We start from the raw sequence: 123014 nt of genomic DNA on the forward strand, positions 1-123014 counted from the left end.
CCTTGGTATTCTCTGTTGATGTTTTTGTGCCTTAGACAAAAGAGTCACTTCTCTTTGTCTTTATGGACTGGCCTCATTCTGGAGAAGACCCTCACCAATCAGCCCAGACAGAAATTCAGGAATCTTTGAATTTTTTAAAATTATTTTATTTTTATTTTTATTATTTTTTATTGTACTTTAGGTACTGGGGTACATGTGCAGATCATGCAGGATTGTTGCATAGGTACATACATGGCAAGGTGGTTTGCTGCCTTCATCCCCCCATCACCTATATCTGATATTTCTCCCCTCGTTATCCCTCCCCACCCCCCTGCTGTCCCTCCCCTAGCCATCTCCAACTGACCGCAGTGTGTGATTTTCCTGCCAGTTCCATCTACTGTCTTTGTTCTTAATAGTCCCTAGGAATCTAGAATATTTCAGGTCCCTTCAGCATCTGAGACCATGGAGACTGAATCCATTTCCTCACGCAGTCCCCATTTAAGGTGAGTGGCCGGACACACAGTGCCTCTCTGTTCATTCCCAGGTAGAAGCTAAAGAGCTGGGGGTTTTGCCTGCTTACTCCGTGATGAGCCAGATATAGAGGGTGGGATGGCTGGTTACCAACACTCCAAATTGCCACGAGTGGTCAGAGTTTGCTGGGTTCTGTTAGTGCTCCAAGACAGGCTAGACATAGACCAGTTTTCTGGGTAGTTCCTGGAAAACTTTGGACATTAGACATATAGTGTACCTCTTTCTCTCCCTGGGGAGAAGCTAGGAGCTGGGGGATTTTGTTCCTGTCATATAAAACTGTGCCAGGGGATTATGGCAGTATGGTATCTGAATTGACTTTCTGGCTTTGATGTGACTGGTGTCATACTTACCTGGTGTGCAGCAGCCTCTTAAAGTTACTGGATTTCACACAAAGGGAATTTGGCCATGGGGATTGTTGTGGAATCATTTTGCTTGTTGGAAGAAGGAAGGTCCAAGGGTCCTCTTCTGCCATTTTGATTATGTCATTCCTTCTGCCTCCCTTTTATAAGGATACTTGTGATTGTAGTTAGACCTAATCAAATGATCCAGGATCATCACCTCCATCTGAGGATCTCTAACTTAATCACATCTGCAAAGCCTTTGTCACATAAGCTAACATTCACCAGTTCCCGTGACGGGGATGTAGACATCTTTTGGGGAAACCATCATTCAGCCTACCATGCTAGTCTTTCATTTTTATCTCCTCATCAATTTGAGAATTTTCTTAGTACCAGTTTGCATGTATATCTGCTGCATTTAGGGTATTCAAGGCATAGGTACAAGCATTTGACCACTTCATTATGTCTTACAGTGCAGTTGTCCTCAGGTATTAACATATTGAAATGATTAAAATATTACCTTATTATAAATTCCCTTTCCCCCTGTATTATAAATAGTATATTATATTGATTAAAAAGATATATGTGAATAGATTATATTGTTTATGGTTATTTTAGAATAATTAAAGGGGAATTACAAAATATTTATTATGAAAAGATTCTACTGAGTCACTGGGTTGAGAACTGTTCCTCTAGCTTAGCTATGTATAATTTAGATAGATATACTTTCTGGGGGTCTCAGAAATTAAGTGACTTATTTAATGTCACAGGGCTAGGGCTGGGGCAGCGATGAGAGGAATAACTAAGTCTTTTAGAAGGAGAAAAGGTGGACACAAGAGAGAAGTTCTCCCCTGGAAGCTAGGACTCCAGAACTGAGAGATTCCAGAGTAGGAATTACTGGCAGCATTAATTTGTCTCAGGAATCAAAAAAGCAAACAAGAAAGAAAAAGTAAATGCCTTGGAATTCTCTCAGGAATGAGAAGTAGAAGGAACAACATGGTTCGAAACCGGGAAAATGGCAGGCTCCGAAGTTTACTTGGGGACTTGTTAGTTATGAATATGGATTACCCTGCTCCAAGAGCGCTTTTGTCCCTGGACTAGCACTCCCCTCCTCAAGCCTCTGGCAAGTTCCTACTCATCTTTCAAGAAATAGCTCATCTTGAGTGCATTTCACACCATTTCTCCTTCCAAAAAGGAATGAGGGCGGACTTGAAAAAAATACTGAAGAGGAAAATTCATTTGGGTGTTTTTCAAAGACTATGTAAGTCTATTCATACTATTGCTTTTTTTTTCTTTTTAAATATTTCCTGACCCTTTTCCAGTTTGAGAGATGGGCAACCGAAGGTTTTTGGTTGGTATTGGATATTGCTATGTTATGGTACAGCTTTTGAGTCATCAGAACTGGAATGGAAGCCTAACTAAAAATTATACATTTTCATCCCATGTAATAGCATGTTACTATGAGAGTTGAGGCGAATTTTCTTTAAAAAATAATTTTATTCTGATTACTCTTGCCTTAGAATTCTGAAAAGATTAAAATAACTGTTATCTGAGAAACTTGGATTCTGAGCATTTAAACTGGAAAAATGTTCTAGTCAGTTATTGACAGGCTGATGACTAACATATGTGGACATAATCATTACCAAAAAGTGTGCTGACTTGTTGACAGCATGTACTTTTAAAAAAGATATAACCACTATAGGAAATATTGGCAGATAAATAATTCTCTCGAGAGATTTCAGTATTGACTTTAAATTAATAAAAATTATTTTCTTAAGTTGCAATCTTTTTTTGTCAGATAACATATTCGTATAGTGTTGGTGCAGGGAGTCTGTAGTGCCCCTTTTTTATTATTACTGAAAGTAACTTGTAGCTGAGATTGGTTGTGTCTTCAGGTAATCTTTCTCAAATTGAATATTTAAATACCTTCCACCAAGCCTATTAACTATACATTTATATAAAATATTGTGACTCAACAAAAGCATTGAAAAAATTGTTTCAAGAAATAACTTTAGACCTTTGCAGCAGAGTCTGTGGGTTGGCTCCCCCATCATCATTCTCACCCCTTTCGACCTTACCTGCCTCTCTTCTAGAGACTATAACACCTAAAAACTTTCTCCTCCAGCCTTTCATTGCTGGCAGGGTAGCTACATGCTTGACACACTGGAGGCCAGTAAGATGCAAACCAGAAGTCTGCTGAGGGTTCTGGGAAATCTTTGCATTTCTTCTGAAGAAGAACAGATATAATTGGCACTTATTCCCATGCTGCCCTCCTTTTTGCTTTGTTGTGTAAAGCCTTTGACCATGACACATAAAAATAATACTAAGGATATTTTCATGAGAAAACCTGAATAAGAAAAAAAAGCTAAGGATTTTGGAACAGAAACAAAGAATCTGGGTTTCTGATGACATTGTCTCGCACCTAAATTGGTTCCATGAAGTACCTACCTTTTATGAAAGAAAAAGAAAATGATTTTTTTTTCTGTTTGATTAAGCTACTATAAGTCAGATTTTCTATACATTCCAAGCTGAACCAACACAGACTTTATTTCATACTTGGAGAGGGTTTTATTTTGCTTCCTAAGAATTCTGTTTTGTTTCCTTAAAGAAAAATCTTTTTTTCATGGTATTGTTCATGCTCAAGCAGCGCAAAATTCAGTCATTAGCAAAATGGCTGACTAGGATGCCGCAGGTGCTTGTTTCCCCACAGAAACATCAAATAAATAGCTACAGACTACTAAAATAACTTGGTAGGAACTATGGAAACCCGTCAAAGGTCTGTAGCAACCCAGCAAATGCCCAATCAAGAAAAAGCCACGTGCAAAATGATGGGAAATTCTGTGATAATTTTACTCACTGTTGCTCTATCTCTGGCACAATGCAGCGCAGAGAGAAGTAAATGGCCCAGTTTTTCATTCCCTTCCTCAGGACAGATGGATTCAAGCAGAACTAGTTTGAAGCATTCTTGCCTATCAGTGGCTTGCCCAAGAAACTGGGTTCAGACTCGCCTCACTCAGAGCACATACAGGGAACGTGGCATGGTTTGAATCACAGGCTGAAGGCCAAGGAAGGCAGTGGTGGGTACTAAAACTACGGGAAGATAATAGACCTGCAGATGTGTGGGAGCAAGAGGTTATGCACAGAGAAATACTATACAACATCTAAGGCCTTGAGAAGAAGGTTGGGTGAGATTCTGGGAAATTAAGACATTTAAAGGTAGCCAGAGGAAACAAGAAAAACAAAAAAACAAAACAAAACAAAAAACCAGAAAGCACACACAGGCCCAGATAGGATGCATGCCCAGAAAAGACCTTAGACGACCTTAAGCACACTCCCTATGCTGTTCCCAAGGCTCAGGGGCTTGATAAGTAGCAAAGGTCTTCCATGTCAGTCTTCAAAGACTGGAAGGGGTGGTGGTTTTTTTAAATGTCAGATTTACAGCAAAAAAATCATAGGACATGCAAAGAAAGGATGAAATCTGGCCCATCCAAAGGAACAAAATAAATCTTTAGAAACTATCCCTGTTAAGACACACAAATTAATTGAATTTGCTCAGAAAAGTCTTTAAAACAGCTATCTTAAATACGCTTAATGAACTAGTGAGAAGTAATAAAAGGAATTCAGGAAAATGATACATGAACAGAATTTCTCAACTATCTTAAATATGTTCAATGACCTAATGAGAAATAATGAAATCAGGAAAATGATAACATGAACAAAATTCTATCAACAAAGAAATTATTTTTAAAAACCCAGATTCTGGAACTGGAAAATATAGTAGCTGAATTCAAAAATTTACTAGAAGGGTTCAACAGCAGACTTGAACAGTCAAAAAAAGAACCAGTGAACTTGAAGGCAGGTCATTTGAAATAATCAAGTCTGAGGAGCAAAATCAAAGAAGAAGAAAGAAAAGTGAACAGAGCCTGAGAGACGTATGCAATACCGTCAGGCAGACCAATTGATGCGTTACTGGAATCCAGCAGAAAAAAGAGAAAGGGGTGGAGAGATAAGTTAGAGAAATAATAGCAGAAAACTTACCAGATTGAGGAAAAACACAGCTCTATAAATTGAAGAAACTCAAAGAATCCATGTTTGATAAACCCAGAGTCTGACACCAAGACACATTATCATGAAACTGTCAAAAGTGAAAGACAAAGAGTAACTTGAAAGCAGTAAAGGTAAATGTGGTATGTACATACAGTAGAATATTATGTAGTCAAAGAAATGAAATTCTGATAGATGCTACAAAATTGATGAACCTGGAAGACATTATGCTAAATGAAATAAGCCAGGCACAATAGGATCCATCTTTATGATTCCTCTTACATGAGGTGCCTGGAGTAGAGAAATAAAGTAGATTGGTGATTGTCAAATGTTGGGGAAGAGGGAAATGGGAAAATTAAAGTTATTGCTTAATGTGTGCAGTTTCAGGGGAAGGTGGAAAAAGTTCTGGAGATGGATGGTTGCACAGTAATGTGAATTTACTTAATACCATAAAACTAAACACTTAAAAATGGTTTAAATGATGTGTTATGCATATTTAACCCCAGTTTAACGAATGAATATAAATAAACTTATAGAACTCAAAAATTTCAAATGAACCTCATTATTTAGAAATCACCATCATTAATGTTCACTGAGTATTATTTTAGACATGTTCCTATGGTTGTGTTCACATGAAAAGATGGATGAATGGATAGGTTGAGGTGGGTGGATCTCTTGAGGTCAGGAGTTCAAGCCCAGCCTGGCCAACATGATGAAACCCCAACTCTACAAAAACAAACAAACAAACAAAAACTAACTGGACATGGTGGTGTGCGCCTGTAATCCTAGTTACTCTGGAGGCAAGGCAGGAGAATTCCTTGAACCCAGAAGGCAGAGGCTTCAGTTAGCCAAGATCCTGCTACTGTACTCCAGCCTGGGTGACAAAACGAGACTCTGTCTCCAAAAAATAATAATATCTTGTTAAAAAACAAGATAAAAAACATTGTCCCAATTTTTTCACATTGTTTATCGTGGTAAAATACACATAACATAAAACTTACATTTTAACCATTTTTTAATTGTATACGCTATTTAAATACTGTGTTCTAGACAGAATTGATTGACTTTCATCCTGAAAGATGAGGACATTAGCAGTATTGCACTTTTCATCTCCCCCTCCTCCACTTTCTGATTTTTTAAAGTTATATTATTTTTATAGTCATAGTTTATATTTTTATGTTCTGTTTTGTGACTACAATTTGCACATTTGCTACATACTAGCTTTATTTTCTCTAGATTTACAGTTAATTATATTCAGTGCTCAAGACTAGTTATTTTACTGTGGCTTCTCCATGACTGTGTTCTTAATTTTGAATGATCTTTTAATTCCCCTCTTTCACACATACGTTGTCCTACTTCCTCCCTCCACCAGTTTAAAGAGGTACTTCATATTTGAGAAGGCCTGGGGCTTTTATACTTAACCAGATCTTGGCTGAGTAGTTTTTTAATCTCTTTTGCTTTAGTTCGGAACTTAGTACACATTGCTTTGTTGTCTTCTGGCATTCATTGTTGCCTCGAAGTCAGAGAAGAGTCCGATCATTTCCTCTTCCTCCCTTCTCTTCCTCCTCCCCCACCGTAGCATTCTGCCGTTGGCCTCCAAAATTTATGTCCTTCTCACATGAAGAATACATTCATTCCGTGCCAGTAACCCAAAACTCTTAACTTGTTCCATCACCAACTAAGAAGTCTAAAGTCCAGAGTTTGACCTAATATCGTTTAAATCAGATGTGGATGAGACTCATAGTGTGAGTCATCGTGAGGCCAGTTGCTCTCAAACTGTGAGCCTGTGAAATGAAACAGGTTATGTGCATTCAAAACACAGTGGTGGGACAGGCATAGCATAGACATTTCCATTCCAAAAGGGGAAAATAGGAAGAAAGGAATGATAGATAAATCCCAAGCCACTCGAAAACCAACAAGGCAAACAGCATTAAATCTTAAGGCTCAAGAGTAATCTTTGATTCCATGTCGTGCCTCTGGACACCCTGGGGTAGAACTTGTATTGCTATAAAGGAATACCTGAGATTGAGTAATTTATAAATAAAAGAGGTTTTATTTTGTCTTATGGTTCTGCAGGCTGTACAGGAAGCATGGTGCTGCCATCTGCTTCTGGTATGGGCCTCAGGAAACTCACAATCATGGTAGAAGTCAGCAGGGAACCAGCAAGTCACATGGAAGAGCAGGCACAGAAGAGAGGAAGAAGGTGCCACATACTCTTTAACAAGCAGATTGCATGTGAACTCACTCATCACCAAGGGCATGATGCTGAGCTATTCATTGAGGGATGCACCCTAGTGATCGAAACACCTCCCACCAGGCCCCATCTCCAACAGTGGGGATTACATTTTACTGTGAGATTTAGAGGCCACAAATAGCCAAACCATATCCAGCCTCAAAGTTCTGGGGGACACTGCCCCTATATTTTTGCAGGGCACAGACCATGCTACAGCTCTTACAGGTTGGAGTCTCATGTCTCTCCAAGGCTGGAGTTGCACACTGGTGGGCCCTACCCTTCCAGGTTTCAGGGACAGCCCCAATCCATGTTATGTCTGAGCATTGCCCTAGTGGAGGCTTTCTGTGGTGATTCTGCCTTCACACCTGTACTTCGGACTACTCTATGGGGGCTCTCTGCAGTGGCTCTGTCCCATGACAGCTCTCAGCCTGGATACTCAGGCTTTTCTGGTATCTTTTGAAATGTAGGTGGAGGCAGCCACACTATCATATCTCATGCACTTTGCACACCTGTGGAGATGGCACTCTGCAAACACCATGCCAGGGTTTATCACCTTTGCCTTCTAGAAGGGTGATCTGAGTTGCACCTGAGCCTACTTGAGCAACAGCTGGGGTAACCAAGGAGCACTGCACCAGAATTTAGGGAATAGAGCCTTAAAATTGTCCTGCCACAAGGCCCTGGGGTTCTGGGTCTGTGATGGACAGGGCAGCTCTGAAATACCTTACTGGTCATTCTCCCGTTGTCTCAATGAATAGCATGTGGCTTCCTTCCATCCACATGAATCTCCTTAACAGATGTTTGTACCATGCCTTTGGTTTCTCTCCTGAACAAGCTGTATCATTCTTTACATGGCTAGGCTGGGAATTTTCCAAATCTTTAAATTCTGCTTCCCTTGTGATTATAGATTTCATCTTTTATTTGTTTCTATCTTCTCAGCTTTTACTATAAGTTGAGAAGCCACAAAGCACCCTCAAGACTTTCCTTGGATATTTTTTCCACTAAATATCCTGTTTCATCACTCTCAGACTACTTCTACAGAACACTAGGACACAAGCACAATCCAGCCAGGTTCTTTACCACCTTATTACAAGATCACCTTTTCTTCTGTTTCTAGTAACATATTTCTCATTTTTTTCTGAGACCTCATTAGGTTGGCCTTTACCATCGAACATTTTGACTGTGACCATTAACATGATCTCTAAGAAGATTGAAGCTTTCTCAGCAGTTCTCCTCTTTTGAGCCCTCACCACTCTTAATGCTCCTTCCACAGCAATGTAGGCTTTTTCTAGCGTGCACGTCCATATTCTTCCAGCCTCTACCCATTACCCAATTGCAAAGTTACTTCCACATTTTTAGGTGTTTGTTACAGCAGCACCATGCTACTGGTGCCAGCTTCTGTTTTATTATGTTCAGGCCCCTATAACAAAATTCTCAGACTGGATAATTTATAAACAAATTTATTGTTCACATTTCTAGAGACTGGGAAGTCTAAAACCAAGGTATCAGCAGATTCAGGGTCTGGTAAGGGCCTGTTTCTCATAGATGGTACCTTCCAGCTGTAGCATCACAGAAGGGGCAAACAGGCTTCCTTAAACCTCTCTTATAATGGTAGTAATCCTATTAATGAGGGTAGAGCCTTCATGACCTAATTATCTCCCAAGGCCGCTCCTCTGAAAACCGTCACCTTAGGAGTTTTAACATAGGAAGTTTGAGAAGGACATTCAGATTAGAGTGAGCACTAAATCATAAGGGTTCCACCCTTACGCTGAAATTACCTGACATAGGACCCACCCCCTAATAACTATCACAGTGGGATTAGGATTTCAACATAGGAATTTAGAGGGCAACACAAACGTTCGGTCTGTAACACCAAGTTATTCAGGTTGAAATTCTAAACTTGAAGAATGTAATCAATTTGAACATTGTAGTATTGAAAAAATGTTAAAACCACAACGTTTTGATTTTATAGTTAGCCTGTCTCATCTAAGAATCCCAGAACTTTTTCTCTCCTGTATTTTACATCTGCCTCACAGCTTTAAAAGAGAAATTAGAACCCAAACCGGTGAACTTCTTTTACTTCTGAAAGACCTGTACAAGCTTCACTTTTAAAATATGGTGATATGTTAAAATGTTCTGCCACATTTTAGATACAAAGTATAGTAAAATAAAGTAAGATATATTCTCTTTCATGCTTTTGCAGTATATAGAAAAATGATTATAATTTTCTTGTATGCTTTCTGTGGGCTTTTTGATTGAAAACATTGGTATTGTAGGTTGTAGGTATGTTAAGAACTCCTCAGATACCTTTCTGGTAATGATTAACATTGTTCTTTTCTTTTTTTTTTTTTTTTTTGAGACGGAGTTTCGCTCTTGTCACCCAGGCTGAAGTGCAGTGGCGCAATGTCGGCTAACTGCAGTCTCTGCCTCCTGTGCTCAAGCGATTCTTCTGCCTCAGCCTCCCTAGCAGCTGGGATCATAGGTACCTGCCACCACACCTAGCTAATTTTTTGTATTTTTGATAGAGAGGGGGTTTCGCCATGTTGGTCAGGCTGGTCTCAAACTCTTGACCTCAGGTGATCCACCCACCTCAGCCTCCCAAAGTGCTGGGATTACAGGCATGAGCCACTGCGCCCAGCCGATTTAGGTTGTTCTTTAAGCACTAGTTTGAATTCTGTTAGCTATGTAACAGTTAACTTTCCTGTTTACAGTTCATATGAATCATCTCAGGACCTGAACTAAAACTGTGTTGTTTAATGAGGCTGCTTGAAATTTCAATTGATTTATTTTTAGCTTTATTTGTAGATTATGTGTACTATATCTGTAACCTGTTTTTAGTCTGTAAGAAGATTTTGTGTAACTCTCTCACATGGGCGCTCTCTCTCTCTCTCTCTCTCTCTCTCTCACACACACACACACACACACACACCCCCCTCTCGGTAAACTATGTTTAGACCATGCTTGGGTTGAACTACTGTGAAAGTAATGAATTTGGTTACCCTACTTCTACCACATACTTATACGCAAAGGGCACATAACCATTGTCTCTAGTGCTCCATTCCTAGCATATACCACTTAGTCTGTTTTATCCTATGATAGCAGAATACCTGAGACTGGGTAAGTTGTAATGAACAGAAGTTTAATGGCTCATATTCTAGAGGCTGGGAAATCCAATATCAAGGTGCTGGCATCCAAGGGCTTCTTGTTGCATCGTCACCTGGCAGAAGAAGAGAGAAGAGGGGACGAAAGAACAAGAGGGAGCTGCACTCACACATGAGGGTGGAGCCTCATGGCCTTATCACCTCTTCTTAAAGGTCCCAACTCTTAATACTATTACAATGGCAATTAAATTTCAACATGAGTTTTAGAGGGGACAAGCATTCAAGCTATAGCATTCTGCCTGCAGGCCCCCACATCTCATGTCCTTCTCATAAACAAAATAATTCATCTAAATAGCCCCACAAGTCTTCTAACAGCTTGAACTTAAAAGTCCAGAGTGTCATCTAAATTAAATGTGAGACTAGTCTTTTTTAAGTGAATATTTTCACTTTTTGCTTTTATGCTCTAAAATTTTCTTTCTTATCTAGTGACTATGTAAATTGTCATTAATTTTCAAGTGAAATTCTTAAATTTGGGGGCACTTTGATTTGATTTTTGATTTTTTAATTTACTACTTAAGCAGAATTTCTTATTGCTAATTATCATATTTAAACTGAACTTATTGTTACGAACTTACTGAAGAAATGGCTTTCCTCCTTTCTTTCAAACATGAGATTTCTTCTAGATTTTGCCTAATAGAAACTTAATATTAGGGTAAATAATCTTATCTTTTGTTTGCAATGTTGAATAAGAGCCAATGGATGTTTTAATTTTTCAAATGATATTTTCACCCAAAAATTTAAGCATGAAAAGAATGAAAATATAAATGAATATTTATAAATGCCTCACGTAGTTCTGATTTTAATTTGTTTTTAATTTCCTTTTTAGCTACTCCCTAATGGTAAAGCACTGTTGATTTGTTTTGCAGAATCCTTGCAGCCTTTCTTGGAAGCCTGTAGCAACTCTTCATTTTTTCGTACTTGCTCTGTGCTGCTTCGAGCCCCTAAGCTTGATCTTCAAATACTTGAAAAACTCAGTATTATTTTACAGAAACTTTCCAAAATCAAGTAAGAATTTCTTATTTCTAACATTTTTATTGAAAAATAGCTTATTGTGATCATTTAGACCAGGGGTGTCCAATCTTTTGGCTTCCCTGGGCCACAGTGGAAGAAGAATTATCTTGGACCACACATAAAATACACTAACAATCACTGATGTGCTCGTTAAATAAATAAAATCTCATAGCGTTTTAAGAAAATTTACAAATTTGTGTTGAGCCGCATTCAGAACCATCCTGGGCCAAATGAAGCTGACAGGCTGCAGGTTGGACAAGCTTGGTTTAGACCTTTCTAAATCCCATGCTACATAAACTTTGATCATTAAATAAAAATTTCCATTATACAGATGTAGAAAACTAAAATTCACAAATATTAATGCTGATCTAAGACCACATATTTAGTGACAGGCTAGAATTAGAGTACTAATCACAGAACATCTAGTTGTTTCTATAGCTCATTTCAGATTAATGAACTTTAAATACTTCACATAAAAGTAAGATCAGTTTTTAGCAACCAAATAATAATATCCAAATAAATTCTTGTATGCTAGTATTCTGTAATACCACAGGTGAAAATAAAAAGATAACAAAAGTATATTTTGCAAATTCTTATTGATGTACCAAAGTGGATTTAGGGAATGAGAATTAAGCAAGCAGAACAGATTTTAAATTACTTTAGTAACAGGGTTTATTTTAGTAAACTCTTACGGGCTGCCTACTGCCACTAATTTGGATTTTATTATGAAAATCAAGGGGTTTGTGTTTCCTCTTCTTTCTCCTGACTCAGAAATTTGTATAACCAGTTACTAAACTATAAATAAGGACACAGATTTTAAGCTGTATTTTCCTTGATTCTTGGTATACTCTAATGTTTCCTTTGAGGCAAATCTGGAAACCTTCTATCTCAAGTCATTTTTATAACAGTAACATTTTTATTTTTATTTAGGTTGAACTATTCTCCCTCTGGCCTCATCCCTCATCCATGATTCCCATGGTAGAGAATTTAGATATTTTCAGGTGTCCATATACTCGAGTAGTAAATACAGTGCAGCTTGAAATTAATTGTATAATTTATATAATAGTGATTAAGAGATCCACATGTTCTGTTTGGTAACATGCTTAGTAGTGCATCGTAATAAATTATTGTCAAATTATAACCTTATTCTCAACTGACCAAATTATTAGCTTTGGTCTGGTATCTGCTGAATTTATCAATTTACTGTCTTCCTTTTCTTGCCGACTGTACTATGATTCTCTTGATTTATGATCAGTAAATTCCTAGTAAGGCCTGTTGCAGTTACCCATGGTGCCATGAAGCAGCAATAATCTTACTTAGATTTAATTCTTTTTTAGTTCCTAATTCATGGGATTTTTAAAAAAGTGGTCCTAAAGTGCAAGTATATTCTTGGTCCAAAATGTTTTACTATTCGTGATGTGTTTGCAGCTTAGGTTCATTTTTGACTTAAATAAAAAACTAGAACAAAGCTTGAACAAGAAGATTGGGAATAGTTGATGCTCAAGCAAGACTTAAAATAAATCTTTAAGACCACAAAAGATGTAAATCCTTTTATATTAGGATAGCACATAAGGTTATTTGACAAATTCTCTCGAGAGGTAAAAATAGCTAGACAAGGAAATAAGAAACATAAAGTATAATTCTTAATGATTGAAATGAAATTACTGACCGGTTATTAGAAAGAGGATGATTGAACAAGTGTTTTATAGCCAAGTCAAAAGGTAAACCAATATTCTGCCAGTTTACAAAGGCCTGCTTACATAAAATAGGATGATCAAATGTTCGTCTGTCTTGCTAGCTGTGAAAAAAAAAATTCTCAGGCTCTCTAATAGTGAATATGGTGCAGTTTTCAGGGTTATAAAATGTTTCCAGGGTGGGCGTGGTGGCTCATGTCTGTAGTCTCAGCACTTTGGGAGGCCAAGGAAGGAGGATCGCCTGAGCCCAGAAGTTCAAGACCAGTCTTAGCAACATAGTGACACCCTGTCTCTACAAAAAACAGAATTAGCCAGGTTTGATGGTGTGCACCTGTAGTCCTAGCTACTCGGGAGGCTGAGGTGGGAGGATTTTTTGAGCTGGGGAGGTTGAGGCTGCAGTAAGCTGTGTCCACACCACTGCACTCCACCGGGGTGCTAGAACAACACCTTGTCTCAAAAGAAAAAAAAGTTTCCTTTTTTCCCCAATGCTTTTCTGCTTCAGTTTATCTCATAAACCCATTTTGTTTGTTTCAGCATTCTAATCTTTTAGTCGCCTATTTTCTCCACTGTTTTTAAAAACAGATGCCATTTCCTAATGTTTACACGTAAATTGTCTTTCAGTGTCATTGCAGATGAACTCCCTAAATATGTGTAATTAAATAATACATTCATTTGTTTACAGGAGTAATAAGAAGCTCTTTGAACTTTTTACGATTCATCTGATGCTTCAAGAAATACAAAGGACAACAAACCCAGAGCATGCCTTTCTCTGTATTAATCTAAATTCAACTCTGTTCAATTTGGGTTTAACAAAATGTAACTCCCTGGTCTCCAGTGCAAGCCATTAGACTGGCGTATTTTTTTAATATAGTAGATGTGGTGCTTATTTATAAACATGTAAAAATTACCAAAGTAACAACAATTCTACCAAGTAAAGTTATCAGTAGCATCATTCATCATGAAAAATAAATGATTTTTTTGAATTTTACAAATGAAATCTGTAGAAGGTATTGGAACTTTTGGAATGCTTCAGTTCAAGTAAGGTAGTACTAATGTACAAGATGGCATTTCTAGAATGTATGACACTGATGTTACTTTTTGTAAAATTATATTAGGAAAATTCTTAAAATTATGTGATGATTTGGAATAAATTTGTGCTTATGTGAGAACAAGGTTAAATAATACTGTTTTTCCATTTTCTTAATATATTAGAATCCTTCCTTTTGGAAGCAGAAGTATGTATCTTTATCATCTTGAGAGCATAACTTTTCTATATACTATATTTTAGATTAACAGATACTGACTTTTTAAATTGTGCTTTTTGTGGGATAAAAAATTATTTTTTATTTGTGCTGTTCACAGGATTAAAAACTTTTTTTTTTTTCAAAATAATTATTACTGGAGCATGTATATACAATACAAGACATTCTTTAAGTATTTAAAGGTAAACAAAAGATATTCCTGTTACCAGAAATACCTCTTGATTTAGCCAAAGATGAGTAAAGTGGCCAGAGATCTGGGTGAGTGAAGGTGGTGAGACTTGGGACTTAGCACAGGATACTGAGGAACATTGTTTTAAAGAGCCATGAAATCATATATGATCAGTTTATAAGCTCGGTTTCAGGATTTAGAAGAAATTTTCAAAAAAGTATTAGGCCTCTTTAAAAAAATATAAGAAAATGTGCCATTTTTGAAGTAGAAACAAAGTCATAAGGAAAGAACAGGCCGAGGTGAGTATGGTGGTACCCACAGAAACTTAAAAATGCAGAAGGCCAGGCACGATGGCTCATTTCTGTAATCCTAGCTCTTTGGGATGCCAAGGTGGACGGATCACCTAAGTTCAGGAGTTCAAGACTAGTCTAGCCAATGTGGTGAAACCCCATCTCTACTAAAAATACAAAATTAGCTGGGCATGGTGGCGGGCGCCTGTGATCCCAGCTACTTGGGTGGCTGAGGCAGGAGAATCACTTAAACCTGGGAGGCAGAGAGCCGAGATCATGCCATTGCACTCCAGCCTGGGCAACAAAGTGAGACTCCGTCTCAAAAAATAATTAAAAAATAATAATAAATGCAGAAGCCAAAGTGCACATTAGAAACAAAAAAATGACATGATTGATACTTCATAAAATAGGAGTAGCATGATGAGAAAGAACAAACGAAAAGCTCTCTCGGAACTCAGAGTACATAGAGATGCTACCAGCGAGAGTGGATGGCAGATACTAGGATAGAGCCTGGCACTTCTGTATGGTGGCATTTGGCATTTCTGAAAAAGAGAACAGAACAAGTAGAGCAGAAGCAATATTCAGAAATATAGTTGAATAAAGATTAATCAACTTAGAGATGAAAGAAAACAGTTGATTAAATCAACCTCATGACAAAAGACAGCACTGAGCACTGAAACAAATATTAATTTAAATAATTGTTACAACTCTGTTTATAAGATGGAATGAGATGCTAAAGTCCCCAAAAGGATGAATAGTGGGAAAAGCAGCCCCCCTGCTCTTCCTTTCTCAGTCATCATGATGTGTGCTGTCATCTCCATTTCTCACCATGTCTTCTCACAAGTCTTTCAGGGTCAAGCGATTTCAGGCCAAGAAACAAAAACAAAATTGTCTTATTCTCCAGTGTATTCGGATGAAAACTGGTAATAAAATCAGGTACAGTCCCAAGAGGAGACACTGGGGAAGAACCATGCTGGGTCTGTAAGGAATTGCAAATGAGATGGCACACATATTTATGCTGTATCAAGATCACTGTCATCTTACCATATCAGGCTGAAAATGTCACCAAGAGTCACATGTGTTCCATTGGGAAAATGGTTTTTCTCTTTGTTTATATCCTCTGCACTAGTAGGGTGGTTTAGTAACAAATATGTGAGACCTTTTATTTGAAAAATACTGCTTTTAAGTAATGGGAAAAGCAATATGTTAGTAGTATCGGGGTAAGATTATCTTAGCCTTTGTTAACAAAAACAGAATTGATGGGGCCTTGAGATTGTGGTAGAGATGAAAGAGGAGCTGTTAAGTACAATATTCTACATTATCAGAAAGAGTCAAGTGTTCCATTTCACTGTTAGAAAAATGTAGGATAAAGAATGCGTCTGGAAAATACCAAGGAAACTATTAAAATAAAAATAGCATAAATATTCTCAAAACACTGAAAAAGAAAAATGAAATATCTATATAGATATAGCAAAAAATAGAATGACAAGAACATGAACAAAAATATTTAGGATAAATAAGGGAAGTTTTAAAAATTATAAATATATTCTTTATGGTCATATGTTAATAAATTTGAAAATCTGAATTAGATGGACTGTTTTCTAGGAAAAGATAAAACTTGGCTTAAGAAATCTGCACTAGCAAATCATTACAGTCTTTTATTTACTTACTTTTTTGTAGAGACAGGGTTTTGCCATGTTGCCCAGGCTGGTCTTGAACTCTTGAGCTCAAGCAGTCTGTTTGCCTTGGCCTCCCAGAGTGCCGGGATTACAAGCATGAGCCAATGCACCTAGCCTACAGTCTTTTATAAAATTATCAAAGAATTCTTTTTTTAAATGGCTGCAAGTCCAGGTATTTTGCAAGTGGATTATTTTAAAATTTCAACATGAAATATTTAAAGTTATTTAAACTGTCCCAGAATGTAGAAAAATCATCCAAATTTATTTCATACAGTTAACATGAATCTAGTATCAAACAGTTGGCAAAATGAGAATAAAATAGATTCAAAAGTCTCAAAGAATTATGGAGAAAGCAATACCAACTGCATATAACAGGAACATTAATCCATGATTAAGTAGGATAACATACATTCTAGAAATACAAGATTAACTTTCTAATTGAAAAATATATTTTGGCCAGGTTAAGTTTTTAGCATATTATTATTATTTAATCCTCATAATAACTTTGTGATGGGTCTTATAATTGTTATCATTTTATAGATCAAAAAAGAAATGGGATTAGGGAGATCTAAGTGACTAAGCCACAATCATTGCTGTAACTAGAGCTCTGTTAGTTGAAGGGGAGTGAGAGGGAATTTACGATACTAGATTTTTACCCATGTTATAGTTGTGACTGGAGTCCTTGAGTTTACCTCCTTTCTTCCAACCTCCAAATTTATTGGAATAACAAAAGAAATTTTTCTAGAGTAAGCAATATGAAATGGAAAGTTTTTGTTTTCAGTAGTGTGGTGGACTATATTTATTCTCCAGGTGCAGTGCAACTCAAAAAGTCAGGAGTACATAAGCACATGGTTGATCTGGTGGCAAAGTAAAACAGTTCCTTGGAGGTCAGACTTGATAAGAAACAAATCCAAAGCAAAAGAAAATATTAAAAAAAAAAATCAATGTCATTGAAAACAGGAAGTCAACAAAACCAAAAGCTATTTCTTTGAAAAGATCAATAAGCTTCCGGTCAGGCTAATAAAACAAAACAAAACAAACAAACAAAAAAGCAAGAGAAGGTATAAAATACCAAAAATGAAAGAAGGGACATGACTGTGGGTTCCATGTTCATAGATAGGAAGACTTAATATTATCAAGATTTTTCTCCCAACTTGATCTTTAGATACAATGCAAATCCTATTCAAAATCCTAGCAAGTTATTTTGTGGGTACCAACTGACCTTTTCCCATGAATTATGAACTTTCTTAATGGCATCTAGAAGGCTAAATTCTTTCTAGGTTTTCATAGCTAGAGAGGAGATAGGGATTAGACATCAAGGCCTGGCTTTAAAGCTTCAAAAGACAGGCTGACTCTCTTGTTGGAGTTTAATAGGGTTGTGACTTTAACTTGAAGACTGTACTCGTTTACCATTCTGAAAATCCTAGGGCCCTTAAGAATATTATACTAAATCTCCCCTGCCTGTGCTCTATAAATGGAATAACAAAGCCTGGATGATGGCACATCTGTTTATAGCATCATTTCCTGAATACTTTAAGCCCACTGTTGAGACGTACTGCTCAAATAAAAAAGACTCCTCTGAAAACATTACCACTTATTAACAGTGCACCCAGTGACTAAAGAGCTCTGATGGAGATGTACAAGATTAATGTTTCCATGCCTGATAACATAACATCCATTCTGCAGCCTATGAACCAAAACATAATTTCAACTTTCAAGCCTTTTGCTTCTCCATGTAAACTTTATAATTCATGGGAGAAGGTAAAAATATCAACATTAACAGGAGTTTGGAAAAAGTTAATTCCAATCCTCATGAATGACTTTGAGGGGTTTAAGACTTCAGTGGAGGAAGTAACTGCAGATGTGGTGGAAATTGCAAATGAACTGTGAAGCCTAAGATAGCATGATCTTCCAATAGGAGGCCGTTTAAACTGCATTGAAAATCTGTTGTGTAGTGTAGCCACATCATCAGTGGTCTTACCTCAGTGTTCTGGAGAACTTGCTACAGCTTCTACACCAGCACTTGCTGCTTCATCTTGCACTTTTATGTTATGGAGATGAATTTTTCCCTAAAACCTCATGAACCAACCTCTGCTAGCTTCAAACTTTTCTTTGCAGCTTTGTCAGCCTTCGTAGAATTGAAGAGAGTTAGGGCCTTGGTTTGGATTAGGCTTTGGCTTAAAGGAATATTGTGACTCATTTGATCTACCAAGACGACTAAAACTTTCTCCTTATCAGTAATAAGGCTGTTGTGTTTTCTTATCATTTGTGTGTTCTCTGGAGTAGCACTTTAAATTTCCTTTAAGAACTTTTCCTTTGCATTCACAACTTCCTAGTTTGGTGCAAAAGGCCTAGCCTTCAACTTTTCTTGGCTTTGGACATGCTAAACCTAACCATTTCTAGCTTTTCATTTAAAGTGAGAGATGTGAGGCTTTTCCTTTCACTTGGGTACTTAGAGGCCATTTTAAGGTTATTAATTGGCCTGATTTCAGTATTGCTGTGTTTCAGGAAATGGGGAAAGATCCAAGGAGAGGGAGAGATGGGTGGGGGAAGGGGGGGATCAACCAGTCAGTGGAGTAGTCAGAACACACCCATTTATCAGTTAAGTTTGCTGACTTATATGGGTGTGGTTCTTGGCATCCTAAAACAATTACAATAGTAACATCAGAGATTGTAGGCCGAGCATGATGGCTCACTCTTGTAATCTCAGCACTTTGGGAGGCTGAGGCTAGACGATTGCTTGAGGCCAGGAGTTTGAGACCAGCATGGGCAACATAGTAAGACCATGTTTCTACAAAAGGAATAAAAATAAACTAGCCAGGTGTGGTGGCAGGTGCTTGTAGTCTTAGCACCTCGAGAAGCTGAGGCAGCTGGCCTTCCAGCTGGGAAAGGCCACTTGACCTCTTTTTCAAAACCCAGGGCACAGCACCCTGTGACTCTACGTGAGCCCAGGAGTTGGAGGCTGCAGTGGGTTATGATCACACTACTGCACACCAGTCTGGGCAACAGAGTGAGACCCTGTCTCTTAGAAAAAAAAATAGATTATTGATTGCAGATCACCATGGCAGATAATAGTAACAGAAAAGTTTGAAAAGTTGTGCGAATTACCAAAATGTGACACAGATACACAAAGTGAGCTCATGCTGTTGGAAAAATGGTTCCAATATACTCACCAAATGCAAGGTTGCCACAGACCTTCAATTTGTAAAAAATGCAGTATCTGTGAAGCATAATAAAGGTGAAGTACAATAAAATTAGGTATGCCTGTCTGCAGATGCAGAGCTCACACCCTCCTGATGAACAGACAGAAGTGTCAGATCCTTTTCTATGTTAGCAAAGGATTTTAAGGGTTTGGAATTATCTTAAAGTGTAAAGCTCTTGGGAGGGCATCATTGGCCAAAGTAGTGCTTTATCTCTTTCTTTTGTTTGCCTGTTCAAACTTCCCACCCATTGTAGATCCACCTGCTGTGTCATTGCAGGTTAAGCCCCTCAGACCTTTTTCTCTCACCTCTTCTGTTCACCTTCCATCCCCTTTCCTTCCCATGGCATTCTCCATGCCCTTCTGATGTCTCCATGTCCCTTCATTTTTTTCTCAGGCCTTCTCTTTCTCTCTTTTGCCATCTCTCTAAATTACTGAAATTCTCAAAATCCTAAGTTGGCCTGGCACGGAAAGGTAAGCACCTGAGAGTGTCAGTCTTCCCTAGGTAGATGGAACTGTGTGCAGATCTGGAAGTGCTGGAAGGGTGTGAGGTAGGGGTTTAAGGATGGTGCAGGTAGGATGGGGCTGAAGAAGGCTTTGAGGATTAAACTTGGTACTGAATTCAGCAGTGTTTAATTTATTTCTTATTTTCCACTGTACTTCATTTCAACCCATCCCCTGTATTTTACGAGCCCAAAGCCTTTAGATATGTGTAGAGGAAGGTGTGATACAGGTTTCAAATTCTTGAAATTTGCCCAAGAAATACTTTGTGTCAAGAGGTCTGCAGTTATTTTTACAAATCCCCGAAAGTATTTCATGGCAAATCTGTAGCACCCAGTTGAGATGAGACTAAACTGGAAAAATATCTGTGGCTGTGGTTATTATCAGTTCTGTAAGATGAAGGTGGGACCAGTGACAAGAATGTGCACTATTTACTGAGCACTCACCTGCACAGGGCCACGTGCTTTTCAGACATTGCCTTTTTCAGCCTTGAACACAATGCCAGTTGTGCTGTCCCTGACATAACAGATGAGGAGATGAAGATCTAGACATAACCAGCAAGGGCAGGGCTGGCATGGAACCCTTGTGTGCCAGATTCCCAGGGCTCACATGTGCAGTTTTCTCTTCAGAACAGTTAGCCTTAGCAACAAGAGACAGGATTTAGGATGTCCAGTTTCAGCCTTAGTGGCTGGGCTGGAATCTTCTGTTGACCTCTTCAGGTCCACTCTATGTTCCTCCCTGGCTGGGGAGGCTCACTCACATGAGCTCTCTGCTGGGCTTGGCCAGTGGGGTTGCCATCGGGAGACAAAAGGGCATCTACTTCTCTATCCCCCAGGGCACAGTGCCCTGTGACTCCAGGGTCTGCCCCTCATGGTTTCCCTAAACCCCACTCCTCTCTTTGTAAACAGCCCCTTCATAAATCACCCACCTCGAGGGTGTCATCTGCTTCCTGCCAGGAGCAGGACTGATTCACTAGCATCACTCCTAAATAATGTTGTTTTGTTTTTTTTGTTTGTTTGAGGCAGAGTCTCACTCTGTTGCCTAGGCTGGAGTGCAGTGGCATGGTCTTGGCTCACTGTTGCTTCTGCCTCCTGGGCTCAAACAATCCTTCCACCTTAGCCATCCCAGTAGCTGAGACTACAGGCATGTGCCACCATGCCTGGCTCATTTTTAAAATATTCTTTGTAGAGATGTCTCACTATGTTGCCAAGCTGGTCTTGAACTCCAAGTGGTCCTTCTGCCTCAGCCTCCTAAAGTGTTGGGATTAAAGATATGAGCCACTGCACCTGGCCAATGATGTAAACTTTTAGTAGGTCACTCCAGTTCTCTGGGCCCTACTTGATTTACCTGTCAAGCAGGGACCATGGTGCCTGTTCTCCCAGATTGTGATTATCAAAGAAAACAGATGGAGAGACACTTTGGAAAACATAAACAATCCTCAGAATGGGAGCTAGCAGTGTAATTCCACAAGGCACAGTATGGGCATTCAGTGCATAGCCTGATTGGAATTGGAGCATCCTTTGTGAGAAAAGGAAACCTCTGAGACAGTGATTTTGTTTCCATTCCAAAAAGCTTGATGCAAGCAAAAAAAAAGAAAGGGCACTGCTGAAGAGAATAAGAGGAGAAGAGATCTTTGTTTTGTTTTGCTTTTTGTTTCTTGATGGTAGGGACAGCGTATTTTTTTTGTAGGAACCTGTGACAAAGCTCCACATAATAAACATGAGAAAGTCAAGGCTGACAGCCTTGGCCAAGGAGCAAGTGACACATGCTACAGCTGTCCTGGCAGGTCCCCTTTTCGAGATTGTGTCCTCCTGGATAGGACTCTCAAGCAGCTGCAACAGGCATCTTCCAGCTGGGAAAGGCCACTTGACCTCTTTTTCTCTTTCAAAAGCCAGGCACTTGTGAGTCCAGGCTTGCGACTCCTGGGCGCAGGCTCAGAAATTGAAGGTGGGTCTGCCAAACCACATGCCCTCATTTGAAACACCTCTGCTCTGTGGCCAGGTGTTTCAGCCCCTCCCTACTCCCCATCGGCAGCAGCTTCTGGAATTTCCCTGTCTGTAGAATGAGAATAGTTACACCAAAATTTCTTCCCAAGGAGCTAATTGGAATATTGCAATACAAATCTTTGCGGAGAATCAATACGGAGAGATGCTAAAGGAGAATTTAGCTCATATAATTACTAATCAGTATCTCATTTCCAGGTACTCTTTAAGGAAGTTGAAACCTCTAGCCTTTCTTCCTATTCACACATCCACCTTCACCCGCCCCAGTGCTGGACTTCGTTTTTTCATGTTGCTTTTGCGGAAGTTTAAAACATTTTAATCTTTCCCTGATGACTTTTTGTAGTGAGGGTGAAGCAGGAGCGGCCACAAACAAACCTCTCGAACGCCGAACAGGGAAGTAAGTGGTAACTTTATTTGGCCTGGAGCTGCGGCAGGCATAGATGCCTCAACAGCCGAGCTCCCTGCCAAAACCCCAGCCCTTTTAAAGCCTTAACAGTCTAAGAGGTGCACATGTGAGAGTGCTGAGAGTGTGCGGGACTTGACTAGGTAGGGGTCTGAGCAGTTGAGCAAGAGCAATGCCTTCTGGGGAAAATTCCTCCATACCATTTCTGTGATCTATAGATAGGATTGTGGTTAGCAGTAGGGGTTTTAATCCTTAACCTGGCCAGTGGAGCCAACCAGTCCTTCCACTGACCTCTTTTGGCTGACTTTTAACTTCTTTTGAAATGCAACGTAGAAGGCTAAAGGGGAAATGGTCTTAGAAGCTTAAGAGGAAGGGTTTCCTTCCTCATGGGGCCAGTGCAGTTTGCTTGGCACTTTATTTTCCTCTCACATAACTTTTCCCTTCCAGTAAGGCATTTAGGCTGAGAGAAAAAGTTATTGAGCATGTGCATCCAAATTTGAGATAATCATTTCATTACCTAACTAGTGACTTTAACTTCTTTGATATTGTGTTTGTCTTATGAATATAATGGCTTTCTCACTTTAATGAAAAGTTATGCAATAAAGTTGAAAAGTAAGTACTATATCTGTAACAATTAATTCCCTTTTAAATATAAAGAATTAATAGGACCAGGCTTTTTATTTTTTATTTGTACAAATTTATGGGATACATGAGAAATTTTGTTACATGTGTATAATATGTGGTGATCAAGTCAGGGTATTTGGGGTGTCCATCACCTGAGTACAATACATGTTTCTTGAGTATAGCCACCCTACTCAGCTGTTGAACATTGAATTTTTTCCCTTCTAATTTACTGTGTGTTTGTATACTTTAACCCACTTCTCCTTCTCCTCCTCCTCCTCCCACCACTCATGATTCCCAGTCTCTGGTATCTATCTTTCCCTCTCTATCTTTATGTGATCAAATTTTCACTTTATTGATTCTTTGTATTTTTTTAAATCCCTACTTTATTTAGTCCTGTGCTAATCTTTATTATTTCTTTTTGTCCTCTATTTTGGGGTTTGGTTTGTTCTTGTTTTTCTATTTGCTTGAGGTAATTGTTAGATTGTTAATTTGTACTCTTTCTACTTTTTTGATGTTGGCATTTATTTCTGTAAATTTCCCCCTTTGCACTGCTTTTGTTGTATCCTATCCATTAGTTTGGGTATGTTGTTTCTCCATTTTTATTTCTTTCAAGCTTTTTTTAAATATTAATTTCTTTTTTATCCAGCAGTTATTCAGAAGCATGCTGTTTAGTTTCCATGTTTTTGTATAGTTTTCAAAGTTCCTCATGGTATTGATTTCTAGTTTTATTCCATTGTGATCTTAGAAAATACTTGATATGATTTTGGTTTGTTAAATTTTGTTGAAACTTGTTTTGTGACCTAACGTGGTCTATCTTGAAGAATGTTCCATGTGCTGATGAGAGAATGTATATTCTACAGTCAGATAGAATGTTCTGTAAAGATCTGTTAGGACCAGTTGTTCTAAAGTTTAGTTTAAATCTAATGCTTCTTTCTTGATTTTCTGTCCAGGTGATCAATCTAATGCTGAGTGGGAGAGATGAAGTCTGTGACACTGTATTGCATCTGTCTCTCCTTAGATCTAATATTTGCTTTATTAATATGAGTGCTCCAATGTTCCGGACATACATGTTTAGGATAAGTATATCATCTGCTGGATTGTTTCCTTTATCCCTTTATCATTACATGATAACCTTTTTTGTCTTTTTTTTAAAATTGTTTTTGACTTAAAGTCTATTTTATATCATATAAGTACAGCTATTCATGCTCAATTTTGGTTTTCATTTTTATGGAATATCTTTTCCCATCACTTTACTTTCAGATGTGTCTTTACTGGTAAGGTGAATTTCTTGTAAGAGGCATAGAGTTAGATCATGTTTCTTAATCCATTCAGCCATTCTATATCTTTTAAGTGGAGAATTAAATCTGTTTGTGTTCAAGGTTATTATTGATATATGATGCTTTGTTCCTATCATATTGTTAATTCTTTTCTGATTGTTTAATATATTTGTTATTCCTTTCTTTTTCTCTTATTGATCGTTGTGGTTGGTGGGTTTCTATAGTGGTGCTGTAACTGGGGTGGGACACAGGGACTCAGCTCCCTCCTTGTGCTTGTCAAAGATGTAACCAGGGGATGGGAGCAGGGCTGTGGGACATTCCAAAGATGGCTCCAGTTCTCCAATCTGATGTTTTTCCAATGTGCCCAGGTTCTTGACTTCTCTTGCCCCAAGAATGGGGGAAGGGGCCCTGGAGGTGCAGTGAGCTTACCGTTCAAATAAATATCATGGACCCAAAGAGTTTAGCAGAGAGCAAGTTATTAGGCAGAGAGAGAGAGAAAGAGAGAGGAGAGAGAGCTCTCACGCTGTCATGGGAGGGGATCCAAGGGAGGAATCTGTATAGGTAAGGAGCATTGGGGTTTTAACCTGGGAGTTATTCCCACCCCATTCATGTTCTCATCTAATGAGAGGTGTGCTTTCAAACTTCCCCTGGAGTGATTGATCTTTGACTTCGATACAGGTTTGGCTACAGAGCCCCCTCCTCCCAGAGCTTTTCAAGGGCTTTTTAAACAAAGGAGCACGCCTGGATTTTCCACCTAGCCACCTAGCCCATGTGCAGGAAAAGTCAGACAAGGAACTTTACATTCCCAGATGGGGACATGGATGGAGGCATGGCACTAGAAAATTCCTGCCTTTGAAGCCATGCCCCTTTGTGGACTCAGTTTTCCTTAACACAGCCCCTCAGTACCATTTCTCTTCCTGTTTTATGTGGTTGCTTTACCAGTGAGTTTTATACTTTCATGTGTTTCCATGACGGTAAATGTTCTTTTGCTTCCAGGCTTCAAATTCTTTTGAGCATCTCTTGTAGGAGTGGTCTAGTGGTAATGAATTCCCTCAGGATTTGCTTGTCTAGAAAAGACTATTTCTCCTTTATTATGAAGGATAATTTTGCTGGATATAGTATTCTTGGCTGACATTTGTTTCTTTCAGCACTTTGACTATATCACACCATTCTCTGCCAGCCTGTAAGGTTTCTACTGAGAAACTTGCTGTTAGTCTGATGAGGTTTTTTTTCTTTCCTTTTTCTTTCTCTCTCTCTTTTTTTTTTTTTTTTTTTTTTTTTTTTTTTTTTTTTTGAGATGTTGTCTCACTCTGTCACCCAGGTTGGAGTGCAGTACAGTGGCATGATCTCAGCTTACTGCAGCCTCTGCCTTCCAGGCTCAAACAATCCTTCCCACCTTAGCCTCCTTTGTAGCTGGAAACACAGGCACAAGCCACCATGCCTGGCTAATTGTTTGTATTTTTGGTATAAATTGTGTTTTGCCATGTTGCCCAGGTTGAACTCCTGAGGGCATGTGATCTGCCCATCTCAGCCTCCAAAAGTGGGATTACAGGCATCAGCCCCCATACCTGGCCAGGGGCTTCCTTTATAGGTAACTCTATGCTTGTATCTTGCTCTTTTTAGGATTTACTCTTTATCTTTGACTTCAGACAGTTGGACTATAATGTGTCATGGAGAAAACCCTTGCAAAATATATCTTCCTGGAGATCTCTGAGTCTCCTGTATTTGAATGTCTAAATCTCTAGACTTAGGAAGTTTTCATCTATTATTTTATTAATTAAATTTTCTAATCTTTTGTTTGTCTCATTACTCTCAGAGATACTAATAACTCAAATATTTGATCACTTTGTTTTCCCAAGTGTCATGAAGGCTTTACTCATTCTGTTTTATTCTTTTTCCTTTTGTCTGACTGGATTATTTCAAAAATCCTGTCTTCAAGTTCTGAGATTCTTTATTCTTCCTTATCTAATCTATTTTTGAGCTTTCAAAGGTATTTTATATTTCCTTCAATGAATTCCTCGGTTCTGGAATTTCTATTTGGTTCTTTTAAAAAAAAAAAAAAATCTCTTTGGTAAATTTTTCTTTCATATCCTGAATTGTTTCTCTGATTTCTTTGTATTGTTTTTCAGAGTTCTCTTGTGTATCACTGAGCTCCTTTAAAATCAATATTTCAAATTATCTGGGATTTCAAAAATTTATTTTTGATTATGCTCTATTGCTGATGTTCCTTTAGAGGCATCACATTTCCTTAATTTTTCATGTTTCCTTTGTCCTTAAGTGGATCTCTGCAAATTTGTAGTAACTGTTGCTTCTTCCTGTTTTTGGAATTTCTTTCATAGAAGAGGACTTTTTTCTAAAGGTGTATCTATGGTTTTGGTTGAATAGGGTACTTTGGCTTTGATTCTGGGTGCATGTAGTCTCTGTATGATTTTTTGGGCTGTAAATAGTGTTAGTGGCATCCATAATTTCCCCACTGGGTTAGGGTGAAGTTGTATTAGGGGTTGAGATGCCAGGTGGGTCAGTCTTCAGGCTCTGATGGTGACAGCAATGGGCCAAGTGTGCCTGTTGTGCCCCAGGGGTGTATATGCTGACACCTCTGTTGGCAGGCTGATTTCTGGGCCTCCAGGTAGCATGTTCAGATGCTGGTAGTGGCAGCAATGGACGGGGTGTGTAGGTGGATTCTTGGGCCTTTGGGCAGCTGGCGTAGCATGAGCGATGGCATTAGCAGTAGCAGGATGATTCTTGGGTTCCAAGTGGTGTGCACTGATGGTGGTGGTTGCTGTGATGGGCTGGGTGGGACAGGCTCTAAGCCTCAGGTGGCACTTGCAAGGAAGTTCCAGGTGAGGTGGTGGTGGCTTGGAGTTTAGGCCCAACCATAGGCCCCAGAAAGAGTGCTTAGGCACCAAGGTGGTGGATTGCATTGCACAATCCCCAGGACCCCAGGATATGTGCCTTGTCTCAAAGAGTGATACAAAGCTGGGGTGTGCAGGTTTGTGCTCAGGTCTCTTGGTGAAAGCACACACCACTGTTGGTGGCCACGGGTAAGGTGATCCTCAGGCCCCAGGCAGAGTGCTCAGGTAAGGGATGGTAGCAGCTGTGCTGAAATGTTGCCCCTGGACAGAGTGTGGCTGTGCTCTGCGGCCACAGCCTGGGCTAGAGGGTGGGAATGTATGTCCTTTCCACAGTCCCAGTGGGGCTTGCTTTCCAGACTTGGCAGTGTTATCTCACACTCCCACCCTGGCTGCAGGAGGCCCCATTCAGTTGGTGACCAAGTCTTGGCGGCAACTTACACCGTTTCAGCCTCCCAGTCTCTGTTCCAGCAGCACTCACTTCCTGGCATCAGCGCCTGCAACTCCTTCCTTGTTTGTTTCTTAGCCCTGGCTGTGGGAGTGCTCACAGCTCACTCCCCTTCCCAGCAGCAACAATCTGGGTTTCGATAACACCTCAGTCCCAGTGCTGTGGGTCCCAGGTCAGCATGCAGTCTACCCAAGACTAGGTTTGAAAATGGTGCCTTGCTGTAGTTACTTAGGTCTCAGAAAGGTGTGGGGTCCAGTGCAAGCTCCATCTCTGGAGCCATTCCATCCCACCATCTCGCAGCAGCTCCCTATGTTAGCTTCAGTGGTTGGGAGGGTTGAGGAGTCTCTCATGGCCAGGATTACATGATTTCATGGTGGGGATCTGGGCCACTGGAAGTTTCTCATTCACCCTTTCCCTGAATTGAGAAAGTTTCTCATTCACCCTTTCCCAGCTCCCAGTTGATCCTGGCCAGGCAGGCTGCTTGTCTCCCTTCTCCTTCCCTGCTTTTGGTGTTCCCTGCCACTTCTCTGTTGAATTCCAGCGTTCTCTCTTGGATAATATATTCAAAGTGTGACTGTCTACACACCATTTTTGTTCTAAGTGGAAGAGACTGGCATGAAATACTTCTGGTAGCCATCTTTGTCTATGCTGTTTCTAATACTATATGCTGTACCTCGATAAGTTCCTCTGGAAAAGTTGAGACCCATGTTCACAAAATAAAGGCCACAAGGTTATAAGAAGGCTTACCTATTTCCTCATGGTTATTTCAGTTTTCATTTGTTTGCCTTTAAGCCTATATTCATGGCTCAAAACCATTATGCAAACTGGGATTCTCATATTACTATTGATTTTAATTTTCCTTTATATCTTCCTTTTTTAAACTTCCTATCTGTTACTTGTCAAATCTCTGTAGAAGTATACCTTCAACAGAATAATACTGGCCTTGCATTTTGAGATGATAGCAAATGTTTACAGAACAGACAAAATCAAACTTAGCAATACACTTCAAGTAGGCATAGCCTGAGGGCCACTCTCTCCAAACTTATGTTTTGCTCAAACATGGCTAAAGGGTTTTGACACTGACTTGTAATCACCATCGAATTCCTCCAATGTGAGACCAGACCAGCCACCTAGGACAGGTCTATCCTGGCACCGAGGAATAATCAAAACCTAATTATGGGATAACTCAAGGGTTTTGACACTGACTTTTAGTCACCATCAAATCCCTCCAGTGTGAGACCAGACAAGGATAAGTCTATCCTGGCACCGAGGAATAATCAAAACCTAACTATGGGATGATTGATTGGGGATGCTTTCTAAGAAAGATGTTGATCAAATGGAGGAAATGTGGAACTTGTCAGAATTATAAAGAAATCACTTGTGAAAAAAACAAAACATAACAAAACAAAACAAAAGCCTGACAAGTAGAGCCATGGAAGGCCAGAAAGAAGGGTTCTCGTGCATAAATAACTGATAATGAGAGCCATTACAAGACTGGAAAAACTACAACCTTGCACAAAGGCCATCACAATCTTAAACACACACACACAGACAAAGCCTCCTGCAAGGACCTCTGCCCAGCAACTCCCTGTCCAACCTTGGACTGGCACCGCCCTTATTATTGATCCTTGTAGCCAAGGATAATTGTCTCAAAATAATTATGTAATCCTCCTTATTTTTCCTTTAAAAACCTTTGCCTCTTTTTTACCTCTTCAAATACACACATAGTTTACTATGGCACATGTATTCCCATTGCAATGCCCTATTCCCCCACATATCATCATTTTCTTTTAGAGAGCCTCTCTCTGTTACCTAGGTTGACAGAGATGATGGAGTAGAGCAGCCCCAGGTAAGGTATTCCAACAGGCAGAGGCGCCAGCTGACCCACATTCAACTGAGCTCAACCTAGGTCAGCTGACTGATCCCCTACTAAACCCCAAGCAATGGTAATAAGTGACTGTTGCTTTAAGCCATTGAATTTGATGACATTTTTAAAATACAGAAACAGATAAATTATACAATGCTTTATGAGCTAATGATGGCAACTTGGAAAGCAATGCTCCAGGTAGTTTTTACATGATATCCTTGTAATGTTTGCTTCTGCTGAGTAAATGGGCCAGGCCATAACATTTTAGGCATTTTGTTTATAGCTGGTTGCAATCCTACAGTCTCATTATACATAGTGCAATAATGTGGAACAGAGCAATCGGAACCTTCACCACCACCCCCCACCACAAAGAGCTCACATTACAGTAGTCTATAAATCTTTTTATAAATGTGTTTATTGAGATTATAAAATATAATAAGTTATATATATATACAGAATTAGACAAAAATATTGACAAGACTTCACTGTCTAAGGGCCACAGATCTACCCTGGGGTATTTTCCAAATGTTTTAAAGTATTGCAAAATAATGAATATCTCCACACAAAAATGGCAGGATGGAGTCTCAGCTTTGATCAGTGAGAATTATTATGATCTCACTGTTCTGAATCCCATAACATAGGCTAAAGCTTGCAAGAGTAAATCCCATGTTTCCAAATAAGTAAATGACAAGGGAATGTGTAACTACATAAGGAATAGCTCCCTAAAAATGGCAGGTGGAGAGCCAATGGAACATGAGCTGATGCTGGCCTGGCCTTATGGCCACAGAATACTAATAGTGTGAAATGAAGCCAAAGTACCGGGAGCAGAGAACAGCCACCCCGCTCCTTCACTGAAAACATTCTGAGGAGGGTGCAAGCTGTTTTCCTGGAACAGCACACTCATCACAAGTGACATTTGCAGTCTAATTAAAGGGAGACTCTCATCATCATTATCACAAGGCAGGGGGAAGGGGGCACCACAGGATTTCAAAGAGGAATTAAAAGGATAATTAAGCTCTGCCGTGGAGTATTTAGCTTGCAGGATAAACCCAATAGGTTCTAAAAAACAGCAGCAAACAGACACAGTAAATGATGAAATTAAATATTCAGGACCTCATTATGATCCTCTCACAGTATGTACTACATTCATTGGCGGGAAATTGCTTGTTGGTGTTAAAAGATATGACTGATTTTCCCCCCAAAGCATTTGTTCAGTCATGCAACTTGTAATTTTTACAACTTCGCTTTATAAGTCAGAGACTTTGTTTTAATTTAGTAATAAACACAGTCAGACCTGCCATCAGGGAGCTCAGCAGTGAACTCTAAATTAACCCCTGGTGTGATCACTATACTGGCTCCTGAGTTCTTGGCAGTTACACAGATAGTAAGAGAATTTGCCAAGAACAATGCCAGTTTATTGACTTTCTGCCTATAAATGTTACGTCAAACCATTGCAGTTACTGTGAAAATGCCAATTCTGAGTTTTTCTGTTTTTATTCCCGTTTAAATGGACAACCCACACTGTATTCACTTCTATAGAGCCCCTCAAAGACCTGGCATTTCCTACAGCTCCACTTTTTTCTCGCTCACCTGAACCCCACCTGCCCCGATTACAGAATCACTGACTAACATCTCATTTGCAGAAGAGAAACTGAGGCTGAGACTAAGGTGACACAACTAGAGCCCAGCTTCCTGGACTCCAAGCCCGGGCTCTCATTTGCACTGTAGGACTCCACGTTCCCTGACTGGCTCAGAAGGCTGAGTTTCAGACTCTCACACCATAAGGCTAATCCACAAATCTCAGATGCTTTTGAAATCTAACATTATGTGTGGCTGAACTCTTAGGAATTCATCATTTCTCTAATTAGAGTTGACTACTTATACATGTTTGAAGCGAAAACACAGCCTGACACATAATTTAAAATGCTGTGTTTTTGAGCACTGCTGCCCCTAAAAGGTCAAATCTGCCTAAGACTGAGAGTGGAAGGCCATTCACATGTAATGCAAACCACAGGTTTCCCAGGCCAAAGACTTACGCAGTAAATGAAATTGGCTACTGCACGCGGCCACCTGCTTGGACAAACACACACCTTGCATACTGGTTTTGTATAGAGTGAGCTCTTCCATTATTGACTGGAAGGGCTGTAAGAATATGGATGATCTCAAGGATAGGTAAAGTTATCCTAATGAAACCACATAGGATATTAATAGACTTGTACAAAACCTGAAATAATACCTGGAACAGTGTGTCTGCATTTTGTAGCTATTTTACCAAAATGTTTGAGCTGCTTCTTCACTAGGATGCCATCCTTCATCATGCCAGTAGGGAGTCATCTCCCCCTGAAAACTGCTACTACATTTTCTAAGCACCCCTTCATTCAGCTTGTTTGATGTTTTCCAGTGAAGTGGTTTGTAAACATATGTTCCTTCTGTCTTCTACTGGAGTGCAAACTCCTTAAAGACAGGGGCCAGATTCTTCACTTCTGTCATTCCCACGTGGTTTGGTTCATTTCAGTTCTTAACTTTGTCTTATTGTTCAATGAGTGAGTGGATATTTACTCTGCTTTGTGAGGTACAGGCAAGCATCTGAAAGTATTCCGGATCTAGTCTTTTATCTTTGGTTAGTGTAGAAGACAGGCCTCATTTTGTCTGCCTCCTTAAACATCCTAAGGCATAGGGTGACATATCACAAAACCCTTGCTTCTTGGCAGTTTTTGGCACCACTCACAGCTCCAGAGCCCTCGTTAGATCCTTGGCTTGCCCTGGGAGGACAGCCCACAAGCATGCTTTTCAGGATGCAGCATGTGGCTGTGAGGCAGGTGGCTCAACACCCGCCCACTCCAGTATGTCTGCACACAAGGACTCCACAGCATCCAGCCGCTCAATCTGTACCAGTTTTGTGAGCAGCTCAGGGATGCTGTAGCCTGCTGTGCTGATGCGGTCAAAGAGCTGCATGCCATCTGTCATGCCCCCAATCTCATCCCTCTTCAGGCCGAAGCTCTCAGCAAGGTGGCGCCACGTTTTCACAACAGCCTTCTCAGAGTTGTACGTGGAGCTGAGCATTCGGCTAGTCTTCTCGAGGCAATCAAATGGCAGCTCCGTGGGGCTGAGACCTACAGACACCAATGGCCACAGTTAGATGTTGCAAGTTACAGTCAATAGAAGGTCAACACCATGAAAAATTATTTAAATGAAATAAAAATTATTCAGAAATTTTTTTAAATTGTAAAACAAAACAGATGCAGAAAGCCACCTAAAACAAATGCATAACTTAAGGCAAACAACACCTAGAACACTGCCAGCCCCAAGAAAAGGCTGTGCGTGTACCCTAACCCCAATAGTAGCCACTTCCCCACTAGGAAAATGACAGCTGTATTGACTGTGATAGTAACCCTCTCATGACCATTTTTAGCAGTTCTCAAAGACTTAAGTTATCCTTAGTTGGGTAACCCTGTCTCCTATGGGGCTGGACTGAGGAAGGGGTCAAAGGGATGGTATCATGTCTCTTTAGGGAACAGTAGTCAACTTTATGGTGGGTGCTCTCAGTGTTAGCCCCAGATTTGGGTTATCTGAACCAAGTCACTGCCAACTCTGGTCTGATGGTTCTCGGGCTTCACTGTACATTAGACTCACCTAGGAGCATTTAAAAACTTGATATTGCTGCTTCTGGAAGATAAGAGTAGATATAATTTTCCCTAATCCTCCCATTCTGAATAAAACAAACACAAGAAGTCTCTGAAAAGTGGAGAGAAGACAACCAACTAGGGACCTCGATATGGATGGGATGGTGGTAAGTTCCCTAGGTTTCCTTTAGCCTCATATATTCCAGACATGGGGCAGAAAAGTCCAGAAATCCAGAAATAATAGCAAGCACAGACAAAAACAGCCCCAACAGAAGTCTTCTCTCTCTAGTTAGAATACTAGGAAAAGAGCAGCCTAGCAAGCATGAAACATTTAGACAATAATTGCTCTATTCCAGCCAAACACCACAGAAAAAATTGTGTCCCTATTCCATCCAGGGTAGCAAAGACTGAGTGGGGAGCCTAGACTTCCACCCTCACCAGGCTGTAACATTGTGCCAGGTGGTGTCAGGAAAGGCCATATAGGGAACTGGGAATTTCTCATCAACCAGCTGGTAACAACTCCCCTGTCCCTGTGGTGACCATGTTGGGAGCCATACTCCCAAATCCCAAGTAGCAGTAAAAAGGAGCCCCCATTGCATGTCAGTGAAGAGTGGGGAATTTGGACATCTACCTTCACCAGACAATAGCAAGACAGCACCCTCATTCTCCTGCCACAGAGCTATTGAAAGGAGTCAGCTAAAATAAAAGGCTTAAGTAAGACCCAGAGTTTTATATCAGGACATGAAACTGTACAGGTTTCAAAATGAATTCACTCATCATACCAAGAACCAGGAAGATGTCAAATGAGTGAAAAAAGCAAATCAATAGATACTAACACTGAGATGACGGATGTTAGATGATCTGAAAACAGTTTTAAAGAAGCCATAATAAAAGTGCTTCAAAAAGCAATTATGAACACACTTAAAACAAATGCAAAAATAGAAATCCTCACCAAAAAAATAGAAAATGTAAGAAAGAAATGAAAATATTAACTAAAAAAATACAATAACCACAATAAAAAGCTCAGTAGATGTGCTCAATGGCAGAATAAAGACAGGGGAAAGAATCAGTGAGGTGGATAATGAAAATTAGAAGTTGAAATTATTCAGTCTTAGAAAATAAACGGAAAAACACAGAGCCTTAGGGAACTGTGGGGTAATAACAAAGGAGCTAACATTTGTGTCATGAAATTTTAGAAGGAGAGAAGAAGAGAATGGGGCAAAATAAGTACTCAAAGAAATGATGGCTTAGAATTCCCCAAATTTACACTTGATCTTAGCCAAAAGGCCAAGAAGCGATAGAATTCCCCAAATTTATAAAGAGAAATAAGTCTACAGATTCAAGAAGCAAGCAAATCCCAAACAGGATAAACCCAAATATATTCACATCAAAATACATCATAAATGAACTTCTGAAAACAAAAGACAAAGTCTTAGAAACAGCCAAAGAAAAACAATGTCTAACCTAGAGAGGGAAAACAATTAGAATGACAATACATATATAATCAGAAACCTGGAGGCCAGAGAGAAATGTTATGGTATTTACAAGTACCGAAAGAAAAGAACTTTCAACCCAGCGTTGCATTCCAGGTTGCAGTGAACTGAGTGAAAATATGCTTCAGGAATGCATGAGAATATCAAGACATTCAAGTCAAAGAAAAATTAAGAATTTATCACCAGCAGACCTACCCGAAAAGAAGCAAAAGGAAATTCTATAAACAGAAAGGAAATAATAAAAGAATGAAACTTGAATCATCAGAAAAGAACATAGTGAGCAAAACTATGGGCAAATACAATAGACTTTCCTCCCCTTTGTAAGTTTTCTGAATTATGTTAGGTAGTTGAAGCAATTTATATGGTTTTAAATATGTATAGAGGAAATATTTACAACTATAAACAGGGAAGTTAAAGGGACATAAAGAAAGGTAAAGTTTTTATACTTCATTCAAATTGGCAAAATGATAACACCAGTAAGGCCAGGCACGGTGGCTCATGCCTGTAATCCCAGCACTTTGGGAGGCTGAGATGGGTGGATCACCTGAGGTCAGGAGTTTGGGACCAGCCTGGCCAACATGATGAAATGCTGTCGGTACTAAAAACACAAAAAACAGCTCAGCGTGGTGGTGCACACCTGTAATCCCAGCTACTCAGAAGGGATTGAAAAATCGCTTGAACCTGGGAGGCAGACGTTGCAGTGAGCCAAGATTGTGCCACTGCACTCCAGCCTGGGCAACAGAGTGAGACTCTATCTCAAATGATAATAATAATAATAATGACACCAGTAGACTGATAAGCTATATGTGTAAATGCAATGTCTAGAGGAACTACTAAAATAACTATGGAAAAAGATAAAATAACATATCACAACAACAAAATAAAAAATTATCACTCAAAAAACACCAAAATCAAATTTTAAAATATGTTCAAGTGATCCACAAAAAAGCAGGAATAAAAAAAACACAGAAATGAAAAACAGAGACAACAAACAGTAAACAAAATACAAAATAGCAGACTTAAGCCCTAACATGACAATGACTACATTTAATGTAAATGGTTTAAATACTAACTAAAGGCTGAGCGTGGTGGCTCACACCTGTAATTTCAGCACTTTGGGAGGCCAAGGCAGGTGGATCACCTGAGATTGGCAGTTCAAGACCATTTTGGCCAATGTGGTGAAACCCCATTTCTATTAAATATACAAAATTAGTTGGGTGTGGTGGGGCATGCCTGTGATCTCAGTTACTTGGGAGGCTGAGGCAGGAGAAATGCTTGAACCTGGGAGGTGAAGGTTGCAGTGTCACATCATTGCACTTTAGCCTGGGCAACGAGAGTGGAAACTCAAAAACAAAAACAAAAACAAAACAACAACAGCAAAAAACTAAAAGGCAGAGCTTGGTAGAGTAGATTTAAAAATTTACCCAGTTATATGCTGTCTACAAGAAACTTAATTCAATATAATGAGAGAGGCTGGTTGGAAGTAAAAGGATGAAAAAATACATATCATGCAAACTTCAATAAAAAGAAGGCAGAGTGGCTATAACATCAGTTAAGGTAGGCTTCAGAGAAAAAATTACCAGAAAGTGACATTTAATATGATAAAAAGATCAATCCAAGAAAACATAGGAATCCTAAATGAATATGCACCAAATAACAGAGCTCCAAAATATGTAAAGCAAAAACTGATAGACCTGAAAGAAGAGATAAATTCACAATTATAGTTGATGACCTTAACATTCCTCACTCAGTAACTGATAGAACAATTAGAAAAAAATCAGCAAGACTATAGAACTTAACAATCATCAACCAACAAGATCTAATCGACATTTATAGAACATTCCATTCAACAAGAGCAGAATACACATTCTTTATAATTACTGGCCTTAAACGTTGACAAATTAAAATAATTGAAATTATACAAAGTATATTCCTCTACCACAATAGAATTAAAATATAAATCAATAACAGAAAAATCTTCACACATTTGAAAACTAGACAACAGTCATCTAAATAATCCACAGGTCAAAGAGGAAGTCTCAATGAAAAATTTAAAATGAATGAAAATAAAAATACAATATGTTAATATTTGGGAGACACAGTTAAAGTAGTACTGAGAGGGAAATTTATAGCACAAATACATACAAAAGAGGAAAACTCTCAAGTTAATTATCTAAGCTCCCCTCTCAAGCACTTAGAAAAAGATTAACAAACCAAATGTACATACAAAGAAATAAATAATTTAAAAAGAAGAGCAGTAATCAATGAAATTGAAAACAGTAATTTAAAAGAGACCAATATTTGAAAATGATATTCAATAGTTGAAAACGAATATTTGAAAAGAGACAGTTATTTGAAAAGATCAACATAACTGACAAAGAAAATATAGAGAACATATAAATTAACAATATCAAGAATGAAGCAGGAGATATCACTGCAGACACTGTAGATATCAAACAGATAATAAGGGAAAACTATGCAACTCTAACTCTACACGTATAAATTTGACAACTTAGGTGAGAATAAACAATTCCTCAAAAACCATAAACTATCACAGCTTATTCAATATAAGATAGATCATTTGAATAGACTTCTATTAAGGAAGCTGAATTTGTAATTGTAAAAATCTTCAGATGGGTGTGGTGGCTCACGTCTGTTATTCCAGCACTTTGGGAGAGACCAAGGTGGGTGGATTGCTTGAGGTCAGGAGTTCAAGATCAGCCTGGCCAAGATGGTGACCATTTCTACTAAAATACAAAAATTAGAACCGGACATGGCGGCTCATGCCTGTAATCCCAGCACTTTGGGAGGCCGAGGCTGGTGGATCACGAAGTCAGGAGTTTGAGACCAGCCTAGCAAACATGGCAAATCCTTGTCTCTACTAAAAATACAAAAATTAGCTGGGTGTGGTGGCACGCACCTGTAATCCCAGCTACTCAGGAGGCTGAGGCTGAAGAATTGCTTGAACCTGGGAGGCAGAGATTGCAGTGAGCTGAGATCATGCTACTGCCCTCAAGCCTGGGACAGAGCAAGACTCTATTTTAAAAATAAATAAATAAATAAAATTACCTGGGCATGGTGGCATGTACCTGTAATCCCAGCTTCTTGGGAGGCTGAGGCAGGAGAATCGCTTGAGCCTAGGAGACGGAGGTTGCAGTGAGCTGGGATCATGCCACTGCATTACAGCCTCGGTGACAGAGTGAGACTCCATCTCAAAAAAAAAAAAAAAAAAAAAAAAACCCCAAAAGAAATCTCTAGGTCCACATGATTTCACTGAAGAATTCTACAAAATATTTAAGAAAAAATTAATAGCAATTCTACATGATCTTTTCTCGAAACAGAAAAAGAAGAAACATTTCCTAACTTATTCTGTGAGGGTAGTATAAATTTGATACCAAAATCAGACAAAGATAAAAAACCACAAACCACAGACCAATATCTTTCATGAGTATAAATGCAAAATCTTTAACAAAACATTAGCAAATAGAATGTAACCATACAAAAAAGAATTGTATGCTTATTTCAGGGAGGCAAGGCTGGTTCAATATTTAAAAATTATTGCAATCCACTCAAAAATTAATATCAACCATTTATAAAATGCCTAGAGCTAATATTATACTTAATGATGAAAAATGGAATGCTTTTAGGATCAGAAATAAGGAAAGGATTTCTGCTTCCACTTCATCACTTATATTCACTGTAGTGCTGGAAGATATAGCCAGTGCAATGAAATGAGAAAATTAAAAAGAATAAAATGAGAAAAGGAAAGAAAAGGTATACAGATTGGAAAAGAAGAAATAAAACTGTCCCATTTGCAGATGTGATTATCTATGTAGAAAATCCCAAGGAATCTACAAGAAAACTCCCATAAGTGAATTCAGCAAGGTCGCAGGATACAAGATAAACATATCAAAATCAATTGTATTTCTATATAACTAATAATGAATGTATGGCCACTGACTTTAAAATGTCATTTACAGTTGCTCAGAAAATAAAAAATACAGTGTAAATCTAGCAAAATGCACACAGAACTTGTAATTTGGAAACTACATAATGCTGATGAAAAAAAATCAAAGCTATGCTGAATAAAGAAAGAGATATACCATGTTCATGGCTCAGAAGACTCAATATATAAAGATGTCAAATCTTCCCAGATACAGTTTTGTTGCAACTCATTAAAATCCCAGCAAGGCATTTTGTACATATAGGGCAGATTATTCTAAAACTTATAAGGAAAGGCAAAGGAACTAGAATAGCTAAAATATTTTTGAAAAAGTAAAAGAAAATTGGAGCAGTCTATTTGATTTCAAGACCTATATAAGTTATTATATAATTTATTCAAGAATCAAGACTGTGTGCTATTATCAGAGAGACAGACATGTAGATCAATGTAATGGAAAAGCGACCCCAGAAAATAGACCTATACAAATATACCAAACTGATTTTTAACAAAAGTTCGAAAGCAATTCAATGGAGGAAAGATACTTTTTCAAAAAAATGGTGCTGGAGCAATTGGACATCCATAGACAAAAAAATGAACTTTGATACAAGTATTATATCTTCTATAAAAATCAACTCAAATGCAAAATACAAAACTATGTGAACTTGAATGCAAAACATAAAAACTATGTGGACTTAGGCTGTGCATGGTGGCTCACACCTGTAATCCCAGCACTTTGGGAAGCCGAGATGGGTGGACCACCTGAGGTTGGGAGTTTGAGACTACGCTGACCAACATGGAGAAACCCTTTCTCTACTAAAAACACAATTAGCCAGGCATGGTGGTGCATGCCTGTAATCTCAGCTACTCGGGAGGCTGAGGCAGGGGAATTGCTTGAACTCAGGAGGTGGAGGTTGAGGTGAGCCAAGATCGCACCATTACACTCTAGCCTGGGCAATAAGAGTGAAACTCCATCTCAAAAAGAAAAAAAGCCAAACTATGTGGACTTAAATGTAAAACATAAAACTATAAAACTTCTAGAAAGAACTGGGAGCAAATCTCTAGGATCTAGGACTAGGCAAAAGAGATCTTAGATTTGACACAAAAAGCACAATCCATAAAAGGAAACTTTATAATTAATTTCATAAATTTGACTCATAAAAATCATACAATCTCATTGAAAAAAATGGGCAAAAGACGTGAAGAAACATTTTACTGAAAAGAACATACAGATGAGAAATAAACACAAGAAAGGATATTCAAACAACAGGAACATGCAAATTAAGATCACAAGAAGATATCACAACACACTTCTCAGAATAGCTAAAGCAAAACTTAGTAACACCACCAAATGCTGGCAAGGGTATGGAGAAACTAGACCATTCACACACTGCTAGTTGGAATGTAAAATGGTACAACCACTTTGGAAAACAGTTTGGCAGTTTTTAAAAAAAAACCAACCATGCAACTATCATACAATGCAACAAATGCACTCCTGTGTCTTTATGCTAGATAAATCACGATTGATGTTCACACGAAAACCTATACACAAATATTTATAGCACCTTTATTCATGATAGCCCTTAACTGGAAATAACCCTGATATTCTTCAACAAGTGAATGGTTAAACCAACTCTGGTCCATTTATGCCACAGACTACCACCTGCCTAGTGTGCACCAGGCTCCACTCCTGCTGCCTGGCCAGGCCAAGGTGTCTCAGGAGGCCAGCAGTGGGAAAATCCCTGACCTCAGGGGTTTTCATTCCTTAGCAATAGAGAGGAACGGACTATTGATACATGGAACAACCTGGCTGGACCTCCAGTGAATTATGCTGAGTGACAAAAGCCATTCACCAACAGTTACATACTATGTGATTCTACTTATATAACACTTTTGAAATGACAAAATTACAGGAATGGAGAACAGATTCGTGGTTTCCAGGGGCCTAGGTGAGGGTGAGGTGGGTGGGAATTGACTGTCGCTACAAAAGGGCAACAGGAGAGGTCTTCATATGAAAGCTGGGTCTAGCTTCACTGTGCCAATATCAATGTCCTGGTTGTGACTTCCGTGTATATTTTTACAAGATGTTATTCTTAGGAGAAACTGAGTAAAGGGCATGTGGTATCTCTCTGTATTATCTCTTACCACTGCATGGTAAGAAGTATCTCAAAATAAAAAGTTTAATTAAAAACAAAAACAACAACAACAAGAAAGACACACAGAGGCCTGGGATTCACCCCTGACCAATCACATCAGGGTGTTGCGGCAGATGGAGTGGGCTGGGTGGGCAGAGATGGTGTTAAGACCTGCAGGTGACTCTAATGTTCATCAGGGATGGGCTCTGGGCTCAGGTTCTCAGCTCTGGCTGTGTCAGCATCAGGCAGACCTGGGAGCTGAGGGTGGCTGAAGACATGGGGCTGCAAGCTCCCACCCCTCTCAGGCCTACTGGAGGGAATTCTTTTACATGTGAGGTTCCTAAAATTAATTTGAAAACTCCTGCCCCAGGGGTGTGGATTCAACATTTTTTGGAACAGAAAAGAGCTTCCTGGTGGATGGAAGGTGAGTCCTAGGCCATCTTCCCCTGGGCAGCTGACAGCCCCAGGCCATGCCAGGTGAGATCAGGCAGGCTGACCTGGGACATGTATTTATGGAGAGATGCCACATTTCAGCAGGCAGCCAAGAATTCTTGGCCCTGGAGTTCACCCACAGTATAGTTATTTCTGGTCAAATAAGCACCGGACCAGAAAGCCCGCCAGGCCACAGGGGGCTACACTTGGCCTACGGTGGGGTTGGGGATGGGAGGAGGGATATTGGGGGCATTGGCGAGCTGCCCATCTTGCACCAGGTTCCACTCCTGCTGCCTGGCCAAGCCAAGGAGTCTGAGGAGGGAGGACAGCAAGGCCAGCAGTGGAAAACCCCTGATCTCAGTCACGAGGGGTTTATCTTCGGAGTTAATAAGTAATTTAGAGAGTGGATTTTGCAGGAACTGGAAGCTGAGGATTATGATTTCAGATTGCAGTGCTGACAGTCCTAGTCCTGTTGCCTCTTACCTGCCCACACCCAAGCCCAGGTTACAGGGAGACAGTCTGACTCAGTTCAGAAAGCTGATGGGAGGGGAGGCTGGAGGCTCCCAGGGTCATCGGACATCGGGGACGCTCGAGGGCAGGGAGAGGGCAGCTAAGTCTAGGATCAGTGACTGATCTCGTTTCCCAGATGATGACGCCAGCGTGGAGACAGGCCCTGGGTACACAGGAGGTCTGAGGCTGCACGGGTCCTGCTCCCTGACCCTGTGTGTCCCTGCAGTGGGTGCCTGCACTGGGCTGTCCTCACCCCATGCGGGGAAGGGCCATGGAAGCCCTGGGAGATGCCTTCTAATATCTGGGAGCCAGATTCCATTTCCCCACTCCTGAAGTCCGCTCCAGCGGCCATTCTGACCCCAGCGTGGCAACTGGATGGGCGGCTTCCCTCAGTTCCCCTCGTAGGAGCCTCAGGGCTCCAGGCACAGCCCTTCACGTCGGTGCAGTGGGCACCACTTCTCTCAGGCTTCCTTTCAGCTTACCTTCTACGACTCCACAGACGTTGGCATACACATCCAGGATCTTTTTCCTCCGGCTTTGAATCTGTAAAAAAGAGGAGAATTTTCACCTCCAGAAAGGCAGCAACAGCAGTGAGGAGGCAAATCCTCCATGTCAGCAGGGCAGGGGCAGCTGCGCCCAGCACCAGAGATGCTGCACCCAGACCCCCGTCAGCACCCCAGCCCTGACACACAGGGAGGAGGGCTTCTTCAGGTTTTCCCACTCAAACAACTTTGGGGCCCACCAGGGGTGCTTCTTAGGCTCAGCTGGGTGGTCAGACTCACAAGACACTTGGAGACACCCCTGACATCAGTCTGTTTGAAAAGATGACCATGGACTCCCACTTGCCCTCAGGACATCTGTGCCACAGCAGAGCTGCGCAGGGCTCCCATTCCAGATCATGTGGCTGGTGCCAGGAGACCAGGCCCACAGGTTAATAAGAAAGTAATTTAGAGAGTGGACTTTGCAGGAACTGGAAGCTGAGGATTATGATTTCAGATTGCAGTGCTGACAGTCCTAGTCCTGTTGCCTCTTACCTGCCCACATCCAAGCCCAGGTTACGGGGAGACAGCCTGACTTGGCTCAGAAAGCTGATGGGAGGGGAGGCTGGAGGCTCCCAGGGTCATCGGACATCGGGGACGCTCGAGGGCAGGGAGAGGGCATCTAGGATAAGTGAGGGGGCTGCAGAGTCCTGGGGCCACGGACACCTATCTCTCTTGTAACAACTCCACAGGTTTCCAGGGTCCCTGCAAGTGGCAGCTCCATTACAGGGGTCACTGAACTTGGGGCAGGCCAGAGCATGGCATCCTATCAGGACCAGCCCAGAGCCAAGATCTCAACTGGGCATTTTGCCATCAGTGATGTTGCCTAGCAACACAGCTGTCTGCGGCTGAGGTCTGCAGCCAGGGACACAGACTAGAGAGACGACCACAGGCGAGGCCCGCATGGAGCCCAAGAGGGCTCTGCCCACCTTCGCTCTCACCCCCACCCTGCTCCTGGCCACAGCACATTACAGGGTGGTAGGTGACGATAAAATCCTGGGGACAGTTTCTACATGTGAGCTTGTTTTTATATTCTAAAAAATGCATACAAGAAAAATGTGTGTGTGTGTGTGTGTGTGTGTGTGTGTGTGTGTGTACGTTTAGAAAATTTTCTGGTTGGATAAAACCCAGTATGTTTACAAGGGTCTTTTTCTGCCCTCTGGCATTCCAAGTGATTTTACCTTTTTTCTCTTTGCTTATTATTTTTCATTTTTGTGTGTGAAGCTATATAATAAAAAGAAAGTAGCTGGGGGCAGTGGCTCATGCCGGTAATCCTAGCACTTTGAGAGGCTGAGGTGGGTGGATTGCCTGAACTTGGAGTTTGAGACCAGCCTGGGCAACACTGTGAAACCTTGTCTCTACTAAAATACAAAAAAAATTAGCTGGGTGTGGCAGCATGCGCCTGTAGTCCCAGCTACCCAGGAGGCTGAGACAGGAGAACCGCTTGAACCCAGAAGGTGGAGATTGCAGTGAACCAAGATCGTGCCACTGCACTCCAGACTGAGCGACAGAGTGAAACTCCTGTTAAAAAAAAAAAAAAAGTGTTTTTCCCCCCTTTGGACTATCTTGCTGTGAACCTGCCACTGTCCAGGTCTCCTATCTTGGACTTTTGGCAGAAACACCCAGTCTTTCAGGAAAGCTGATTCAGTAAGAAAGCTCTAGTCGTGCAGCTATGAGGGAGCCACATCTCACAGTTCATCATGGCACCTGCAGGAGCCTCACCCCGGCTGACTTGTTGCTGGTGGCAGACTTCTCCCTGGCCAGGTGAACCAGCGACAGCAGGCACAGCTCCGGGGAGCCCTGCTTGTCAGGGGCGGGCTCCTCGTCACTGTCCACGCTCCGGCTCAGCAGCTGCTCATTCTCGGACGAGGCATCATTCTCGCTGCAAAAACAAGAGCAACAGTTGTTAGCAGTGCCTGGGGGGCTGCAGCCCTGACACGTTCTCCCATGGTGAACTTATTCATTCCCCTACTGTGAACAGTTGGGTACAATGACTTACTTGTTTTTCAAGCATTTACTGGGCACCTCATGGGCATGGGGCCAGAGGACATGAGATGAGACAGATACACCCGTGGTTCCCTGCTCTTTTCCAAGCAAGTCCGTGGTGGGTGACCTGCAGGTGTCTAAGGGACTGGGGCTGCCACTGAGGGTGGAAGGCATCCAAGAGCCTCTCCTTTCCTGCTGTCTAACATGTGGTGGATGCTCTGTGAAGGTTCATTGGATATGTCCTAGATCCCTGTATTTAATCCCAATAAGGATCAAGTTCAACTGGTGTCTTCATGTTAAGCAAATAGGTTTATGTGACTGGCACTGGATCCATGCCAGCTCTCTAGAGTCACTGAAAAGGGAACTGAATGGAGCCTTGTGCCTGGAAAGACCCCTCTTGACTAATGGGGTGACCTGGCTGACCTGTGTGCATTGCAGGGGGTGGCACAGCAAGCCCCAGCAGGTGACTGGGTGGGCGGTCGGACGTACCAAGCCCGGGATCATGCCGCCCCATGGCTCATGGCCCGCATGGGACCCAGGGTCTGCCCTAGGCACATGTGGGTTGGAGCTTAAACTCTCTTAAAACCATTCCAAGTATATGAAAAACAATGTTCTTTTTTAGAGGCATCCCGCTTGTTTCCTGTGGTTTGGCCGAAGACTTCTTTTTTCTTAAAAAAAAAGATTAAAACTAGGTTACAGCAATGAAGCCCATATGCAAACACAACCCTAGAGATGGGGTAATACAAAGAAAATGAGAACATAATGAAGTCCTGGTGGGACCCACTTCCTCATCAGGCTTCAGGGCCTCCCAAAGAGGTGGTAGGGCCCATCCCTGTCCCCACTAGAGAGCAGGTGAGGTGAAGCAGGTGAGGCGGCACCCACATCCTGTCTCCAAGACGCAAGGACAAAAAAGCAGGGACAAAAGCTCACTGCCTTGCTGTCTTTTAACATCCAACTGTCAGGGTTCAATTTGTATTTGGTATTTGTGTATGAAATAAGTATATATTTTTTCCTAGTAGGGCCCCGAGTTTTCCGTGTCTTTAACTGAAACTCAAGTCACGGGGCATGTCTCTGGTCTTTTGATTTCTGGGGATAAGAAAGGCCTGAATATCAGAAGGGAGAGGCTGAGATAGAATGAGATAAGGCTGGGCTGGAGGCTGGGGAGCAAATTCAGTCTCTAGGGAGGTCCTATTTCAGAGTTACATCCATGCAAGGTGACCAGGTCCTGCCCTTGGTCCTGGGATCATCAGTAGCTCGTATCTGGCACCTCCCACCAGCCATGCACAGTGGGGCTTAGACCACAGATTCCTGTGGGGGTTCAGTTGGAATTGAGGCACTTGCAGGAAATAACCACCCCAACACACACTCTGCTTTTCTTTCCTAGTATGCAGAGACTTCATATTTGTTTGCCTTCTGCCCTTGTGTCAGTGTTGAGAGACACTGGAGTTTTCCAGATGAGATAATGCACCTGGCAATACTTCATGAATGCCAAAGTGCCACACAGATGCTGGATCAATTATTATTCCTCGAAAGGAATGGCTTTGGTGAGCTGCAGGAAGATCATGGGATTGGGGCAGGAGAGGAGGGCTTAACCTCTGCTCTTCCTGTAATCAATTTGATGATCTGGTGGCTCTGTGCCCCATCGGCCAAGGGAGGCACTGCTGTGCGGGTGTCCTTCCAGTGAAGCCTGCAGTGGCCATGGGGACGAGACCTGGCAGGGGGTCCAGGCACATTGCCTTGCTGGGAACTGATGCTGTGGGGTTGATTTTTGGAAGCTATGCAGGACCAAGTCCAAATAACCATCCCACTGGATGAATAAAATATTTATTTCCTTCTACTCTCGATTTTAAAGCAGGGGCTGGTTCCACACCTTGATGTGTGGTAAATGTGGGAAAGGCGTCACCTGTCAAATCTCCTGCTGCAGAGGCCTCTTTATGCCATGTGGCCCCTTGGGAGCCTGGACTCAGACCCCTGCCCTGCCACTCACTAGTGTGTGACCTTGGGACTTCCACACCTCAGTGTGGTATCCTATAGACAGGGATGATACGAGCACCTTGCTCCTGGGCTGTGCGGGGAGGGTGCGTTCACAGCCCTAGCCCAGCGCCTGGTGGGCAGTAGGCACCGAAGCTATTAGCCATCATCACCCTAGTTACCAGCATTACGGTGGCAGCAGTCCTGGCGCCGGCACGAGTGGTACCCGTGTGTTGGCTGCAGCAGCAGTCTCAGGGGCTGCCGCATGCGTTCTCGGCTTTATGTTCTGCCCTCCCAATCTGGAGAAGGGGCATGTGGAAGTCGGATGTTAAGAAGGAAGGCCCAGGGAATTTGGCAAGATGCATGGGCAAAGGCCTGACCCCAGAGCAATAGACAGCCATTCCCACAAGCTCTCATAGCATCTGACCCCTGCCAGTCAGCAAGGAGGCGGCAGGGACTGTATGTTGCCAAGCGTCCCCATGGTGTGCCGGGCCAGCCTGTCAGTGCACTAGGCTGCACTCTGGCTCCCCTCCCTGCTCAGGGGCCACAGGACCCCAGCTTCAGCCTGGCGGTGGGGGCTTCCACATACCTCTTGGTGGGCTTTGCTGGAGTTGCTGTCAGCTTCTCAAATTCATCCTTCTCAGAGAACATCACCACATTGTCTGTAGGAAAATGGGGAGGTTGGAGAGACAGGAGTTAGACTCGGCTTATGGCTCGGCGCTCAGCCTGACCCTCCTCTGAGCTTCCTATTGGGCAGAGCTGCCCGGTGTCTGCATGGCACCACCCCAGGGTAAGCACAGCATGGTTCAGCATACAAGAACAGAAGCAGCAAGGAGGCCACTGCCAGGGACACCCTCTACCCAGAGACGGGCACCGTGCACATGGGTTGTGGAAGCCTTGGTTCACAGACCTGGGGCCTCTTTCTTCTCCTCATCCTTGCCCACTGGGGCCTCCACACTCTTCCCCGGGTGGCTTGTGCAGCAGGCTGGGGAGAGAGGAGGGAGTGAGCAGGCAGGCTCTCCGACAGGGGGAGTTGACGGAGAGTCCAGGAGGCAGGGCACCGGCGCATGGGGGCCATCACCTGGGGCAGAGGGCTTTGTCTTCAGGATGTAGAACATGATGATGAGGACGATGGCGATGGCCATGATGAAGATGGTGGACATCGCAATGATCAGGGCAGTGGCCAGGTGTCCTTGGCCTGAGAGCTCTGCTGGTGGAGAGAAGGCATGAATGACCCAGAGCTCAGGATCCCTGCTGGACTTTCCTCCAGGACTATGGCCCCTGGAAGCAATGGCCCTGCCCCTGGGATGCTTTCAGGGAACCCTGGAATCTGAAGTGCTTGCTTATTCTGAGAAACAAATCCTCCACATTAGCTTTGGCTGCCAGACCAGGACTGCCCACAGCCCTGCTCACTGCCCTCAGACTGGCCTCTCCAGACGTCTCCAGGAACATCATGGTCTGGGGTCACCCGCTGTTCCTAGGGAGCTTGCTCTTGCTTCTACTACTTTGGGAACCTGAGGGCAGAGCTTGGTGTGGAGAGGAAGAAAGGCCAGTGAACAAGAGTGTCTGGAAGGCCGCACAATTCAAGTTCGGGCATTTCCAAACAAAAGTCAGCTCTGGATTCCAGGTTTGGCACCATCTTGCACCTCATGCAATTTCAACCTAAGTGTCATCGTAAGATCCCCAGGGCACAGGCCACCTACTCCACCTGCTCTGCCACCTCCACCAGGCAGTCACCCTGGGGGATTTTGCTCCTTAGTCACCCTGGGGGATTTTGTTCACTTCCCTGGTTAATATGGACCTTGGATGCATAAAATGCCCTGAAGCTCATTCTCACTCTCTAAAATAACCAATCAGGACTTGGATTATCTTGAAGTAAGATCCAGATTCGCCACCACCAAATAGACAGGAGACAAGCATCTGAAGCTCCTGGATCATCTGGGGGGGGCGGCGGCGCCAGAGCTGAGGGCCCCACATGTGGGCACTGAATCTCCTGTGGGTGCATTTGTAGGAAAACCAGCCTCCCAGCATCATCTGGGGAGTACCTGTAACAGCATTTGCATGCCAGGTCTGGATGACATAAGAGTTTTAATATTCTCCGTGTTGTGAGCGATTCCCCTGGGGCATGTGCAAATGAGATTCATATATCCTTGCCCAGCAGTCTTGCCTTTTGCTCTGCCTTAGTGTGTGGGAGAACCAATGAGGCTGATGAGCTGGGGCCTCTGAGGGCTCTGGAAGGTATCTCATGGCTCTCTGAGACCTGGGCCCAAAATATGCTTCAATAACAGGCTGGCACTAAACCAGTGAGAGGGAAAGGCCAAGCCAGCTGGAGGGCTGACTCTGAGAGACATATTGAACTTTGGGGTCTTCCTCAATCCCTTCTTCCCTGAGGGGTTGGGGAGAATGAAATATACTTGCTGCAAGTGAATATTAAAGTGCTATAGTCAGCAGGTTTATATGAAAGCTGGTGATAGAATTGCTGTTGACTCCTGGCCAAACCAAAGCCCAGGATGCCTAGTCTCTCCTCCTGGCCAGGCTTGCAGCTGCCTGAGCTGCCCACCTGCTGCTCTGCCCCCTGCCCCTACCTTCATCACCAGCACCTCCCAGCTGGCTCAGGACACCCAGGGAGGGATCAACTCTGCTCCTTGCAGAGTTAATTACTTCCTGTATGGGGGGTGGGGTGGCACCATGTCATTCAATCACATTAGGGACGTGAGGCCAGGTGGGGAAGCACACCATAATCATTACTCATAATCATTTCCTCTCTTCCTCTGAGCGTTCTTCCGAGAACCACCTAACTCCAGGTGATCGATACCTGAGCGCCCTCCTTACCTTTATGGGCGTGCTGGAAGGGAGACAGGGTGCTGCTGCCCGAGGTGCCAGGGAAGTTGGCAGAAGCTCCTGAAGTGGCTCCCACACCTGCAAGGAAAACAGAGTCCCTCAAATGATCTAGAGAAGCACCACCTTCAAAGATGCTGCCACAGAGCTAGTGGATCTATATTCATGATCTTGAATGGGCTTGAGGCAGCGAGGGCCAAGAGGAGCTAAATAGCTGTATTTCTTAGAGTGTTTAATGAACCCTAAGGAGTCATGGTTATTGTTCTTTAAATAAAAGCACTCATGTGATAACTGTTAAAATTAAACAGTAACAGTTGGGGAGTTTTGCAAGCCTCACCAACTCAATTTTCCTATGCTTGGAGACAAAGTATATGAAGTCCATAAAAATAAGGAACATAGAGTGTGTATATGAAAGTATTATTAGGGTGACACAATACTTGACTAATTCCTTCAATTACATAGAGTAGGCATGTATTAATACTTTTTCTGGTCATAAAAGCAATATATCCTCACTATTAAAAATCTAGAAAAGGGGCCAGGTATGGTGGCCCACACCTGTAATCCCAGAACTTTGGGAGGCCAAGATGGGTGGATCACTTGAGGTCAGAAGTTGGAGACTAGCCTGGCCAACATGGTGAAACTGTGTCTCTACTAAAAATACAAAAATTAGCCTAGTATGGTGGCAGGCACCTGTAATGCCAGCTACTTAGGAGGATGAGGCAGGAGAATCGCTTAAACCCAAGAGGCAGAGGTTGCAGTGAGCCAAGACTATGCCATTATACTCCAGCCTGGGCAACAATAGAGAAACTCCATCTCAAAAAAGTAAAGATAAAATAAAAATAAAAATCTGGAAAAATCAGAACATGAGAAAAGAGGAAAAGAGCTACCCATGACCTCCTTGAAGTTGACTTTTGCTATTTCTCTCCAGGATTTTTCCTAAGACATTTTTACATAGTTGTGACCAAACTCTTCAACAGCAAGGCAAACCCTCCCTTAAAGCTATCCTTCCTAAAACTCCCCTTCTACAGAAAAAGCATCACTTAGCAGGGATAAAATGGAAGCTGATTTTGTTTTCAGTCAAATCACTAAGAAACAACCAGTCAGGAGAGAGATCCAAGATGGTTGATCACTAGTAGCTCGGGATTGTAGCTCCCAGTGAAAGCCAGAGAACAAGAGGACGCCACACTTTCAGACGAATTTTTGTTGCTCACGGACCAGGAGATTCCCAGCAGAGGAGACCCACGGGTCGCCAGTGTGACTCTTGCGGCTGGCGTGGCGGTTTTGCCGGCGCCTCGGTGCAGCGGTTCTTGGTGCAGAGTCAGAAAAGCACCATCAATCTTAACGCTACTGTTCTAGCCAGTGCAGTGGGTTGCTCAGATTCCGGCGCTGGGAATCAACAAGTTGGACGTCCACTCAGAAACCCGATAAGAAACTCGGTAATTACAAAGATGGCAGATGGATAAATTTATAACGAAGGGAAGAAACCAGCCTAAAAAGGCTGAGAATACCCAAAATCAGAACGCCTCTCCCTCTACAGGGGATCACAGTTCCTCATCAGCAATGGAACAAGGCCTGATGGAGAACAAGTGTGTTCCATTAACAGAAGTAGGCTTCAAAAGGTGGTTGATAAGAAACTTCTGTGAGTTAAAAGAACTTGTTCTAACCCAATGCAAAGAAACTAAGAACTTTGAAAAAAGGTTTGACGAAATGCTAACAAGAATAGACAATTTAGAGAGGAATATAAGTGAATTAATGGAGCTGAAGAACACAACACGAGAACTTCGCGAAGTATGCACAAATTTTAACAGCTGAATTGATCAAGCAAAAGAAAGGATATCAGAGGTTGAAGGCCAATTTAATGAAATAAAATGAGAAGACAAGATTAGAGAAAAAAGGATAAAAAGGAATAAGCAAAGTCTCCAAGAAATATGGGACTATGTGAAAAGACCTAATCTACGTTTGATAGGTGTGCCTGAATGTGACGAAGAGAATGAATCCAAGCTGGAAAATACTCTTCAGGATATTATTCAGGAAAACTTTTCCAACCTAGCAAGGCAGGACAATATTCAACTCCAGGTAATACAGAGAACACCACAAAGATATTCCTCAAGAAGACCAACATCAAGGCACATAATCGCCAGATTCACCAGGGTTGAAATGAAAGAGAAAATACTGAGGGCAGCCAGAGAGAAATGTCGGGTTACCCACAAAGGGAAGCCCATCAGACTCACAGCAGATCTCTCAGCAGAAACCCTACAAGCCAGAAGAGAGTGGGGGCCAATATTCAACATCCTTAAAGAAAAGAACTTTCAACCCAGAATTTCATATCCAGCCAAACTAAGCTTCATAAGTGAAGGAAAAATAAAATCTTTTGTGAACAAGCAAGTACTCAGAGATTTCATCACCACCAGGCCTGCTTTACAAGAGCTTCTGAAAGAACCACTACACATAGAAAGGAACAACCAGTATCAGCCTTCCCAAAAATATACCAAAAAGTAAAGAGCATCAACATAATGAAGAATTTACATCAACTAATGGGCAAACAGCCAGCTAACATCAAATGGCAGTATTAAACTCACATGTATTATTATTAATCCTAAATTTAAATCGACTAAATCCCCCAATCAAAAGATACAGCCAAAACCCATCAGTATGCTGCATCCAGACTCATCTCACATGCAAGGAAACACAAAGACTCAAAGGGATGGAGAAAGATTTACCAACCAAATGGAGAGCAAAAATAAATAAATAAATAAATGAAAAGCAGGAGTTGCAATTCTCGCCTCTAATAAAATAGGCTTTAAAGCAACAAAGATCAAAAGAGGCAAAGAAGGGCATTACATAACGGTAAAAGGATCAATGCAACAAGAAGAGCTAATGATCCTAAATATATACGCACCCAAAACAGGAACACCCAGATACATAAGACTTATAAAGAGACTTAGATTCCCACACAATAATAGTGGGATACTTCAACATCAATATTAGACAGATCGACGAGACAGAAAATTAACAAGGATATCCAGGACTTGAACTCAGGTCTGGAACAAGTAAATTTAATAAACATTGATAGAACTCTCCACTTTAAATACCCAAAATATACACTCTTATCAGTACCACATCACACCTACTTACAGGTTTAAATGAAATATTGGTTGGCTGCTTGTTTGTTATTTTCTTCCCTCATCTTTTCCTGTCTCCATTAGTAAGCACAATTATTGGTATAAAAGAGATTTTCAATACTCATTTTTAGACTGCATTCTAGCCTGGGCAATAAAGCAACACTTCTGTTCTCTCTCCCTTTTCCTCTTCCTTCCTCTCCTTCATTCTTTTTTTTTTCTTTCTTTCTTTCAAAAAAAAAAAAAGAAACAACCATTCAGCAAAAACAAATCTTTCCACCACAGAACAGACCACGTCCTGTTCCAGACCTCCCGAAAGAAGGTCAACCTTCTTTTAGGCCAGACTTCAGTTTTGCAAATAATAAAACCAGCATGTTTCAAATGCGTCTCCCACTCTCTTGCTTTTGTCTCTAGCAGGCAGAGTAGCAGATCTGGAGAAATCTGGGAAGTGCATTTGGTCTACAGAAAAGGAGCCCCTAAGTCAAGGACAAGGCCAGCTGTCTCCCCCAAATCAAGGCACCTCCCCAGCCTGGCCCAGCCCAGAGGAATGGCTTAGCACTGTGCCTGGTCAGCCCACGCAGCAAGGCTTCCGGGAGAAGCAAGCTTCCTAGTTGGGTGTTTTTTTTAGGTTTTGTTTTGTTGTTGAGACAGGGTCTCACTCTGTCACCCAGGCTGCAGTGCAGTGGCATGATCTCAGCTCACTGCAACCTCTGCTTCCTGGGCTCCAGTGATCCTCCCACCTCAGCCTCCTAAGAGGCTGGGAATACAGGTGTGTGCCACTACAGCTGGCTAGGTTTTGTATTTTTAGTAGAGAAAAATACACATTCTCTGCTAAAAATACATTTTAGTAGAGAAAAATACACGGGGTTTCAACATGTTGGCCAGGCTGGTCTTGAACTCCTCATCTCAAGCGATCCACCTGCCTGGGCCTCCCAAAGTGCTGGGATAACAAGTGTGGGCCACGATGCCTGGACTGGCTGTTTTCTTTAGTAGTCAGTTCTCAGGAGCAACGCACACTCTTGTTCTCTGAGTGGAGGCAGCTCAGGAGCCAGTGACCAGCTGAGCTATCCACTCCTGTCTCCCGTAAGTGGAGCAGGGCCACAGGACAATGGGCTGGATGTTTGTCAGCCCTCACACCTTGTAAAGCAAATTGGCAGCTCGGCCAATGAAGCACTGGGCTTGGGAGGGAGCCCAGCAGCTGAGAGTGCCTGGGACTGTCACAGGGTATGTGAGAAACGTCACCTGCCTACAGAGGGACAAGTGATGTTTCCTTATGATTCTGGATGATGAACGGAAGCCCTTTTTCCTCCTTGGCCTCAAACTTATGATAAATCTTTGTTTTCTTAATTTAGCCACTTACTTGGCCTCGGAACCAGTGTTCTTATTAGGGAAAGAGCTGGCCGGGCCCGGTGGCTCACGCCTGTAATCCCAGCACTTTGGGAGGCCGAGGGGGTAGAATCACCTGAAATCAGGAGTTTGAGACCAGCCTGGCCAACCTGTTGAAACCCCATCTCTACTAAAAATCAAAAATTAGTCGGGCACGGTTGTAGGTGCCTATAATCCCAGCTACTCAGGAGGCTCAGGCAGGAGAACCCCTGGAAACCGGGAGGCGGAGGTTGCAGTAGCTGAGACGGCACCCCTGCACTCAGCCTGGGCAACAAGAGTGAAACTCTGTCTCAAAAAAAAAAAAGAGCTGCTGGAGAGGGGTGTGCTCCTGGCTGAAAGCCACAAGACCACATCAAACAACAGAGTGTTCCCCCTCACAGACCTTACTGAATTTGCTCTGGAAGTCTCCAGCGTGATAAGCGGACTTCAGATTGGGTGCCTATTTATGTTTGCTGGGAGGTAGTCTTCCACAATTCATCAGGTGAGTGAGCATAGGGGCATCATGGCATCGTTTCCAGCATGACCTCATTTCCTTTATAAGAGCAAACAAGACATTGAAAAGAAGCTGATCTAGCTGTTCAGTGACACGCTAAAGGGAGCTTAAGATACACTGTCAGAGCAAAAGAACAGCCGTGGGCTACCTGTGGATGTTTGCCATCTTTGTCACTTCTTTTCCCTTCCTGCCGGGGCTTGCAGGCAGCTTCAGGTGACAGGGTTGGGGATGGGGACACAGATACGCCCAGGCCTGTGGTCTAGAGTGGGATGATAAATGCAGCCTAGAGGGCACACAGACTTGTGGAATGCCTCTGCAGCATTATGCTTGGTGATGCAACGATGTCCCCAAACAATGCCTGCAGACTAGTGCACATCAGTGACATCTTCTTGCACCCACAGGTGCCCACCTGTCCTCAGCCGGCTGTGCCTCAATCCTGATCACGGGACATTTTCTTCCAAACACCTCCATCTGGCACCAGCCAAACAGTCTCTGACTGTGGCGGGCTGCAGGTGTAGGCTGGGTGTTCCCTGATGTGCAGGGATCCCTGAGTTGGTCATAGAAGTGCTTGCCCTGAGCATGTGTGTGCAACTGAGGAGGTAGGGGCAGGGTGGGTGGGATGGTGGACCCTGACATGTCTCCAGAGCTCAGCCTCTCATGTCAGGACTGGAGCTGAAAGCCGGCATCCAATCAGCCAGACCCTACAAGCCCCCTCAGTTTCCAAAGTTCCCAGGGCCACCAGAGCATCAGCAGGGAGACACTTCCCATGAGACTGGGCAGGAGAATCCCGGTCACTAGATTGTTGCCAAAGGAGCAGGAGGACATGCAGGTTTCAGACTTGCCCACAAGCCGCCCAGGCCACCAAAGGGCAGCAGCTCACTTCCTGACAATGGGCCTCTTCCCTGTGCTCAGAGTTCAGCAACAAGGAATGGAGCTGCCCTTGTTGCAAATCGCAAATAAAGGCAAAGGTGTGTGAGAATTTCCAGAGTGGCAGCCTCGTGGCCAACAGGCGAGGGGATGTGCTTGTGGCAGAAAAGGAAAAGATCTGCCCCAGGTGCAGCTGTATTACAAAAGCCACGTGTGGCTCATGTGTGGAAGCCAAATGAGTGGATCTCATAGAAGTAGGAGCAGAACAGGAGTGGGGAAGAGGAGGCTGGTTAATGAGTACAAAAGTGTGGCTGGGCAGGAGCAGTCGGTCTGTGCTCTGGCACTCTGCAGGGTGACTACAGCTGATAATAATGCATTGTATCTTTCTCACAGCTACAAGAGAGGATTTGGAATGTTCCCAACACAAAGTGATAAATGTTTGAGGTCATGGATGTCATAATTACCCCCACCAGATCATGACACTTTGTATATGTGTATGGAAATTTCACTCTTACCCCATAAACGTGCAATTATTATGTGTCAATTGAAAGAAAAACCAACATCTAGCTTACTTGGTCTGTTTTGTCCACAATTCAGTGCCTCTGCCCCCAGGCAAGAGAGATGTGGCAAGACCAGAGGGGACCAAGAGGGAGGTGGTGGGCCTTGCTGTCCCTGGCTGCAGGGCTGACCTTGTGAGGTGAGGTCAGCCCCCCGCACAAGTTTCTCACCTCTGGTTGCTGCCACTGTCACTACACATATAACCCACAAGAAGAGGTGGAAAGATCCAGTCCCAAAGTGCCAACTTGGGCAGCACTGGGTGTAGTTTGAGGGTGGCTAAGGAAGGCACCCGCAGGGCCTGAAGCAGGGGCGAGGTGATCAGCCCTGGGTAGTTCTGCTGTTTTTCAGGTGAGTCAGAAAAATCACCATGGGAAATAGGCACCTACTTTGCATTACACCTAAATGCTTGAAAAAATCCATCCCAGAATCATACAAGTATGGATTTTAGTATTAATAACACACCAGCATCATGTTGAACGCAAGTGATGTATAAAAGAGGTTTGGGCAAAACCCAGCATATGAAGAAGAAAAGAGAGCGGCCTGGGCTGATCCCATTCCCACCGTGTCCACTCCTTCTGCTGTCACCAGCTGGGGGTCCGCAGAGAAACCCTCAGGCCCTGCAGGGTGGTGGGTGGGGCTGGGCTGGGTAGGGGGAGATGCAGCCCTCGTGCAGTCCCCAGGACAGGCATGGGTGCCCTCGTGCCTGCGCTCAGATTCTCCCGGGCCAGGGTCCAGGCCTTTCTACTGAGGGTTAACTCCGCGCTAACCAAATATACAGTGTCTGGAGGTTTCCCCCAGTTCCACTGTGTGCTGTGTGTTTCGGCTCATCTGCATCTTGGGGTGGCTCATTAAGTGGAAGGTGCTCCAGGTGTGTTTCTGTTGGGTGGCCAGCTGCAGGTCCAGCTCCCCTTGTGCACTTCCGTGTGCACCCGAGGTTTGAATAATCAAGGCTGGAGTGCTTGATAAAAGCTGGTGTGAACTGCAGTCCAAGAAAACAGGCAGAAATGTCCACATAAGGCTTATATTAAAGTGAAAGTGGGCAGGGACTGCTTCTGCCTGGCTCGCTGTGGAGTTTGAGGCAGTGGTGACTCAGAAGCAGGCAGGGGGAGGGTCCTGCCGGCCACTGTGCTACCCTTCCCCAGGAAGGCTCAGTGAGCCAGAAGCACATGGCTGGAGGGAGCTACGCCTCCATTCACAGCCATGATAGCTCATTGGTCTGTTAATCCACACAATTTAGAAACTCACTGGTATGCATTAGAGGCTGGCTGGGATTCTCTGCAGAGGGTATAAAGAGATTGGATTTTTAGGTATGATCTGTTTATTGATTCTTACAGCTGTCAACAAGGGGTCCCAGACTGTGGCACTGCTGTGTATCCCCTAGTGGCCCATCCTGAACTGTGGGCAGACTCAGCAGAGCCTCCCTAGCTCCTCAAAGTGGGGTCCCCTGGGAGCTTGCTAGAAATGCTGAGTCTCAGGCCCACCAGGACCTGCTGTGTCAGAATCCGTTGCTCAGCAGGTCCCTGGAGATGTGTGTGCAGTCAGGTCTGAGAGGCTCTGCACCAGGAGCAGCTGGACACTGGTGTTTGGGAGGCCCAGAAGCCAGCTTCACACCTGAGGGGCAGCGCTTCACACCTGAGGGGCACCTGTGTTTAGCATCACAGAAGGGCATCCAGGCACGGGAGACGGAAACCATGGGAGCACCATGGGAGCAGGCAGAGTAGCAGAGACTTCCCCACAAGGCCATCCTGCTCTGGACTTGCCTCAGGGGCCTTCATCACTGATGATAAGAAAACAATTGCCAGGCTATTGCGTCCTTTCATTAAGCCTCTGACCACTCTTTCTAGGGAGCAATTCCTGCTGCCTGGTGTCCCAGGTCCTGGGGTGCCTTCTTGGGTCTGAACTGTAGCGGGCCAGAGCCAGCAGCATAGGTCGGCAAGGCACTGTGGTGCACCCACCCTCTCCCCGCACTAGGAAGCTGCCTCATGGGGAACGCTTCTGCCCCAGTGGCTCCAGCACTCTGAGTGCGTAGCTGACTTTCCAGTCCTAGATCTCCGTCTGGAGCTTCAGGCCATCTCTGGGTTAGCTATCTTCGTCTGGATGTCCCACAGTCCCCTAAAATTCCATACACATAACCTCTATCTTCCCTCCACCTCCCCACCAAGCACCCTCTTGCTCCTGCCTTCTGCAGCTAAGCAAGTGGCACCGTGTCCACATGGCCAGCCACGGAGACACCTGAGTGTCCTCTTGGAATCTCTTTCCCCTTCTGTGTGCCGTCTGCACCTCTGGTCAGTGATGGAAGTGCAGGCCAGCTCATGTGCTGCAGAGCCATGACCCCTGCTGGGCTGGGACGCCTCACGTCTGGTCAGCGCCCGGCGCCTGGCACTAGAGTGGGCACTCCACATGCATCACCCATGTCATCACATCTATCCTCCTAACAATCATGTCCCCATTTTGCAGATGAGAAAACCTTCCCAGGAGTGATAACTTATAATGAAACCCGAACCTGATGCTGGACCCTATCGTCCTCTCTACCACGCGAGGCCAACGCGTTGACCTCCCTGCCCCCACTGTCATTACGTCACAGATCCCTTTACACCGCATGGTGCAGGGGTTTAAAAAAACTAGAACGCTCCTGTCACCCAAGTGCATCTTGCTCTTTAATTTAACTTAGAAATAACCAAAGGCCTTTTCATCTCTTCACTGGACTGCAGCGCTCCATGGTATTGCAGTCACTGAGTAGAGACTCAGAGCTGGGGGTGAGTGTGTTCCAATCCAAGGTGACAACCAACCCACAGGCAGGACTGATCTGCAGTCTGACACCTGTTCTCTTTGGTTTCCCTCTTGGCAACCCCAGAAACCGGAATGATTTTATTTCATTTTAAAGGAAAGTATGTGTTACTTTTTCATTTCTCCTCAGGGTTATTTGAGGGGCTGCATCACGTGAATTAACGCCCTGTGGCACTCATGATGTGCTTCCAGGTGGATTTGGTGGGCAAAATTGAGCCCGAGCCACACAGCAGCCTGGACAGTGGGCACCACCGGAAGCTGGCCTGGGCAGGAGAGGACACGGAGGCTCTGGGAGGTGAGATGACTCGTCTAACTCAGGCAGTGAAGCGCCAGAACAGGCTCGTAACCCACACTAGTGGTTCCCAAATTTGTTTAAAATGTACATTCTCTGGCCCACCCAGACCTGATGAATCGGAGGGTGGGCCCAGCAATTTGAGTAATAAACCCCCAGGGCGCTCCCCTGAGAATCACCACCCTGCAACCCTCTGCTCCAGAGTGCGCAGAGAAGCCACCATCTCTTTAAGGATAGGAGGTGATTGTGCTGCACAGGTGCCCGAGCATGGGCCTTAAGCCCAGGAGTTATGGGGAGAGCTGTGGGCACCCAGCCCTGCTCCTAGGCTGGGGAAGCCCTGGCACTGACCTGGACTCACTCCTGGCTGGTGTCTCCCCTGTAGCTGCTCCCTGTGGCCTGCTGCAGCTCTCCTAGGTGTATGTCATCCTCGGTCAGGGGCCCTCGGCAAGTCTGACTGTGGTTTGCATGGTCTACCATTTGCTGCTGCAGAGTCCAAGGATGTGACTTCGTTTGGCAAGGGCCCAGATAAATCAAGCAAAACAGGGGGAGAAAGAGGTACACTTGACCATGACCATGGGTTTGAGGAAGACAGGGCCTTCTGGACCTGGGCAGCCAGTTGGCAACTTCAGGCTATGAAATGTTTCCTGAATCCCTGGCTGTCTGGAGAGGGGTTGCCAATAGTAGTCCTGTGTGTGTGGGTCTCAGTGACTCCACAGGGGCTTTCTAGCTCTGACATTTCTGCTGACTGCTGATCAGGTGCCCTGGGTAAAAAGATCTCCGGATTGGGACCAGTGCAGGCCCAGGGGTGGAGAGCATCACTCTGGCATTAACACTGAGGCCCTGACCCAGGCAGGTCTCTGTTCACCCCAAGGCCTAGCTGGCTGTATCTCCCCATTTCCCAGATGGGCAAGTCGAGGCCTGGGGCCTTGCCAAAGGAGCCTGTAACGAGAGCACAGCAGGACTGTCCATTTCTCTGCTAACCTACTTCAGGGCTGGATTCTAAGGCCCTACCTCAAGGCCTTCCTGGGAGCCGGCTTTCAGTTAATCAGGCAAGAGCTGGAGGTGGGAGTGGGATGCACTCATTTTTAACATCTCCAGGACTCGGCTGGGTACAGTGGCTCACGCCTGTAATCCCACCACTTTGGGAGGCTGAGGAGGGTGGATCACGAGGTCAAGAGATCAAGACCATCCTGGCCAACATGGTGAAACCCCATCTCTACTCAAAATACAAAAATTAGCTGGGCGTGGTGGTGCACGCCTGTAGTCCCACCTACTCAGGAGGCGGAGGCAGGAGATTTGCTTGAACCCGGGAGGCAGAGGTTGCAGTGAGCCAAGATCAGGCCACTGTACTCCAGCTTGGAGACAGAGCAAGATTCCGTCTCAAAAAAAAAAAAAAATCTTCAGGGCTCAGGGGACTTTGCTTTCTTTCCACATGTGATAAACCTCATTGCTGGACTTAGAGAGGTACCCCTACCATTACTCAAGTCTGTTCTGGCTGCCAGACATTGGACATTGAAGGTTGTGCCGTGTGAGAGCTCCCTAACAGAAGAGCTCCTGAGGAGGGCTGCTCCTCTCCCAGTTCCACGGGCAAAGATGGTTTTCTGAATAGGAGAGTGTCTGACATTTTCCCAGACTGGTTCTTCATCCCAGAATGATCTGGCCTTGAATCAGCCTAGATCCCCACAGAGGACATGTGGGCCAGGGCAGTTGGCTTCACACGGGTCAGCCTGGCAGCCAAGCAGCAGCCTCCTCTAATTTGTGAATTAATTAGCATATGGCTGGCCAGGAAAATGGCTCTAGAGATGAGCAAACCCACTGGTGCAGGGGTCGTGCACTTGAGTGATTTGGAAGGGAGGGAATGGCTCTCTCTGCAGTGCAGCCCACAGCACAGAACCCTCCTCCAGGCTTGAGCAGAAGGAGAGAGGAGATGCTGCTCCCCATTCCTGCTCCTCCCCTTCCTCCCAGTGTGGTAAGATGCAGGCCCTCCTTCTCCTGGACAACATTATTATGAGACATGGGGGTAGGTGGGGCCTTATGGAGAGCACAGAGAGGCAGGATCCCAGGGTCAGCTCCTCCTCTACCCTTAAAGGAGCCAGAGGGTGGCAAGTGCTCCTGCAGCCCGGTGACCAGGCATCCCACTTCCTCCCAGCTGCCTTTGTCTCTCCCCAGACCACACATCCAAGAGTCCACACAGCACATTCCTGAGGCAGAGGTACCTGGCCCTTCCACATAAACAGATGCCCATGAAAGCCAGACTGAAAGGGGAACAGGAAAGAAACAGCCCAAGGTGGGATTACAAACTCGTGAGACTGTTTACATGTGCTTTGCGGAATGTTTCATTAATTGTGATCACACTGTATTTTCCTTGGTCTCACTATCACCTAGCACCTTGAAGTACTTTGCAAAATAGTACTCTATCATCCCTTTGATTTAACCATGTGAGATGGGTAGGTCAGATGTTAGTACCCCCATATTACAGATGAGAAAGCTGAGCTCATGGAGGTTAAGTGACTTGTCAGGTAGTTGGTGGTTGACCTGCACTAGAACTTAAGGCTCTGCTCTGGCAAACCTCCCTCGCTTCATAGACCTGCCTGGACAAGCTGCAGGGGCATTTCCACTTATGCTGTTACTGTGATTCACCTTGTCCAGGTGCCAGGATCAGCTCCTTCCTACACCCCCCGTAGTGAAAGAGATCTGTGCTGAACAAATGCTGTGCTGGTGGAAGGACAAAGACACTCACATTCCTTGGTGTTGCGGGGCGCCAGGAGGCAGGAGTAGCAGACCATGCCGTAGATGTTCCTGGGTCTGTTCTCCAGCATGTAGTAGCTATGGGGGCGAGACAAGACAAAACAGAGACAGGTGAGCCGGACAGCACACAGGCAGGGACTGGTGCAGAGAGCACAGCGGCCACGCTGCAGGCCCACAGTCCAAGTCAGGCACGAGGCCACGCCCAGCCAGCCGCCTGCTCTGTCCAGCTTCCTTGGGGTTGCAGCCTGTCTTGAAATGAAGCATTCTTTTAACAATAATGAGCCTCCAGCATGGGCCTTTCTTTTAATCTAAGCTCCTTTCTGGGTCTTCTTTCTGGTGGCTGTGTTTAGTGTGTGTGCCATCACCGTCATCCACCAGAAATACCCATGTGCCCCACACGTAGGCCCTGCTTAACTCCCCAGGGGTCTCACCAGGGGGTCTTACCAGGCCCTTGTGGAGGAGGAACACACCATCTGTAAGCACCCTCCCCAGAGCCTGCAGTCTGGTGGGATTATAGGCATCAGTGTGTCTCTGGGACACTTGGAACTTCCAGGCCATCTGCACCGCTGCTGAATGCCACCAAGTGGAGCTGCCACCAGAGTGCAGCTACAGGAGACAGACGGTTATGCTGTCCAGAGAGGTCAAGGCAGGTGGCCCTCATGGCAGCTGGCAACACAACTGGGTTATAAGAGCCTCCTCCTCAGGAAGCACTTGACAGAAGACACTCTTGGAAGCGCCAGCCTTTATGCCAGGGTTGCACACACAGCGCAAGGGACAAATCATTCACAGTAGCTCTGTGTGAAGTCCTTCAGCTCCCAGTGGTGTTTCATTCTCTTTCAGCTCCCTGATGTCCCGGTGCCAGCCCCATGGCTGTATGACTGCTCCGGCCCTGCTCTCAGGGGTCGGCCCTGTGGCTGTACTCCCTGCAGCAGCCCCACTTCCAGGCACAGCCCCTGCTGACACCACCCTCTCCTCGGGGCTCCCAGCTTGGGTGCCTTCCCTTGGCAGCTCTGGATCCTACCCTAGCTCAGACCCATTTTCCATAAACAAATGCTCAGCGGAGAGCATGGAGCCATTTGTCACACTGTGAGAAGTCGATTAAATAATGTGAGCAATGCCAATGCTTTCCCTATTGTGATTTAAGAGCTGGGATAAGAAGGGATGTTTCCATGGCTGTTTTCTAATCTCTTTTTATTAGCCAGGCCCCACAGAGGCCCTGCTGATGGCAGTGCTAAATAGCAGCCCTGGTGGGGGTCTGTGGGCTCCTGCCTTTCTGAGCCTGGACCATTCCCAGTAACGTTAGGACCTTAATTGCCTGCCCTCCCTCAAAGCCCTTTATCCTCAGATCCCTGTGTATCTTGTAAACATTAATTATCCAATCTCAAAACACCCCCTAGAGAAGCCGTGACAGCAAGTTTTACAGCTAAGCCTCTCGCAAAGCTGCCTTTTGCCCTTCCAGAAGCCACCTCTCTCTATGAGGCAGGCCAAGGCGTGTGTCTGCCACGTGGCCTTGTGAGCTCACAGGCACGTGGGCCGGACCAGGTCCACCTGCAGCTTTCTAATGACCCAGGCCCACACTGACAGTTCTGAGAAATAGCTCAGGCTCCTAGGCGGCTACCTGCTCCCCATCTCACCTCCTCCATGCCTCACCTCCTCCGTCCCTCGCCACCTCCTCCTTTTCTTACTACACCTCCATGCATTCTGTCTCCCGCCTAGGGGGATTGGCTCCTGCACTGGGAGGCCCTCCCGGGCAAGCCTTGCTGACACCTGTATTCCTTGGACCTTGTGCTAGGTACTGAGGGAGGATGGGTCTCTGTAAACATTGGCTGAATTAATGAATGAGACCAACTTCTCCGTGGAAGTTTGATGCTGAGGTGAACAAAGGCCCCAGAAGGCCTCTCTGCTCATCCTCGTTCACACCCCAGGCGCTGGGCTTGGTGTCTGTCATGGGTGAAGCTCCAAGGCCACACGGTGGGTGTGGAACCCCCAAGCTTTGCGATGGGTTCCCACTGGGGCCACCACATTCTGAACTTGGGGAGGGTGATGGCTCTGTCCTATGGCTGCATCTTTGGCTTGTCCTGGGCACCCAGGCACCTTCTGTCACAGGCTGGCCACCCTCATCTGCGGGGGTCAAGCTATGCAACCTATCAATGAGGGAATATTGAAAGGTGATAAACTTTTTTTTTTTTTTTGAGACAGAGTCTCTCTCTCTTGCCCAAGCTGGAGTACAGTGGTGCAATCTTGGCTCACTACGATCTCCACCTCCTAGGTTCAAGCAATTCTCTTGCCTTAGCCTCCTATAGCTGGGATTACAGGCATGCGCCACAATGCTTGGCTAATTTTTGTATTTTTAGTAGAGATGGGGTTTCACCAGTTGGCCAGGCTGGTCTCGAACTCCTGACCTCAAGTGATCCACCCGCCTCAGCCTCCCAAAGTGCTGGGATTACAGTGTAATCCACCGCACCTGGCCAGTGATAAACTTTAAAAAGCACATTGACTCCAAGAGGCTGTTGTTATGAAATTGTCCTTCCTCACTTGGTGAGTGTTCAATGTCTCCTGACAAGGAGAAGCCACTGTTTTCTAGCACATACTGCTGCATGCGACATTTCTAAATGTTAGGATCTCTCTTTAGGACTAGCCTAAATTCCTCACTGTGTGGCTTACACCCAGGTCTCTCATCCTCGGCTGCACAGCAACGAAGAATATGCACTTGTCTTCTTCTGCCTGGGCTTGTCACCAACCCGATGTCAGGTGTTCATTTAGGGATCCCTGGTCCAGCTACAGAGCATCCGGTCCCTTCATCTTCCTGGAAAGGTCTAATTTCCTACCACGCTTTGATCTATATTTGGCTTTCTCCCTAGTTCCCCTGGACCCTGTTCTACATGGGTTGATGAAGGTGTATAGCCCAGGACAAGAGTCCGTTTAAATGGGTTCCCTGGGGTCTGTTGTTTAGGGACTGACTTTCTCTCAGTCAATAGATATAGATTTTCCCAGAGAGTTCCTTTCCTCAGGACTCTCATACCTGTAAGGGACGCCGCAGGTTCCCAGATGTTCATTTTCCTCTAACTGTGTTGGTATACAGAACCAGTGCACAGCTGCTGTGTCCTGCCCCTGCCCCCGCCATCCAGAACCAGCTCCTCCTCGCCCTGGAGAGGTGGGGAAGCATAACCTCTCTCTCCCACTTTCCTCCTGTTTTGGTTCCCAGATCCTCCCACACAATCTCTCCCAACAGGAAAGCCTCGGGTGCTGCTCATTGTTCAGCCGGTGTCCTGGCCACACAGCAGGGAGGGCGGAGCATCAGGAGGAGCACCTGCCAAACCACAGGCAGGGGCCAGGGCCCTGGAGAGACTGGGATGAGGCAGTCAGCATCCGTAGCCTGACAGCCACTCGGATTCAGGAATGAACGCAGCCTTTCATGGAGCTAGTCACGCTGGCCTGCCAAGACTCCTGTGGTCCTCCTCTGTGACACAGCATGACAGCCTCCCAGGAGGAAGTGGGAGGGTCCTACCTGCAGGGCCCTACCCTGGGGAAGCCTCGTCTGTAGTAAAGGGGGTGGCATGAGTCCCTGAGAGGGGCTGGAGGTGAGGAGGGGCCTTCGATTTTGGTGGCCTCAGGACTGGCAGTGATGATTTGAGCAGACACAGCACATCTCAGAGTCAACCTGGAAACTGTTCCCATTCTCTGCACCCCTGTGGAGCAGGGCAAAGGCACTCTGAGGCACGTGCTGAGGCTGTCTCTGCACAGGGTCCTTTGCCTGCCCAGCAGGTGTGCTGGGCCTTGCTATGTCCTGGGTGCTGAGGGTGGTGTGGACTGAACAGGTCATTGTCCCATGGAGCAGGGCGGGAGGCATCAAGATTCCAGCACTGGAAAGAGCGTTTAAAAGCCCAGGCAGCAGTCTGCCCACTAATTCTGCAGATGGCCGTCCACATTCACTTGAATCCTTCTAGAGGCAGGGAGCTCACCACCGTTCCAGTATCCAACTTCTCTAACAATTACACACTTTCTGGTAAATGTATCAGAACAAAGCACTTTGTCTTCAAGCCACAGAGTCAGCCCTGGCCTTCGAGTACTGATGGACACCTTCTCGGGTCTGAACCGTAGCCGGGCCAGAGCCAGCAGCATAGGTTGGTGATGCTCCGTGGTGCACTCGCCCTCTCCCTGCACTAGGAAGCTGCCTCATGGGGAGCCCTTCTGCCCCAGCAGCTCTGGAACCCTGAGTGGATAGCTGACTTCGTAGTCCTGGATCTCCACCTGGAGCTTCGGGCCTCACCACTCATCTCTGGGTTAGCTCTCTTGGTCTAGATGTCCCACAGTCCCTTCAAATTCCACGCGTGCAGCCTCTATCCTCCCTCCACCTCCCCACCAGGCACCCTCTTGCTCCTGCCTTCTGCAGGTGAGCAACTGGCACCATGTCCACATGGCCAGCCACAGAGAAAGCTGAGTGTCCTCTTCTGAATCTCCTTCCCCTTCTGCGTGCTATCTGCACCCCTGGTCAGTGCTGTCTACCAAGGTGCTCTCGGACTCTTCCTCTCCCCCACCCCCGGCACCTCTGCTCCAGCCCTCCCCCTGCCCACCACATCCCTGGTCCCGGGGCTCCAGGCTTTCCCTGCTCAGCTATGTCCCTCACTGCTGCTGGGAGGACACCCTGCTGTGTCCTGCCTGGCTCAGTGGTCTGTGTGCTGACCTACATCAGCTTCAAGCTGAAGGCTCAAGTCTTCAGCGGTGGTTTCCAGAGCCTGGTTTCATTTGGTCCCTGTCCCCCTGCCCAGCTTGTTCTCACTCCCAGGTGTGCACCTCTTGCTCTGGCCACAGGGACCCAATCAGAGCCCCAAGTGCTGTCCAGCTGCTCAGCCCTCTGAGCTGTGGCATCAGCATTTCCACTTGCAGACCTCTGTCCTTCCTCTTAGCCTGACTCATCCAGGCATCGCCTCCACAAGTCTCCCAAGACCACTGCTGATGCTACCTCCCCAGCCATGAGGTGAGAAGTCCTGCAACTCCTAGAACACTCTGAGTGTGTCTTATGCACTGAGCTGTGGTCACCTCCCCCATCCCCACTGGTCTCGTCACTGCTGTCACCTCTCTCATCCCCACTGGCCTCATCACTGCTGTCACCTCTCCCATCCCCACTGGCCTCATCACTGCCATCACCTCTTCCACCTGCACCGGCTGAACCAGAGACATCACCCCTGCTTGGAGTCTCTATCAGTAGCCCTTGCAAAGCATTATGTGTTGTGGCCACTAGGGGGAGGAGGCAGCTGTGCGAGGGCTCAGCATTTTCTGGGGATTGAGAGTCTATTTTCCTGGTCCCTGGCAGAACTTACTGAGGTGTCCTTCCTGGGAAAAGGAAGGTTTTATCTTTCTGTCTTTCAGGCTAATTGCATTTTCAGTTTTTTTGAAGACTTCTGATGCATAATCATTTTGGTGGGATTATGGGTATCATATGACTCAAGTATTTTTATTAGTAGCTTCCACACAGTGTTCCCAGAATGCGAAAAATGCTGTTTTTGTATGAAATTTTAGTTTTCTTTTTTCCAAAGTGTTTGACATGTGTTATTGCGCTATAAGTATTCAAGCAATTTTGGTGGTCAGAAGATATATTATGTTGATTAACGGCCACTTAGGAGACACAGAGGCAGAGCCTGATGGGCTGCCTGTCCACAGAGGGGACAGGACTCTCCGTCCTGGATGCTGCCTATTGTGGGACAGAACCAAGGCCAGGTGTGAGGCTGCAATGAAGCCTGCAGTGTCCATGACCCCCTGTTCCCAAGGTCCTTGCCCATCCCCCGAAGGGGTTTTCTGCAGAAAGCGTCCCAGGGTTTGCCAGGAGTGCCTGTGCTTACCCAGGGAGACAAGGGCCACACTCAGCGTCGTTTTCCATGTCCCCCGGTGTCAGCACGGTGGCCCGGAAGAAGCCCTCACAGTCTTTGTGGCGCCTGCATATCTGGTAGCCTCCTTTGGAAAACTTTTCTGCTGGGCAGGGGACGCAGCCGTAGTCCTCGTCTTTGGCGCCATAGCCACAGGACTGGCCCGGGGAAGAGGACAGGGGACACAAGTGAGTACAGCAGCCAAACCACATGGACTCAGCCCATGGTCCTTGGGCAGTGACATGCCAGCTGTGTCCAGGAGCTACTCTTGCAGGGCTTTGGTTTCCTGACTCGTCCTAACTGCAAAGCCCCCCAGGAGCCAGGTCCCGCGCTGGGCTTGCCCCTCTCCTTGCCACTCTCGGGTTCCAGACACTGCCTCTTTTCTGAGCATCCCTGAGATGAATTCGGCAAGCTGCTGGAACGCAGGCAGTGCAGGTAGCACTTGGCGTCTGACTTTCCTCAGCTCGCTACAAGAGCCTGACCCTGAAACCCTGGAGGTTTCCCTTAGTGCTTAACAGAACACCCAGGCTTAGCTTGCCCAGAGAGGGAGGGAGACGCAGCACTCAGGAAAAATGTATAGTACTGGAGAACATTTCAATCCTGCTTCCAGTCAGATGATCTGACACTCATTTAATCAGGGTAGAGCGGGAAAATGATCTTTAAAGACATTTCAGAACTCCTGAAAAATCTGTTTTTGAATGCTCAGCTGGTGAGCGCCATTCCTGAGTGAGCGCTGTTCCTGGGCTCACAGCAGCTGTCACCATCAATCTCAATGTCCAGGGAGTGTGACAGGCTGGGTTGATATACCCTGGTGACCCCTCATGCAGTAATGCAGGCTGAGGGCAACGATGATGCAGGCAGGAGGCCTCCCCCGAGAGTGCACCGGGCCCCAGGAGGGGCCTTACCAGGTAGGGCTCCTTACCAGGTAGGGCTCCTCCCCCGGCCCGCACAGGGGGCACTCCTGGCACAGCCCCGTAGTCTGGTTGTAGTACTCGTTCTCACCGCAGTTTGAGTATTCTGCTCGGGCTGAGCACATCAGAGACACCTGCCAACAAAGGGGGGTGTTGTGGCCTCCAAGCCTCAGAAACGTGTGTGCCTCCCCCAAGAGCCCAAGGGGGTATAGGAAGGGGGTGCCCTGTGGTGGGGGCTTTGCTGGGGGCTTGATCTGGGAAGGTGCCCGCTCATGAGTGCTCACTGCTGCTAAGTCTCCAGGACTGGTTGATCAGCCAGGAGCCACTGGAGACTTAGCAGCACTGAGCACTCACGAGCGGGCACCTTCCCACTGGCCAGCCCCCCTGAGAACCACCCCTCCTCACCCCCGCTGGCCAAGCCCCATCTCACCATCAAGGCTTGCTCTGAGTTTTCCTCATCTACTCCTCATCTATGCACTTGCCAAGGTCATGGAGGAGGTGCCACTGTCCCTCACTGAGCCTCTAATACAGCAGCTCCTCAGAACACCATCGTGTCCAGGAGTCTTCTGGTTCTTTCTCAGCTGCATGGCTCCCAGGCATGGGCTCATCACATAGACACTGGGCTGTGTGTATCACACTACAAACGAGCACTCAAGAACTTTTCTACCCATGAGACCATATGAAGGGAGCTACCAACAAAATAAATCTAACTTCAGCCTGGGGCAGAGTTCTGTGCTTTGCAGGCATGGTTTCATTTCACCCTCGGAAGAACCCTGTGAAGGAGGGACTGTGATCAGCATTCCCATTTTATAGCTGAAGAGGCTAAGAAATGGTCCAACCATCACCAGGATGAGGGTGCTGTGGGGGTAAGGGGCTCAGAACACTTACCACCAGGACAGGGAGCCAGGACGTCTGTGTGCAGTCCCCCACATGGGCCATCCTCTCCTGAAGGCTCACCTGCAAGACACATGTCATTAACTGGGCACTGGTGGTACCTCCCCAGCCGGGAGTCTGGCTACCTTTATTTAACCCCACTGGATATAAGGTGTCTCCCAGCAAATAGGGGGGAAACTACACACCCTAAAAGAAAAGGCAGAAGTGAAACTGAGATTGTACCCATGCCATTTGGGCTAACTCTGGGGCCTTCCCAGCCTCGCAGCCATGCCTGGGCAGGAGCCTGAGAGGAGGCCGGGAGCACGTGGAGGGTCCATGGTGAAGCCCAAGGTTAGTGATGGTGTTTCTTGCGCTCAGAGGATTTGGAGAAACCCAGCCTTACATAAACTTTAAGTCTGGAGTCCTCCAGGCTGGTCCTGGCCCTTGGGCTTCAGGATACAGGAGGACCCCAGGAGAGACTGCCAGGAGTCAGATTCTTGTCTTTCCCCCTCCAGATACTCTCCCAGCCCCACCATAAGGTTCTTTCCTCTCTCTGTTAAGAATAGGTCGTCCATCAAAGTGGAGAAGTCCAACAACCTAACTTTACAGTTGAGATAGTGGAAGCCCAGAGAGGTTAAGTGACCTGCCCCAGGTCACACAGCTACTTAAGGGACTGAGCATGGCTGCAGCCCAGGTGTTCAGAGGCTTTTCCCCAACTAATACTACACAAATGCACTGCCTTGAAGGAGGAGTTTTTTGTTTCGTTTTGTTTTGTTTTGTTTTGTTTTTTTGCTTGTTTGTTTTTTCACTTTCTGAATGGAGACCTGTGTTTCTGACTCAAAGCAATTTTACCTGGGAGCCTGGGTATTAATTAGCCTGGCTGTATAAAGAGACATAATGTGCTCAGGTAGATGCTCAAATTCCCCAGTGGCCGCACTCTGGTTCACTGTCCTCTTGCTGTGACAAAACAGCAAGTCCTTTCCTAGAGGCTGGGTTGTGTGAGGAACCTTCCAGAATCAACCACTGACTCAGACCAGAAGCCCAACTGGGCCATGGAACCCAAACTCCCCAAGACCTTTTACCCTCAGAATCCTCTTGTCCTTAGCAAGCCATCATTGGTCATGAAAACCAGTAACTCCCAATACCACACCCAAAAATACCATGAGGGACATACGCCATGATGCATGGGAGGCTTCCCTCCCTTCCTCCTTTCCTTTCAGAAAAGTCCTGCAACAACCTGAAAGCATTAGGGAGAAAAGCAGCCAAAGATTATTAATTAGAAATAAAGAAATTAAGTTGGAGAAGGAGGCAGGAGCTTTGTAAGTCAGCAGGAACGCTGGAGGAGAGCAAAAGACCAGGGGGCTCAGTCGGGGAGATTGACACACACACTCTTCTTTTCCAAATCCCCCAGGACTTAAGGGCTTGTTCACTGAGATTTCTGGAAAAAGAGTGGCCCTTTAGGGAATACACCCAATGCCCAAGTCTGTATAGGAATGCTGCTAGGGAGCTTCCAGTCAGCTGGCCTTCCCGAGGTCCCTGGGGAGCACGCCGGTCCTGCCTCCTCAGTGTGACAGCACACACATGCCTCGCTCCCGTAAGAAGAGGGTGGGCAGCATCCAGGCAGGGCCTTAAGATAGCACGCTTGCTTATCATTGCAACAAATAAACAGCCAAGAAAAATCCAAAGGAACTTCAGTTTCCTGGAACACCAAGTAGGGCTCTACCACCTGTTGTTGGGTGAGAAAGAAATCGTACGGAAGAATGCCTCTGGGTGTATTTGTAAAAGTTTCTAAAAGCATGAAAGCAGATCTGGAGTGATGCCTGCTGAACTTCCAGCAAAGAGTTGTTGGCAGGAACTGAAATCGAATGGGGGTGACCAAGGACTGAGGGAAGGCTCCAGGGAATGTTCACTTTTTATTTCATGCAGGTCTGTATTGTCTGAACGGTCTACAAGAGTGAGTATGAATTCTGTGATAAAGGAAAAAGTGTGTGTTCCTGGCTGCTGAAGGAACAGGCTGGGGAAGGGGGTCCCGGGGGTGATCCCAGAGCACAGACCTGATTAGGGTCAGTGGCAAAGCACAGCAGTGGTCCTGGGTCTTTCCTTGGGCCCCTGCTGTTGGCCCAGTCACCTTGGAGGTGTCTCACTTGGTGGGGATCTTCAGGGGTCTTTGCGGGAGGGCTCTGTTTCCAGACCCTCTTGATGAGGTTCAAAAACTGCCTTTTCACACACACTGCTTGCACTTCAGTGCTGTATTTACCATTTGGAAAACACTAAAGGGACTGAGGCAAGATTAAAGAGCCAGCCACCCCAGTAGTGAACTCGCTGGGTGTTTTCCTTCTAGCAACAGAGCAAGCTGGGGCAGGCAGCAAGGGGAGGTCAGGGTGGTGGTGGGGGCAAGGGCAACCTGCAGCCCGCCAGGTAGGGGAGGGTTGGGTGCAAGCAAAGGCCTGAAAGGGAACTGATAGGAGCCTGATCCCCCGCCCAACAGCCCTGGACTTGGCTTCAGGATGGTGGGGTTAGCAGAGATAGGTTTCCACTGAGTCTGTGGATAGGGCCAGAGGCTCTCAGCAGGGCTGGAGGCCTTCCAAGAACCATATGAATGGTTTCTAATTTCATTGACTTCTAATTATAGCTGAGCCTTGGAGGGCTTCCCTGAATAACTGAGAAGGGCTGGGCCTGCTGCACCTTGGTGTCGACCAGGAGCACTTATGGAAAGGCACATCCGAACTGTTCCCAGGTAAACCCAAGCAGAGAGAAAAGAAAAACAAATAAATAGATACACAAAGTATAACTGAAAGTCTGTGGCCTTAGATGTGTTTCATTATTGTTACCAATTATCTGAGAGGGTGAGTGGGGCCCGGGGGGAGCACAGGGCAGCTCATGGCTTGGATCCCACTTCTCAGACTACAGATGCAGGCAGGACGTGGGCCACTGGGCACTGGGGGTCTGACTGTTCCCAGTTGTGATTTCCTGTTTGTTTTACTTTGGGGATTCCCAATCTCCCAGTGCCTGCCAATGCTGCTGGGGTATGAGGCCAAGGAGCTGACTGAGGTGGGGCTCCAGCCTGGTGCACACTCCCATATTTGAGCTCCCATATTTGTGACAGTGATGGGGAGAAGGAGCACCTCTCTTAGTCTGTGTTGTGCTTCTAGAACAGAATACCACGAACTGGCTAATGAACTGAAATTTATTTGGGGTTCTGGGACTGGGAAGTCCAAGAGCAAGTGGCTGCATCTGGTGAGGGTCTTCTTTCCATGTCATAGCATGGCAGAGGGTGAGAGAGTGCACGGGGGGCCAAACTGTTATAACCAGCCCACTCTCGAGATAACAAACCCACTCCTGCAATGATGACATTGAGTCATTCACGAGGGCAGAGCTGTATGACCTCATTACCTCTCCACCTTTCAAACCTGTTCTCTGATAATTAAGGGATTAAGTTTTTAACACATAAACTGTGGGGAAAAACATTCAAACCACAGCAGTATGGAAATGTCTCTTCCCATCCGAGGCAGACAAGGCTGCTGCTTAACTCGTGGAACAACCAGTTAATGGGCTAGTGACCCAGTTCAGGGGTTGTGAAGCCAGTGGCCACCCAGCAGGTTCTGTGAACACACTCTTTTGGAGTCTAGCCACACCTGTTACCTGATGCCTGTGGTTACCTAGTGCCTGTGGCCATTTCATGATATGAGATCCCATGACCAGGTAAGTCTCTAGAATATCTTAAATCTGGCCCTTTATGGAAAAAGTTTGCCCACGCCTGCTTGAATTGACAGCTTCTCTTCCCCCACCTGCTGTTTCCTTCTCTGCCTTTGGCCCTTCCTTCCTCAAATCTATTCCCACCTGTACACAGCTGTAATCACATCAGTTTACAACTACTGAGCTCAGACCCCTGGCCAGACACCACCGTGGCTTAATCCTCACCATTGCCACTTTGTTGCTCAAAGTGGGGTCCTTGGACTAGCAGCATCAGCATCACCTGGGAGCTCATTAGAGATGCAGGATCTCAGCCCCACCCAGACCTGCTGTCTGGGATCTGCTTTTCAACCAGATCCGCAGGTGGTCTGTGAGCACATTAGCATTTGACACGTGCTGGTCTAGACGACCTCCTATCAACATCTTGCTGGGGTGGGGAGAGAACGTTTAATGTTTAATTAATGCTTAATTCCCTCTGGGAGCCCAGGAAGAAGGCCTTGGCTGGGTCTCTCCCTCTTTAAGTTCTGGTCTTCTTCCAAGGAACAAATGCCGTCATTAGCACCCCTTTTCGTAGACACACATCCTCTGCACTACACACTACGATTCCCTTACTCTTGTTTGTCAGAGTTCATTCGTTCATTTATTCAACAAAGAGCTGTGGAGCTGCTACCATGTGGCAATCTTACCGGCCCTAGGGGTGGTGCCAGACAGATAGGGTCCCTGCTCTATTGGGCCTTTATCTGTCCATGGAGCCAGACCTGGAAGACATCATCATACACAAGTTTGGCCCACTTTCCTAGCCGCCCTCCCCTAGACTCAGTCTCCTGCTTGAGCTCCTCTCCTCTTGGAATGGCCTTCACCCGTGGAGGTGTGGCTCTGACTCTGTCTCCCCTTGTCACCATGTTGTCTCCAGAGCACAGACAGTGGCCCCTGCAGGAAGAAGGGGGACATCCTTTTTACTGGTCACCATCTTTAGGAGACACAGTCACTGCCTGAGCTGGCAGATGGTCCAGCCTCCAGGACTTCCCATTTTTCCATTCAGTCGGACCCCCCTTGACTGTGACGGTGCTAGCCTCTTCCAAAAGATTCTCCCTGAAAGGGCCACACCTCATACCTGTGGGAAGCAGCTGAGGCTTGGTAGCTGTGGGAAGCCAGGGCAGGCCTAATGGTTCAAGTTACCTTTTAAAGTCTGTAGGACGGATATCCCTTGTGTCTGTGGCGCTTTTCTGTCCTTCCAGCATGCTCACCTGGCCTGGCCCAGCAAGGCTCACCATGCCTGGGTTGACTGCATCATGGAAAAGGACGGGAGAGGCCTGTGGCTGGCCCACCCAGCTCCATGTGCACAAGCTCCTCCATGGCGGGAGGCAAGGCGCTGGCAGCTGCCTGTGTCTGGGAGGTGGCCACAGAGCTGGCTGTGGCTCCCTGCCCACCCAGCACTACTCTCCTCCCCCGGCCTCCCACGCTCTACTTCCTCCAGGAGGACCCGAGGGGAGGCTGCTGGTGGCCTCCTCCCCACACCCACAGGATTCCTTGCTCTTCAGCCTCCCTGAGGGCCCCCACTTCCCATCCGCACAGACAGACCTCCCTGCCCTGCAGGGAACCCACAAGGTCATCATCAGAGCAGCTGAAAACACTTCCCTTGGTTGTGATTTACAGCTCAGAGTCTTCCCTGTCTCAGTGGGGTAGTGGTAATTAATGTTAGATTATGAGGAGAGGGATACATTCTCTTTCCTCTTCTGCTTTAGTTGGATCTGTTTCACAGGAGCAGGAGAAAGGCAGAGAAGGAAGCCTGGGAGGGGCTCCCCGGGGCTCCCCCTCCCCCACCCCATGCCGCGCTTAGTGTCCTGCTGGCCTTGCCAGCCTAAAGTCCTCAGCGATTTCTGACCCATTTCCATTTTGCACTGGGCCCCACAAATCAAATAGCTGGTCCTGTTACTGGCCTCTCTGGTCAGGCAGGGGAGGCTCCCCAGGGCTGTGCCAGGGAACAGACGCGCAGAGCACAGGCCAAATGTCTTGTCAAGACCATAGGCACCGTCCTTCCCAAGGCTGGAGCAGAGGGTGATGCTGAGACAGAAGTGATTGGCAGCAGAGCACAATGGCGGGTCCCAGAGCTTCAAACAGCATCACATGGGGGTTTACAAGCAGCGATTCTTCTTTATCACTGCACTGAAAACCTTTCATTTGCAAACTCCCTGGTGAAGATTTCAGGGCTATGAGTGGCAAACTGACTTTCGGCAGCCCCTCAAAGGTGGCGGGTGGGCTGTGTCCCTGCATCCTCTCAAGCTCTAAGTTTCTCAAGGGTGTTGCCCACCCCTAACATGTGAGTGTGTGTGTGTGCATACACGTGAGTGCATGTGTATCTATGTATGAGTACATATGTGTGAGTGTATGTGTGTGTATATGTGAGGATATGCGTATGCATGTGTATATGTGAGTGTATGTGTGTATAGGGTATGTGTGCGTTTGTATGTATGAATGTATGCATATGAAAGTGTAGATGTGTGTATGTGTGTGTGTGAATGTGTGTGTGTATGAGTATGCTTGTGTAAGTATATTTGTATATGAGTGTGTATTTGTGTATATGTGTCTGTATGTGTGTATATGTATGTTTATGTGTTTATTCACATATAAATGTGTGAATGAATGTATGTGTATGTGTATAAGTGTACATGTCTATGAATGTATATGTGTATGTGTATGTATGAGTGTACGTGTGTGTATCTGTGTATGAGTGTATGCATATGAGTATATGTGTCTGAATGTATGTGTGTGTGTACCTGTGTGTGTGTGTGTCAAACCCAGACAGGCCCCACACAGAGGGGACCTGCCTGGAGAGGTCTGGATGAGGCCAAACCAAGTGGCCCTGAGCCCTTGGGTGGCGCCTTCCCAAAAGATGTGGACAGAGGTTGGTTTGAGTTGAAAGTTTAAAATCCAAGTTCCCAAGTTTCCTTTGTTAATTTGAATTGAGATAATATTCAGAAAATAGATGTTCTTGCACACATAGAATAATAAATATAATTCATGAAACACTTATTTACTTCTAGGTTTTCTTTTGAAGGATCGCTGCTAATACAAATAAGCATGTCCAATTCTTCAGGACTCTCTATGGATCACTGACTCTTCAGCAGAACCGAGAGAGGCAGTAAGAGTATGGAAAAATCAGTATTTTGGACATATCTGTTCACATCTCATCTTTCTATTTGACTCAACTTTTTCCACTAGTCTTTATTTTCCAAACCAGTGATGATGATAATAATTTCTGAAGTGCAGTAGACAGTCAGGGCCTAACACCATTTCTGAAGACCAACATTGTTATTGTTGCTTGTCAGACCAAGTTTGGGCTTCTTGGAATGCTAATTATGTTATGAAGCAGGTGTGTGTGCATTTGTACAGAGATAGAACTGGGGCTGGTGCCCCAAAGAGGAAGGAAGCTCTCTCTGGCATCTCCTGTAGTTTGTGGTGCTCAGGTGCTCTGCACTCTTGGAGGATTGCTCATGAAAATAACATGGCTTACAAATAACCATCCAGCAGTTTAGAGGGAGAGCAATTATCCTCATCCTAAAGTCTTGCTGTAAAGATATGTGTTCACAGTTTCATTTCTGTTTCATTGAATGCCTCAGAGCTGAAAGGATCTCGTCAAAGAAACAAGCGCAGAGAAGCTTTGAAAAAAATCCCTACTTTTTGCCTTATCAAAATTGAGGAAAACCATTTTCAGGGAAATCAGAAAAGTTATCATAATTAGCACATTGCTTTAAATTACAAAATGCAATTTTTTCTAGGACTTTTTTTTTTTTTGAGATGGAGTCTTGCTCTGTTGTTCAGGCTGGAGTGCAGTGGCACAATCTTGGCTCACTGTAACCTCCGCCTCCCAGGTTCAAGTGATTCTCCTGCCTCAGCCTCCTGAGTAGCTGAAACTACAGGAGCCTGCCACCATGCCTGGCTAATTATTGCATTTTTAGTAGAGATGGGGTTTCGCCATGCTGACCAGGCGGGTCTTGAACTCCTGACCTCATGATCTGCCTGCCTCAGCCTCCTAAAGTGCTGGGATTATAGGTGGGAGCCACTGCGTCCAGCCTCTCTGGGACTCTTATATAAACATATTAACATGAAGTTTTGTTAAAACATGATAGCAGCCACTCTCCAGCACTTTAATACACATGCCACTCATCCTTCCATTTGTTTTTTTTTTGTTTGTTTGTTTTGCTTTGTTTTGTTTTAAGACAGCGTCTCTCTCTCTGTTGCCCAGGCTAGAGTGCAGTGGCACGATCTCAACTCACTGCAACCTCAGCCTCCCAGGTTCAAGCTATTCTCCTGCCTCAGCCTCTTTGGTAGCTGGGACTAGTAGTCCATGTACTACCACACCTGGCTAATTTTTGTATTTTGAGTAGAGATGGGATTTCATCATGTTGGCCAGCCTGGTCTCAAACTGCTCACCTCAAGTGATCCGCCTGCCTTGACCTCCCAAAGTGCTGTTAACCTGTCCGTTTGCCCATGCATCCATCCATCCATCCATCCATCCATCCATCCATCCATCCATGTGTTCATCTCTCCATCCATCTGTTCATTCGTCCATCTGTCCATCTATCATGCATGCAATATTTATTCAGCACCTGCTGTAGGCCAGACTGAACAACAAACAAATCTACACTATTCTACACTGGTTGTCTTCACAATTTGGTGGAGACCATGAGAAAGGCAACCGCAACACAGTGGGGTAAGCACTGAGAAACAGAATGAGTGACGGTGCCGTGGGAGCACACAGTGTGTGGTGTGGGGGAAACCTGACCAGGTGGGGAGGTCAGGAGGACTGTCCGAAGTTCCAAGAAGGGATGATGGCTAGGAATCAGCCGGGAATCACAACGGAAAAGTAGGGAGAAAGAGGGAACAGCATGGACTAGGGCTGGGAGGAGGAGAACATGTCCCGTTAGGAACTGTAGTCACAGTGTATCCCCTCTAGGGCCACTGCTATACCCTCTTGTCTCAGATGAATGAGTTATTTGCTGAACTACATCCTGATAAAACCAAGAACTCTTTCTTGTTTTCTGCCAATGGGCTACTGTGCTAGGTCCTCCCTCAGCTCTTGTCCTCATTTCTTTGCTCTTGGTTGTTCAGAGATATTTGGAAAGCAATACTTTCAGCCCGCCCTGCCTCCCCCAGACCCAGCCATTCCTGTGGATCTGGACTCCACTAGAGAACAGAATGTTGGCACCTTAAAATATTTGCAGTGTGATGGAGACGAGGCCTCCTGCATGAACGTGTCTTAGTGACACTGATTCTGCTTCACAACAAAAGCAAAACAAGAACATAATCCTTAATCACTGAAAGACAAGCTGCTAGAATCCCAAGCTATGTCAGCCAGACAGAAGACATCAATTTGACAGAGATGATACCCTCTAAGTTAAGGAAGTTGAAGAAGATGAACCATCTATTGGCACCAGGATCAATAAAGTCTAAAGTAGTACAAAGCTGCCGCAGGCAGCGACGGGAGGAGGCGGTAAAGATGACTGCTGTTATTGCCTGTCCCAAGGGCCTGCAGGGAGCTTGCTGCTCCTCTCAGGCTGGCTGTTGTGGGTAACTCAGAAGGCGCCCACATGGATGGTGGAGGCCAAGCCTCCTAGGATAGGTGGGAGGGTCTGAAGGGGAAGGTGGAGGGAGGGAGGACATATGGGGATGCCGGCAAAGCACTTGTGGCTCATCTATGGCTGAGCTTGCCCATGAGAACCCTACTCTGCAGCTCCTGCCCCCTACTCCCCACCTCAGCTGCCACTTTGAAGCCATTATGAGTCCAGGGAGTAGTGGGACTCTCAGTGTGTGGCCTGTGCACTCTGGGCTCCCCTGGGCCATGCCTGAGCCCTGGATGGGGCGGAGGTGAGGGCAGCCAGGCTCTCTGCTCCTCCTCTGTATCAAGCATCTAGTGCCATTGTCACACAATGTGAATGTGGAATCATGGGCAGAATAACAAAGAAGCAGCTTCTGAGCAAAGACTAAGCACAGTTACAACACGTCACATCACGTGTTGATGTGGGGCTGAATGGGGCAGGCTTCCAGGGACAACTGTGCAAAACGATGACAGCGGAGTTCTCAGAGTCTGCAAGTCCCCCAAGAACCTACAAGTTGATGTCCTGATTAATGGCACAGATTTTTGTATTCTTATTGCTAAGACAATAGTTTTAAAAATAAACAGCTTTATTGAGTTGAAATTAACTTGCAATAAGCTTTACATATTTCCAGTTACAGGTGGGAGACTTTGATAACGTATATACACCCCATGTGGCTTGATACAGAGCCCATCTCTTCTAGAGCGTCTCTTGTGCCCTTGATCATCAATCTGCCCCACCCTGGGCTATCACCAGTCGTCCCTATACATTTAAACTGATTTTGCTTGTTCTAGATCTTCAGATACATGGAATCAGGCAGCTGGCTTCTTTCACCGAATATAATACCTGTGACGCATCTGTGTGGTGGGAATTAGGACTGCAGTCCTTTTTATTGCAGAATGGCATTCCACTGCATTCATAAACCACAATGTTTCTCTATTTGCCCATTCCATTTGTTTTTGTTAAGACTACATGCATAAAATGGCTTTCGGTTGTTTTCTGGACTTGGGCAGTCCTGACCTTGCTTTCGATGTCAGTGACTCAAATATGAGGCAGGTTCCCAAAGGGGTTGCCCTTCGCTTTTGTCTGTATCTGCTCTGGCTGGAGGAGAGTCCTCGTAGCTCACAGCCTTCCTCCCAGTCACCAGGGCAAGGCAGAGGCACCGAGATTCCAAACAGCTTCCCCTGAGCTGTTCTCTTTGAGGGGCTTCCTGGCGACCCTGCCCAGCCACCTGGCAGCTGCCATGGAGGTAACACTCAGCTCTGAGGGTCCCCTGCACCAGCTGTGGGCATGGCCAATAGGGAGGGATCAAAGGTGAGGGAAAACGATCTCCTTGGCCCAGAGACACCCAGGGACTATTTCCCAAAAAGTCACTTCCAAAAGATGGTGTGTTGTCTTACAACAACCTGACTGCCATTGTAAACAATCACCCTCAACTCAGGCCTCCTGTCCTAGGTTGTGTGTTATGCTCGCACACAAAATTGGCTCAGAGGAGAAGCAAACAGCCCATGTGTGAGGCCCTCACTGCCCAAGGGCATTTATGCCCTGGTCCCAGCAGCCTCTTTCCAGCCTCAGTGAACGTGTGTGCCCAAGGAGGCAGGTGGGAGCTTATCAGGTCACAGCCGGCAAAGGTCTGCTGCACGGAGAGGCCTGTCCGTGCCATGGTTTCCTGCTGGCTAGAGAAGGCGGCTGTCTTTCAGGTGACTCTTATGTGATGGAAATGGCACAGATGCCTAAGAGAAACTTCCTTGGGCTTCTTCTGGAACCTGTTTGGGAGCGGAGCTGCAGGTGTGTGTGCTAGGGGCAGAGGCCCCATTTCTCAGCCTGCTGAGCTATTCATGAAGAGCTAATCCAGCGCAGACTTGTCATTAAACCTCCTCAGCATTACAAGGGAGGCACTCACTACTCTCCACTAATCTGCTACATGCAGTCAATGGTGGTTCAGAGAAGGTAAGCGACTTGCTAAGGTTGCAAAGACAGAGGTGGGAGAGCCGAGGCACAACCCCAGATCTGCTCGACTTTCAACCCTTCTACACAGCTTTGGGAACACAGGTCCGGGAGCCAAGAGAAAGGCTGGCAATGGCCAAGGCTGAGGGGAAGGGCACCAAGTGAGTCAAGAGGCCCGGGCATGGAGCCGTGGACTTGGTTCCATCCCACCCCTGTGGACCTGTGGCAGCTGGAAAGTTCTTGACGAGGCCAGGTGAACCATGATGAACCATGGGGACAGGAGGGGCCAGCATCCCCATCTCTCTCCCGTTCTAGAAGACATAAATGGTGGCCTCACTTTGTGAGTCTGTGCTGAGTAAGGCCACGAGGCAGGCAATTCTGCTACCTGCTTCCCACAGCAGAGGGCTTTGAAGATGTCAGGAGCCCTGCGGTTCCAGCGCATTCCTCTTCCCACCTATCTTCACAAGAAGCCAGCTTAGCTCCCAGGCACAACCCTGGCCATCTGGACTCTCATGAAGGTTCATGCCCTGAGAACTTCAGGAGGGGGTGTGCTAAGAAAAATTAACAGCAGCAACAAAAACATTTTCATGCGCCCGGTCTTTTGAGTTTGAGTGGGTAGGACTTTTGTTTGTTTGTTCTGAACTGTTTAATAGATGGATTTTCTCCCTGTTCCTAATCCTGGGATTAGACGATGTCTTCCCGGCTCCTTTGCTGATGTGGTGGTCACCCTGCACAGATGGTGTTTCACCAGGCAGGTGACCCGGATGGTGCCAGGCTATAAATAACCAGTTAATGTCCCTTTCAGAGTGGGTTTTTTCTTTCTCCCTTACATTCGAGTCCTAGCATGAAGCAAGTAACTCATAAATTTGGATCCTTCCTGTCAATCTCAGGGTCTTGCTCTACCAGTTTGAAAGAGAATTCGTTTTTCCACCGTTCTCTTTTCAAGTACAGTAACGGGAAGGCCTTGAGAAGGGCAAGCTTAGCAAAGGCTCCAGGTTTAGCTGGAGCACCTGTGACAGATCTGCTCCAACTCCAAAGGGCTCAGCTGCACCCTGGGAGAGACGGAGGGGAGCCTTTCTATCCCTCAGTGCTTGGGGATCGTTGGGGCTCCGAGGAAAACCTTTCGTTTCTGGCTCACTTCATTCTTTCTACAGTCAAATGAGGCATTAATGGGACACAGATTAAACTGCAGTCCTGCTGGATTCATCTCCCTACCCCATACCTTTTTTTCAAGGTGAAAGAGCTGATGTCACTACTGAAGCCTTGGACAAACTTTTTGAAAAAGAGATTGGGAGTGGGAGCATTGTCCTTGCTGAAGCAGGTGGTGACTAGTCCAAATGATCCAGAACCAGTATGACATGGGGCAGTCACCATGGGCTTGGGAGGACTCACTTCTGAGCACTACAAAATGTCCAGAGTGAAGAGTCCGCGTATTTTCCATGGCCTGGTGTAACATCAGCCATTTTTTCTTGGCTCTTTCTTCGTGGCTGGTGTCTGCTCTCCAGTTTGGGGGGATGAATCCCTGGGATTGAGCACCCCTCCTTTCTCCAGGCTGCTCTGTGGTGCCCCACAGCACACCCCAGGCTGGGTAGAGGGCTGGATGCCAGCCCAGGGCTGAGCAGAGACTAGAATTGCTCTGCGCCTGTGACATCGCATGCCATTTCCACCTGCTGCGTCTCCATTAACTTGCTTCCAAAACAGGGAGACAGGTTTGCCGGCTCACTCATTTCTCAGAGGGTAAACTGAGGTGAATGCATATGGCAGTGTTTTGAGTGTAAGATGCTTGATGTAGACTGTTTTCTCAGGAATGTGCACATGCAATTGCTATCCAGCCAGGTAAGAGCAAACTCTGTTCCTGCCTCTGTTTGGAAGGATGGTAAATTCTTTCAGATAATTTAAAATAGTCTGACTATGGCCGCGGCAATGATGGCCATGGAGATGCCACTGCTGCCTCTAACCTCATGGGGCTGTTAATTTGGCTGTGGGTGAAGCAGGCTCTCCTGGATTGATAATGGGCTCCATCACAAGCAGTCCTGGTCCACATTCCTGCCCTCAGTAGACATTACTAAGTCCTGCTGGGCTAAGTGTTCGAGTGTAGAATAGGGTGGGCACAGGCAGTAAAACCAGGAGAGGCCCTGGGCCCTGGTGTGTTGGCCTGGGTGGGAGGGGCTGCAGCACTCCCACCATGCAGAGGAGGGAGCTGCAGCACAAGAGCTGGTTTCAGACCTTCCTAAGGTCACAGAGTCAAGAAGAGGGCTGAGCCAGAGAGTTGACTGAAGAGGCCAAGCTTCTAATCCCAGGCCAGGAGGCGTGGTCCCCACCACCTGCAGGTCCCAGAGGAGCTGATGCTGGGGAGGTGCTTTGAGCCCTTTGATGTGAGCAGAAGGTCTAGGGTGTCCCTGCTTGGATGTTTCCCGTGGTGCAAAGGGCAAGGTTTCCACAATCACCATATTACATCAGACTAGTGATTTGTAAAAGTTGCTCCCTGATGTCTGGCTTGCATTGTACAGTCTGGTGCTTTCTGCCCTTGAATGTGCAAGGGAGTTGTGACTATGCATGCAGGTGTTGCCTGTCTGTGAGGCAGCCCGCAGAGCTAGATCCTGTGTGGGGACCAACAGCTATAGGGCACTCAGCCAAGCCCAGCGTGGGTGGGGGGCCGAGCTCCCCCTCCTGGGGCACTGTGTATTCCAGGGGCCAATGGGATGCTGTGCCACTAAGTTCAAGCATGTAACATTTAAAGACATCTTTTATTAGGTGTTTCATTATTCATCTTACTACTCCAGCAGTTCTAAGGCCATTTATCCCCATGCCAAGAGCCCCCAGGCAATGCCAAAGCATTTTGAACTAGAGTAAGCTGGTACTAAAATAAAATTAAAAACTGTTTTAAAGGCTTGAGACTTATTAATTTATTAAATTACTAAAAAGGGACAATGTCTCTGGGTCTCCTTCCCCTTCTCCTGGTTATATGAGCTTGGCTCCTCCTATGGCAGTTGTGCCTTGAAGGGTATCAGCATCTGTCTTCTGCATTTGTCCAGGCCAATGCCTTGTAATTTCAATGACCACACTACTGTATAGGTATTGAAGAAACTCTGAACTCAGCAGATGGTCCCAAAGATCCGAACTGTCAGTTATTTCTGTTAGCAGGGCAGCACTGTGTCCAAGGTCATACAGGAATTTGACCAGAAAGGCCAGGATGTCTTATGTGATTATTGTACTAACAGGTAGTGAACTCCAGGAAAGTTGAAATGAATTCAATATAAAGCACAGCTTGATGGGAGGGGATTATTCTTGTCAAAATTTAAATGTGTGTTTAAATTCATTGTTACAAATCCTATATTCAATCCTGTACAGATATTGGGATAAAGGTGATATGGTGTACAGAAAAGAGCACTGGATCAGGATGGGGACTTGGGTAAGACACTTCACTAAAACCTGTAATTTCTTTAGCTGTAAAATGAGGGTCTTATACTAGATCATTCTAAAGGTTCTTCCATTTCTGCCAGTCCATGAGGTTTTCTCTTAGATTTATGATAAGCAGTGAAAGCTCTTGGCAACCCTATATCAGAACCAATGCCTGTGTTATGGACTACCTTCTCAAATCACAGTTATATTCTGATGAATTCGGCAGACATTATTATCTTCCCAAGGTCTCTTGAGGTTCTGAATGGCGTACAATGATGAGTAAGACATAGACTTGCCCTTGACACTCTTACAGTCTAACAGGAGGGCTTAGATCCTAGGCAAAGGACCACATAGGCAGTACCAAGAATATTTTCACCAAGAAGCACAAGCATGGTTTTTGTTTTTTTTTTCTTGTCACTGCTTTGTTTTTTCATTTGTTTGTTTGATAGGAGATCAAAAGGGAAAAATCATATTGCTAGTTAGACACATGGAAGAAGGTTTCGTTGGTGAGATGGGGGCATTTGATATCATCTCAAGGACCTGAAAGAGGGGAGATAATTTCAGGTAAAATCACCACGCATGGAAGCGCCAAGATGGGGAGGTGCAAGTGCTGGGGCAGCTTGTTTATTGATTTGGTTGAAACAATGGGTTCAAGTGAAGGGCATTGGGAGATTAGGGTAGAAGGTAGTTTGGTGACTAATTGCAACATAGCTTAAATATCAGAATTTTGTTTCCTTTAGGTACACAAGATAGGAGACGGTGGGAGGCTGGTGGGTTCTGAACAATGAGGACATGATGAAATTTTTTAAATACTCTATTATGCAGATTAGGAAGGTTCAATTGATCTGAGTTTAATTCACTGTTTCTCTCTTCTACAGCCTCCAATACATTGTTAAGCCCTTCTGGTGAATTTTTCATTTCCGATATACTTTTCACTTCTATGATTTCCTTTTTTTAAAAAATACTCTCACTTGCTTTGCTGAGATTCTCCATCTGTTCACTTATTAAATCCAACTTTTTCTTTAAATCTTTGAACATATTAATATGAGTTTTTCTAAAGTCTTAGTTTCAACATCTGGGTTATTCTGGGGTCTGTTTCTATTGAATACATTATTTTTGGATTATGGGTCACATTTTCCTACTTCTTCATATGTGTAGTAATGTTTTATCGTATGCCAGACATCGTAATGATATGTGGAGTGTACTTTAAATAGCACTGAGTTTTACTCTGGGCAAGTGTCAAATTACTGGAAGATACTCCTCCTAAACCTGTCAGGCTTGACTTTTTTCTTTATTAGTGTTGGTCTATTTATGCTTTTGCTTTTAGTTCCAAGGCATTATCCTTATTCCTGAGGTATAGACTTTCTGAGGTCTTTTTTTTTAATTTTTAATTTTTGTGTATATGTAGCAGGTGTATATATTTATGGGGTACATGAGATACTTTGATATAGGCATGCAATGCGTAATAACCGCATCATGAAAAGTGGAGTATCCTTCCCCTCAAACATTTATTCTTTGTGTTACAAATAATCCATCTGTGCTTTTGGAGTCTCTACTGAATGCCCGAAGTGGTAGCTGTGCTTCTGCATTCTGGCTAAGCCGACGCTTCAGAATTGCCTAGCCCTGTGATGCATCTGAGCTCTGCTCAGCCCTTAGCCCACAACCACGGCTCACTGCTGTCTGCTAGTTTGTGCCAAGTCTTGGCCAAGACTCACAGGGAAACTTTATGCTGATTTATGGTACTTTCTTCTGTGCAGCACTCTCTTCTCTAGTATCCTGTTCCACAAATTCTAGATACTTTATCTCTAAACTCTGCCTCTGCATCTCATTAAGACAACCTCCCTGCTTGGCCTCACTGCAGTCTACAAATTCCCTCTGGCTAGGAAGCTGGAGTGAATGGGTATATTTCACTTTTCTTAAGGTTCACGGTCCTGTGTTGTTTGTTGTCCAATGCCTGATGACAGTTGTAGTTGCCTCCCATACTTGTCCAGCTCTATAGTTGTTTTTGGTGGACCAGGACACAACCAGATGATTTTCTAGGAAAACTAATTGGGTGGTGTCATTGTAGGATGGATGTGACTGATAAGACACTGGAGGCAGCTATGTGAACAAGAACCTAAGGTAGGCTGGTGGCAATGGAACAAAAAGGAAGCACCAGAAAAGTGGCAGGAGGAGCGGCCCGTTAGGCAGAAGAAAATGGTTCTGAGGCTTTGAGCCTTTCCTCTGCTCTCTAACACCATTTGTGTGCCCGAGAGTCAAATGAAGTTGAACCAAACTGATAAGAGGGATCAAGAATATGGATTTCCTTTGAAATAATGTTTTTCTACATATAATGAGTGAGACACCAAAGATTACCAAGATCCTAAAACTTTTTACGTTGTTCCTGAAAAGCATGATAAGACTTCTAGGGTCAGACAAAGAAAATGGGTCAGACAGTCTCTCTCTGTACAAGGCTATCCCCTCTACGATTTCTTGCTATGGTCTCTCAGATAACCCAATGAGGAAAAGTAACACGCCTCATCCACCAATTTCCTCATCACCTCCTTATAAAATCCTGCAGTTATGGCAACCTAGATAACATAGATGGCAATTTCACGCTGTGTCATAGATCATTTTATCTTCAGAACAAAAGATCCTGTTCCAGAGACCAGCAGTGGATGGTGGTGTGTGGGCAGATGGCTATACATCAAGACCTACACCCCAAGATATATGGGCTTCTATTTTCCCATCTAAATGTATATGTTTATCATTTGAATAGCTCATTACTTAAAGGAATTTTACAGACATTCGGCAGCCAACCTGCCCTCTCTTGCCCTGCTAACTTTGGATAGGTTTGGTGGTCTCTGTTCCACTATGAGGTCACCAGTCCTGAAACTATCCTTGGAAAAGTCTCCTCACCTACTCTCCTTGGCAAAATTGTGAGCCACATGCTTTGCTCTTTTCATCTTAGTCAATGTGCATCCCACCCAGCCCTGTGCCTGGTATGTACCGTCTCTGAATTCTGTGTCTGTCTGCTTTCCTCTGTCCTATTCCCTTACAGATCTTTATTCAATTTATTCAAGTAGCTGTCACTGGGAAGATAATCTTTTTTTTTTTTTTTTGCCTCTATTGCCCAATGGCAGGATCTCAGCTCATTGCAACCTCTGCATCCCAGGTTCAAGCGATTCTCCTGCCTCAGCCTCCTGAGTAGCTGGGATTACAGGTGCATGCCACCACACCGGCTAAGTTTTGTATATATATTTTTAATAGAGGTGGAGTTTCACCATGTTGGCCAGGCTAGTCTTGAACTCCTGACCTCAGGTGGTCTGCCTGCCTCGGCCTCCCAAAGTGCTGAGATTACATGCATGAGCCACTGGGCCTGGCCGGGAATATATCTTACACAGGAACTCCCACCAGACGGTGAGTGACTGGCACTTCTCCCCAAGGGAAGCACTCACAAATAATTTTAATAATAGCATTAAAGGGTAGTGATTATAAGAACAGGACTCTGATGCCTGGTTTCCTGGGTTCAAATTTGGGCTTAATTTAATAGTTATGCAACTTTAGGCAAGTAATTTAAATGTCTCTGTGCCTTGGTTGTCTCATCAGTAAAATTATGATATTAATAGAACCTATCTCAGAATATGAAGATTAATGAGATAAATTAAATGAGATGATGTGTATAAAGTGTTTACAACAGTAAGTGCTAATGAATGCAAAGTAATATAATTATTTTCCAATTATGAAAAAATTGGAAAATAAAAGTAAAATATAAACGAAATAAAATCATAATCTATCAATTTTGGGTTTTGGCATTTTCTTTCAGTCCCTTATTTGTACAGACATATATGTGTCTTTTAAAATGAATTTAGGTGGGGTACAGTGGCTCATGCCTGCAATCCTAGCACTTTGGGAGGCTGAGGCAGGCAGATCACCCGAGGTTAGGGGTTGGAGAACAGCCTGGACAACATGGTGTGGCGGCGCATGCCTGTAATCTCAGCTACTCGGGAGGCTGAGGCAGGAGAATTGCTTGAACCCAGGAGGCAGAATTTGCAGAGAGCCGAGGTCACACCACTGCACTGTAGCCTGAGCAATAGAGTGAGATCTGTCTCAAAAAAAAATTAATAAAATTAGAACAATGTTCAGGCTACTTGTGCTTTGCCTGTTTCATTCCCTATTGTCTTAATTATTCTTAACAACAGCCTTTTTAATGGGTTGAAAGTATCCCCTCATATGAACAAGCCATAATTAAATCAACCAATCCCCTAATAGTTGCCCTTCAGGTTGGTTCCCAATTTTCACTATTATAAAGACAGTTGCAATGAACATCTTTGTGCCTGGCTGGTGATATCTTTTATATACATTCTGAAGGGAGGAAGTTAAAGGGCCTGAGAGTGTTATGATGGCTGTAGAGGTGTCCTCTAAAACTTGGAGATGACTCTGCTGTGGTTTAGGTAGGAACACCATTTGGTTTAGAATATTGGCATTCCTGACGCCACTCAAATCCCTCCATGTCCTCCGCTAGTGCTGCACCAAGAGTCTATCACGTCAGCAGGTTCTGATGTTTCCAGTCCATTCTGGGTAGCCAAGAAACTACACATGGCATTGAAATCTGGCAAGGCACAAGGCTCCCTTGGGTGCTTTTCTGGTTAGATGGTTAATTTACAGTGAAATTTCCCTCAGAGATGCTTGATTATGGGCAGGTCCTTCCATCTGCTCAGCAGCCTTCTTGTGTCAACAGAATTTGCTAAGAATATTTGGGTTATGATTCATTTTGTATTTTCCTCCTTGTCCTGGACTTCTATGATAGGATCCCAAAGTTTGAAGCTCAGCAGGAAAGGTGAAGGCTCTCTAACTGTGGGACTTGCATGCTTGTCTACACTTTCCCCAGGCCTCAATTCCTTGCAATCTAAGTGAGGTAACTGGCCGGGGTGCCACTGACAGCCAGTTCCAACCTTCATACTGCATCTCCACCAAACTTCTGGTGGGCTTCTAGGCGGCTGTTCACCTTCGCTTCATGAGACAGATGAAAGCCTGGAAACAGCAAAGCCTATTGTTTATGGGCAGAGGTGAACTTGTTTGAACTCTCCTGTGGAAGCCAAAGGTCTTAGTCACTGGGTTAGGAAGTCACAGGGAGGTAATGCCATCTGTTTGGGCATACCTAATCACTGTTTTGGTTTCTAATGACAGTCCTTCAAATAGAGGGCTATAAATCAAGTGGCCCTGGGCTCATGGAGGCCCCCCAGGGGGCTGGATGGTTCTATCAGGTTCTGCCTGCCGTCTGATTTCTTTACTCTCCTGCCCTGCAGAGATCCGCAGGCTCCATGCTTCTGATCTGCAGCCACACACCTGGATAAATGTGGGCTAAGTGTGGGTGCCTCCAACTGCATTTACAGCATAATTGATGTGGCCTTACAAACTATTTGATGTCCAAACCCCATCCTTCACTGGGCCCACCAGGGCAGGCTAGCGGAGGTGAGAAGCCTCACAATCTATGCTTTTTAATGCATCTGACTTATTCCACAGCAAAGGGTATTTCTTTTCCCTTTTGCTCCTCTAATTGATGCAGCTGTTGCTTAGCCTCATCTGCATTAAGCTAAATATTATGTTTTTGTAACGTTTTTGATCTTCATTAATTATAGCACAGGAAAGCTGACAAAGGCAACCTGTCTCTTTAATATAAACAAGATTAATTGCACGGTTCCTGCAGAAAATGAACTACCAGCAGTTCAACAAAAAATGTTTGTCTTTAAGCAGACCTTTGGATTAAAAAAAAATCAAAACTGTTACAGGAAGTGCCAAAGCTGCCAAATTACCATGCCCGTGAGCCTCACCCTCATTATCAGACTAAACGAACGCACACACCCCTGCACTTTCATCCTCCTCCAGGCCCGAGAAAAAAGAAAGGCGGGAGAGACAAAAAAAAAGGGGCCTCTATACAAAGAAGTGTCTCTGAAGTCTGGAATGCACCCTGGCTGTTTGAAGACAAGATTTATACCTGACACCTTTCCTTAAGCTCACTGTTGAGACTCGCCTGTTTTCAAATCAACCGCAGACTGGCTGCTTGAGGTACTTCAGCTCGTAACGACCACATAATCTAAGATAAATACACCGGGAGTTGCTATCACTTTCATTAATAACCATGAAATAGTCATTCCTTCAGCAGGAAAAAAAAAAAAAAAACCCAGGCCAGTGCCTTCCATGGGCTGAAGCAGAAGGCTTACAAGGGTGGGTTTGCTCAGGCAGAGGCAGAGCTGGGGGTCACGGCAAGACCCTGGACCCAGGACACACAGCATGGAGGGCAGAAGGGCAGTGGAAGGGCACCCCATGCCTGCACCATTGCTCGGGACAGCTAGCTCCCTTAGAAGTGGCAGAGTCAGGAGTCAGACTCTGTAATTAAGACGCAGAAGTCCAGCTCTCAGGCCTCTGCAGGTGGCTTCTGTTGGACTACCCCAAGATATCTGGCCCAGGAGACCTAATGCTCAAGATCAAGGCTTCTGATTTTGTGAGATGTTGTGACCTTATGGCCACTTGGAAGCATCAGCAGGGATAGTGGGCTCTCTAGGCTTGTGGCTGGCTGGAAAAAGGCACCAAGTTTGGAGCAGGTGACAACACAGTTCATGAGAGAACCTGGGAGCCACATCCATATCATGGAATGCCACTTCCCTGCAAGGCCTCATGAAGCAGCCTCCATGGCCAGTGGCTGAGGCCATTGGAACTGGCACCTATGAAGAACAGGACACTGGGCTCCCAAAATCATGCTTAGAAAATGGGCTAGAGCCAGAAGAACATGTGTGTCAACACCAGCTCTCTGTGGCTTCCCATGAATTTCTGACTCAGGAACAGCTAGAATCGTTCCTAATGGAGTGTACGTGGGACATACTGATGGCAGGTGGCCCGAGGGAAGCCAAGTCTTCAGTAAAGCTGATGGGGCCATTGCAAGGCCCTGTTTGTCCAGAGGGCTGATGATGACCTATGGAGTCCTGTGGTCTGGGATTTTCATATTGTACATTGAGTTTTGTATCCTGTTTGCTTAATGATTTAACGAACCTCTTTCTATAGCCTGGAAAATGGAGAGATGACTTGGCGTTGGAGGTTTGTTTTTCCAAAGAGCAAGACATGCAACAGAGAAATCAGAGCTCCCCAGTGTCTGTAATGCAGGGGATGCTGTGCTGTGACTTGGGATTCTCCCTGATCCAACCCAGTTCAGGTCCTCCTGGGTGTTTCATGAACAGAATATTGTATCTTTCAATGCTTTTTTTCTCTGTGATACTTAAAACCTGTGCCAAGATGACTCAGGTTGTCAGGTTTCCAAGGGACCTGGTTCTCACAGCAGTCATGGGGCTGAAGGGAGCTGGGGCCTCACACACCCTTGGGGCTCCAGCCAGGCCAGTGGCGGGTGTGGGGTGTGCCCTGGGACTCAGCTCTGGATGGCCGATAAATGGCTGCTGGGGCCATGGGCAGTGGGGATTTGCCTTTCCCCAGCATACATCCGCCTTATGAGAGCCAAATGTCTGCATGGGACTCAGGAGCTTGGTGAGGAGAGCTGGCTGAAAATGAGAAAGATGTGTCTTCGGAAACACCGGCTATTCCACAGGTCTCTTAAGAAACCCGAGCCTTCTCTAAAAACCCTTACACATACTCACAAGCACACACGTTTCCAAGTGAAACCAACACCTGCCTTACATGACGTTCTCCATCCTAGACTGTGTTACACAGTGCTATGCTACATGGCTCCTTTCCATTTAATACATGCTAATCTGCAGCCACTCAGTCAATGCCATGATGCCCTAATGCAGCCATGGTGGCTCTGAGACAGCAGTGCCCTCCCAAGGGGGAGGCTGGGTGCTGGCCCTCCATCCTGCATACCCCATGGCTGGGCCCACTGATAGGAAAGGGTGCCTAGAGGAGTGGGTGGGGATTCCAGCCCTGGCTCAGCCTGGCCTAGGTGTCCTGGCTGCCACCAGTTCTTCCCAGGCTGCGGTTTCTTTATTTGTCCACAAGAGCCCCAAACTGATGATCCCCCAAGGTTCTAACTCTGTGTTTTTAGCAGCTGGTTTGACACTTTCCTAGGAGACTGAACTAAAAAAGTGATCACTGCCTCAGAATGTTTAGTGGAGGGTGGCCTGTGTTCTCAAGATGCTTTTGCTGATGAATGCCCCTATGGGTTCAACTGTGGTGCTCCCCTAAAATACAGGGTACCAGAATTTCTTAGTATAATCTGGAATATTTGGAAGGTGGGGGCATGAGGACCCAGGGCAGGGTCAAGTCTGTCTCCACTGCCCCATCAGCAAGCAGAAAAGTAGATGACAACCTCCACCACTCCAGCTCTGTCACGGATAGGTTTTTCCATTTCTTTTTCATATTTTCCTGATTATAAAAATAGTATTTACTAATTGTAAAAAAGTTTTCAAATATTTGAAGATATAAAGAAGAAAACTAAAAATCACTGCTGGTCCTACCATATGAAAACATTATTGAGGTCTGATATATTTCCTTTTATGATGTATAGATACATAGATATATTATTGGGAGTCATATTGTGTATTGAGTTTTGTGTCCTGTTTGCTTAATGATTTAATGAGCCTCTTCATTAGAAATACTCTTCAGGAACACGGCCATGTAGTATTCTACCATGTGGATGTATACCAAGAGTATCCCCTAGGGCTGGACATTCAATGTTATTCCAATATTTTTCACTATTATAATAAATGCCACAATGTACACAAAAGACACAGTGTACAGACCTCTAATTATTTCCTTAGAATAGAGTCCCAGTGGTAGAATTGTTGGGTCAGAGGCCAGGCGTATAAATGAATGGTGTGTGAGCATGCGTGGATGCAGAAATGCTTGGCCACCTCCCCACCAGCACTGGAGTGGACCTTGCAGAGTGGCCCCCTCTGCAGAACCTGTGGCCCTGGCTCCCACTGGGTTTTGGAGGCCCAGAGAGAAAAAGAAGAATGACCACAATTTTTTCATGAAAGAGTAAAGAAATAGATTCAAGAAAGGGAACAGTTGCCAGCCCTTTCCCTCCTATATAATTAAGAGGGGAAGGCATACTGCAGCCTAAGGTTAGGGCTCTGCCCCCAGGACCCACTAGTCCAGGCTGGCCTCCCCTTGCTCACTCAGGGACATCCGGCACTCCCACCACCAGCAGAGGCAGGCAGGGAGGAGCCAGCATTGGAGCACAGTTTCTCTGGGACCAGCCACCCTCCCTGGCTGCCCTGCCCTGCTCACAGACAGGCCCTCTTCAGAGAGAGGTAGAGCCCCTGGTTTCCACAGAAACCACAGGCTCAGCTGCTCTGGGACCTGCCTGGGAAAGCTGGTGCCACATCCTCTATCTGGACACCAGGCTACCCTAATCAATACAAGGGTACTTTTTGTGGTTGGGGTATGCAGTGGGTACCCCTGGAACAAAGGGGACACGCAGAGGACAAGCCAAGTTCTTCACGCAGCAGTTGCTGCCTACGTCAGATTTACATGCCAAAGGTCGAGCTGCTCTTTTGGTTATGGACGTTCTGCAAAAACAGATGCCTATATTAAGTACACACTCACAGGCAGATGGTATTATCATTATGTTTTCTTTTCTGAAACTCTGTGGTCAGAATGCACTCATTTTCATGGGCTCAGATCCACCTTGGTTGGATGTGGAAAAGCCTGGGGAGGCTTCCCGGGAGAGGTGAGAAGTGATCAAGCTCATGTGTTGGCTCTTTTAACCTGTGGCTGATCTTTCATGGTCTGAGCCTGGGGAGATCCTTGCTTCACACTAATGGCCCCTGTGCTGGAAACGAATGGAAGCAATGAGGCCATAGCAAGCATGGCTGGGCCAACTCTCATTTTTCCATGTTAATATTTGAAAGAAAAACTCTAGCTGTGTTCAGGGAAACCGAAGAAGGGAAGCGCAGCTGTAAGATGAGTCATGAGCTGTTTCTCCCAACACCTCTCCCAGAATCTAACAGTTTGATTGAAATCTTGGAGACATTTTTTTCCCTGTGTAAATCACAGAAGGAAATCCACAAAAATGTCCAAGTGGGACTGTGAAGTCTGGTAGGGTAGCCTGTGGTGCCCCGTCTAGGCAGCCCCCCAGCCTTTCCTTAGGGTTCCCTGATGGCATGTTGCATATTGCACTGAGATGCTTGGACACTCTCATAGCCTTTTGCACACATGAGCCAAAGGTCAGTCGCAGAAAAATCTTACGAAATAGATAGGATGTGTTGTCTTTGTCTTACAGATAAAGAAATGGAGGATTAAAGAATTTGGGATAATTGTCAAAGCTCAACCAACCAATCAGTGATGAAAAAGAATGCAATCCAAGGGCCTTCCATGCCAAAGCCAACTCTTCCTAGCATGACACTATCGCAAACACACCATTTTCAAGGCCAACCTCAGTACCATTCTGTCCAAGAGACTGAGCAGTGTGACCCTGAATCAAAAGCACAAATCCAAAGATCCTCACTCTTACATGGTTTGTCAAAGATCTACAAATGAGAGATCTGTAGACAATCCCAGTGTTGTTCTAGGATAAGGAGAGACAGCTTCAGAGATGCCAAGGACAGGGGGCTGACTGCACCTGTCTTACCCTTGCCAGGAACATCTGCACCAGTGATCAGTTGAACTGAACAAAATCCCCTGTCCGGCCCTGCAGAGGCTGCAAACCGCTGTACACCCCTAATGTCAACCACTTGAGTGTATGCATGACTTCCAACAGCGGAGACACATTCAGTTTTAGGAAGCTGCATCTGAAGTTTTACGTGACATATTCTTATCTGAAATTCTGTGGCCAATGTAAAAGGGCTATGTAAACAAAAATCATCATGCACCACACGCTTAATTAAATTGTTGATTGCAACTGTGAGAAAAGAATTTAATTTGCTTTAAGAGCCTTTCAAAATCTGTTTCTAGGATGCCTAGAGCAGATGTTCTAAAATTTAAGAAGATTTGAACTTTGGGAGGCCGAGGCGGGTGGATCACAAGGTCAAGAGATCAAGACCATTCTGGTCAACATGGTGAAACCCCGTCTCACTAAAAATACAAAAAATTAGCTGGGCATGATGGCGCGTGCCTGTAATCCCAGCTACTCAGGAGGCTCAGGCAGGAGAATTGCCTGAACCCAGGAGGCGGAGGTTGCGGTGAGCCGAGATCGCACCATTGCACTCTAGCCTGGGTAACAAAAATGAAACTCCGTCTAAAAAAAAAAGAAGAAGATTTGAATTGTAAAAATTACACAAGGACATTTTTAAAAAATTAAGCTTTCTATTTGCAAGTGGATTCACATGCAGTTGTAAGAGATAATACAGAGATCCCATGTCCCTGTAACCCAGTGTACCCCAATGGTTTTTCACCTTGTAAAATTAGGGATGTAAAACAGGATGATGCCACCTGCACAGTCAGATGTGGATATCAATATAGTCAAGATAGAGGACAGTTACAAGAGGGGTTTTGGAGACTCTGTTTTATAAAACTCTATGATCTGCAAGAGCCAGGAGTCTTTTCAGCAGAAAAATGAGCCTGGGAGCTCTGCAGAATGTTGCAGCCAATTCTCGGCAATTCCCAGGCTGTGGGTATCATAGGAATGCCTGGCCCTGGGATCTGCAACCTGCAAAGGAGGGGCCCTTCCATCTGTAGACTCCGCCTTCTCTTGGGAGGATGAGGCAAATGGGAGGGAAGTGTGGGCTGGCTGGAGAGACCCCCGCACACTCCGAAGTGGATGACCATGGACTGAGAAGCCAGTAGGCTTGGTTGTGGCTCGAGCCTGGGCCAATGCTGGACTCACTTCTTGGACTGTTTTCCTCAACCGTCAGCTGACGCAGCTGAGCCTTGCACTGTTCAGGACAATGGCCGCTGTGGCTGCCGAGCCTGCACTGTGGCCAGTGTCCCTGAAGCACTGAGTTTCTCATGTTAATGAATTCTACTTAATTTAAATGTAAACAGACACATGTAGCTGGTGGCTACCCCACTGGGCAGCGCAGAAGATGGTCTTTCAGATCACTCCCACCCCCTGATATATTCTGATTAAAAACATTTAGGCTTGTATAGATGGGCCATGTTCTTGATTTACTCCTGGGGAAACTGAGACTCTGAGAGAGCCAGGACTTTTCTGAGATCCCACTGGTGACCTGTGCTACAGCCAGAAGCTCCTGCCAGGTGTGGACTCTAGTCCAAATCTCAGTCTCTGCCATGTGATGCCACGCCTCAAAAGCAGTCCCAATAATAGGGGACTGTGATGAAAAGGGATCAGGTCACAGAGCTGTTCATCCTTCACTAAACAGAAGAGGAAACCCAAAACATGAGAAATAAAAGTCCCTACTCTAAGAGGAAATCAGGTACTTTGGGAGAAAAAACACTAACAAAATCCAAAAACCGAACGAAACCACAGTCACAGTGACTGAACTCAGGATAATCTTTTAACAACAAAGGGATTGCTATTCAAAGAACTACGTTTCTCTGAGCAAATGGAGCAGCAAATATCACACCAGTTCCAGAAAGAAAAAGTGCTGAAGGTATGCGCACAGTAGAGCTTCCTGGAGCTGGGATCCACACTCTCCGCTAGGCCACACTCAGTGCTAAATGACAGCAGGGCGCAGCCCTTGGGCTGCTTCTACCCAGAGATCTGAGGCTCCTAATCAGAAGACCTTCCAGAGAGCCGCACACCCCAGAGGTTTGGAAATAATTCCACAAACTGTGTAGCATGACAAAAACATACTTAACAACAGCACACCTGGAATAAGGAACAATTCATTCATTCCAATGAGAGCCTATAAAGTTCAGCTTAACATTAAAAAATATTTTAATATTCTAAAACTCTCTTCAACAGCACAATCTGCCTCTTTTGCATGAACATTCTAAAAACTTACCTTAATATTCCTTCAAACATTTTAAAAATTATGCCACCCACTCAGAAAATTGTGTGTGTGTGTGTGTGTGTGTGTGTGTGTGTGTGAAGGGTAGTGATATTTTTTTTTTTAGTGTCCCAAGTGACATGATTATGTCTTTTCATGATAATAAATGACCCAGTTGTCCCCAAATACAGGTCTTTGGGGAGAGAAAGACATTACAGACAGGAAGATCCTTAGAAGGTTTTTACCACATCAGGATTTTCACTTCCTGAGCTCTGCTGGCTTTGGGTCTTTTCCTCTTACCTTTGGGTGTCTGTGTTCCTCCTTCCTTCTCAGTGGGGTGACTGTGGCAGTGGGAGAGCTGGGCACCTTCCCTGGGTGCGTAGTATTGGGTTTGATGTAGTAGGAGAGGTTCGACCGCTGTGTGCATTGATGTGGTGGTGGGGGGCTGGGGTTTCAGCACATCACAGGAAATTCAAGATGGGCCTTTTGATGTGCAGCACACTCCTCCTCCCGTCCTGCATCAGGTACTCCCCCTCTACCTTTCCCTTCTGTGCTCCCCTTTCCCCCCCGGGCAAAGATGTATTTCCTGAAAACTGGAAAAACCAGGTACTATCAACCTCAAATCAGTACCAATTAAATTTGGTTATAATATTCAGGCCTTGTCCCTCATCTTTGAGTGACACCTTCCCTTTACAACTGGGGCTGTTAATACCACAATTAAAACATTCATTATCACCACATCCTTGGATCTAAGGCAGTTTATAGCCTTGAACTTCTGTTAAGAAAGTCATTAGCACATCAAGGTGTTTTGATAAGACCAACTTTGAAGCAAGCCTCTCCTCCTGGTCTTTTATCCCCCATGCCATCTTATGTATCAGATTTCAAGAATGCAACGACCTATCTGCTTAGAATTTTGTTGCCGGGGCCGGGCGCGGTGGCTCAAGCCTGTAATCCCAGCACTTTGGGAGGCCGAGGCGGGTGGATCACGAGGTCAAGAGATCGAGACCATCCTGGTCAACATGGTGAAACCCCGTCTCTACTAAAAAACTACAAAACATTAACTGGGCATGGTGGCACGTGCCTGTAATCCCAGCTACTCAGGAGGCTGAGGCAGGAGAATTGCCTGAACCCAGGAGGCGGAGGTTGCGGTGAGCCGAGATCGCGCCATTGCACTCCAGCCTGGGTAACAAGAGCGAAACTCCGTCTCAAAAAAAAAAAAAAAAAAAAAAAAACAATTTTGTTGCCTATCAGAGAGGTTTACAACAGTCCTGTGACAAGTGACTACTCAAGTTCTGTCTTTGTTACTTCTATTATCAATATTTTAAAGTCAGATGATCTTTGCAATTAGCACATGAACTTTAGGTGAAGGGTTTAGATTTACTATGCTGAGACCGGCATTAAGTCCCTTCAAAGCTTTAAGGACAGTGGCATTGGAGGCCAGTCACAGAGTTCCTTTGGAATGACTCCTCCAAGGGCACAGGAAGTCCTATGATGCCACATTTCACAGGCCCCAGTGCAGTTATGCGGGGTCAGAGCCCGGAGCTTGTGGTCTCAGCCATACCCTGTGCTCTTTCAAGCTGAAGACTATGAGGAAGAGGTCATCTTCTCTCTGGACACCAGTCATCAGGGAGTTCTATGGTGCCTAAGTGCATTCAGATAGTGAGGAAACCCTACTGACTTCAGGAACACTATTGTGTTTGGCTATAGGGTTTCTGAGAAAATGAGCTTCAGCTGTGTTGGCTCTGACTGTGGAGAATGGCTTCCCAGACTACTGAGTCTGTGTGCAAGGCTCCCCGTGGGCAGAGGCCAAGTGCCAGCCCTGGAAGGGAGCACAGTGGAGAAGGACTGGCTGCATGGGGACCACTATCCTTGGATAAACTGCCCAGTAGGACAAACAACTCCTCAAACATGATGAAGCAAGCGGGAGGCAGAGCGGGACCCTCTTTACTGGGGTTTGTCCAAAAGACCAGCCAATTGTGTGGTGTTTTTTTTTTTTTTTCTTTTTAGATGGAGTCTGTTGCCCAGGCTGGAGTGAAGTGGTGCAATATTGGCTCACTGCAACCTCCGCTTCCCGGGTTCAAGTGATTTTCCTGCCTCAGCCTCCCGAGCAACTGGGATTACAGGCACCTGCCACCATTCCAGGCTAATTTTTGTATTTTTAGTAGAGATGGAGTTTCACCATGTTGGCCAGGCTGGTTTTGAACTCCTGACCTCAACTGATCCACCTGCCTTGGCCTCCCAAAGTGCTGGGATTACAGGCATGAGCCACCGTGCCCCGGCCAAACTGTGTTTTTGAGATCAAGTCCTTGGGATAATCAGTTGTAGGTTCACATTTCACAGGGAAAAACAGGAAAAAAATAAAAAAATATCAAAGGCTAGAATTTTCTTTTACTTCAATAGTTCACGTTCTTCCTGAGGCTGTAGCAAATGTGCTGTCGAAAATGGTTTGAGGGCTTGTGGGCTAAGAGCAGGAGCAGAGGAAGGGGAAGCCTGCTGTTCTCCAGGTCTTTAAAGTTCGTGTTTACGGTCTCCTACTTGTCTTTTTATCCTTTTATTATTATTATTATTATCAAAGAGGTTCACAACAGTCCTGTGCACAACGAGTGACTTCCTAATTTTTCTGCCAAAACGGGGTGGCTATAAAACTTGAAAGAGCAGGGGCCGTCCATGCCTGAGAGAATGTGTCTTTGTAGAAAAATTTAAGGTGATTTTGATCCTTTAATTGCTTCAATTTTACTTCATAAACCAATTTCTTTTCCCCTTATCCCTCAAAGCTTCCAATAACACAATCTATTGGGAAAAACTAGACGGTGGATTTCTGCTTGTTTGAGAGCTTCATATGTGGATATTTTTAAAAAGGAAAGTAAGAACCCACCAAGATAAATTTCTCTTCATGTAACAATGTTACTGAGAGCAGTGACTTCACAGAAACAAAAGGTGGAAAACCCTCGAGATTAGTAAGTCTAAGACCTGTCAAATCCGGCTTTGCGGAGACGGAGGGCCCCAGCCACAGGGGTAGAAACAGCTCATGCACACGGAACAGGACACGTAGAGAGATCATAGAGAGACGTGTTACTGAGCATAGGCCATGAGTCCACTGTCCCAGGAATGCCTCAGTCCCAGGCCCTGGACGGCAGGTCAGCCTGGCATGCAGCTGGGTGCCATACACGGACAATGTCATTTGATTTTCACAGCAACCACCTGGGAAAGGAACTGTCATTGGTCTCACTTTAGTGGAAACTGTCTCTTCTCAAAGTGAGGTCCACATACCAGCTGCATCAGCATTGACTGAGAGTCTGTTGGAAATGCAGAACCTGGAAATGCAGCCCCCTAGATCTAGTAAATCAGAATCTGCATTTTAATTAGATTCCTAGCTGACTCAGACACACATCAACATTTTAGATGGAATGGTTTAGCTCACAGGTCTCCAAGCCCTTTTTTTTTTTCGATTATACACCCCTAAAAAAAATTGTGCATGCATCCTTTTGACTGTAAACCAAGGATGTAGCATTTTGTGTTCACTATGGGGAGGTTTCTCCCCAGCCGTTCTAACTAGGAGGAGGTAACACAGAGCCCACAGAAACATTCTGGCTTGTCGAGAGTTGGAGCAGAAGGGTCGTAGGCATGCTCAGAGGGCAAGCCAAGGCTACGGGGGTGACCAGTCTGTCCCTGGCGCCTCCTGATCATAGGCATGGTGATCGGGTCATCTCTTTTCTTCCTAGCTACTGAGGAAGAAGTGAGCTGACACCTACTTCCGCACTGCTTTGCACAGAATTTGGCCCCTTTACTCTGGGTAGCCTTGGGTTAAAGCTTGATGCTGATACACAAAGCCATCCAACACTAGGAAATAAGGTCATGTGGAAGGAAACCAGCTTTCCAGGGACCCAGGCCTGCCTGAGATGATGTCATCTCCAGGGGCATATACTTGGACTTCACTCCTCTGTGCACTATTTGGCCAAAGCCCAGTCACTGTAGGGTTACACGTTAGCTTGCAGATTTTAGCCTGATAAAAAAGACAACTCCAAAGGTTATAAGATTTCATTGCTCTGTGAGACCTTAAGCAGTTTTGTTATCTTAACTTATCCCGTGCCTCAGATGCTCCTGGAATCAGCGAGGCCACCTCAAGGGGCCCCTCACTAAGCAGCTGAATGAGTCCTTGACGCACAGTCAGTTTACATTGTGTGACAGTCATGGTTTTAGCTTCTTGAGAATTGGATTCAACAAGGCTGATGAAGAAAGAAGTCACTTCTGCTCTATGGCTGCTCTTGTCTCTAGAGGCTGAACCCTGGCTTTGGCAACCATTTTCCCTTCTTTTTTTCTTCTGCTTTTCTTTCTCCCCTCAGCTCCAACCTCCGCCCTACCTATTTTTAGATACGCACTTTGAGTGTGTCTTTCTAATACCTCATTTGAAATTACCCAGTGTCGGCTTGTTCTTGCTGCTATTGATCTGTACGACCCATGGATGTGCTGGCTAAGTACAGATGGTTGTATCTCCAGTGAGAGGAGAATGATTAGTGAACTCACGAATCATGCATTTGTCTAGTGTTTATGGGGCCAGACACCACGCCAGGCCTCCAAAGTCATACAGTTCCCGGACCCGAGGACTCGGTGAGGATGTTGGCATGCAGCAGACTTTTATATGCGATTCAGGGAGGGGTGTAAAATGGGGGTCATTCTGTTCAATTTCATTTTTATTCCCTCTATTTTTCAAACTCATTTGTTATTAGGTACAGAAATTTTACTTCGAGTCATTTAAAGAAACGTTATTTATTAAGTGCTTACTAAAGGCAAAGTGCCATTTCCGTGCTGAAAAAAATAAGAAAGAAGTGGGGGCTGGGTGCAGTGGCTCACACCTGTAATCCCAGCACTTTGGGAAGTCAAGGCAGGCGGATCACCTGAGGTTGGGAGTTTGAGACTATCCTGACCAACATGGAGAAACCCCGTTTCTACTAAAAATACAAAATTAGCCAGGCATGGTGGTGCATGCCTGTAATCCCAGCTACTCAGGAGGCTGAGGCAGGAGAATCGCTTGAACTTGGGAAGCAGATGTTGCGGCAAGCCAAGACTGCGCCATTGCACTCCAGCCTGAGCAACAAGAGGGAAATTTTGTCTCAAAAAAAACCAAAAAAAAGTGAAAGATATGTGAGCTGCAGTCCCGGTGGTCTCAGCAGCTAGCTGTAAAGACAGAAACATGTGAAAAAAACAACCAAATATTAATAACAATGCAGGGCAGTGTGCAATGAAGAGTGAACTGGTGCAGGGTTCCCAAAAGGGGGGAAAGAATCACTGAGTTAGAGAAGACTTCATGGAGAATCCAGAGTTCAGCCTGGGTCATAAGAACATATGACCCAGATTTCTTTAAATGTTTCCTTAAACACAGTTAAAGAAAAGTGGGGAAATTGCTATTGGAGGGGCTAGCCGGCCCAGCACAGGCTTTGGCGACATCTGAACCTTGGCTACTTGGGCAACATGATGAGTATGGCTCAGAAGACACTTCCCCTGTGGAGAATGATGGATGGGTAGTGTAACCTCATCTTGCAGAAACTTGCTCCTCAAGGTTTGCCCTGAGAGGAGAGCATCACCTGGGAGCTCCTCGGACCTGGAAAATCTCAGGCCCTACCTGGGACCTGGAAAATCACAGGCCTTACCCAAGGCCCAGTGGGTCAGAATCTGCATTTTTAGCAGAACCCCAGGTGGTATGCATTTGAGTTGAAGAAGCTTCTTTAGGACATGAGGAGATATGAGATGTTTGGAGTCAGTGACAGGATGCAGGAAATATTTCAGGACTATCAATCAGCAAATGGTGTGTAAAGGTTAGCACGAAGAAAATCTGGGAGCTCAGAGTTCACCTACGAGTCTGTTTCAGAGGCTGACATATAAAGTGAGTAGGACTGACATCGCCTTGGTTATACTGAGGCGCTGGGCAGGCAGGACACTGAGCAGAGGTCTGGGAGCTGGGGCCCCTGGACGGTGCCCCGGGAGCCTGGCTGGGAAGGGAGGTGGACAGGAGTGCAGGCACCCCACATAGCACTGGGCTCAGGGAGAGAGAAAAACCAGGGCAGGGCAGGGGACCAAGGCCTGAGTTTCTGGGAATACTTCCTTCCTGCTTAGGGGATAGGAAGAGGGCCCTTTGGTGAAGACAGGAAAACCATAAGGCAGAAAGAATAAAAGCTGGGACGATGGTTACTTGCAGTCTTTTAAAATATATTTTACTAGAATTTCCATAAGCCTAGAATTTCATGTCATGAAGATAAGTTTGGAAAACACACTTTAGTTTGTTCTCGGTGCCAATAAAAGCAGGTTCATTAAACAAATGTTTAATCTGGGGAATAGTCTACTGGACTGAACAAATACAAGTGATAGATTTGCTAATTCTTTTTTTTCCCTGTGAAAATAACTACCATTCGGCAAAACAACTTAACTTGTGGAAGACTTCCAAAGATCACAGAAGGATCTGGATTGATGCTGTGTCCTGCTGTGGCGATGAGGGGGCGGGGCCTGATGCTGGTGGTGGGGAAATCACAGGGTCTGGCTGGACTGTGCTCACTGGGAGATTCTTCACCCCCTCCGACTCAGTCCAGCTGTCTGGGCCACATCCTGGGCAGGCGGTCAGGGGCTGATGGTCATGGGTGCTGACTACATGTTTCTGTCTCCAGCTGGATTCCTTGCTCCGTGAGGGTGGGAATTATCTTCATATTTCTGCACCTTTCTTCCAGCATCTAGAAACTTGCTCTTCAAAGTGTGGTCCCTGGGATGCACTGTACTACCCAGGAGCTAGTTAGAAATGGAAAATTTCAGGCCATATCTGAGACCTCCGGTATCAAAATCTGCATTGTAATAAGACCCCCAGGTACTTTGTGTGCTCTACACATTTTCAGATTATGACTCCGGAAGGAGGGCTCTCAATCCTTCCTGCACACCAGTATCACGGGGGAGACTTAAAACTGGGCATCCGTCTTTTTGAAGCTCCTCAGGCAGTCTAGCAGAGAGCCGATTAATGTTTATAAATAAATTCCCAGAATGAATGAAGGTGTGAGGGTGTGCGGGCTAAAAGGAAGGGTAGGATTAGCTCTCTCATTTTATGGAAGAAGAAACTGAGGCCCAGAGATTTGAAATGATTTGCCCAAGGTTACACAGAAGTTCAAGAGGAGTTGGTATTAAAAGTTAGGTGTTGCGGTTTATAACACGTACACAGATTCTTTGATACCACCTTCAAAAGCCTAATTCCTCTCCCTGTGAGAATGGGCTGGATTTTAGTGACTCATTTCCAGCCAGCAGAAAGAGGGGCAGAAGGGACGGCGCAATTACAGAGATAAGGCCGCCAAAGGCACTGAGCTTCCTGCTCTGCCCTGCTGCTGCTCAGTCACGTAGGGGCAACACAGGAGCAGCCAGTAGCGAGCTTCCGTGGCGGGGGGCGGAGGCCTCCTCCCCACAGCCACATGCAAGCCCTTCCGAATATGGGTCCTCCAGCCTGGCCTGGCCTGCAGATGTTGCAGCCCAGCCGATTGCAGCCTCAGGAGGGAGCTTGAGCCAGAACTACCCAGCAGAGTCGCTCCCTGATTCCTGACCCTCAAAAGCTGCGGGTTGGTCACGATTGTTGTTTTAAGCAGCCACATTTTGGGGTCATTTATTACACAGCACAGATGACTAATACGCCTTCCAGTCCTTTGCTGTTTCAGCCACACCCCTGTGAGACCAACTTCTGTTCCACAGAACTTCAATAGCCATGCCGGCCCAGTTCTCAACAAGCTTAGGATTGAACACAGACAATGACAGCCAAATCAAAACACAGGGGCAGGGCACTGCATGGTGTGGTCCCCACTCCTTCCTCTCAGGCCCTGGAGCGCCTGCCCAACCCTCCTGGCTGGCTTTTGAGCCAACGTGCCAGGCACTGCCCTTTCCAATCCTGCCCACTGTGGGAGTGCCGGGGCAGGGCCGGGTCAGGCTGCAACGGGCCGAGGCAGCCTAGGGACAAAGAGACTGTAGGTAACCTGGGTTCCAAAGCTGGTGCTTTGCTCTGCACGCCAAGTGTTGGCAAAACCAGTGTCTGCACAAGAGTGATGGGTGTCTTCCCCACTCTGCTTGCTTTGTAGTTACAGCTGTGATTGGAGAACTTGATGGGACTATTTGAAAAATAAACAAACAACCCTCATCTGATTTGTCAGTCACAAAACAATGGCTCACAGCCCATGCAGATGCCGAGACTCAGAAGCCGGTGAGAACCAGGAGACCTCCGGTAGGGATGTTCACTTTTCCTCTACCCTCCCCAACCTTGGCTAGCTGGATTCTCCTCTTTGCCTTCTTGAACTTTCTTCTAGAGCTCTCTGAGCTGGGCATGCCCAGAACAAGGCAGCTGGGACTCCAAGATCAAGGAATTTCCTAGGAAGAGGTCTCAGCAGGTGTTTATATATTTTATTTAATTTTATTTATTTGGTTTTTTTGGAGATGGAGTTTCACTCTTGTCACCTAGGCTGGAGTGCAGTGGTGTAATCTGAGCTCACCGCAACCTCTGCCTCCCAGGTTCAAGTGATTCTCATGCCTCAGCCTTTCAGATAGCTGGGATTACAGGCACTCACCACCATGCCCCGCTAATTTTTTTGTATTTTTAATAGAGACAGAGTTTCACCATGTTGGCCAGGCTGGTCATGAACTCCCAACCTCAGGTGATCTGCCTGCCTTGGCTTCCCAAGGTGCTGGGATTACAGGCGTGAGCCACCACATCTGGCCTTGGCAGGTGTGTATAGTGCCACTTCCCTGCATTTTGTGAGACAGGCCATTAGAAGCCGACACAGAGGGCTGGCTAGGGCAGGAGGACGGTGCTGAGGGAGTGGTCGCCATCATCCCCTGAGACCTGGAAATTCTGGGCTCAGTGCGGCGCTGGCTGCCTCCTGCCTTCATTTCTCCTGCTTCCCCATGCTTTCTGGCACCTGAGGACGCTGCGGGCCTGAACCCTGGCAGAATCCTTCCTGGCTGCCATGGACATTCCAGCCTGTGAGCGTGGCTCCTGGAACCCTCAATGACTTCTTCCCTCACCTGCCAGGGTGCTAACTACCTCTGGAAGAACAGAGGAGAAATGGACTTTCCAGGGAACGTGTGTCCGAGAACCCATGCCACACATAGTGACCACTGCTTGTTCCAACCTCTACGCCGACTACAAAACCTGGAAATTTTTTGGTTGGAGCTACAAGCTTGACTTCCATTTCACAATAAGGAAAACATCATCAGAGTTCTCAAAGGCCCTTCAACTTTTGGACGCACCACTGGCTTTTGGTTTTACGTAAATAACAGCTTTTCCCGGGATTCAAGATGAGGCACACAGGATTTTCAGCACAAGGCTCTGATCCATTTTAAGATGATGCGGAGCTGTAAGCATCATCTTTGTTCACAAAAGTCTCAACATTCCACTTCCAGGAGAGTAAGACCATCCTGTCCATTCATTCTCCAAACAGAAATAATAAGAAAAATAGAAATGCCACATATTGACTATGTATTTTGTGTTAGACACTATAGTACCCTGTTTATGAACATTATTTTAATGATTACACCATGAAAAGTAGATATGGCCAGGCATGGTGACTCATGCCTGTAATCCCACCACTTTGGGAGGCTGAGGAGGGTGGATCACGAGGTCAGGAGTTTGAGACCAGCCTGACCGGGGTGAAATCCCATCTCTACTAAAAATACAAAAATTAGCCAGGAGTGGTGGCAGGCACCTGTAATCCCAGCTACTCAGGAGGCTGAAGCAGGAGAATCGCTTGAACCTCAGAGGCTGAGGTTGCAGTGTGCTGAGATCATGCCACTGCACTTCAGCCTGGGCAACAGAGTGAGGCTCTGTCTCAAAATAAATAAATAAATAAAAAGGAAGAAAGAAAAGTAGTTATTATTCCCATTTTACAGATAAAGAAAATGAAACAGAGGGTAGAAGGAGCTTTAACTAGCCAGTAAGTGGCAGAGCTGGGGTCTAGCTCTTCCCACCACCTGGAGCTGCCTCACCAGGCCTGCCTACAACACTTGCATCTGCACGCCCAGACTCTAGCCTTCCTGAGGTGTGCAGGGCTCTGGTGGAGATTCAGGACTCAGAAGAAAGAGCTAATCACCCCCCGAGCCACCCAGGCAGCCATTCTGCAAGCTCCCTCAGTGAGCACCATCTTTCTACCTGGCCTGGGAAACCACAGCCTCATTGTGGAATCCGCTTTTCCACTGAGCCCAGCCCCAAGTGCCACCCGGGGTGAGTGCAGCAGGGACCGCACCTGAGGGTGCTGTGCAGGGTACAGGGGGCAGCAAGTGATGGTGCAGCACTTCAGGAGCTGCAGTCTAGCCTGTCCGGGAAGGGGCAAGGGAAAGAGAAGATCTGAACACAGGGATAGCAGCTGTGGCCTCAGGCAGAAAGGTGAAGGGTAAATCCCCTGCCAGCTGCCATGCTTCCACCTGGGCTCCCGCCCGTGTCTTCTATGGGTCAAATCCATCTGGAGGCCAGGGGCAAGGGAGCTTATGGGTGCAGGTCAGCACCCACTGCACTAGAAAGAGGGCTGGAACATGGGCTGGGGAGACATGGATAGTGCCAGCACATGAGAGCAAGAGCTGCATCTACTTTATCCTGGGACCCCAGCCTGGGTCAACTCACGGTAGCTTGGTTGACCAGATGGATGCCAGAGTGAGAAGAGGTGGGTGGGTGGACTGTAGGCTCAGCTCATTCCTACCCCAGAACTAGAGGCAGGACAGCAGCTTCGGGGAGGTGGCCGGCACCAACAAGCCTAAAATAGATCTAGGGGAGCAAGGGTGTGGTCTGGGAACTAAGAAACTTCAGAAGCCCCTGGCCAGAGCCATGTGGTGGTCAGAGGGAATGACATGAGGACACATCATTCCAGCAAGAGAAAAGTGGCACTGTCGGCCAGGCTCTGCGTGGCATAATGATGTCTCATGGTCACTCCTGAACGAACTCAAGAAGTCAAAGCCACCCCTTAACTGCTGGATGGCGTTCTGTGGATGCTGGAAAGGGCAGGGCAAATGGGGGGTGACCGAGTCTAGACAAGGGATTTCTTCTGCTTTAGGACAATTTTAGATTTGCAGAAATTTGCAAATACAGTACAGAGTGTTCCCATGGACCCCACACCAGCTTTCCTTTTAGGATCTTACATGAGCGTGATGCACTGGTACTGATGCATTATTGTTAACTGAAGTCGTAGGGAAAGAAAAAAAAGAAAAAAATTTTAAATGGGACAGCTTCAGATGTCCTTAGTTTTCTCCTAAGGTTCTTTTTCTGTCCCAGGCTCCCATCCAGGTTCCCACATTACATTTAGTCATCATGTCTCCTTAGGCTCTTCTTGGCTAAGAAGACAATTTCTGACTTGCTTTGTTTTTGATGACTCAGCAGTTTTGAGGAGCACTGGCCAGGTGTTTTGTGGAATCCTCCTCAATTGAGAGTTGTCAGATGTTTTTTTCATGACAAACTGGCGCTTTGGGTTTTGGGAGGAAGACCACAGAGGCAACGTGCCATTCTCATGTGAAGGATCCATGCTACCAGCATGCCTCAGGATTGCTGATACTGGCCTTGATCACAGGGATGAGGCCAAGACTGGCAGGATTCCCCACTCTGAAGTGACTCCTTCCAGTTCTCCTTGGAAGGAAGTCTCCAGGCAGAGTGTACCCTTAAGGGAGGGAGCTATCTGCTCCACCTCCTCAAGGGCACCGCATCCCTCCTCAAGGGCGTTCCTCTGCAGGGGAGACCTGCCTCTTCTCGTTACGTATTTGTCCGTCGTCCATACGTTTCCAGTGTGAACACACAGCATTCATTTTAAACTCTGGATTATAATCCAATATTACATGATTTACTTTGTTGCTTGAATTGTCCCAGCTTTCGTGACTGTGAGCTCTTTTAGTTGGTTTGTGTGTCCCTTAGACATACTCCCACTTAAAATTTTTTCTTCTTTTTCTTTCCCTAGGACTGCCTTACTTTCTGGCACTACAAGGTGTCCCAGGCTCCTCTTGTGTTTTCCCTGCCCCAGCCCTGGGAACAGCCACTTCTCCAAGGAGCACGAGTTCCTTTCACTGGAGATTAGCATTGGAATGCCAGATCTGGGTGCGCAGTGAGCACTGACAAATGCTAAGATGAAGAGATGTCTGAGAGTGCCCCAAATACCTCTGACTTTCCTGTTTGGAAAGAACAAGCTCCCGTTTAGAAAGACACCTGTGCTGTGATCAGGACGCCGATAAGGAGGCACTGATGATTCCGGTGGCCCCCACAAGCCCCGGGCCTGAATTTTCCCAGATGGATAAGCCTAAAGGGAGCCAATGTGCCTTGCACCCCTGGCCAGGAGGACTGACCACCCCATGGCCCATCAGTGCTGCCTGTGCTGCCCAGAGATCTGGTGGCCTCTCAGCTCAGCTCCTGAGTAGCTCACCCCGTGAGTAGCTCACCCTTTCTGAGTGTTCCTGAACTAGAAGACTATTTCCAGATGTGAGGAGGGACTGGGGGCATCTAGATGTCCTCCTTCCTGGGACCTGGCTCTTACTAGGAGTCACTGTTGTTTCAAATACTGACAAAGTCCCAGAGATTCCCCAGTGAACAGAAGGCTTCAGAGCTGATGGTGGAAACAGGCCTCGGTGTCTGAAGGACCCACAGTGATCTCAGGACAGCTTCTGCTGAGAGCCACGTCCTCTTTTCTTGTTCTACTTCTGTTTCACACACTTTTAAAGCCTTCATCAACTGCAAGACATCATAGTAAATGACACCCTAAAGAAAGATGGGCACTTGCTTGTTCTTTTATCTACAGGCAGGATCTACGGCCTCTGCGGATGTAGATAATACTCCTCAGGGAGCTTCTATTCTTGTAGAGGGACTCCAGACAACTTCATCCCATAGAACAGGGCTGCAGTTCAAAGTTGTTCTTCCTTAACCCGACAAACGACACTGACATGGGGGAAGAGCCCTGGTAAGAAGACCAGCAAAGGGCCCCAGAGGGCAAGGTTGCACAAGTACCACCTCTGTGATGCCAAGTTCGGGATCTGCTGAGTTATGGCCTTCACTGGGAATAGCTGCAGATATCTTTTAGGAATCCATCATGGGTCTCTGAAGCAGAAAAAGATCCAGGCAGGGCGTGGAAGTGTTTAAGGGGTAAAATACACCATCCAGGTCTAGAACATCTGATTACATCTCTGTGGTTCCCAATAATCACCATCTTATTAGGTGGTCAGGTCTCCCATTAAGTACAAAAAGCTCATTAATGAAACAAAAATATTGAACTTGGTAGCCTCTGCCTGTCTTTGCTAATCTGCGTGTTTGTCATATTTGTTAGACACTTCAAGAGTTTCACGATTTATTTCTAGAGGGCAGAGCTCCAAGGGAGCCATGGACTTAGGGAACACTCAAATCCTCCCAAGGAGGCTGAGCTTCAGAGCACCAAGGAGAAGTTTTTTCTTGTTTAACAGTGATTTTTAACAAAGAATTCATTTTAACTATTGATATTAAAATATTAGAGTGACCTAGTTAGAACCTGAGATGCAGTGAAGTTTGGTCAGAGAAAATGGGTTCTACAGCGAGGCAGAACACCTGCAGACAATGCCCAGCTCTGCTTGGGTTTCGGTATGGAGAGAGTCTATCGGTAAGCTGGAGAAAAGACGGGAAAATCCATTCTGAAAGCAGCAGGGCACCAATGAAGTTGTTAGCACAGCTGCAAATATGGCTAAATTAAACCCAATAGGCAAATAATCCACATACAGAGCAGAGGGAAGCAGATAATATAAACTCCGACGAAGACCATTTGAAAGCTTTCCAAAAGGAAGCCATTAACCCAGGAGAGTTCTCAGCAGGGCTGGAGGGGGTGAGGTGTGTAAAGTGCAGACATTCCATTTCCAATGAGGCATCTACTCAGTTAGCAGAAAAGTGCCAGCTTCAAAAATGTTCAGTGTTGTGGAAAACGAGAGTCACCGAAAACCCGGAAATGTGGAACCATCTGAGGATGCCACCAAGGCTGTCCCTCCCTCTCACTGTGTTTCTCCATCCACTGCCAGAGTACTTGACCCGCACCCAAGGAACAGATCTTTCTTGCTGTTGAGTAAAAGGAGAATTTGCACCTTAGAGCCCCGACATACAGAATTAAAGGTGTCATCTGGTTGGAGAAGTTTAGAGTCTGATTTGCCTCTTACATTTGGTGAACCTTATTCCTCCAACACTCTGTTGGGGCTGACCTTGGGTTGCCTCTGGGGCACCACTTCCCTCAGCCGGGTCCAAGCCCCATCCCAAGCTTCTGTTGCTGTCTCGCTGTCGCTAGCTCTCTCTCTCTCTCTCTCTCTCTCTCTCTCTCTCTCACACACACACACACACACAGCATACCCCAGCAACTGAAGGGGGGCCTGGAGAAAGCAAGCCAGTAAGCTAGGGGCATGTCAGGTGGTGGCTGGGGGCTGGAAGACCCTGAGCCAGGCTGCTGAGGTGCAGGGCTGTGGAGAAGAGAATCCCCTCCAGCCTCCCTACCCAGGGTCAGATTAATCATGAAGGATGCAGACGGCAGGAACTGCAGAGGAGAGGAGGGCTTCAGCAGGTCCAGGCAGCAGTAGCCAGCAGAGGAGGAGCCACTGAGGTGCACAACACCAGCCGAATGGGTCCACTGAATACAGTTTCTTCACCTTGGCCATCTAACATGACAAGCTTCCTGCTGGGCCCTGACAGCCAGCCCGGCTCTGATCAGCGACACATGGGTAGGGGATGCCTGGCATCACAGCTAGGGAGTGGGAAGTGGGGTGCTGTGGCTCTATTATCCTGGCTGAGATGAGGCAGGCACATGACTCTCCTGGCCTCTGCTTCCTCATTTGAAAATCAGTGTGATACCCTCACCTCCCAAGCTTGCTGTATCAGTGATCATGGACACACACTTAACAGATCAGCCATTGTCAAGTTCAACTGGATGACATGGGGGCTGGGAGGAGGCAGCAGGCAAGTTACCACTTTCTCTGCTCTCAACCTGATATGCTACTATTTCAAGGTCTCCTGGTTGTTCTTTAACTCCAGCTTATTTCATTCTCTTCCTTGTTTGCTTCACTGATTCTGGAAAGTTCTGTAGTGAGAGAATCTCAGGGAAGCCTACGTGAGTCACATACCGAAACCTCTGCGAAGGTGAGGATAGCAAAAGTCCCCTTGGGAGGCTCTGGAGAGCACAGGAGGAAACTGACACTCCCGCTCTGGTGGGCACATCCCGCTCCTCACCTCAGCAGCAAGTTGTGATTTCAAACTAATACTTATTCCTTACCAAGTTCTAGGTTCAAATTATATATATAATATTATATAGATATCTATCTATATAATATCTACATATGTATAATATCTATGTGATATTGTGTGTGTATGTATAAGGTGGACACTGTTATGGATAAAGGTAAAATAGGAGTTTGGGGATGGGAGCTGCTGTTTTATACAGTATGGGGCCAGAGAGGGTTTCTCTGATAGGACGATGCATTAGCATAGACCTGAAGGGAATGAGCAAGACACACAGAGGTCTTGGGCAAGAGCATTTTGAGCAGAGGGAACAAATGAGCTTGAATCACTATGGCCAGAGTGGGGTCAGGGTGTCACTGGTGGGGAGGTGGCCAACGTGTCACCATACTCCATGGGGGCTGGCAGAGCCTGCTCTGTCCCCCCACCAACCTGTGTAGCTGCCCCTTAACTGCAGGGTCCTGATTGGGTTTTGAAACCTGGCCAAATTGATAGATTGCTCCAAGGGCAGAGAGTGACCTCTGATGGACTTGACTGTGGAGAGTGACTGCCAGGCAGAGGCTGACCCATCAGTGTATATGGAGCGTGAGCAGGACTTCTAGCATGGCCGCGGCTTGCTCTAAGCACTCTGCCTGTCTTGGCTCTCGGAAATCCACACAATACTGCCATGAAGCAAGTACTGTGACCCTCCCTCTGGAAACTGACAGAAATTACCCAGCGATGCTGATCTGAAGCTCCACCACTAGCACAGGAAGGAGTTGGCTTTGGGCCTGTGTCCACCAGAGGCTGGGCTCCCCCCCACCCTGCTGCCAGCATTCTTTCCTGAGCTGCAGCCGCCCCAGGTGGCTAGCCCATGCCAGTCCAACCCCACCAGGACCAGTCCCACCTGACTTCAGTGAAGAAGAAAGGCTCCTGAAGTTGAAGCTGTCTGGCGCGTCTTAGGTCTGGTGTGACTGCTGTTGTAAGAAGAAAGGTTGGCTAGGTCTGCTCTTGGCCTTGGGGACAGAAAGAGAAGCTCCCATTTTCTGCTCTAGCTCCCAGCATCCTGCAGCCCAGACAACGCCTGTCCAGGGTCTGGGGCCAGCCAGCAGGGCTGTCTGCTGAAGTGTTTCTGGGAAGCTCAGTCATAATGAGCATTTTACACATCTGTCTATACCTAGATCCCTGCTTGATATATACTGTCTCCACACCAGAGATAGTTATACAAGGCTAGACTTCAGGCTACTTTGAAACAGCCCACATCATCCCAGCTCTCATTTCTGAAAGAGCCCATGGAAAAGACACCAAGGTGAAGTCCATGAACTCACCAGGATGGAGGTCTCGGGCACACCACCTCACCTCTCCCAGCCTTACTCTGCATATGTGTGAAGCAGTGATGATTATCTCGATTTCACAGGACTGCTGTGCAGATGAAGCAAGATGGAAACACTATGAAAGTAACAGATGCCCAATAATTGTGGGTTTCTTCAACATTTATTGAATACCTACTGTGTCCAGCCACTGTGCTAGGTGACAGAATGAACAGAGGAATGCCCCCATCCTCAAAGAGGGCACAGTCAGTGCAATGGCAGGGACAGATGTTTAATAGCTCAATCACAGCACAGTGCAATTTGGCTATATCTCCTATTTCCTTCTTTCAGTGTTTCAGGCCATGAGAATAGGAGCCAGGTATTCTATTTCTATTAGATCTTCTCACAAAGCCTTGAGTAAGATCTAGAGCACATTGTCCTATGGCAAGTGCAGTAGTCACTCTAAGAAATGCTCCAGGGTGAACAGGAAAGCACACACCTCAAACCTCATCCAGCCCACATTGGGAGAGCTGTTTCCAGAATAGAAACCCAGAGAGGTGGGTGGAAGCCTTAGACCTTCCCTGGTGGGAGGCTGTCATGCTGCTAGAGGCCTGCATCTCCAGAGGCCCCTGCTTTAACTGACTCCACGAGAGGCACACAGCCAGTCCTTTGAGAACTAGGGACATTGGTGTTTGCCAGTGTATCAGTTCTGTTTATTCTGTAAACATAAGGAGGAGCTCAACATTCAACTGTACTTCATTTTGCAATCTTCGCAAAATAAATATTTGCCTTCAAAAGCAACAACTCTGATAATCATCAAGATAATATTCTCCAGTGCCATTTCCCTCACACACGCCAGACACAGAAGGCAAGTCAGAGTGCTGTGTGTGGTCTGTTTGGATAATAATTTTCATCTGGAAACCTCAAGTTGGAAACCAACTGGCAGCAATTCTAAAGAAAGTTTGGTCTCCTGGTTTTTAGAGTTAACTCAAAACCAAGTGTCCCCAGTCACCTACGTCTCCTTGTTTTGGTTGCCTCTGCCCATAAAATGAGGCACCAAATTACTTTAGTGAGTGCTGGTGGGAAACTAGGACATTGGCAGGGATCACAGTGGCCACAGAACAAGGACTGGCCCCTTCCAGGGGCCACCCAGACAGGCCAGGTGCTTGCTGCATGTGCAGGGATGGTCTCTCTCTCTCCAAATCTAAGAAGGAGCTAAAATTCAAAAAGAGTTCTGCTGAATGTAAATAATACTTATTGGAGATTTTATTGCCCATAATGAAATCCATCAACAGAAAACCACATTCTGCAAATCTACTGATGCACAATTACTTTGTGCTGCTTACAAATCCCACTCTAAACTCAGCTGTCAGTGCCCTCCCTTGGCCACGCTTCTTGGAGATACAGGCTTTCTATAGAGGATGCATCATGTCAACAAACACATTCCCAAAGTGTACACTCTGATTTATCTTCTTCATTAAGGGCAGGAGGGTTTAGGAACGGCCATTTTGAGTCTTTATTAAGGACTAAATCTTAAAGAAAATGAACCTTGGGACTCCTTTAAAGTACCTTTTAGGGATGCTCAGTGCATTTCAGTATTTTTAAGGATTAGAATTTTTCTGGGCCAGAGGTAATGTTTATTACACAAGGACACAGAGCCTCAATCCAAACTGTAAACCATAAAACCACATCTAACTGGGTAAATAAAACCAGCCAACCTAACAGACGTCTGCATCCCACTGGAGCATTCCCCATGGACTTGCACTTTCCTGTATTCACCAGACCCCAACCAGACATCAAGTCAACAATCCTGCCCTTCCAGCTCCCCCGTCCCATGATCTGTCTGTCTGTTTTCACTGTCCTGGGCTTCTCAGAGACAGGTATGTTCCTCCAGGCTGACTTCCCTCCTAATTGGCCTCCATCGTTCAGTTACGAGGAAGGAAATCAAACTTTCCAGGTATCGGTTGCTCCATGAGGAACAGGTCAGGGAAACCAGATTCTCCCCAACTCCAAAGGCCATATGGAGTCAACAGGAACAGCTGTGGCATGCTGGCCCAGGGCATCCATGATCTCTGAACCTGTTCCCCAACAATTTTGCCAACTGGGCTGTCAGGGAGCCGCTGCATCCCCACCCCATCTCACATCTGATGCTGGAAGGTGTCCCTCTCTCCAAGTGAGGAGGAAGCGAGTGCAGCTGGCCAGGGGCTTTGAGGCTGTTTGGGATGCCCCAGCAGGGCTGCAAGGGGGGCAATGGTGATGTCTGTTGCTAAGTGTTCTTTCTATATACAACTTGCTGAGTCTTGATAATCTACTTTCAGATTTTTGGAAGTGTAATCATGCGTTTCAGGTTAGGGTCTTTATAATTTTTCTCAGAATGGATCCCTCTGGCATGTGTTAATGGTCAAGCGAGCAGGTGTTGGTGGAAACAGATCATTCCTCTCCTGCCATCGCTCCTGCTGCCTGCCCTTCCTGCCCTGCACCTCAGTCAAGCCAGCCCTCCTAGGAAAAGGCTACCTGGAGATCCAGCTCCTTAGGAGCGGATACTCAGAATACAGCAACCGGCATGGCATGGGATGGGGTGATGTGGCACTGACTGTCCCAGAACAACACAGGGTATGAGCCACCATGGCTGAACGTCTGCCCTGACTTGGCTTCTATTTGTCTTCCCTTCACGCTCAATGAGAGCCCAGCTCCCTTGCCATGGCCCGCTCACTCTCCTGGTTCTCCTCTCCTCCTGTTCTTCCCTCCTTCCCCTCTGCTCCAGCAGCATGGCCTTCCTGCTGGTGCGGGGACGTCTCCAGCTCACCCCACACCAGGATGTCCTTTCTTGCGGGTGTCCTGGTTCACTTCCTCACTTCATCTAGGTCTTTACTCAACTATTTCATTTCCCAAGAAGCCCTCACTCCCACCCTGGACACTTTCTTTCTGCCTGCCTTGCTGATTTTTTTTTTTTCACAGAGCTGGATTTGTCCATTATGGCTTCTCTCCCTGCAGCAGAATCTAAGCTCTGTGAGTGCAGGGATGTTCTCTCTCCTCACCCATGGGACCACTGTGTGACTACATCCCAGCATAGTGCCCGGCATGTAGCAGATACACAGAAAACATTTGCTGAATGAATGAATGTATGCTAAAGCCAACTTGAAATCTTCCCTGCTTCCTCCTGTGCATGCAGGATTCCGTGCAAATATGGGATTGGAAATACGGCAAATGGAAGGTTTTCTGTTTTTTTTTTTTTTTTTGAGATGGAGTCTCACTCTGTTGTCCAGGTTGGAGTGCAATGGCGTGATCTCAGCTCACTGCAACATCCACCTCCCAGGTTCAACTGATTCTCCTGCCTCCCCTGAGTAGCTGAGATTACAAGTGTGCACTACCACGTCCGGCTGGTTTTTGTATATTAGTAGAGACAGAGTCTCACCATGTTGGCCAGGCTGGTCTTGAATTCCTCACCTCAGCCTTGTGTGTGATCCGCCTGCCTCGGCCTCCCAAAGTGCTGGGATTACAGGTGTGCACCACCGTGCCTGGCCCAGCAAATGGAATTTTTAAGAGAAGAGATTTGGTAACAATCTGAGAGTCATCAAAACAGTGCATGCCCCTCATTTTTTCTTGCAGTCTGGTTTTGCATGTCTTTCTTCTATCCTAAGAAAGCGCTTTCTCTCAGGATTAAGGCGTTGTTGGCAGAATCAACTCTTTTTTATTTTCAGGAGACTAATACTGTATCTTATCTCAGTATCTGTGCTCATCTTTTAGTTGCCTGTGTCTAGCCGTTGAATGGTATCAGCTAACAATGTCAGCCTTAAGCCCACTGACAAGCTTGGCTTTCGCACTGCACCTTGGGCCTTAGGGCTGTTAGTAAGAGTAACGTGACTGTGGTTGTTACTGCCCTCATTGCTGATTTCATCCCGACTCACAAGTGGAGGCGCCTTCCTGCTATGCTTGGAGCAGTCGGTCTGATTGACTGTGAAGTGAGTTGAGCTGGCATGAGCTCAGGGTGGTGCAGCCAGGGCTTTTGGCACAGGTGCATCTTCCTCTGTGGGTCTCCTTATGGCCCATCTGTTTTCCATGGTCCTCTGTTTTGTCAGAAATGGAAAACAAAGGCCTCCTGGTTGGTTACATGTGTATGTAGGTGTATAAAATGATGGGCATTTCCAGAGTGTTGCCTGGGCAAGGAGATCTGGGCAAGGGGGCAGGGCCCCCAGCTTCACCCACATATGCTTGCTCCTTCCTGGGGTCCAAACAGTGTGTTGCCATCCTCAAGCACCTAGCATTTGAGAAATAACAGGTGTCTCTGCCCCCAGAGATGGTAGCCTTGCCAATTGGGATTTGTTCGCTTATTGACTTAGGGTATGCTAATGTTTGAGCAAACCCCTTGTTCCCTACTGTGTGGTTAGAACAATTGGTGACCTTTCTCTGACAAGAAGGATGAAGGAGCTCATTCACTCATTCATTCATTCATTGGATGTATTTTCATGGAGTGCATGATGCGCTTGGGGTGTGCTATCACTGAAGACACTTCAGGTTGTAGGCTCCCTGAATACATGACCTAATGAATGACCAATTCCGGGAAGAGCCAGGGCAAAGCTTTTTCCTTAGCTTTGACTGTGCAGGGTTAGCTATCCTTGAGTAATGTTTTATGACACTCTAAGGAAAATGATGAAAAAGTAAATACAGTTGAGCTCATTTTTCTTAGGGGCCAATGGGCTGTTGGGATGCCTGAGCCCCAAATGCCATTTTGAAATTTTGTTTTAGTTACTAGACTACCTTAGATGGAACCACCTACAATGGCCTATATTTGACAGTTTTTCACTATATAAAAACTACAAACGCTCTAATATCTCCTGTACTACCAAACCTTTATCAGGAGGGTTCACAAAGAACAAAACTGAGATTGTTTCTTCTTGATCCCTCGCCTCTGAGGACAGGGCATGTGTGTTTGCGGCTGACACGACCCTGGGAAACTAAGATACGGGAAGGGGAGTGTTTGCTCACTCCACCCTTATTTAATAATCCTTAGTGGTTGTCATTGCACCATCTCCTTGTGGGGGCAAATGTGCCAGTGTTGGAGGCAGAGGACACAGGCTCTGCTCTCAGCCCCTCCAATTACAAGTGATAGGCTCTGCCCAAGGCCTGGGCATTCTGAGTGCTAACCTAGACCAGCTCTTGTGTTCCTGTAAACATTTTCAGCTGTGTGACTTTGGGCAAGTTAGTGAACCTCTCTGAGCCTCAATTTTCTTATTGGGAAAATAGAGAAGACATTCATGAAAATGCTTTGTAAAGTGCTATAGAAATGTACAGCAAAGGTTGAGTGACTGGGCATCAGCTTATATTTCCTTGCTTTATTTTTTAGGAAAATAGTAACCTTGGGGATTTAAAAAAAATCCTTCCTGCAATGTACAAATTCAGTAAGAACAGAATTGTAGGCATTGAGATGGAGGCGGCATGCTCGCAGGCAGGGCTGGCTGGGGCTTTTGTCTCCTAATTGATCTAATGTGCTAAGTGGGCTTAATGTAAGTTAATTAATGATACTATTGGGGTAGAATATCTAGGCAGAGCCTCAAACAGTATCAAAGAAATGAGCAGGCAGGTGTCATCCAGGATAATTGAGGCATGTAGGCAGCAACTAGACAGGCTAGGAGGAGTGTGAGGGGAAACAGCCCAGCTGAGGGGCTGAGTCCCTTAAGCAGCAAGGCTGTCTGCCAAACACCATCCTGTTTAGAGCTCCTGTATTTGAATTTCAGATTTGCTTGAGTCTTTGAAGCTGGCTTCCTGGGCATTTCCTTGAGAATAAATTCTATTCTTCAGAAACCACAAAATGCACTTACCTGGACCCAGAAAGGAGAGTCAGGTAACCCAGCTTCCGACTGTGGGCCTATGGGACCTGAGGAACTTTGACTAGAAGAGGCTCCCAGTTTAACAGAGGCAAGTCGGTTTTGTGCTCCGGGAGATGGGGTAGGACCAGGTCTGTCTGTACTCCTGAGCAATGCCGGGCTGCCGCCCAATGGCAGACACTGGACTAGGGATGAGGGTACCACGACACCCGAGAAACAGAGACGAGCCCCTGGCACTTCTGCACGTCACAAACATGTATCCCCAACAACATGAAAGTTCAGCTCACAAAAGCGAGAAACCAGGTAGTGGCCAGGGAGTGAAAATCAAGCATTTCAGGAAAATTTTATTTACTTATTCCTCCCAAAGACCGGTCTTTCCAAGATTACCCTCCAACTGTGCTGTCACAAATTAATCCTCCCACAGCACAGCCTGGCCCATTTAGGGGTGGGGAGGCGTACAGCAGAGACCCCCGCTGATCACCACGAGGACCCCCAAACGTTCCCAGCCATGAAGGGTACATGAGAACATCATGGGAACCAATGCTTATTTCCCAACCTTGACCAGAGTCACTGTCTTTTTGGTAGCCTCTGTAAAAACGTATCTTTAAACATTTTAGGTGGCTATGTCTTAGAAACCTCAGAGTACCAAGCCAGGCAAGAAATATTCTATCTTAGAGGACTGGATCCCTTTTCTCCTTCAGTCTATTATGGTTCTTCACCTCTTTGTTACAGTTTCATGCTTGCTTAGAAAGTGTCGCAAAAATGCCACTTGAGAGCCACAGAGCAGTGGCCTGGGGACCAGGGAAGAAGACTGTGGAGCTCCTGTCTCTCCGTAAGTCTCCTCATATGCATGTGCCCCTGGCTGTGTGGGATTCCCGACTGACCAGCATCTGCCCTGCTAGTAGATTTTAACTGTCCCTCTTGCTGCTGACTCAGCACGACATGGGCAGGGAAACCCAGTGGGGACCTTGCCTGCTGTCCTCCCTGTTCAGTCACCCTCTTCTCGCTGAGCTGACATCTAAGTTTGGCTGCTGCCGGAGGAGGCTGGAAATCAGAGCCGGCTCCTGTCTAGGATTCCAAACTGCCCCACTGTCTGTCAGAGTGTTGAGAGGAACCTCTTGGCTGGAAATGAAAACCTCAATCATCACAAATAGGTACCCACTCCCCTGCTTCTCTTCCTCTCCCTGCTTCCTCCATCAACACAGAAGCCAGGGTATGGAAGATCTCAGACTTGATTGGAGACCCCACTTGGAAGGTCTCTTAGGGCACAGTGGGTATGCAGGGTTGGAGGCAGGTACAGAGCCCGGCTAGAGTCCCAGCTGTGCCTGCCTTCCCCAGTAAGCCAGCACAGGGCAAACCTGAAACTACTTTTCATGCTCCCTGGAGGAACCCGTTGCTTTAGTAGACCAAATCTTACAGCCTGTGAAACACACATAGAATTTAGCTCCCTAACCAATTGTGCAAACAACAGCAAAACAGGGTTTCTGATGTTTTCCTGGAAACAAAGGAACAATCTCAGGTCTTAGAACTGGTAGGGCAGACATACTGCAATCGGTAAAGCTTGTTCAAACGCAACCCAGAAATGACATGCATTTCAAAAATGCACCCAGCCTGTCTCCCAGCCCCTGACACCTTGGTCTCAGCCACAGCTGAGGAGTTTAGAAAACCAGAGGAAAGGACCAAGGCTTACCTGGCTCCCGCTGGAGGTCACCTTCAGTCCCAGAAGAGGATGGGTCTCTGAAGAAAGCCGGGCACCATCCAGTTCTGGGTGACAGGCTTCACAGGCGGCTACCCTGGCAGCGCTCTCAGAAACAGATAATCTATGTCCCCAGAGGCCGTCAGGGCTGCCTGGGACCTGGCACACCTCTCTGCCACCAGCCTCGCTTCCTTTCCTTTCCGTTTAAAGGGCTTCCCGGGAATGCTTCCTTGACTGCTCCCTGTCCCGTCTCCAAGTTTGGAAACTCAGCCCTTGCCGAGGGGCTTTCCCTCATTGCAAACTCACCTGCACCATCTAGAGGTCTCTCCCAGCACTGGAGAGGCTGAAGCAGGCACGTTTAGCACTGCTGCCATAGGTCCCTGGCATAGCTGGCTCCCTGGACATCTGCCCCTTAAGAGATCTGTTGGAATGCATAAAAGCCATGGATTTTTTTTTTTTTTTGCAGGGGTGGGAGTCTTGCTTCTCTCAGAGCCTTTAGGCATGGGAGTGCTAAAAAGCTAACTAGCATTAAAATATCATTAATCAAAGCTTGTTCTTAGAAGGACCCCCCCCCCCCACTGAGATGGCTACAGACATGGGTGCCACTGCGAGGATTCAGCTTCCAGCATGTCTGTTCACATTCCTACCCAGCCCCCACACATCCCTCAGGGTTTGAGTCACCAAGACTGCTCTTCCTTTCCTCTCCGTGGACACCCCACACCACTAGCAGATAACTCCAGATAACCATACATACCCCCCATATCACTAGGTAATTAGGAAGCCATTTGAAACACAAACATTTTGAAAGGACATGCCTTTCAGTATTAGGCAATCATTTCTCAAAAAGAAAATGATCAGGGGGAAAAAACAGCTTTAAATAATGTAATTCTCTTGTCATTTTCTCCCTCATTCACACCTACACAGATAAATACAGAAACAGAGCAGCTCCTCCAGGCTAGATTTCTGTGTTCTCCTTTTCCATCTGGTCCCCTCTGCCTTGGAAACCTACAAGGTAACTCAAACATGAGAAAGTAAGAGGTTAAGAAAGAAACAGTCCGGGCATGGTGGCTCGTACCTGGAATCCCAGCACTTTTGGAGGCTGAGGCAGATGGATCACTTGAGGTCAGGAGTTCGAGACCAGCCTGGCCAACATGGTGAAACTCAATCTCTACTAAAAATACAAAAATTAGCCAGTCATGGTGACATGTGACTGTAATCTCAGGTACTTAGGTGGCTGAGGCAGGAGAATCGCTTGAACCAAGGAGGCAGAGGTTGCAGTGAGCTGAGATTGTGCCACTGCACACCAGGCTGGGCAACAGAGTAAGACTAGGTGTCAAAAAAGAAAAAAATGAAAGAGTGAGAGAAAGAAAGGAAGAAAGAAAGAAAGGAAGGAAGGAAGGAAAGAAGAGAAAGACAAAGAGAGAAAGAGACAGAAATGTATGGGTCTGGGGCAAGGACCTTGAATGTAAAAGACTAATTCTGCCTCCACAGAGATTAAGCTGAACTAGGATTACTTAGCTGACTTGACCCTTGTGGATGATTAATCCAGATAACATAAGCTCCAAAATGAGAATTTTAACTTGAATTTTTAAGTTTGATTGTCTACCCCGCCCACACTGAGTTCAGACTGAGGGTCTGTCCGAACAGTGCCTAAATTAAAGTTACTGAAATTAATTAATCAGGAACCTAGGAAAGTGAATTGGGGGTATTCTGAACTAATCTGTTCAATGGCATAAAGTTTTGACTCGCTGGTGTGCTCACAGTGTGTTTGAGGTTGGGGATTATTTAGGTGTAACTCAAACATTTTTTCTATTGGAAATTAAGTGGTGATTTAAAATTTATCAAAGAGAAATGATACTGATATTTCTCAAAGAGAGAGAAAAAAGACAGGAGAAAAAATTAAAATGGGCACAAAATATGGATGCTCTAATAGAAGCCAAGGGAGTTTTTCCTCTCTTTGAAAAAAATCCAAACATTATGGCATTAAGCAAGGCAATGGATGGTTATACTTGAAGTCTGTCTAGTCATCATATCCAAATGAATATGAGTATACAATTAATTCAGTTGATTAAGAGAAAGAATGAAATGAGAAATCATTGCTTATCTTCATCATATAAGGCTCCAGAGCTTTGAAGGTATGTGATTTTCTGTTTTGTACGTTTCCTAGGAGACTGAGAAATCGCAAAAGGTTATCAATAGCATTTTAAAAATAAGAACATGAATCCATACTGCAGACTATGGTTGGGTGAAGGGAGTTTCCTGGGACTGTGGAGAATGAACTGTAATTTAGAACACATACTTGGTACATACAGCAGCCCGGCCAGCCACCTGCCCCCTTCATGGAGTGTGCTCAAATGCATGGTCAGGATCCTCACGGAGGGACACAACAGACATGCTGGCCTCAGCTCTGCTGCAACAAAACTTTGCAAGTGATTTTAGAGATTCAGTGTCCTCCCATGCCTGTAGAAAATGCTCAGGGGTTGTGAGGAATGATTTTACAGATCAGATAATTTCCAGTGAGTGAAACCAAGCTGTATTCTGGTCATCATGACTTTAAATCTGTGTGTGTGTGTGTGTGTGTGTGTGTGTGTGTGTGTGTGTGTGTGTGTGTGTGT

General features: G+C 45.7%; 2 protein-coding genes across 6 annotated transcripts in view; one reads left to right on the top strand and one right to left on the bottom strand.

Moving 5' to 3' along the window:
• Positions 1–14161, top strand: part of CCDC138 (coiled-coil domain containing 138) — an 83388-nt gene extending 69227 nt beyond the window's left edge. For 2 of the 3 annotated variants that reach the window (XM_032263027.1, XM_032263028.1), the window contains 2 exons: positions 11150–11288; positions 13671–14161. In XM_032263027.1, coding sequence (XP_032118918.1) covers positions 11150–11288; positions 13671–13836 — 305 coding nt within the window. In that variant the 3' untranslated portion in view covers positions 13837–14161. Of the gene's footprint in view, positions 1–10280; positions 10437–11149; positions 11289–13670 lie in introns of those variants that run through there. The other variant, XM_032263029.1, reaches the window with a different exon arrangement.
• Positions 14162–29958: 15797 nt separating this feature from the next.
• Positions 29959–120695, bottom strand: EDAR (ectodysplasin A receptor). 3 transcript variants are annotated; one of them, XM_032262984.1, is made up of 12 exons: positions 120394–120695; positions 68940–69008; positions 68063–68185; positions 67117–67298; positions 61269–61354; positions 49021–49107; positions 47270–47395; positions 47099–47173; positions 46778–46850; positions 43954–44113; positions 42175–42235; positions 29959–32672 (listed from the first exon to the last, which is right to left on the bottom strand). In XM_032262984.1, the coding sequence occupies exons 2-12, from the start codon at positions 68988–68990 to the stop codon at positions 32350–32352; spliced, it is 1347 nt and encodes a 448-aa protein (XP_032118875.1). In that variant the 5' UTR covers positions 68991–69008; positions 120394–120695; the 3' UTR covers positions 29959–32349. The 3 variants fall into 3 exon arrangements, with proteins under 3 accessions (XP_032118875.1, XP_032118874.1, XP_032118873.1); XM_032262983.1 differs by having other exon boundaries at positions 47270–47398; XM_032262982.1 differs by having other exon boundaries at positions 47099–47395.
• Between the last annotated feature and the right edge of the window lie 2319 nt (positions 120696–123014).

The sequence above is a fragment of the Sapajus apella genome, unplaced genomic scaffold, assembly GCF_009761245.1.
Source record: "Sapajus apella isolate SASKATOON/1434 unplaced genomic scaffold, GSC_monkey_1.0 scaffold134, whole genome shotgun sequence".
Taxonomy (NCBI): domain Eukaryota; kingdom Metazoa; phylum Chordata; class Mammalia; order Primates; family Cebidae; genus Sapajus; species Sapajus apella.

What these genes read in the sequence shown, in the direction of transcription:
- EDAR (XM_032262982.1), bottom strand. Translation starts at nt 68,990, where the DNA reads ATGGCCCATGTGGGGGACTGCACACAGACGTCCTGGCTCCCTGTCCTG. An exon ending in TGTGGCCCTTGTCTCCCTGG is followed by an intron (nt 61,355 to 67,116) that starts GTAAGCACAGGC and finishes TCGCCCCCATAG; the next exon opens with CTACTACATGCTGGAGAACA. An exon ending in CTTCCAGCACGCCCATAAAG is followed by an intron (nt 47,396 to 49,020) that starts GTAAGGAGGGCG and finishes CTCCACCAGCAG; the next exon opens with AGCTCTCAGGCCAAGGACAC.